At 41.9% G+C, this 127,344-nt stretch overlaps 2 protein-coding genes across 2 annotated transcripts; one reads left to right on the top strand and one right to left on the bottom strand.

Moving 5' to 3' along the window:
- Positions 1-53,692: 53,692 nt before the first annotated feature.
- Positions 53,693-121,359, top strand: VTCN1 (V-set domain containing T cell activation inhibitor 1). The gene is made up of 6 exons (XM_054480702.1): positions 53,693-53,796; positions 94,430-94,494; positions 107,721-108,068; positions 111,214-111,492; positions 117,165-117,334; positions 119,721-121,359. The coding sequence occupies exons 1-5, from the start codon at positions 53,765-53,767 to the stop codon at positions 117,287-117,289; spliced, it is 849 nt and encodes a 282-aa protein (XP_054336677.1). The 5' UTR covers positions 53,693-53,764; the 3' UTR covers positions 117,290-117,334; positions 119,721-121,359.
- A 5,058-nt stretch (positions 121,360-126,417) lies between these two features.
- Positions 126,418-126,735, bottom strand: LOC129032813 (small ribosomal subunit protein uS8-like). The gene has a single exon (XM_054480716.1). The coding sequence runs from the start codon at positions 126,733-126,735 to the stop codon at positions 126,418-126,420; it is 318 nt and encodes a 105-aa protein (XP_054336691.1).
- Between the last annotated feature and the right edge of the window lie 609 nt (positions 126,736-127,344).

Here is a 127,344-nt window from a genome sequence, read left to right on the forward strand (position 1 = left end):
GTTTCTATATATAATATATATATAGAAATATATATAGAAATATATATAATATATATAGAAATATATATAATATATATAGAAATATATATAATATATATAGAAATATATAATATATACATAGAAATATATATATTTATATATTTATATATTATAAATATATATTTAAATATATAAATATATAAATATATTATATATAAATTATATATTTATATAAATATATAATTATATAATATTTTATATATAATATATCTATTTATTTATAATTTATTAATTATTTATATTTATTATTTATTTATTTATTTATTATATATTTATTTATTCATATTTATTTATATATATTATATAATATTATATAATATTTATATATTTATATATTATATATTTATATTATATATAATATATATTTATATATTTATATATTTATATATTTATATATAATATATATTATATATTATATATAATATATATTTATATATTTATATATTTATATATAATATATATTTATATATTTATATTAATATATATTTATATATAAATATAAATATATATATTTATATATAAATATAAATATATATATTTATATATAAATATAAATATATATATTTATATACAATATTTATATATATAAATATAAATATATATTTATATATAATATTTATATATTTATATATTATATATTATATAATATATAATATATAGATATTATAATATATATAATATATAGTATTTATATGTATTATATATTATATTTATAAATATATTATAAAAAATATAAATAATATAAATAATATGTATTATATATTATTATATATTATATATTATATTATATTATAATATATTATATATTATATAATATTATAATATATTTATATAATATTATAATATATTTTATATAATATTATAATATATCATATATTATATATTTTATTATATATTAGATATTAGATATTAGATATTAGATATTAGATTATTATACTATATAATATATATGATATATTATATTATTATATTATATAATATATATTATATAATATATGATATATTATATTATTATATTATATAATATATATTATATAATATATGATATATTATATTATTATATTATATAATATATGATATATTATATTATTATATTATATAATATATATTATATAATATATGATATATTATATTATTATATTATATAATATATGTGATATATTATATTATTATATTATATAATATATGTGATATATTATATTATTATATTATATAATATATGTGATATATTATATTATTATATTATATAATATATGTGATATATTATTATATTATATAATATATGTGATATATTATTATATTATATAATATATGTGATATATTATTATTATATATAATATATGTGATATATTATTATTATATATAATATATGTGATATATTATTATTATATATAATATATGTGATATATTATTATTATATATAATATATGTGATATATTATTATTATATATAATATATGTGATATATTATTATTATATATAATATATGTGATATATTATTATTATATATAATATATGTGATATATTATATTATTATATTATATAATATATGTGATATATTATATTATTATATTATATTATTATATTATATAATATATGTGATATATTATATTATTATATTATATAATATATGTGATATATTATTATTATATATAATATATGTGATATATTATTATTATATATAATATATGTGATATATTATTATTATATATAATATGTGTGATATATTATTATTATATATAATATATGTGATATATTATTATTATATATAATATATGTGATATATTATTATTATATATAATATATGTGATATATTATTATTATATATAATATATGTGATATATTATTATTATATATAATATATGTGATATATTATATTATTATTATATATAATATATGTGATATATTATATTATTATTATATATAATATATGTGATATATTATATTACGTTATATTATTATATTAATATATTACATTATAATATATTATTTATATTATTTATTTATTTTTTGAGATGGAGTTTCGCTCTGTCGCCCAGGCTGGAGTGCAGTGGTGCAATCTCGGCTCACTGCAACCTCCACCTCCAGGCTTCAAGCGATTCTCCTGCCTCAGCCTCCCAAGTAGCTGGGATTATAGGCGCCCACCACCACACCCAGCTAATTTTTGTATTTTTAGTAGAGATGGGGTTTCACCATGTTGGCCAGGATGGTCTCAATCTCTTCACCTCATGATCCGCCTGCCTTGGCCTCCCAAAGTGCTGGGATTACAGGTGTGAGCCACTGCGCTGGCCGTCTTTTTATTAATTTATTAAATTTTCAAGGCAGTCCCCTAGGGTCCATTCAATTTATTCTTGAAGGTCAACAAAAATTTCACAAGGGAAATAGTATCTAAACTGAGACCTGAATGGTAAGTAGAAGTTAATCAGGTAAGGGAAGCTGAGGGGACTTTGGGGAATTGAAAAGGAAAGTGTTTAGAAAAAGAAAACCGCATATGCCAGACTGAGAGACAATGGGAGCATCTGTGAGGTGTGTACTCCATCAAGGGTTCTGCAGGCAAAAAGCTAACTACCTGATTTGCTAGTCAGATTCTTTTCAGGGCCTAGAGCCCCTTAAATAAGCTCCATTTTGTAGTAAGACTTTCTTTGGTTGCTCAAATATTTCCAAAGTAATTAAAGTCTGCAGATCTTAGTCGTTAAACTGCCTGATGCAAATTTCTTATAATAGAATAATTTAGGTGTTTAATGGAACAGAATATAATATGAGTAGAAGACATGAGATGTCAATGCTATGTTTAAAATGTGTATGTCTAATTGGCTAAGTAACTGTAACTTTAACTTTCTATTTTAGCCAGGAGTCTTCCTCTTTTCCTTCCCAATGAGGGTCAGTTGTGGGGAGACCATATTAAAGCTGGCTTATTTTTTTTGTTTGTTTTTTGTTTTTTTTGAGACAGAGTCTCACTCTGTTGCCCAGGCTGGAGTGCAGTGGCACGATCTCAGCTCACTGAAACCTCCGCCTCCCGGGTTCAAGCAATTCTTCTGCCTCAGCCTCCCGAGTAGCTGGGACTATAGGTGTGCCCGGCTAATTTTTGTATTTTTAGTAGAGATGGGGTTTCACCATATTGGCCAGGCTGGTCTTGAACTCCTGACCTCGTGGTCCGCCTGCCTCGGCCTCCCAAAGTGCTGGGATTACAAGTGTGAGCTATGGAGCCTGGCCAGCTGGCTTATGTTTTTAACATACTGTACCTTCTCAAAAATCCAAGGCTGTGTGAAGTCCACTCATGTAGAGAGAAGGAATCTGCTCAAGTTTTATTCTTGGAGCTAGAAAAATCAGTCTCCTTTTGGCATTGAGTGTGAATTTCTGACTGGGAAGTCCAAGCTGAGGGGCAGGTGGAGCCCTGGGGGAGTGGCCATAGCTTGGATTAGGCAGCCACAGCTCAGCTGAGGCAGCCATGAGCACAGGGCAAATTGGCCAGACTACTCCTGGCAGCACAAGCTAGAGAGCATGTTGGGTGCGTCTGTTAGCGGTGGAGAATCCATATGGGTCTGCAACAACCTCAGTTCTTGCCTCCTCAGAAGAAAGAATTTGGCCAAGGGGTATAAAGCAGAAAAAAAAGTCCTGGCAAGTTTTAGAGCAGGAATGAAAGTTCATTAAAAAGCTTTAGAGCAGGAACGAAAAAAAGTAAAATATACTTGGAAAAGGACCAAGCAGGCAGTTTGAGAGATCAAGTGCACAGTTTGACATTTGACTTCGGGTCTTAGACACTGGCATGCTTCTGAGGTTGAATCCCTCTTTCCCTGATTTTTCCCTTGAGGTGGGCTGTCTGCATGCGCAGTGTGTTTGTGGGAGTTGTACGCATGCTCACTTGAGGCATTCTTCCCTTGCCAGCCGAAAGTTTCTAGAAGGTCACATACCAGTTAAACTCTGCCATTTTGCCTCTTAGTGTGCATGCTTGAGCCCACTTGCTCAACTCCTGAGATCTTATCAGGAAGCTGCTGATCACCAGTTTTAAGTGTTTTCTATCTATTAGGAGACCGCCTTTCCCTGGAGGCAGCTGTGCCCAATTGTTATTTTAGAGAGACAGTTAACAAACCGCCTGACCATCACCTGATGGTTGCCTGACATTACAGGTGTGGGAAGGGGCCCCCTCTTGTCCTGCTCCCATCTGCCTGACTGTCTACTGGAACCCTTCTCTAGCAGCAGCTCATAATATCATTCAGGTGAGACCAGGATGCACTGAACACTGGGTCTACAGGCTGGGGTGGGGGTGATGGTGGAGCTTCAGGGGAGGCCCAAAAGGGCAACACACACACCTGGAGAGCAAAGCAGCAGCTCCTAGTCGCATTCCTCATCTTGGGAGTTGAGGGATAAGCTAAGATCTGGCTGTTTATTTACAAGCTGAAATGGCCTTTGCAAAATTATGACTGAGGAAATTATGACAGTGAAAGAAATCAGACCTAACCAACTCCATCTTGCTTCTAACTTTAAGCTGTCCTTGTTCATTCCTGGGTATAGACCAAACTAACTTTGGGAAGGAATTCAGTTCATAATTTGACTCTGAAACAAAATTGATAACAGCCCTTTCCCGAAAAGACCACCCTTCTTGCCTGGGAACCAGTTCATCTTTGCAGGACTAACAAATTAGCTGTAAGATTAGGAATTACAGTTTAGGCGTCATGCAGTCTCTGGCTCCAAGAGTCTGAACCGCCCCCAAATTTTAAAACCTAAGATCAGTGCTTGAGATATTTTACAGACCCTGCACTTGATGGATCAGCTGACACCACCCAGACCAGTAATCTGGCTCAACTAGTTCTGCCATCCCACCCAGGAACAGAAAACAGCAAGAAAAACTCACTTTGACCCCCTATGATTCTATTTCCAACCTGACCAATCAGCACTCCTCATTTCCCAAGGTTCCACCTGCCAAATTATCTTTAAAAACTCTGATCCCTGTTTGCTTGGGCAGACTGATCTGAGTAATAATAAAACTCCAGTCTCCCGCACAGCCAGCTCTGTGTGAATTACTGTTTCTCCATTGCAATTCCCCTGTTTTGATAAATTGGCTCTGTGTAGGCAATGGGCAAGGTGAACCCACTGGGCATTTACAAAGCCTCAGATTCCTTTAGGACCAACGATTGAAATTTCTTCCTAAAATCAGGAATTCCAGAAGTAGAAGCAGTGCGAAGGTCATCACATATAAGAATCACCCTGGCCTTGAACATCACACACGGGGGCTTGTCGTGGGGTGGGGGGCTGGGGGAGGGATTAGAAGAAATACTTAATGTAAATGACGAGTTAATGGGTGCAGCAACCAATATGGCACATATATACCTGTGTAACAAACCTGCACATTGTGCACATGTACCCTAGAATTTAAAGTATAATTTTAAAAAAAATTAAAAAAAAAAAAAAGAACCATCCCGGCCTCATTTTGCCCTCCAGTTGCCTCCAGAGCTTTCGTGCCCTGCAGCCCACCAACACCTGGGTAGCATGAGAGCAAGTTGCTCTCTGTCTCCTGAACACAGCTCTGACTGAGGAAACTTTCCTTTTGGATTGAGTGACAATGAATCTTTCTGTAGCTTTCTTTCACCAGAATTGTTGTCCCTTTCTCAGAGACCTCCACCACAACCTGGCTAGGTGACCTTGGGCAGCTCACCTTTTCTTTCTGTGTCCACATTTTCTCTGCCTGTCTAATGGGATTTCTGGCAAGATCAAATTAAATTACTATGTGAAAGCACTTTGAACAAGTAGACTGGACATGCAGTGGTCACGGTGATTATTGGTGTTTGGTATTATGTTTCGGCTCTCTCTGACCATGGTCTTCTTGTGCTCTGCCAGCTGCAGAGCTCTATACTCTGGACTATGAGGAAGAGATCTTGTATTCCAGTGCCCAGCTGTCCCTGTGTGAGCCACTCATTATTCCGATCTCCTCAAGAGAGGAGTGAAAACAAATTGAGGAATTTGAAACTTTTAGACCACACCCCCAAACACAGCCCTAATAAATAACATACATTCAGTTTTCTGAAAAGATTAAATCTTGTCTACATAGTCCATCAAAAACTACACACCAGTGCATCCAAGAGCTCTTCAACAGGGGTATTTACAAACCTGAAACCAGCCATCAGAGCCACTGAAACTTCAGCTGGTGCCTGTATCAGGGAGTGAAAAGACCTTTATTCTCTGTGTTTAGGCTTAGTGCCTGGGGTTCTGCAGATGAAACAGAGAAAACACAGCTTAGCAAGAGAAAAGGGTTTCTTTCATATACATATGGAGGAGGCTCACAGAAATGAAAAAAAATCCAATGGGGAGCTCATACCTGGAGACTTATATACCATTTGAACAAAGAAAAGTAAATTTGTAAAGAAGTGAGAAGATAAAGAAAAAGAGTTTGAAGTTGTTATGAGCAGTAAATTGTGGGAAGGTAAATACATGGAGGAAATAAATGGAATTAAAGGGATGTTTTAGTAATATTTGGTATGTTGGTTCCTCTCAGACTCCAGTGATTAAGAGTCTAATCTCTCTGCCCTTCCTGCTATGAGAGAAGAAAAGGGTAACGTCCTCACAAAGGGAATTTATACGCTGCCTTTAGGCAAATAGGAGGAGAATAGAGAACTTTTTTTGTGTCTGCTGTTTTTTAGTTGCCTTCAGCTCAAAATAATCCTTATGCCAAAGTGGCATATTTGGGGGTGGCCTATTCTGAGCACCTTCACTTGCATAACTGTAGCAACAGCATCTTCTGAGCCATTTGTACCTCTGTTATTTCCCTCTCATTGTCCTTTGGTCAACCATGCTGAGACTGAAAATTATCCAAGAGTTTTGCTGGCTGCAGTTAAGAATCCCCATCTCTCTAACCAAAGGGTCAAGTCCCATCCCTACCTGTCAAAATCCTACTTGTGTGTAAAGGGATTATTTTAAAGGCAGTAAGTAGTTTATGAGTACAGAGTCATTGGTTTGGAAGTGTAGCCACAAATTGACTTTCATCAATCAATTGTTATTGAGTGCCTCCTAAACACCAGGGCATATCCAATGTGCTGGAAAACAAAGATAAATCAAGCACAATTCCTGCCTTCAGGGAGCTTTACCTCTTGGGGGTCTGATATAGTTTGGCTGTTTTCCCACCCAAATCTCATCTTTAATTGTAGTTTCCATAATCTCCACATGTCATGGGAGGGACCAGCTAGAGATAATTGAATCATGGTAGAGGGTTCCCCCATCCTGTTCTTGTGATAGTAAGTTCTCACAAGATCTGATGGCTTATTAAGGGGCTTTTCCCCCTTTTGCTCGGCAGTTCTTCTTGCTGCTGCCATGTGAAGATGGACATGTTTGCCTCCCCTTCTGCCATGATTGTAAGTTTCCTGAGGTCTCCCAAGCCATGCTGAACTGTGAGTCAGTTAAACCTTTCTTTTACAAATTACCCAGTCTCAGGTATATCCTTATAGCAGTGCGAGAATGGACTAGTACAGTAAATTGGTACCAAGGGAGTGGGGTGCTGCTATAAGAATACCCAAAAATATGGAAGCAGCTTTGGAACTGGGCAACAGACAGAGGCTAAAACAGTTTAGAAGGCTCATAAGAAGACAGGAAAATGTGGGAAAATTTGGAATTTCCTAGAGACTTGGAGAGCTCAGAAGACAAGAAGATGTAGGAAAGTTTGTAACTTCCTAGAGACTTCTCGAATGGCTTTGATTTGAAAGGGATATGGACAATGAAGTCTAGGCTGAGGTGGTCTCAGATGGAGATGAGGAACTTGTTGGGAATTGGAGTAAAGGTCATGTTTGCTATGCTTTAGCAAAGAAACTGGCAGCATTTTTCTTCTGTCCTAGAGATCTGTGGAACTTCGAACTTAAGAGAGAGGATTTAGGGTATCTGGTGGAAAAAATTTCTAAGTGGCAAAGTGTTCAAGAGGAAGTGGAGCATAAATGTTTGGAAAATTTGCAGCCTGACAATGCGGCAGAAAAGAAAATCCCCTTTTCTGGGGAGATATTCAAGCCCGCTGCAGAAATTTGCATAAGTAACAAGGAGCTGAAAGTTCATCACTGAGACAATGGGGAAAATGTCTCCAGGGCATGTCAGAGACCTTCATAGCATTCCTTCCCATCACAGACCTGGAGGCCTAGGAGTGAAAAATGGTTTGCTGGGTCAGGCCCAGGGCCTCTCTGCTCTATGCAGCCTCTGGACATAGTGCCCTGAGTCCCAGCTGCTTCAGCTCCAGCCGTGACTAAAAGGGGCCAACATACAGCTCAGGCCCATTGCTTCAGAGGGTGCAAGCCCCAGGCCTTTGTGGTATACACATGGCATTGGGCCTGTGGGTGCACAGAAGTAAAGAACTGAGGTTTAGGAACCTCTGCCTAGATTTCAGAGGATAGATGGAAACACCTGGATGTTCAGGCAGAAGTTTGCTGCAGGGACAGGGTCACTGTGGAGAACCTCTGCTAGGGCAGTGTGGAAAGGAAATGTGGGGTTGGAGCCCCCACATAGAGTCCCCACTGGGACATTGCCTAGTGGAGCTGTGAGAAGAGGGCTATCCTCTAGACCCCAGAATGGTAGATCCACTGAGAACTTGCACCATGTGCCTGGAAAACTGCAGACACTCAACACCAGTCATGAAAGCAAATGGGAGGGACTGTACCCTGCAAAGCCACAGAGGCAGACCTGCCCAAGGCTGCGGGAGCCCACCTCTTGTATCAGTGTGTGCTGGATGTGAGACGTGGAGTCAAAGGAGATCATTTTGGAACTTTAAGGTTTAATGACTGCCCTATTGGATTTAGGACTTGCATGGGGCCTGTAGCCCCTTTGTTTTGGCCAGTTCTCCCCTTTGGAATGGGTGTATTTACTCAATGCCTCCATTGTATCTAAAAAGTAACTAACTTGCTTTTGATTTTACAGGCTCATTGGCAGAACAGACTTGCTTTTTCTCAGATGAGACTTTGGACTTAGACTTTTGAGTTAATGCTGGAATGACCTAAGCCTTTGGGGGACTGTTGGAAGGGCATGATTGTGTTTTGAATTGTGAGGACATGAGATTTGGGAGGGGCCAAGGGTGGAATGATATGGTTTGGCTTTGTCCCCACCCAAATCTCCTCTTGAATTGTAGTTCCCATAATCCCCATGTGTTGTGGGAGGGACAAGGTGGAGAGAATTGAATCATGGGGGCAGTTTCCCCCATCCTGTTCTTGTGATAGTAAGCTCTCACACTATCTGATGGTTTTATAAGGGGCCTCACGCTTCACTTGGCTCTCATTCTTCCCCCTCTTGTCACCATGTTAAAAAGGATGTGTTTGCTTCCCTTTCTGCCATGATTGTAAGTTTCCTGAGGCCTTCCTAGTCATGCTGAACTATGAGTCAATTAGACCTCTTTCCTTTATAAATTACCCAGTCTTGGGTATGTCCTTATAGCAGCATGAGAATGGACTATTAGAGGGTCTCAGAATCTAAACTGTAAGTTCTCTGAAGAGCTATAAGTGCTGTGATAGGCTGAAATGTAGTATACAATGTGGATATACGGAGGAAGAGGTCAGTTCTATCTGAGCAGGATGGGGTGGGATAGGGTAAATCAGAGAAATTATCATAAACAAGTGATGTTCAGGCTGAGTTTTGAAAGAATGGGTACTCAGTGGGTGTTTAGGGGCCTGGGGCAATCAAATATTGCAATGATTCTCTTGTTTCTGCATGGTTTGTACCATTTACCCAAGGCTCAGTCGTTACTCACATGTCAAGATTTCTATTCCTATTTGGGAATAATCTGGTTTCTTCATTCCTTGGCTCAGCAAGAGAACCTAAACTTCAACTTGACAAGCTTTCAGTGGCAGCAGCCACCTTCTCAGTTGGAAATTATTTTATTTGTGTTCCTATGACACCTTCTGAATTCCCTTCTTATAGGATTTACCTAGTACTGTAACTGCTTATGTACCTATACTATCTGTAATCAGTTGTAAGTGTGATCAGAGCTTTGAAAGGAGAAGCCCAGTGTGATGTTTCAAGGTAAAGTAGGGAAACTGACATAGTGGAGATCCCAGGAAGGTGCCCTCAATGGGCACATAATTTTTTTTTTTTTAGATGGAGTTTCACTCTGTCACCCAGGCTGGAGTGCAGTGGCACAACCTCAGCTCACTGCAACCTCCTCCTTCCAGGTTCAAGCAATTCTCCTGCCTCAGCCTCCCAAGTAGCTGGGATTACAGGTGCATGCCACCACCCCCAGCTAATTTTTGTATTTTTAGTAGAGATAGGGTTTCACCATGTTGGTCAGGCTGGTTTCAAACTCCTGATCTCATGATCTGCCCACCTCAGCCTCCCAAAGTGCTGGCATGAGCCCCCGTGCCCAGCTACATAATTCTATGTTGTTTAAATTAAGCTGGAAGACACTTGTCCCCAACTCTTGCCTGGCTAGTTTTACTCTTTGGTGTGCAATTCTCCCGTATTTACCCTTTAGCTCAAAATCCTATAAAATGCTTCTCTATATAAATTCACTGTACCAGAGATCAAAGCCCCAATAGCTATCTATCCTTCTCTTTTCATTTGTCTCCTTCTCTGTCTTCTATAATAAAACACCAATATTTAGCTGGGCAAATGGTAGCTCAGGTAGCAACTATATTTCCCAGCCTTTATTGTAGCTAAGAGGGAAATATGACCAAATTCCTCCTATTAGAGTGTGAGCAGAAGTGATGTGAAGAACATAAGGGCCACATTCTTTATAGATAAAAGGGCTTGTTGTGCTCCACTATCCACTTCCTATTGTGTGGGAAAGAGCAGCAACAGCAGCAGCCACCTTAGGCCACATGGGTGCCACCACTGAGGGTGACAGAGCTGCCCCAGTGCAGGTACCTTGGGATGATCTTAGGGAACAGCATTGCCTGTCTGCTCTGGAATTCTAGACTCTCTATGGACCCTTCCAGGAGGGAAAATTAAACTTCTGTCTCACTGTACTTTGGGGTCTCTTTGCCAGGGCAGTTAAACTTGTATCCTAATTCATATATCCAGGCGCTGCCTTTTGGCATGTCTTTAGTTTAGCTGAGGGCCATAAAAGCATTTACCCACTTTGTCATAATCTGTGCATAGTTTCAGTGGGAGATTTCTCTTGAGTGATTTTCCAGTTTCAATATTCTCATGATCCCCATGTGGCTGTCATTTGTTTTAACTCATCCTCACCTAATGCTCACTTTGACTGTACAGAAGCTCTAAATCTTTTGAGAACTGAAGTCATGGAGTCATGGGATTTCTTGGCTAGGTCATAATAGTTTGGGAAGAGTGGACTAGGAGAGAAAGGGGATGTGAATGAGATTCTAATATGAAGATGAAAGCCTTAGTTACCCAGAGTCACAGCTCTCCATTAATATGAATGTTTTCACACACCTAGAGAAGGAAAAAAACCAAGATCAAATAAGCTGTTATTAGAGATCCATTCAAAAAACTAATCTCGTAGGCCTATGCCAGAGTTTCAGCCCAATTGGCTACCCTTCCATGGTGACAACCACAACTCTCTGTGATGAAGTAAGAATTTGTCATAATATCACTGAGGCCATCTTTTCAAGATCAGAGAGTCTCTGCTTTGTCAAAGCATTTTATTTGAGGGGAAAAATGGATGGCAATGCTTATTAAAGAATACATCATAAAGAAATACTATACAAATGTGCAAAGGTACACATATAAGGATATTTATTGTGGTATTGCTTACATTGGCAAAAAAGGGCAAACATCCTAATAGCCAGCAGTATGAGGAAGATTAATAAAGTATAGTTTGTCTTATTATAGAAAGCAAAGCAGCCACTTCAAAGAAGGTATGTCTGTATCGACAGACTTGCAAAACTGCCCACAATATATTGTTAGCAGAATGATTCTTTCTTTGATTAAAAATAGACAATAGATATTTATGTATATATTTTCATATACCTAGAAAAATAGTCTGGAAGGATATGCATGAAATTATTAATAATGATTACCTCCGGGGGGTAGAATTAGGAGATATGGAGTAGACTTTCATATTTTACTCTGTGTAATTCTATATTGTCTGAATTTTTTATGATGGTGGGAATTCACGATGAGACAGAGATCATACTTATCCTGCTCACTGCTCTCTCATGCATAGAATAGATGAGGTGATCAATAATAATACTAACAGTTATGTAGCACCTACCATGTGCTAGGCACCTTCCTATGGACTTTACATATGTTAATCTATCTAATTTTCATATATATACTATGAGATAAGTACTATTACTATCTCCAATGTAAAGATGAGGAGACAGAGCATAGAGAGAGCAAGCAGTCTGCTCAACGTAACAAAGTGATGGAGCTGAGATTCAATCCAGGCAGATTGGCTCCAGCGACTGATCTTAACCACTATCATTTGTCATGTTGATTAATCGATTGAATGCATGAATACTAAAAAATTAACTTTCCGGCTAAGTCTTTCATAAGTAGAAGAATCAATAAGCCAGGAAAGCTCATTCCGAGAGTATTCTACTTAATCAGGGTTTTACAATTTATCTTTCATTGCAAAGTAATGGGCTATTTATACTTAGAGCCTTCCAAATGCTGAAAAGACACTGTTGTTGATGAGTGACCGGGAGAAGCTGAACATGTTAATTGAAAGTAAGTGAAAGAATTAATTGCCGGCAAATTAAAGGCTTCATGTGCTGTTCCTCTGCCTTCCACCTGGAAAAATAACAAGGGCATCGTAAGCACAAGCATGACAGCCTGGCTTTTCCTTTTCAAGCTGCCTGGTTTTCCAGCTTGTGAAATTGTCTTCTCTGTGCTTACATCTGGTAATTTGGAAATGTAGGACAGAATTCTGTAGTCTGGAACTATCTCTATGCCTTAAGTGACCAATGGGACTCCTCCCTCAGGGAAAATGGCTAAAGAATAGACCATGCCCTTGGAGCAGAGGAACTAGCTTTTATCTTATTAGTATTCTTAGCATCTGGCAGAGTACCTGACGCATAGTAGGAGCTTTATGTAGCCTAGAACAAGGCCATCTTAACTGTCAAGTCAATAAAAATTTTTATGGTTTAGAGAAAGGCATAAGAAAAATAAAGGATAGGCCAGGTGCAGTGGCTCATGCCTGTAATCTCCACATTTTGGGAGGCCAAGCGGGCAGATCATTTGAGGTCAGGAGTTTGAGACCAGCCTGGCCAACATGGTAAAACCACGTCTCTACTGAAAATACAAAAAAAGTAGCTGGGTGTGGTGGTGCACACCTGTAATCCCAGCTACTCAGGAGGCTGAGGCAAGAGAAATGCTTGAATCCGGGAGGTGGAGGTTGCAGTGAGCCAAGATTGTGCCACTGTACTCCAGCCTGAGCAACAGAGCGAGACTCTGTCTCAAAAAAAAAAAAAAAAAAAAAAAGAAAGAAAGAAAAGAAAAAAGAAAAAGAAAAAGAAAGCATACTCCTTGGCTAAAATAGTGTTTTCTAAGTATAAAAATAGCATTCATTTAACAAATGAATACGTAGCACCTACTATATATAAAATACCATGGGAGATATAAGTGAATACAAAATTGTCCCAGTCTTTAGCTTGTACTAGAGCCTGAGAGATACATGCACATATGTCAGCCCTGTGAATTTAGATAGGAGAATTTTGTAAATTTGCAGTAGCTCCCCCACCAGTCTTTATTTTATTTTATTTTAATTAATTAATTTATTTATTTTTTGAGATGGAGTCTTGCTCTGTTGCTCAGGTTAGAGTGCAGTGGCACGATCTCAGCTCACTGCAACCTCTGCTTCCCAGGTTCAAATGATTCTCCTCCTGCTTCAACCTCCCAAGTAGCTGGGACTGCAGGCGACCACCACCATGCCCAGTTAATTTTTGTATTTTTAATAGAGATGGGGTTTCACCATGTTGGCCAGGCTGGTCTCAAACTCCTGACCTCAGGTGATCTGCCTGCCTCGGCCTCCCAAAGTGCTAGGATTACAGGCGTGAGCCACCCTGCCCGTCCTCTCTCAATCTTAAAATACAATTCAGGAGTAATTTTGTGGGCATGTGGAATTTGTATACATGACTAAAATGCATTTTTGTGTTGTGGAGGGAACAAATAGAATCTCTTCCTGAGGACAATTGAATATGGTTTCCTGGCAGAGTGGGGGTTGGTTTACCCATGCACAGTTGAGTTGAGAGTAGGTCTGCAGATAATCACTCCTCCATGAGAGAGAAGGCAGAAAGAAAATCCCATGGGAAAAAGACACATCAGCCTGTTTGATGGAACAAATGAAGTTTTGGGGGGAGGAGGAAAGGAGAGCAGTACTTAAATGAACAATTGTTGGCTGGGCGCGGTGGCTCACGCCTGTAATTCCAGCACTTTGGGAGGCCGAGGTGGGTGGATCATGAGGTCACGAGATCGAGACCATCCTAGCTAACACAGTGAAACCCCGTCTCTACTAAAAATAAAAATAAAAAACAATTAGCCAGGCGTGGTGGCGGGCACCTGTAGTCCCAGTTACTCTGGAGGCTGAGGCAGGAGAATGGTGTGAACCTGGGAGTCGGAGCTTGGAGTGAGCCGAGATCGCGCCACTGTGCTCCAGCCTGGGCGACAGAGCGAGATTCCGTATCAAAAAAAAAAAAAAAAAGCTGGGCGCGGTGGCTCACGCCTGTAATCCCAGCACTTTGGGAGGCCAAGGCGGGCAGATCACAAGGTCAGGAGATCGAGACCATCGTGGCCAACGTGGTGAAACCCCATCTCTACTAAAAATACAAAAATTAGCTGGGTGTGGCTGTGGGCTCCTGTAATACCCGCTACTCGGGAGGCTGAGGCAGAAGAATCACTTGAACCCGAGAGGCGGAGGTTGTAGTGAGCCAAGATTGCACCACTGCACTCCAGCCTGGGCTATAGAGCGAGACTCCGTCTCAAAAAAAAAAACCAAAAAACAATTGTGCTGGCGCCCTGATCATTAATGGTCTTCATAAAAAGGGCATAGAGCACTAAATAACTGACACAAAACTAGGGTGGAGTTAGAAAGGTACTTGTGGGAGAAAATTTGTGACGCTCACACTGTGTCTCACTCAAAGTGGATCTGCACAAGGATTAAAGTTCTGAGCTCACACAGAATGGGAATGTTGCAATTGTTTGTTTCTGTTTAGAAATAATAATACCTCGGTCAGGCACAGTGGCTCAAGCCTGTAATCCCAGCACTTTGGGAGGCTGAGGTGGATGGATTGCCTGAGCTCAGGAGTTTGCAACCAGCTTGGGCAACATGGTGAAACCCCATCTCTACTAAAATACAAAAGAAAAAAAAAAATTAGCCGGGCATGGCGGCATGCGCCTGTAGTCCCAGCTACTTAGGAGGCTGAGGCAGGAGAATTGCTTGAACCCGGGAGGAGAAAGTTGCGGTAATCTGAGATCACGCCACTGCATTCCAGCCTGGGCAACAGAGCGAGCCTCCATCTCAAAAAAAAAGAAAAGAAAAAAAGAAATAGTAACACCTCATCATATATTTTTCATGAATCTTTGAGCCTTTGGGAAGACAGCATAGTTTAGTGATGAGAAAAGCAGGTGCCAGATTGCCAAGGTTCAAAACTTATCAGCTGTGTTACTCTGGGAAACAAACGAACAAACAAACAAAAAAACACCTTATGTGGGCAGTAATATATTCAAAGGGCTAATGTTAAGATTAACTGAGACAATATATGTAAAAACATCATAAGTACTCAAGAACTGCTGGCTATGAACAGCAACAGCTATACAATTATACATTACAACAAGAGGTAATCTGTGTAGAACTTTAGTTTGCAAAGTGTTTTCTCATGCATGTTCTGGGGTGGGATCTTACAGGTCTGAGTTTAGATACTGGTTCCCTTCTCACCAACTTTGCAAACATGGCCAAGTTAGTTAACCTTTAAGCTGCAGTTTCTTCATCTGTAAAATGGGATGATAACAGTACGAAGCTGTCCTCACAAGGCTAACAAGAAGACAGAAACATAGTTAATTCTGGACAGAAATATAGTTATAATTAAGCATTAATCAGGCTGAACTTTGACTCACATTTTTTTGCAACCAAAAGTCAGGGAACACTAGATACTGACCACTTGCATCCCCATTGTTCCTATAGATGGGATTTCTAGTGTTAGCATCATAAGGCTTTTGTTTAAGATAGAATATCTGACATTAGAATCATAAAGCTTTTGTTTAAGAATTGCTAAAGCAGATCCTGAATTCTGGTTGAATAGCTGATGCCAACCAGTTTGAAGACCCCCACAGAGGAAACCAATCAGCATTGGAATACAGTTTCTTTATCTTCCTGCTCATGACATCACTCTGTACTCCTCAACCAATCATCCACCTCCACACTTTGGCCCACTCCAAAACCCTTAAAAACCCTAACCCCAGACTCCTCAGGGGGATGGATTTGAGGTTTCCTTCTGTCTCCTCAGTCAGAAGCCCTACAATTAAACCTCTTTCTCTGCTGCAACCTGGCATCTTGGCATATTGACTTGCTACACATTGGGCAATGAACCTATTATGGTTACAAGTACATAAAGTGTATAAAGCAGTTCTGAATGTTAAATTGAATAATGTATGTAAGTTGCTTAGTATACAGTAAGTGTTCAGTAAATGTTAGCAATTGTTTATCATCCTATTTATTCTCAGAGGTCTGTTCTGAGGAGCCTAAGACTCAGAGCTGGAAGCATTCCAGAGCAGGACTGAGATAAAACTTTAGTGCATGTGGAGCCCTTGCCTGAGAACAGTCCAGTGATGACATAAGGGAGGTGATATAGTTTGGATGTTTGCCCCCTCCAAATTTCACATTAAAATGTGATTCCCATGTTACAGGTGGGGCCTAGTGGGAGGTGTTTGGGTCATGGCAGAAGACCCCTCATGAATGGCTTGGTGCCATCCTCACAGTAATGAGGGAGTTCTCACTCTACTAGTTCATATGAGATCTGGTTGTGAAAAAGAGTCTGGGACCTCCTGCCTCTCTCTCTTGCTCCCTCTCTTGCCATGTGATACATCTGCTCCCCCTTTGCCTTCTGCCATGAGGAAAATTTCCTGAGGCCCCACCAGAAGCTGAGCCAATGGCAATGCTATGCTTGTACAGCCTGTAGAACTGTGAGCCAAATAAACCTCTTTTCTTTATAAACTATCCATTCTCACGTGTTCTTTAGAGCAATACAAAACAGGCTGACACAGAAAGTGTCTCAGGAAATGAGCTGGAGGCTTTCAGAAGGCACACCTTGTACCTGAGCCAAAAATGAAGATTCTAGTCCCAGAGGCCTTAAAGCCAGCAAACCCTTTCCCTTGGAGGAAGGACTCCATTTGAATCTGGCACAGTGACACAGAGATTCTGTCACTTCTCTAAATGAGTACATTAAGTGGGCATTCTCTGCTAGGCTTCTTTCTCACCATCAGGAATGAAAGCCAGTAAGGAAGTCATAAAGGGCCTTGATGTGCCCAGAGAGCCATTGGCTGTCCTCACAGCTCTGCTGCCCATGCCCTAAATTTAAAAAAAATGCAATACAGGGAGTCAAGAAGTGGGGCCAGCTTGGGCCTCTTTGATTAGCACCCATGATGCTGTAGGATGCATGATTCAACTCTGAGATCTCCTGCTAAGTCAGAGATAATGGTCTCCTTACAGGCACGTGTAGCATTTGCAACAAGAGACATAATAGAACTACATTCTGTTTCTGTTGATTCTATCCTCCATTCCTCCTACTTATTTTCTCTTTCCCCCTCCAGTTACCTCCCACATTGCACTTACTCAGACCCCACCTTCTTCCTTGTGAACCCCTAATAACTGAGACAGGTCTCAGTCAATTTAGGAAGTTTATTTTGCCAATGTTAAGGATGCACACCTGTGACACAGCCTCAGGAAGTCCTGACGATATGTGCCCAGGGTGGTCGCGGCACAGCTTGGTTTTATACATTTTAGAAAGACATGAGACGTTAATCAATATATGTACAATGTATATAGATTCCATATGGAAAGGTGGGACAAGTGGGGTCGGGGGAGCTTCCTGGTTATAGGTAGATGAGATACAAAGGTTGCATTCTTTTGAGTTTCTGATCAGCCTCTCCAAAGGAAGCATTCAGATATGCATTTATCTCATTGAGCGGAGGGATGACTTTGAATAGAATGGGAGGCCGGTTTGTCCTAAGCAGTTCCCAGCTTAGCTTAGTGATTTTGGGGTCCCAAGATTTATTTTCCTTTCACATCCTGTATACCAATGTCTACTCACTCAACTCTGTTACTGAGTTTTATATATGCATGATCCTCTGCATAGACCACACTGTCTTGATGAGTGTCTATGCCTGTCTATGTACAGTGTTCACTGCAGTGTGCATGTGAATGTGTGTATTGGTGTGACATAGATATGTAGGGTCAGGGACTTAAGCCAAAATCATGAAGCTAAATCCTAAAGGAAACATACTGGTTTGCTGAACTAAGGTAAATCTGGAAGTTAAGCTTACCTTGAACCAAAGCATAAAAAAAAAAAGGGCTTAATCTGATTTAAGACAAAGAATAATTTTTTAAAAAATTATTTAATTTTTAAAGTAGATAAAATGTTTATATTATTCAAAATTAAATAAACTTATATACCTATATTTCTTTTTTCCACCCCTGTCCTGCATATGTTCATTTCCACTTCACCTTTGCAAACCAGTAACCTGTCAATGTTTTCCTTGAATTCTTTTTTTTTTTGAGATGGAGTCTCGCTCTGTTGCCCAGGCTGGAGTGTAGTGATGCAATCTCTACTCACTGCAACCTCTGCCTCCCAGGTTCAAGCAATTCTCCTGCCTCAGCCTCCCGAGTAACTGGGACTACAGGCGCGTGCCACCACACCCGGCTAATTTTTTGTGTTTTTAGTAGAGACAGGTTTCACCATGTTAGTCTGGAGGACCTCAATCTTCTGACTTCATAATCTGCCCACTTCGGCCTCCGAAAATGCTGGGATTAGAGGTGTGAGCCTCCACATCTGGCTTCCTTGAATTCTTCTAGAGATTTTACATTCATATGCAAGCAAATACAAATTTACAATTCAATCTCTTCCTTTCCACACAAATTAGAAAACTATGCATATTATTCTGCATCTTACTTTTTTCTCTTTATAATTTATCTTAGCAATCTTTCAATTTCAATTCATAAAATTGTCCTCATTCTCTTTATGTTAATACAACTATACAATATTCTATTATATGGATGTACTATAATATGTTTAACCAATCCCCTATTGGTGGACATTTAGGTTGTTGTAAAATTTCTTGCTACAGTAACCAGTATTTACTGCAATGAATAACAATTTTTTTTTTTTTTTATACAGTGTCTCACTTTGTCACATAGGCAGGAGAGCAGTGCTGTGATCACAGCTTGCTGCAGCCTTGACCTCCGGGGCTCAAGTGATCCTCCAACCTTAGCCCCCAAAGTAGATAGGACTATAGGTGCGTGCCACCATGCCTGGCAAATTTTCTGTATTTTTTGTAGAGACAAGGTTTCACTGTGCTTCCCAGGCTGGTCTCAAGCTCCTGAGCTCAAGCAATCTGCCTGCCTCAGCCTCCCAAAGTGCAGGGATTACAGGCATGAGCCACCACACACTGCCTTGAATAACCACTTTTGATAGTTGTTGCTAAGTTGCCCACCTACATGAGACACCAAATGCCATTTGCAACAGCGGGTAGGATAGTGCTCATTTCCTTCTTCCATGATGACAGTATGCATTAGTACACTTCAATTTTACTAATTTCATAGTGAAAATGGTATCTCATGGTAGCTCGAGTAATATGAGTAAAAGGTTGACATTCATATATTTAAAAGCTGTATGTACTTCCTTTTTTCTTTGAACTGTCTCTTTATATTCTTTACCCAATTTTCTTTTGGATTATTGGTCTTTTTTTATTGGCCTGTAGGAGTGCTTAAAATATTAAGGACATTAAACCTTGTCTGTGAAATGAGTTGCAAACAACTTGCTCCCATTTGTCTTTTGACATTGCTCAAGTAGTTTTTGCCAAGCAAAATTTTGATTTTTATGGAATTTAATTTTTAAAACCTTTTCTTTTATGCCTTCTAGATTTTATCTCTCATAGTTAGAAAGGTCTTCCTGCTCTGAATTTATACAGGAATGTTTCTTTTAGGACTTACTTTTTACTTATAGTATTTGATTCATTTGGAATGGATCCTGGTATAATGCATCAGGCATAAATCCAACTTTATTTTTTCCAAATGGACCCAGAGTTGTTCCAACACGATATATTGAATAGTCTATTATTTTCCTCACTGATTTGAGATAGCAACTCTATCATAAATCCCTAGTATTTGAACCTATTTCTGAATTTTTGATTCTGTTGTACTGATTTGTCAAATAACAGAATATTTAAAACTGTGTAAATCACTGAGCTATCAGCCAAAACAGAAATATATCCTAAAGGATAGAGAAATTTGGGAAATGAAAATAATACTAAACTGAAGCCTTCTACAGGAATACTTGCTTTTCACAATTTCAGTGTGAATCTGAGGAGTGGGGCCAGGAAAAAGGTCAGAAGGTTAGTCCTGTGTGATCTGAAGGCTGGGCACAAACATCCAGATGATTCTCGTGGCTTTGCTATGTTCTCCATGAAGGCTTGCCCGTCCAGCCATAGATAACTGGCCCAGGGTTGAAGCTCTGACCCAACAGAGAGCCAATCAAAAACCTTTCCAGGAATTTCTGAACTTAAGACCAGAAAGAGAATCAGGCAGTTAGTTCTTGGTGGAGGTAATCATAAAATGTAAACCTTGGAACTACCATAAGCCAGGTTTTTTCTGCATGAAATAGGCAGCAGAGAAAGAATAAAACAATACAGAGAAAAAAGCAGAGATGATGGAATACGATTCAGCAATCAAAAGGAATGAACTACAGATCACACAACAGCATGAATCAATCTGAGTGAAATCAGACAAAAACAAGTACTTACTAGATGATTCCATTTATATAAAACCCTTGAAAATGGAAACTAATTCGTAATGACAGAAATCAGGTCAGTCACTGCTGGGAAGGGAGGAGAGGAGAGGTGAGGCAGGTATGGGAGGGGGAAATTACAAAGAGACATGGGGAGATTGGGGGCAATGGATATAATGAGAGCTTCAGGGTGTGTGCGTATTTCAAAACTTATACAATTGTATGCTTTAAATATGCAGTTTATTTTATCATTTTAATTCAATAATACCTCAACAAAGCTGTTTTTTTTTTTTTTTTAATAAAAGCAGAGATGGGAGGGAAACTGGTAGAAAGCAGCAGAAATGAGGGTTGTGGGTAGGAGAGAGAGCAGGCAACAGGAAGAATGGATTTAGATTACATTTGTTCTTTAGTTATAGATGCCCAGCTGCATCTCCAATTTGTTTTCTTAACCTAAATTTGGATTATGAGGATAATATAGTTATCATTTTGCCCAAGCTGAGTTTCTGACTTTTGCAGACAGAATAATAAGACCAATATTTACCCACACCCTTCCCAAGAAAGAATCAGAGTCTATTTTGGCTATTCTTCTTCCTTATCTGTCACACTCAGTTTATCACCCAGTACAACCAATTATACCTCAAAATATTTCTTGCATTTGTTCTTTCCCTTCCAGATGTACAGAGTCCAGGATCCCATCCTCTTCTACTTCGACTCCTTTAAGGCCTCCCAAGGGGGCTCTCCCCCATCTTCTATCTGCCATGTTGTTTCCAAAGTTACATGTTTAAAGCATAGATCTGATTCTTTCATCCCCCTTCTTAAAACAATAATATTGGCAATTGGTGACCACTTAACATGGTATGGTGCTCACTGAGCCAACCCCCAGTGTCCCCTCCCAAAAATCTCCAGCAGACCCACCACTCCCGCAAGCATCGAACCTCAGCCATGCCAAGCATATTTACCCTTGAGTGCTCTTATCCTATTTGTCCACTGGACAACTTCCAACATATTTAAAGGCCCAACTCAAATGTTGCCTTTTTATATCTTTATTTGGCTCTCTCCAGCTGAATTAATTGTTCCTGCATCTGTGTTCCCATAGCTCTTATCATCTCTGTTGTGGTGATTAATGAGTCTGTTTTTCCCACAAGATGATAAACTTCTAAAGAGCAGAAAGTGTGTCTTATTTATTTTTATATCCCTAGAAACAAGGATACTTCACAAAATGTAGCAGGTGCTTAATTAACGTCTGTGTAATTGATTTAAATCGAGGGAATTGAAATAGATCAATGGTTGTCAAGCCTTTTTGAATACCCCTCAGTACAACTCTTTAAAAACAAAATGTTACAAGGAATCTCAACACATAATTTAGATGAAGGTGGAACTGATCTTGTTGAAGAGTAAATTAATGTTTTTGATGCCGATACTATTCTGGTTTTTCATAGTTTTCTTTCTGTCTGCATCCATGTATATAAGAGGTTTGCTTTTCTGCCACTTTCCTCAATTTCCTCATCTTCTCCATCACCTGATGAAGACTCCACTCAGCCTTTTTAGATATAGTATCTGTAACCCTTCTGTATCATGAAATATCCCCCAAAACAACTCTTTGTGCTACCAGGTGCCCCTGCTCACAGCTTTCATGTATTGTCAAAAATTCCCAGTCATGAAAAAACCAAATGAACAAGTCTTTGGACAAAGCTGTCTCTAACCACAGACAAAGACAGTTCTCATAAAGAGGCTTCTATTTGCTCAAGTTACTAAGCTAGTTTCCAAACAAGTTAAATGCAAGATTAAATGTGTCTCTAAAATACCAAGGAGTCTGGGAGTGAAGCCACTAGTTAAGTCATTCATTCCTCCTGAGGTTAAATAATAATAATAGGAGTGCTTCTCCTACTTATTCTTCCTGCATGCAGAGTTTTAATTTAAAATTTTGAGTCTGTTGTCTTTTATTTCCAGAATACCGCTTTATAAAATTGATTCTGACATTGTTTTTTGTCCTGTATTATCCAAAGAGATACCATGTATTAATTCTTCCTGCAATTTTATAAACAAAACTGGTTCAATATAGAACCCAATGGGCTACATCTGTAACCCACGGGAAGCATTCAGAATATTTGTGACGTATCAAATTTAAGACAAAAATAAAACTAAAGCAATTTCATTGTGTTTGTAGGCAAAATGAGGACATTTAGCCAGATGATCACCTGATCACCAAGGGCTCTTCCAACCTTGTGAGTTTATGATTTTAGGGCAAATGAGAACAACAGCATAGGTTTCAGATGAATTGTGTGAGAAGTATATTGTCTTTGCACAGATGAATAGAACATAATGGCAATGAATATCAGGAAGAACATTTCCAAAATTATCTTAAATGCTTTATTATTGTACAGTTTCATTTTCTGGTTTTCTTACTTTGTAAGAAATGCCACTATTGTGGGGTTTCAAGCATAATTCAGCAAATGGTATGTCTAATTGTAATTTCTTCCATATTCCCAGGACAGAAGCCACAGGACCAAGAGCCATTTTGCAAGGTCAATGGGACTAAGTGAGAAAAGGGGAGAACATTATCCAGTTGTTTATGTGTCCAGAAAGAGAGTGTTTCAAAAGTTCATCTCTTGGTAGGAATTCAAAATGCCTTTGCCCAAACCATCGAGATTATATGGTTAGGTTACCAGGCTAGATTCTAAGAGCCTGTTTAACCCTCATGGGGAAGTGGGGGAGGAGGGAGGGAGAGTGGGGGTGGAGGAGCACTTTTTGATTGAATAAGGAGAAGCCTCTCAGGCAATGACATCTGAGTAGAAACCTGAGAAGAGGTGGCCATAAGAAGATCTGCAGGAAGAGCATTCCAGGCGGAGAATGAGATGTGTAACAATTCTGAGTTGAGAAACAGCTGGCTGTGTCTGGGGAATGGCTGCAGGGCCAGGCAGGGTCCAGTGGGGCTGTAGCAGAGTGAGTAGTGGGGAGGGGAGCCGGAGAGCAAGGCAGAGGAGCTAGCAGGAGCTGGGCCAGGGAAGGAGGACTTTTGGCTGTGGCCTTGTAGGCCATGGTAAAGGTCTTGGAGTTTATTCTTAGGTGTGTTGGGGACCTCACTGGGAGCTCTGAGGAGAGTGACATGATCTGACTTGCTTTTTAAAGGACCAGTTTGTCTACTGTGGATGGTAGAAAGTAAGTATGGAGTGGAAGACTCACCAGCAGGCCACTGAGCTGGTGCCCAGAGATCACAGTGGTTGGGCCATGGATGGGAGCAGGGGAAATGGTCAGAGTGGGCAAACCTGACATGAGTTTTGAAGGCAGAAACAACACAACTGCTGAAGGATTAGCTGTGGTATGTGAGAGAACTTTCTGGTTTTCTAGGGTTTTGGTAGAAGGAACAATTGAACATTTAAGAAATAAAGATGATGTAATGGGATGGAAGGCAAAGGAAAAGAGGACATCAGAGCCTTCTATGTCTTGGTATTGCTAATGCCTTGCACCATGATGCGCATGGCAAGCGCTTAACAAATATGTTTTGAATGAATGTTTGGATGACTCAATGCTGCATTTAAGCTAGGGAGGCAAGGACTGAAAAAGCCATTAGATGGTATAATTAAGATGCTGTTGGGGGTCAAGGTGGACAGTTATGTTACTAACCAGATGAGGGACATGGAGGAAGCTGCAGTTTTCGGGCAAGAAGGTAACAGTTTACAGAGGTGATGAGGAAGATCGACAGAGAAGAATGGGCCTTGGCAGGGCTGAGCTGACACCGATGAGGGAGAGGAGTTTGAACCTAGAGTGGTAACCTAGACCAACTGAATAATGTCTGATACCTAGAAGCAGCACCATAATTAAGTGCTAAATGATTCTTCACCCTCTCCTGTGGGGACATGTCTGTATGTATAGATGAGTGTGCTTATACATTTGTGGAGATTTGGATCCATGAGAGTGGTGTTTGTTAAGAGGAAAAGGTGTTTATATCTCGAGAAATATATCTTTGTGCCAGCAAATTGCAGAAGAACTTTCTTCCATGCTTCCCTTTCTCTCTTTCCTTCTCTCTTTCATCTCTCTCCCTTCATTCTTCCTTTTTTTTCCACCTGGTTTCTTCATTAATAATTTTATATTGGTTACATGTTAAAGTGATACTATTTTGAACATATTGGGTTAAGTAATATATAAATAAAATTAATTTCACATTTCTTGTAACTTATTTAATGTGGCTACTAGGAAATGTAAAACCACAGATGTGGCTCGTGTTGTTTTCCATGGGTCAGCGCTGCTGTGGAGCCTCACACTCAGCGGCAATGTTCTTGCCTGCTTTAAAGACCTTTAATCAATGAGCTAAGATACTCCTTTGGAAAGAGGTTCTAATTTAACTATCTTGGTAATCAAGAAGGAAATAAAGGATTTCTGACCAATGTCATACTTTCAGAAGGCCCTAGGACAAATGGGAGTAGACGTTGTGTTTCCAAGCTGAATTGGTGACTTAAAGTGTGTTTCTAAAGAGCCTGAGGCTACTTTCTAAACAATAAGTCAGTGGACTGCCCTTTGTGTGTTTCTAAGCATAGATAAACTTTGGGTGTCCTTTCATCTGTGACCCTTTGAACTATTTTGGTCAGAGAATATGGTTGCAAAAGGCTTACCCCATTCCAGTAAACAGCATCCATTATCACTTAACGGATAGAATCTTGGAGAAGTAGTTCACATGTATAACATTTTGTCTTTTCCAGACAGGCCCATTAAATTAGTTTTAAGTACCTCATAAAATAAGACCATATTCCAAGTTTGTGTTCCTATAAGATTATCTTTAAATAAAATATCATAAAGACCTTTTCTCTTGACACAATAAACTACCGTTTTAATACAACTTCCTGAATTTGAGAAAATTGCCATATCTAAGTAATCATTTTTAATTGGTTAAACAATCTGCCTATTCTATGCAAACTTACAACAGCAAAACTAATACCACATTGGACTAGTACCCCACCTGCTTTTTTTTTTTTGAGACAGTTTCACTCTGTCACCCAGGCTGGAGTGCAGTGGCGCGATCTCAGCTCACTGCAACTTCTGCCTCCCAGTTTCACGCCATTCTCCTGCCTCAGCCTCCCGAGTAGCTGGGACTACAGGCACCCACCACCATGCCTGGCTAAATTTTTTGTATTTTTAGTAGAGATGGGGTTTCACCGTGTTAGCCAGGATGGTCTCCATCTCCTGACCTTGTGATCTCGGCCTCCCAAAGTGCTAGGATTACAGGCATGAGCCACCATGCCCAGCCTACCTCACCTGTTTTTAAAGATATGTGTACAAGTTTTTGTTTGCACCTGCTTCAATTTTGGGTGGTATATACAAAGGAGTGGAATTGCTAGATCATATGTGTTTAACTTAATGAGGAACCACCAATCAACTGAGCACATTTTATGACATCCTCTCTGAAGACTTTTTTGAACTGTCCTTTCCCCTTCCACCCAAGTTATCCCTCCTTCTATTCCCACCGTTTCCAATTTACACATCTCTTAGCACTTGAACTTGAGTTTAATAACCTTATATTACCTGCCTCCTATCAGTAGTTTGTAAACCTCTTAAGAGCTTACAGACCTTATTTTCCTTTGTATTGTTTACTTCAACTCCATTTATCTTTGATGTAGTAAGCCCTCAATAAATCTTTACTGGGCAAAATAATAGAAAGGCTGTTCTGGGTGCAGAAAAGACTCAGCTTCAAACAGGGTGACTTTTCATTTGGGGAACCAAGAACTTGAGATGTTGTGAAGTGGTAATTGCTGTTTTTATCTGTAATTGCTGAGACTATGCTGGCTCACCAAGGTTGCTATTATATTTATTTAGGCAAGAAAGAGAGGGTGTATTTGTCTATATGTGTGGGGAAAGGGAGGCTGTATTTGGTATGCTACAGCTTTTTGACAGTAAGCTACATTTACAAAATCTGTCTACCAGCCAACTGACCTCAACCAATGTGGGAGGAACTTCTCAGAACTTCAACTTTGCACAAGCCTGAGTTGCTGGGCTTCTGGCTGGATATGTAGATGTCTGAAAATGCTGAATTTTACAAGCCATGGTTCTGCCTAGAGAGGCTAAAATTTTTGGCAATCTTGCAAAAATCACAAGGGTTTTAATTAAATTGCTTCCAACAAAGCTTTACTTAATGGGTCATAGGACAAAATGTTGAATTAACACAAAGAATTTCCTAATGGAGTGAAAACAAATGGGAGGTGGCTTCTCTCGTGAGCTTCCTGTAATTGGAACCACCAATCAGAGGTGTCGGCATGAGGGCTCCCTGAAGGAATCCTTTTTTTTTTTTTGCCTCTGAGTCAGCATACAAAATAAAATGCTGAAGAAAGGTTGACTTTCCAAGTGCATCATTGCTGAGGATCAGACAGAGAAGCTAAGGCATTGCTTTTCTGCTTGCTAAGGACTTATCATCTAGCTGTAGAGGTGTGAAAGGGACACAAAAGATCATAATAAATGTAGGTAGCATGTAAGAAAACTAAAGGAATAATATAAACAATTGGCATTAGTGGCGTTAGTTGGGATGGAAGTCGAGGGGCGAGTGCTCACTGCAGCCTTGGGTGGGAAGAGAGATGTCACTTGAGCATGTCATTGAATTGTGGAGAAGTTCGTTAAGACAGGCAGAGAGGGTGCTGTGTGCCAAAGGAAAAGCATGATGATTGTGAAAAGCATATGAAGGTCAAGGGCCATGGAGTAATCTAGTTTGAATGGAGTAGGACATTCAAATGTGCCGATGCAAGAATGGTATGGGTACATTGAGAACCAGATTGAAAAGGGCACTGAAAACAGAAATAAGTTTAGACAAGGCCAAGCGCGGTAGCTCACACCTGTAATCCCAGCACTTTGGGAGGCCGAGGCGGGTGGATCATCTAAGGTCAGGAGTTCAAGACCAGCCTGGCCAACATGGAGAAACCCCATCTCTACTAAAAATACAAAAATTAGCCGGGCATGGTGGCAGGTACCTGTAATCCCAGCTCGGGAGGCTGAGGCAGGAGAATCACTTGAACCCAGGAGGCAGAGGTTGCAGTGAGCCGAGATCATGTCACTGCACTCCAGCGTGGGTGACAGATCGAGACTGCATCTCAATCAATCAATCAATCAATCAATCAATAAAAGTTTAGACAGATTTTCTTCTGTAGGGAGTGAGAAGCTGTTTAGGTTTCTGAGTGGGAGAATGATACATTGACAGTTATACTTACAGCAAAGTAATCTAACAAGGTTTTGTGGACTGGCCTAACTGGAGAAAATAATGGAAAAGAGAAATAAATTAAGAGCGTATTGAAATAGTACAGCTGAGAACAGAGAGCTTGAACTAGAGCAGTGGGAATAGGGATATAAAGAAGGGTATGGGGGGGCAGTTAGACCCAATCAATAAAGTTGGGGTCTCTTTTTTTTTGAGATGGAGTTTTGCTCTTGTTGCCCAGGCTGGAGTGCAGTGGCGTGATCTCGGCTCACCGCAACCTCCACCTCCTGGGTTCAAGCGATTCTCCTGCCTCAGACTCCCGAGTAGATGGGATTACAGGCATATGCCACCATGCCAGGCTAATTTTGTATTTTTAGTAGAGATGGGGTTTCTCCACGTTGGTCAGGCTTGTCTCGAACTCTCAAACTCAGGTGATCTGCCTGCCTTGGCCTCCCAAAGCGTTGGGATTACAGGCATGAGCCACCGCGCCCGGCCTAAGTTGGGGTCTCTTTAGTTTTAGGTAGATATTTTAAATTGATGGGTTTTATTTTTAATGTCTCTGTTCCTACTTCATTTTCTCCAGACACTGCTCTGTTGTACATCAGAATCCCCCAGCTGACCAACACACAGTTATGGGACTGCTCTCATTCACAGCTTTGGTTCTAACCTCAAGTGGGTCCCAAGTGCTGCCTGGCAGTCGGAGTACATTTCTCTAGTGGATTCACTGGAGTATGAGCTCTGCATGGACAGAGATCTCTGTGCTATCCCAGGTGCCTGGAAGAGTGCCTGGTACATGACATGTGCAGTGAATGTGTATGGCTAGGCATTTCATACTCTCTCGCCTTTCCTCAGACCTCGAATTCATTTATCACAATTTGCACTCAGCTGTTGGTCTTACTACTTGTTCCACTGTGAAAATAGAATTAATCTGAAGAGAACATCCACACACTTCCACAACAAAGTCAACCAGCCCACGTGCAACCTTATCCACAGGGCTCCTTCCCACTCATCACAATTCAGCTTGTCCCAGCTGCTGTCTAAGGCTAACGCTCCCAACTGTGCAATGGATGTTACCCTTCCTACTGGTTGACTCTTCTCTCTCCTGCATGATCAGTTTTGCCTTTCCATGGGATAATTCCCATCATTCTACAGAGAAGTTCTGGAGGAATCCCTGAGGTGGAAAAGCAAAGAGGTCCTCTGGTGTGTGTCTGAGGTAGGATGCTAGAAACTTGCACAGACCTGTCCACAGGGCTGCCTTGAGGTGGGTTGCATGCACCCACAACACCTGCTAAAGGAGTTTACACAGTTTTCCCAGTAAGTAATTTTACACCTGAAAATAAGTAGGTGCTCGATAAATTGTCACTGAAGAATGGATATCTCCCATCTTCAATTGTCCCTTCCTTGACTCCACATCCCTTCCAGCTACCATCCCATTTATCTGCACCCTTTTATGGCAAAATCCACGAGATCATTGTTTATATACTCACTGTCTTCTCCTCCTGTCCTCTTAGTCTCTCTTGCTGTCACTTTTTTGGACTTTTGTCTTTACTCCTCTACTGAAACTCCTCCTTTGAGATCACCAGTGACCTCCATTTTGCCAAATCCAGTTCTTAGACCTCTTCTGACTTGACCTTTCAAGCACCATTTGACGAGTGAGTCGCCTCTTCCCTTTTCCTCACTGGCCCCTTCTTCTTAGTTGAATTTGCTGCTTCCTATTCAGCTCTCCAATCTCTTCATGTTGGAATCTCCCAGCTTCTGCCCCCAGACAGCTCTTTTCTATCACCCTCTCCATCTTCATGTCCTGTCTCAGTGCTGGTGACTCTCAAGTGTACATCCAGGACCTGGATGCAAGACTCATGTATTCAACACCTCCTCTTGGATTTTGAATAGACATTTCTCTCTTCTAAATTTCAGGCACATAGAATCATAATCTGTGGTTGATGACACACTTGTTTTTGTCAGTGCTTGGCCCTCTTTCTAAATTGTATTTATTTATTGTTTTAAATAATCCAATAAATACCTGTGAACACACATCCCAATACAGAAAATAGAACATTGACGCAAGGCCCACAAGGCCCTATATGATCTAACTCTCTGGGTCCTCATCTGCTACCATTCTCCTTGCTGTTCCTTTGACATAGTCTTTGAAGTTGCTATTTCAACTGTCTAGAATACTCTTTTCCGAGATATCTTCATGTCTTTCTCCCTCATTTTATTTGCATTGTTACTTATCAGTGAAGCCTCCTTAGCATCTTCATTAAAAATAACATTCTTGCTTGGCTCCTGATATGGTTTTGCTGTGTCCACACCCAAATGTCATCTTGAATTGTAATTCTAATGATTCCCATACTTCCCATGTGTCATGGGAGGGACCTGGTGGGAGGTAATTGAATGATGGGGGTGGTTACCCTCATGCTGTTCTCATGATAGTGAGTGAATTCTTATGAGATCTGATGTTTTGTTTTGTTTTATTTGAGATGGAGTTTCACTCTTGTTGCCCAGGCTGGAGTGCAATGGCACGATCTTGGCTCACTGCAACCTCTGCCTCCCAGGTTCAAGCGATTCTCCTGCCTCAGCCTCCTGAGTAGCTGGGATTACAGGCGTCTGCCACCACACCCAGCTAATATTTTGTATTTTTAGTAGAGATGGGGTTTCACCATGTTGGCCAGGCTGTTCTCGAACTCCTGACCTCAGGTGATCCATCTGCCTCAGCTTCCCAAAGTGCTGGGATTATAGGCGTGAGCCACTGTGCTCGGCCGAGATCTGATGGTTTTATAAGGGGCTTTTCCCCTTTGTGCTCAGCACTTCTCCTTGCTGCCACCATGTGAAGAAGGACATGTTTGTATTCCCTTCTGCCGTGATTGTAAGTTTCCTGAGGCCTCCCAAGCCATGCTGAACTGTGAGTCAATTAAACCTCTTTCCTTTATAAATTACCCACTGTCGGATATGTCTTTATCAGCAGCATGAGAATGGACTCATAGAGCTCCTAAGTCACTTTCAAATTTGCTTATTCTGATCATCACCTCCTTTAACTTATTATGTGTGTATTTGTTTATTGTCTGTCTTCTCCCAGTAGATTGTATGCTCTGTGAGGGCAGGGGCCTGTTCTTGTTCACTACTCTAAGCCACAAGCTAGAACAGTACCTGCTACTTGGTAGCCACTTGTTGCAGGTTGGTTCTCTGGGAAGCAGACTCTGCAATAGTTTGATGTGCATGACTTCTATTAGGGAGTGCTCTTAGGATCAACAGCTATAAAAGGGAAAAGAAGGAAACAGGATGGAGCAGAGGAAGAAGTTGAGCTGTGATGCAGTCTTGACGATAGCCCCAGCCAATCTCATAGGAGGCTCTGAAGTTGTTCCAAATTGGTGTATGGGCCTGAATCTTTATAAACCCACATAGACCAGCTATTAATGCAGGTTGTCCTAGAAAGGGGGCATGACCTTGGAGAAGGGGCCCTTTTTAGCTAGACAATTGTATTGTGTGATAAGGGCTGAGGGCTTGCTGTCAGCAGCACCCCCAGGAGCTGGATAGCACATCACAGTGTCCAGAAGAGCACCCAATAAGGTGGATGGTTGAACACATGAACTCAGTGAGATCTAAAAACAGAGTGGATGCAGTGAGGGTTCATGACATGCAAGACAGAAAGACAAGGAGAACCAGGTCAGCGAATCCTCATGCCCAAAGTCCTCCATTTTCTTGTTTATCCATTTTCCTATTATAGGCAAAGCCCTGTCTGGGTACTATAAGGGATCTAACATCACAGACAATGTCCCTGACCTCAAGGAAGAGAATGAAACATAGGCACAAACATCCATGGTACAAAGCATTGTGATATAATTTACATGTATAGCACAAATGGGTGCTTATAGAGGGGAAAGAGAAGGGAGAGCCCTTCCCGCAAGGGGAAGGAGGAGGAAGGCCCAGGGAAGGCAACATGGAGGAGGCTTTTGAAGCCTTGAAAGAGAGCTAAATTTCATTGCACAAAGGAGGACGGAGGGCACCCAGCAGGCAAAGAGGTAGTAGAACAAGGGTTCAGTTGTAGAAAATCCCAAGCCTTGGGGTCAACAGTCCTCTCTCCTCCTATGCTCCGATGCTTAAATGTTGGAGGCTTGACTGCATGTGAATCCCTCAAATGCCATACAACCCGTGTGTTCAGGTCAAATCCTGAAAGAGGAAAGTGCTGCCTCTTGCCTGCCAACACAATCAGCCTCAGGGGGTAAATTTGTAGTTCTATGTGACTTGTTCTATTTTTAAAACTATAATGAGCCAGTAAATCTAATCATCCAAACTATAAAACGTCCATTGTATTTGGGAAATGGAGTGTAATCTGCATGGAAAAGACCATACCTTTCTGAAGAGAAACCAATGGGATGTTAGCTGGGTCCCTGGTTTTAAAAGTTTAGACTCAAGTACGTGGTATAAAACTCATCACTAGGGTAATGTTACAGATGAAGAAACTGAGGCACAGAAAGGTGAAGGGGACTTCCTCAAAGTTACACAGCAGATCAGTGTTTGAGGTGAAATCCAACCGTAAACACACAGTCCCTGTGTTCCTTGAACAGCCCCAAGCTTTTGGTCAGAGCTCCTTGTATGATGTCTGCTTTCCTGCTTCTTGAATTAACGGCAACAAGAGCCACTGGCCAGCCAATCCAGCTGCAGGTCAGGTGGCCCCTCTCATCTAATCATAACCACTGCAAAGAGGCCTGACAGCAATGGAGTCAGCTTGGAGTGTGTTTTCTTGTAGCTCATGGATGGCAAGCCCAGAAATAAACTATGGGCTTTATTGTTGGAGTAAGAGAATGATTTACAAGGCCCTGGCAGGTCATCGGCCTTGGCTCTGATGGAAAGAAGGAAATAGTCTGGGGCTGCAATTTCAGGGAGTGACAAATAGTCACTTGAAACCATGGTTTCAGCTTGAGATTCCAACTTGGCTTTGTGTTTTCCTGCCAGTTAACTAATCTCTGTTTGCCTAACATAATTAAAGTGAGTAGCAACTTCCTGATGTGCTTCTAAAACAGTCTCTTCCCCCACTCCCCATACTAAAAAGGCACCCAGCATTTTTTAAGGAACTAGACTCCTTTGACTATTGAATAGTGATCTCAGACTTAAGCTTGGAAGGTGTGGAGTATCTTGTGATCAGACCAGGGACCAAGGTGAACACTGGGTGCCAATAGCAGTTACTGCAGGGTTTGACCTTCCTGGAATCAGAACCTAGATGGGAAATGACACTGTTAGAAATTAGGCCTGAAAGATACAACGAGCCCACATACAAAATTATTCAAAGTGTGTTATCAGACCTCAAGAAATATAGAAGCAGGTAAATGTTTATTATTTATTCCAAATGTGATGGCTTTTAACTAGTGAAGAGGCACACCCAGTTTTCTTAGTAGCAAGCCACATGACCACAGATACCTGGGTGAGGACCACATGAATCCTTTATTCATAATTATGGGAATTCAAATGGTCCATGCTTGCCCTACAAGTTCTGGCAGGGACCAAGTACATACAGATGCTCAGTTGATACCAATTATTCTATTTGTCAGGATCCCCCACAATGCCTAGTTTCAAGATGAAACTTGGGTAGGATGAAAGGTTATAGAATTACACTCAGGCTCAAATATCATCATTAATGTATCAAAGCCAGCTAGTGTTAGACCAGGCAGAAGCAGTGTGTTAGGCCATTCTTGCATGGCTAGAAAGAAATACCTGAGACTGGGTAATTAATAAGAAAAGAGGTTTAATTGGCTCATGGTTCTGCAGACTGTACAGGAAGCATAGCTCTGGCATCTGCTTGGCTTCTAGGAAGGCCTCAGGGAGCTTTTACTCACGGTAGATGGCAAAGAGGGGGCAGACACATCACATGGAAAAGCAGGAGCAAGCAAGAGAGAATGAGGGGAGGTACCACAGACTTTTAAGTGACCAGATCTCCCTGGAACTCACTATCACAAGGACAGCACTAAGCCATGGGGGATTCCCCCCCATGATCCAAACGCCTCCACCAGACCCCACCCCCAGCACTGGGGATTATAATTCAGTATGAGATTTGAGTGGGGACAAATACCCAAACCACAGCAAGCAGTTTCACAGCTGATGTGCTTGTGTGATGGAGCTTATTAGATACTAGTGGCCTGCCAGCTTAACGGTTAGACAATTAGTAAAAATGTTTTTGCTTTTCTAAAAATCTTAGACCAGCCACTCCTTATGGGTCACAGTTTGGAGACTACAGTTCAACATGTCACTTGTTAGTGCCTCAAGTTTCCATTCTCTCCGTCATTCACTTTTCTATGCCAGACGTTTGTCCAGTTGTCTTGTTCAAAGATGGATTAACCATGCCATTAACTTAACACTTTCACATCTACTAGGTACCTGATTCTATCGTTCTCCACATGGCTGCAAATCTCAATTTAATCATTTCTTACTATTCAGATTCTACCATGATGGCCTGGTGGTGGTGACGGTGTGTGTGTCTGTGTGTGACATACGTCATCTTGTTTCGTTCTAAAAGCAGCCATGCTCATTCCCATTTTACAGATGACAAGATGAGAGGATGCAGTAATGACATGGTAACAGGTGCCAGATGAATGCAGACCTCATAGGTCAGGACAGTTTAGCTCAAGTGGGAAACCACTGGAGGGTTGTTAGGAAGTACGTGATGTGATCTGCTTTATGCATTTGATCACTGTGGCTGCCACTGTGTAAATAACGGACTTGGTGATAAGAGTATCGAGGAGCCTGCGAGGTACTTCAGGAGAGAGTTCATAGCTTCTGTTGCCCAGTGCTAATGCTTGATCTTCACTCCTCCAGCAGGCTGAAAGCAAGTGAGGGAAGCTTTGGTGCTGCCTAGGATAGCAAGATGCTGGTTCTTCTCCCACATCCCCTCCACCCATTGCTGCTCAAGTGCCCCTTGGGTGGAGTGGTTGGAAGCAGACTCAATAGGACTGACTGCTGTCAAACCCTCTCCCCTTTCAGACCCAGTGACACCGATGGCTCTACTTCAGGAAGGCCACGAGCCAAGAATATCCCATAGGGCTGAGACGCTTGATAGCCTGCTTTGGCTTGGTTTTGGTTTTGGTAAGAAGGGAGTTATGGGGTGTGGGGGGATATGGGGAAAGAGGTATGATGATGGAAGACAAATTGAAGTAAAAGCTGGCTGTGATGACCAGTGAAAGAGAGGAAAGGAGAAAAAAGGAAGTCACAGAAAGTGCCCACATTTACCAAAGATTCTTATGATGCCACCAATCCAGGGACTATGGAAGCAGTAAAAAGAGGGTTTGGGGCTTCATCCCACTTTTGTGTCCCTCATAAATGTTTGGGGTGGCAGATTCTTCTGCCTAACTACCATTCCAACCCCTTTCCTCCCTTTATATCTCCCTTCATTTTTTTCTTTCTCTCTCCCTCCCTTCCTTTCTTCCAACCTGAGAGGCTTTTGATCTGTCATGCAGCTGATTTCACGATAGTCATTTTCTTTTTACGTGTATAAGTCACTTTCCTACTAAATCGAAGCTTCCCAAGAACAGCAATTGAATCTTATAGTTGTACCTCCTGAGGTGCTTGGTACATGCTACATAGATGATTGATGGATCCTGGCGTGACTGATGCCAAGGTCTCTCATCTATGAGACAGAGATAAGCATTCTGATTTCGTGGCTTGTTGGAAAGATCAAATTAGACAGCATATATGAGCATCTCTGACACACAGTAAATCTTCTTCAATAAGTCTATGAATCTGAATTCACTGGGGTCTTTCCACAATCATTGGGCCACACCCATCATCAGTTATTTGGATTGGGTGGATGTGGCCTTAGTCATCTGTGTCTAAGACCACCCACTGGGAGATGGGTACATCTCTCATTATGGGAGGCCACAGCAGAGCGGGGCAGCATGATTTTCTGATAGGGCCACAAGTTCTGGGAGTGATTATATTGGACTAGCATTTCTGAATTCATAATTGTCAGTTTCTTACCTGGAAGTTTGCCTCCCCAAGCTAAGTTCTCCCTCTCTATTGTGTGTCCCATGGTCACTGAAGACAGCTATGCTTTTAATAAGCAATCATTTGTGGAGCGGCTACCAGGGACAAGGCATTATGTTAGGGGCTGTGAGGGAGACCCACAGAACCACCATTTGTTGAGTGTTGTTTTCTGTGTACCAAACTGTGAGCTAGGCCTTTTATATACCTTATTTGATTTACAGAGATGAATAAAGTTTCTCACCATGAGGAGATAAATATTATTTAAGGAAATAAGCATATAGACACAAAAGGATAATGAAGAAGGAAGAAGTCACTGCTAAGGATGTGGTCATGAAAGTCTGCAAATGAAAAGTTGGGTTTGTTATGGGCTTGCAAGGATGGGCAACATTTGGGAAGGGAGAGAGAAGAAAAGTAGGCCAGGCCGGACGAGGTGGTTCACGCCTGTAATCCCAGCACTTTGGGAGGCCGAGGCGGGCGGATCACCTGAGGTCAGGAGTTCGAGACCAGCCTGGCCAACATGGTGAAACCCCGTCTCTACTAAAAATACAAAAATTAGGCAGGCATGGTGGTGGGCACCTGTAATCCCAGCTACTTGGGAGGCTGAGGAAGGAGAATCACTTGAACCTGGGAGATGGAAGTTGTAGTAAGCTGAAATCGTGCCACTGCACTCCAGCCTGGGCGACAAAGCGAGACTCCCTCTCAAAAAAAAAAAAGAAAAGAAAAGAAAAGAAAAGAAAAGGAGGCCATCCACTGGAAGCATTGCATGAGCAAGTCTACAAATGGGGATGAATTTCTGTGCCCATCAGGCATTGAGGAACCCACTCCTGAGGACTGAGTAGGATAACCCCCTCCAATAACTGAGAGACAATTGCGTCAGTGTCAAACAAACTTGGACTCAAATCCCACTTGTGTCACACACTAACTAAATTAGTAAACCTTTCTGAGTCTCTATTTCCTCATCTCTAAAATGGGAATAAAATGTTTCATCCCCAAAGTCTTCAAGAGGATTAGATCAAGTTATAATATATGTAAAGTACCTAGCCCTTTATGCTGGCAATAGCGAGACCAGAAAAATGGTTGTACATCATGTACTATGTGGAAATTGATTAAGCTTCTGGGATTAGAGACCCACATGGTTTGCAAAACACTCTCACAAACACTACCTCAACAGAGATAGCCTCCCAATAATCCTGTGGGTAGGTAGAGGTGGTATGACTCTGATTCCCATTTTAAAGTTGGTAAATCTGAGGTTTAGAGAAGCCTTGACTTTCCCAAGTTCCTGACTTCAGGGTCAGACAGACCTGAGTTCAGAAGCTGACTCTGTCAATGAGCAGCTGGGACACTTAACCTCTCTGAGCCTCAACTTCTTTATGGCCTGCGGTCAACTTTTTACATCCACATTATTTCCTAAATATTTAATTTTATTATTTAAATTCTTGAATAGATAATACAAGTTTCAAAAATTAAAAAAATACAAAAACCTACATGATGGAAAGTCTCCCTCCCACTTCTGTCCATTGTGTGCCCTGTTCCACCACATCCTATGAGTAATCTGTGAATCCTATGCTAGTTTTCTGTGTATCCTTTTCTGGTCTCTTTATGCATATAGAAGCAAATCCAAATGTGTGTGTGTATATATATATACTTCTGCAATTTACATCATTTTTTACCAACACATCTTGAGTATTTTTTCATATCGGTACCTTCCAGCTTCCATATTTTTTTCACAGTTGCATAGTATTTCATTATATGACTGTACACCACCTCTACCTAGCCACAGGATTATTGGGAGGCTGTCTCTGCTGAGGTAGTGTTTGTGACAGTACTTTGCAATCCATATGGTCCTCTTTTTTTTTTTTTTGGAGACAGAGTTTCGCTCTTGTTGCCCAGGCTGGAGTGCAATGGTGCGATCTTGGCTCATCACAACTTCCACCTCCCGGGTTTAAGCAATTCTCCTGCCTCAGCTTCCTGAGTAGCTGGGATTACAGGCATGTGCCACCATGCCCGGCTAATTTTGTATTTTTAGTAGAGATGGGGTTTCTCCATGTTGGTCAGGCTGGTCTCGAACCCCTCACCTCAGATGATCCACCTGCCTCGGCCTCCGAAAATGCTGGGATTACAGGCATGAGCCACCATGCCCAGCCTGCATTCTCCTATTGATGGGCATTTAGGTCATTGCCAATCTTTTGCTATTATAAACAATACTGCATTGAATAACCTTGTGCATATGTCACTTTGTATATGAGTACACTGTAGGATAAGTTCCTAGAAATACAGTTACTAGATGAAACAATTTGTGCATTTGTAATTTTCATAGCTGTTGCCAAATTGTCCTCTATCAGGTTTTACTCCCACCCACAGTGTATGAGAGTGCCTGTTTCCTCATGTATTTACCAGCTCATCATGTTACCAAACCCTTGTATTTTTGCCAATCTGACAGGTAAGAATTCTATCTTGAGGGAGTTTTAATCTGAATTTGTCTTACTATGAATGAGATTGAGCGTGTGTCCATATATTTAACAACTATTTGTATTTTCTTCACCGTGAACTGTATGTTCATAATCTTTGCCCATTTTTCTACTGAATTGTTGGGCTTTCATACTTTATAAGAAGGAAATTTACATAAGGAAAAGTGTGTATTAGAAACATAAGCCGTTTGTTTGTGGTATGAGTTGCAAATAACTTTCTCATGTTGATTTTGCTCCTTACGTCAGTTATTTTTTTCTGTGTACAAACCATCCCAAAATTGTTTGGCTAGAAGCAACAGTAACTTGTTTGCTCAAGATTCTATGGTTTGGGTTCCGCTGAGACAGTTCATCTGTATTTGTATGGTGGTCACAGGTTCCAGGAAACAGCAAGAGAGCAAGCACCAATGCCCACGTGCTTTAAGACCCTGCTTGCATCACATTTGTTATTGTCCCTGTGGCTAAAGCAAGTAACATGGCAAGGCTAGAGTTAGGATGGGAAGGGAATACCTAGGAGTGTGAATAAAAGGAAGGAATTTTGTGGCTATTTTTGCAAACAATCTACCACACTTATGAGATTTGTTTGCTTGGTTTTTATTTCTTTTCTTGGTGATGGTGGTGTTAGCTTATTTTTCTATCAAGTATGAAATTTTTAAGTAATGCAGTTTGTAATGCAATCTTTTCCTTCAAAGGTTCTGAGTTTTGAATAATAGTTAGAAAGCCCTTCCCCACTCTCAGCTTATAAAGGTAATTCCTATTTTCTTCTAGTACTTTTACGGCTTCATTTATCACATATAAAGTTTGATCCATTTAGAATTCACCTTTGTGTTCACTCCACATATATATTCTTAGCTAAAGCCTAGTTCTCCTCTATTTGGGAAGGTTGTTTTTTCATTTGGGATTGGCAAAGTTATGACCAATAACAAACAACTTTTAAATCTCAGTGGCTTTTAACAGCATGGTTTATTTCTGGCTCACTCTACGTGCCCATCATGGTTAAGCATAAGCTCAGTTCCATATGAACCTTCCTCCAGGCCCCAGGCCGGTGGACCACTTCCATCTAGTCTTCCATTACCAGTCTCGCCCAAAGGGAGAGAAAGCACAACCAAGCATGCACTGCCTCTCACAGCCTCCTCTTGGAGATAGCCCATGTCCCTCCCATTCATATTTCACTGGCTAAAGCAAGTTACATGACCAATCCTGCTGTCAACAAGGTAGCAAAGTACAATCCTCCCCTGAGAAGGGACAGCAAATATTTGGGAACATTTCATCCTCCATCATCGTCCTTTCTGTTGATGTGCAGCTTTGAAAAAGCACACACCTGGAGCCAGAAGCAGGCTGGGGAGCCCATCTCACCAGGTAGGCCGGCACATCATCACTGGCCTGTGATGATGTGTCTCAGAGCCAAATTAACCCCACACCCAACATTTCTCCCCAAGATCTTGCATCCTGCTCAGAGCAGAGAGCATGTGTGCAGTCAGCAGCAGCAGAGTGGAGATAGGGAGGAAAGTGGGAATCCCCCAGGGAACATTAGGATCGAACTGTGTCCCACTATCTTAATCCATTTGGGCTGCTCTAACAGAGTACCATGAACTTGGTAGTTTAAACAACGAACATGTATTTCTCACAATTCTGAGGCTGAAAGTTCAAGATCGGGGTGTCAACATGGTCAGGTTATGGTGAGGGCTCTCTTCTGGGATGCAGACTGCTGACCTTTTGTTTTTCCTCACATGGAAGAGAGAAGGTGAGAGTGCTCTCGGGGGTCTCCCAGCTTTTTGCTGTTGTTGTCGTTGTTGCTGAGACAGAGTTTCGCTCTGCTGCCCAGGCTGGAGTGCAATGGCGCAATCTCAGCTCACTAAAACCTCCGCCTCCCAGGTTCAAAAGATTCTCCTGCCTCATCCTCTCGTATAGCTGGGATTATAGGCACCCACCACCACGACCGGCTAATTTTTGTATTTTTTTAGTAGAGACCAGGTTTCCCCTTGTTGGCCAGGGTGGTCTCGAACTCCTGACCTCAGGTAATCTGCCCACCTCAGCCTCTCAAAGTGCTGGGATTACAGGCATGAGCCACTGTGTCCGGCCAGGGGTCCCTTTTATAAAGGCACTAAATCTCATTCATAAGGGCTCCTCCCTCGTGATCTAATCACCTCCCAGAGGTCCATCTCCCAATGCCATCACATCAGGGGTTAGGATTTCAACATATGCATTTTGGAAGGACACATTCAGTCCATCGCACCTCCCAAAAAGATATACTACAGTCCTAAACATCCCCCTTTAGTACCTCAGAATGTGACTTCATTTGGAGTTAGAATTTTTTTTTTTTTTTGAGACAAAGTCTTGCTCTGTCACCCAGGCTGGAGTGCAATGGCATGATCTTGGCTCCCTACAACCTCTGCCTCCCAGGTTCAAGCAATTCTCCTGCCTCAGTCTCCCTAGTAGCTAGGATTACAGGTGCGCACCACCACACCCAGCTAATTTTTGTATTTTTAGTAGAGATGGGGTTTCCCCATGTTGGCCAGGCTGGTCTAGATCTCCTGACCTCATGGTCTGCCCACCTTGGCCTTCCAAAGTGCTGGAATTACAGGCATGAGCCATCGCGCCCAGCCTGGAGTTAGAGAGGTATTCAAGTTACAACGAGGTCATTAGGGTGAGTCTAAATCCAATATGAATGGTGTCCTTATTTTTTTATTTTTTATTTTTTATTATACTTTAAGTTTTAGGGTACATGTGCACAACGTGCAGGTTTGTTACATATGTATACATGTGCCATGTTGGTGTGCTGTACCCATTAGCTCGTCATTTAACATCAGGTATATCTCCTAATGCTATCCTTCCTCCCTCCCCCAACCCCACAACAGGCCCTGGTGTGTGATGTTCCCCTTTCTGTGTCCATGTGTTCTCATTGTTCAATTCCCACCTATGAGTGAGAACATACAGTGTTTGGTTTTTTGTCCTTGCGATAGTTTGCTGAGAATGATGGTTTCCAGCTTCATCCATGTCCCTACAAAGGACATGAACTCATCCTTCTTTATGGCTGCATAGTATTCCATGGTATATAAGTGCCACATTTTCTTAATCCAGTCTATCACTGATGGACATTTGGGCTGGTTCCAAGTCTTTGCTATTGTGAATAGTGCTGCAATAAACATACGTGTGCATGTGTCTTTATAGCAGCATGATTTATAATCCTTTGGGTACATACCCAGTAGTGGGATGGCTGGGTCAAATGGTATTTCTAGTTCTAGATTGCTGAGGAATCGCCACACTGACTTCCACAATGGTTGAACTAGTTTACAGTTCCACCAACAGTGTAAAAGTGTTCCTATTTCTCCACAACCTCTCCAGCACCTGTTGTTTCCTGACTTTTTAATGATCGCCATTCTAACTGGTGTGAGATGGTATCTCACTGTGGTTTTGAGTTGCATTTCTCTGATGGCCAGTGATGAAGAGCATTTTTTCATGTGTTTTTTGGCTGCATAAATGTCTTCTTTTGAGAAGTGTCTGTTCATTTCCTTTGCCAACTTTTTGATGGGGTTGTTTGTTTTTTTCTTGTAAATTTGTTGGAGTTCATTGTAGATTCTGGATATTAGCCCTTTGTCAGATGAGTAGTTTGCAAAAATTTTCTCCCATTCTGTAGGTTGCCTGTTCACTCTGATGGTAGTTTCTTTTGCTGTGCTGAAGCTCTTTAGTTTAATTAGATCCCATTTGTCAATTTTGGCTTTTGTTGCATTGCTTTTGGTGTTTTAGACATGAAGTCCTTGCCCATGCCTATGTCCTGAATGGTATTGCCTAGGTTTTCTTCTAGGGTTTTTATAGTTTTAGGTCTAATACTTAAGTCTTTAATCCATCTTGAATTAATTTTTGTATAAGGTGTAAGGAAGGGATCCAGTTTCAGCTTTCCACTTATGGCTAGCCGGTTTTCCCAGCACCATTTATTAAATAGGGAATCCTTTCCCCATTTCTTGTTTTTGTCAGGTTTGTCAAAGATCAGACGGTTGTAGATATGCAGCATTATTTCTGAGGGCTCTGTTCTGTTCCATTGGTCTATATCTCTGTTTTGGTACCAGTACCATGCTGTTTTGGTTACTGTAGCATTGTAGTATAGTTTGAAGTCAGGTAGTGAGATGCCTCCAGCTTTGTTCTTTTGGCTTAGGATTGACTTGGCAATGTGGGCTCTTTTTTGGTTCCATATGAACTTTAAAGTAGTTTTTTTCCAATTCTGTGAAGAAAGTCACTGGTAGCTTGATGGAGGTGGCATTGAATCTATAAATTACCTTGGGCAGTATGGCCATTTTTACAATATTGATTCTTCCTACCCATGAGCATGGAATGTTCTTCCATTTGTTTGTATCCTCTTTTATTTCATTGAGCAGTGGTTTGTAGTTCTCCTTGAAGAGGTCCTTCACATCCCTTGTAAGTTGGATTCCTAGGTATTTTGTTCTCTTTGAAGCAATTGTGAATGGGAGTTCACTCATGATTTGTCTGTTATTGGTGTATAAGAATGCTTGTGATTTTTGCACATTGATTTGGTATCCTGAGACTTTGCTGAAGTTGCTTATCAGCTTAAGGAGATTTTGGGCTGAGACAATGGGGTTTTCTAGATATACAATCATGTCATCTGCAAACAGGGACAATTTGACTTCCTCCTTTCCTCATTAAATACCCTTTGTTTCCTTCTCCTGCCTGATTGCCCTGGCCAGAACTTCCAACACTATGTTGAATAGGAGTGGTGAGAGAGGGTATCCCTGTCTTGTGCCAGTTTTCAAAGGAAATGCGTCCAGTTTTTGCCCATTCAGTATGATATTGGCTGTGGGTTTGTCATAAATAGCTCTTATTATTTTGAGATATATCCCATCAATACCTAATTTATTGAGAGTTTTTAGCACGAAGCATTGTTGAATTTTGTCAAAGGCCTTTTCTGCATCTATTGAGATAATCATGTGGTTTTTCTCTTTGGTTCTGTTTATATGCTGGATTATGTTTATTGATTGCATATGTTGAACCAGGCTTGCATTCCAGGGATGAAGCCCATTTGATCATGGTGGGTAAGCTTTTTGATGTGCTGTTGGATTCGGTTTGCCAGTATTTTATTGAGGATTTTTGCATCGATGTTCGTCAGGGATATTGGTCTAAAATTCTCTTTTTTTGTTGTGTCTCTGCCAGGCTTTGTTATCAGGATGATGCAGGCCTCATAAAATGAGTTAGGGAGGATTCCCTCTTTTTCTATTGATTGGAATAGTTTCAGAAGGAATGGTACCAGCTCCTCCTTGTACCTCTGGTAGAATTTGGCCGTGAATCCATCTGGTCCTGGACTGTTTTTGGTTGGTAAGCTATTAATTATTGCCTCAATTTCAGAGCCTGTTATTGGTCTATTCACAGATTCAACTTCTTCCTGGTTTAGTCTTGGGAGGGTGTATGTGTCGAGGAATTTATGCATTTCTTCTAGATTTTCTAGTTTATTTGCGTAGAGGTATTTATAGTAGTCTCTGATGGTAGTTTGTACTTCTGTGGGATCAGTGGTGATATCCCCTTTATCGTTTTTTATTGCATCTATTTGATTCTTCTCTCTTTTCTTCTTTATTAGTCTTGCTAGTGGTCTATCAATTTTGTTGATCTTTTCAAAAAACCAGCTCCTGGATTCATTGATTTTTTGAAGGGTTTTTTGTGTCTCTATTTCCTTCAGTTCTGCTCTGATCTTAGTTATCTCTTGCCTTCTGCTAGCTTTTGAATGTGTTTGCTCTTGCTTCTCTAGTTCTTTTAATTGTGATGTTAGGGTGTCAATTTTAAATCTTTCCTGCTTTCTCTTGTGGGCATTTACTTCTATAAATTTCCCTCTACACATTGCTTTGAATGTGTCCCGGAGATTCTGGTATGTTGTGTCTTTGTTCTCGTTGGTTTTAAAGAACATCTTTACTTCTACCTTCATTTCATTATGTACCCAGTAGTCATTCAGGAGTAGGTTGTTCAGTTTCCATGTAGTTGCGCGGTTTTGAGTGAGTTTCTTAATGCTGAGTTCTAGTTTGATTGCACTGTGGTCTGAGAGACAGTTTGTTATAATTTCTGTTCTTTTACATTTTCTGAGGAGTGCTTCACTTCCAACTATGTGGTCAATTTTGGAATAGGTGTGGTGTGGTGCTAAAAAGAATGTATATTCTGTTGATTTGGGGTGGAGACTTCTGTAGATGTCTATTAGGTCAGCTTGGTGCAGAGCTGAGTTCAACTCCTGGATATTCTTGTTAACTTTCTGTCTCATTGGTCTGTCTAATGTTAACAGTAGGGTGTTAAAGTCTCCCATTATTATTGTGTGGTAGTCTAAGTCTCTTTGTAGGTCTCTAAGGATTTGCTTTATGAATCTGGGTGCTCCTGTATTGGGTGCATATATATTTAGGATAGTTAGCTCTTCTTGTTGAATTGATCCCTTTACCATTATGTAATGGCCTTCTTAGTCTCTTTTGATCTTTGCTGGTTTAAAGTCTGTTTTATCAGAGACTAGGGTTGCACCCCCTGCCTTTTTTTGTTTTCCATTTGCTTGGTAGATCTTCCTCCATCCCTTTATTTTGAGCCTATGTGTGTCTCTGCACGTGAGATGGGTTTCCTGATACAGCACACTGATGGGTCTTGACTCTTTATCCAATTTGCCAGTTTCTGTCTTTTAATTGGAGCATTTAGCCCATTTACATTTAAGGTTAATATTGTTATGTGTGAATTTGATCCTGTCATTATGATGTTAGCTGGTTATTTTGCTCATTAGTTGATGCAGTTTCTTCCTAGCCTTGATGGTCTTTACAATTTGGCATGTTTTTGCAGTGGCTGGTACCGGTTGTTCCTTTCCATGTTTAGTGCTTCCTTCAGGAGCTCTTGTAGGGCAGGCCTGATGGTGACAAAATCTCTCAGCATTTGCTTGTCTGTAAAGTATTTTATTTCTCCTTCACTTATGAAGCTTAGTTTGGCTGGATATGCAATTCTGGGCTGAAAATTCTTTTCTTTAAGAATGTTGAATATTGGCCCCTACTCTCTTCTGGCTTGTAGAGTTTCTGCTGAGAGATCAGCTGTTAGTTTGATGGGCTTCCCTTTGTGGGTAACCCGACGTTTCTCTCTGGCTGCCCTTAACATTTTTTCCTTCATTTCAACTTTGGTGAATCTGACAATTATGTATCTTGGAGTTTCTCTTCTCGAGGATTATCTTTGTGGCATTCTGTGTATTTCCTGAATTTGCTTGTTGGCCTGCCTTGCTAGATTGGGAAAGTTCTCCTGGATAATATCCTGCAGAGTGTTTTCCAACTTGGTTCCATTCTCCCCATCACTTTTAGGTACACCAATCAGATATAGATTTGGTCTTTTCACATAGTCCCATACTTCTTGGAGGCTTTATTCCTTTTTATTCTTTTTTCTCTAAACTTCTCTTCTCGCTTCATTTCATTCATTTGATCTTCCATCACTGATATCCTTTCTTCCAGTTGATCGAATCGGCTGCTGAGGCTTGTGCATTCATTTTGTAGTTCTCATGCCGTGGTTTTCAGCTCCATCAGGTCCTTTAAGGACTTCTCTGCATTGGTTATTCTAGTTAGCCATTCATCTAATCTTTTTTCAAGGTTTTTAACTTCTTTGCCATGGGTTCGAACTTCCCCCTTTAGCTCGGAGTAGTTTGATCGTCTGAAGCCTTCTTCCCTCAACTCAACTCAAAGTCAACTCTCAACTCAAAGTCATGCTCCATCCAGCTTTGTTCCGTTGCTGGTGAGGAGCTGTGTTCCTTTGGAGGAGGAGAGGCGCTCTGATTTTTATAGTTTCCAGTTTTTTCCCTATCTTTGTGGTTTTATCTATCTTTGGTCTTTGATGATGGTGACATACAGATGGGGTTTTGCTGTGGATGTCCTTTCTGTTTGTTAGTTTTCCTTCTAACAGTCAGGACCCTCAGCTGCAGGTCTGTTGGAGTTTTCTGGAGGTCCACTCCAGACCCTGTTTGCCTGGGTATCAGCAGTGGAGGCTGCAGAACAGCGGATATTGGTGAACAGCAAATGTTGCTGCCTGATCGTTCCTCTGGAAGTTTTGTCCCAGAGGAGTACCCAGCCGTGTGAGGTGTCAGTCTGCCCCTACTGGGGGGTTCCTCCCAGTTAGGCTACTCGGGGGTCTGGGACCCACTTGGGGAGGCAGTCTGTCCATTCTCAGATCTCAAGCTGCGTGCTGGGAGAACCACTACTCTCTTCAAAGCTGTCAGACAGGGACATTTAAGTCTGCAGAGTTTGCTGCTGCCTTTTGTTTGGCTATGCCCTGCCCCCAGAGGTGCAGTCTACAGAGGCAGGCAGGCCTCCTTGAGCTGCGGTGGGCTCCACCCAGTTCGAGCTTCCCAGCCACTTTGTTTACCTACTCAGGCCTTGGCAATGGTGGGTGCCCCTCCCCGAGCCTTGCTGCCGCCTTGCAGTTTGATCTCAGACTGATGTGCTAGCAATGAGCCAGGCTCTGTGGGTATAGGACCCTCCAAGCCAGGCATGGGATATAATCTCCTGGTGTGCCGTTTGCTAAGACCGTTGGAAAAGCGCAGTATTAGGATGGGAGTGACCCGATTTTCCAGGTGCCGTCTGTCACCCCTTTCCTTGGCTAGGAAAGGGAATTCCCTGACCCCTTGCGCTTCCCGGGTGAGGCGATGCCTTGCCCTGCTTTGGCTCACGCTTGGTGCACTGCACCTGCTGTCCTGCACCCACTGTCCAACAATCCCCAGTGCGATGAACCCGGTACCTCAGTTGGAAATGCAGAAATCATCCATCTTCTGTGTCGCTCACGCTGGGAGCTGTAGATTGGAGCTGTTCCTATTCAGCCATCTTGGCTCCACCCCAAATGGTGTCCTTATAAAAAGAAAAAGTCTGGACACAGAGGCAGATGCATAGAGGAAAGATGATATGAAGAGACATAAAGAGAAGATGGCCATCTACAAGCCAAAGAGAGAGGTGTGGAACAGATCCTTTCTCACAGGCTCATGCCTGTAATCCAAGCACTTTGGGAGGCCGAGGCAGGCAGATCACTTGAGGCCAGGAGTTCAAGACAACCTGACCAAAACCTGTGAAATGTGGTGAAAACCAGTCTCTACTAAAAATATAAAAATTAGCTGGGTGTGGTCATGCACACCTGTAGTCCCAGCTACTCAGGAGACTGAGATGGGAGGATCACCTGATCCCAGAAGATGGAGGTTGCAGTGAGCTGAGATCATGCCACTGCACTGCAGCCTGGGCAACAGAGTGAGACCCTGTCTCAAATAAATAAATCAATGTGGGTTCTGCTGACCAGGGATTCCACTCAGGCCCCAGGACATTCTGACTTAGTGATAACAGTAGGGGTCACACAAATTTGTGAACTGGTAAATCAATAGGCAGGGCTGCTAGGAATTGATGCCTGAGGGCTTCTGGCTGAAGGATGAGGAAGGAGGAATGGAGATGAAGCATAGCATCTGCCTCAGATACTGGTCCTCAGCCTGGCCAGTGATGAAGCAATCAGCCCTTCCTTTATATGGAGGCCCTAGTAACCAGCGGAAGAAAGTCAAGGTCTCAGACAAAGTGATAGCTCCTTAATATTTCACCAGATGTCAGCATCCCTTTCAATTAGCCTTTTTGAAGTTTGCTATATTAAGACTACAAGGTCTGCTCTTCCCAGCTCTGCAAAATATTATAAGATCTTTTCTCCTTTAGCAGGATTCCAAATTCCTGCTAATGACAAGGTGTTTCTCAGAATTGAAACTACCTTTGCAAAAATTATAACAGTGAGAAAACTATGGCAGTTGGGGAGATCTCATCTAGCCAACTCACTTCTGGCCTTTAGCCTTCAAGCTATACTTAATTATTACTGGGCTTGGGCCAAGCTAATTTTGGGAGACATTTAGTTTATAGTTTAAGTGAGAATAGCCCTTCTGCCAAACTTAACTGCCTTTGTAAAGCTAATGAGAGACCACCAGGCTAGGAGGATAGGGGAGCCTGAATTCTGCTAAGGTGTAGACATAAACAATTGCCAGCCATTACTCCAGAAGTCACAGTGACACAGGATTTTTCTAGATCACTCTGCCAGTTGGAGAGCTCCTGCCAGCAATGCCCCTGCCCAGGCCTTGTTCAGGCCCAACCCTTTGATTGTCAGCATGACCTCGTTCTTCTTGGACATGGGACTGGTGAAGGGCAGCTGCCCCATGCAATGGAAAGCAGTGGTGGTGCCAAGTTAGCCCCAGAGCTGCTGGCCAGAGTGGGGCAAGGAAATGACAGAGCTGTTAACATGCCACTGTCCACTAGGCAGCAGAAACCGGGACTATAAGAGCTAATTAGCATGCTGTAACACCCCCTCTGGGGCTTTGGGGTCATGGACACCCCTGCCTAGGTGCCACTGTATTCCCCTTGTCTGGATGCCAGAGACCACTAGGGGAGTGGCTTGCAACATGCCTGGTCCAGTCGCACAGAGCCTGCTTCTGTGCCAGCACTTGGAACAACTGGCTAGATCCACACTCACTCATGGGCAGGTGCTCTTCCTATCAGAGCCAGAATGTGCTGTGATTCCAAGGAAATGTAAGGCTTATACACAGGAAAATATGCAGATACACAATGAGAAAATAGAGCTCCAGGTGACTGGGCTATTTAAATAATTTTTTTAAAAAATTCATAAGACATTTTGGTTCCAGATACATTAAGTAATCTCTGTCTCTCTCTTTCCCCAAGATCAACAAGGAGAGAATAGATTTTGTGCTTATCTCCTATGTCTGCTTTACCTTTGTCCTAATCATAAATTGTTCTTTTATCTCAAATGCAACTTGTTCTCTGCTGCCTCTAATAGTGTCAATCCAGCTCACAAGACTTCTCCTCTAGAAAATGATTGATCACACCCCAAGTTGATCCCTGCTTACTCATCCATCAAATGTTACTCAGTGCTTTTTATGCCTGGCATGGTGCTAGGACCTGATAACAAAAAAAGATGAACGAGGCCTAGTTTTTACCCTCCAGGAGCTCACAGACTAGCAACGAGATAGATGCATAAATGGAAAATAGTGCCATTACTGTGTGCTGTGAAAGAAAAATGTACATTTATCCAACAAACATTTAATGATTGCTTACTCTGTGCATGCCTTATGCTGGTGTGAAATACAAAAATGAATAAGACACCTTTCTATTTCTAAGGTGTGTCTAGTGAAGGAAACAGACAATTCAATGGTCCCAATTTAGGAGCATAGTAAGTGGCACCAGGCTCACATGGGAGCCCAGAGCATGGCACCTGCCAGATGGTAGTTGTTGGGAAAGTTTCCCATAAATTTTATATAAAACAAGAAAAAGGCAGGGATGGATTCCAGGTAGAAAGAGCAACGTGTGTAAAGGCAGGATGGCTTGGGAGAGCACGCTGGCATTTTAGAGCAACCTGAAGCAGCAAAGTATGGCTGGTCCACAGAGGACCAAGAGGAGACATGAGGGAAAAATCTGGAGAGGTAGGCAGAGGCCAGACCACAGGCTCTGGAGAGGCATTGGTCATTTCAAGTAGGCAAGTGCCTCATCAGATTTGCATTTTAGAAAGATCACTCTAGTGGAAGTGGGTGGATCAGCACAAGTAGAGGCAGACTAGGAAAAGGACACTATTTAATAATTTAATTCAAATTGGAAATGATGAGGGAGGAAATCTGGGCAATAGTATTGGGGATAGAGAGAAGGGATGGACTTAGGAGGCATAGAGGAGTTTTACGGGCTGAATTATGTCTGTCCTCAAAATTCATAAAGTCCTAACCCCCTGTATTTGGTGATAAGGCCTCCAAAGAAGTAATTAAGTTAAAATGAGATCATCAGGGTGGGCCTAATCCAATATGACTGGTGTTCTTATAAGAAGAGGAGATTAGGGCTGGCACTATAATCCCAGCACTTTGAGAGGCTGAGGCGGGTGGATCACCTGAGGTCAGGAGTTCGAGACCAGCCTGGCCAACGTGGTGAAACCCTATCTCTACTAAAAATACAAAAAATTAGCTGGGCATGGTGGTGGGCACCTTAATCCCAGCTACTTGGGAGGCTGAGGCAGGAGAATTGCTTGAACCCGGGAGATGGAGGTTGCAGTGAGCCGAGATCGCGCCATTGCACTCCAGCCTGGGCGACAAGAGTGAAACTCTGTCTCAAAAAAAAAAAAAAAGGAGGGATCAGGACAAACACACACAGAGGGAAGGCCACATGAAGACACAGGGAGAAGAAACCATCTACAAGCCAAGGAGAGAGGCCTCAGGAGAAACCAACTCTGCTGACACCTTGATCTCAGCCTTGCAGCCTCCAAAATTGTGAGAAAATACACTTCTATTGTTTCAACCACCTGTCTATGGTACTTTTTTATGGCAGCCTTAGTAGACTAACACAAGGAGGAGGAATCAGGGATGTAGGGAGCCAGGCAGGCGGAATAAAGGGTGACTTCGAGGTTTCTGACTGTGCAGCCTAGTGTGGGATGCTGTTGTGTTCCAAAAGGTGTGACCTAGGGGGAGCAGCCAGGTTAGAGATGGGAGATGGTGCCTTCTAGACAGCCGAATGGAGATGTCCACTAAGCAGCTGGGTATGTGGGGTTGGGGCTTCAAGGGAAGTGAGCTGAGGATGCAGATATTTTGATCTCCAGAGCAGCTGAAGCAGAGCAGTGGACAAGGTTGCCCAGGGCACATGTGTGCTATGAGAAGAAAAGGCAGAGGACAGGACCACAGGGACCCCTATCACTTACGGGAGAGGCGGAGGAAAAAGGCCTGGGCACAAGACAGTGAGGGGCATTAGTGAGAGTCTCAGAGAACAGTGTCAGGGGAGCCAAGAGAGGCTTTCAAATGCTGGAGAGTTCAATGTTTCCAAGACTCTCTCTTTACACATGCACACGCGTGCACATGCGCACACACACACATTTGGGCTGTTGCTTTGCAATGATTTCCCTCATTATTTTGGGTGTGATACTCTTCAGGTTTTGGAGAATACTGTCCATTTGCTTCTCCAGAGGCAGCAGAACGCTTTTCAGCTCCACATCCCTGCCAGGTAATGCCTGCCCTCTAACAGGTGGGCCACTTCAGCTGCATTTTCCCTCTCACTGGAAGGTGTCTCTGCTGGGTTGTCTTGATTTTCCCTCCAGGGTCATCCTTAGCTGTCCATTTAGTGACGATGCATGGCTAGAAGAGAGAAACTCCATGGCTCTGCCCCAGGGTGTTTGAGGTGGGGCCACTTTTTTTTTTTTTTTTTTTTTTTTTTTAAGACAGCGTCTTGCTTTGTTGCCCATCGTGGAGTGCACTGGCATGATCATGGCTCACTGCAGCTTCAACCCCCACTTAAGTGATCCTCCCACCCCAGCCTCCTGAGAAGCTGGGACTATATGCCCAGCTAATTTTTTGTTTGTTTGCCTCTTACTAGAAGGATTCTTTTTTTTTTTTTTTTTAATTTTGTAGAGACGAACTCTCACTGGGCTGCTCAGGCTAGTTTCGAACTGCTAGGCTCAAGAATTCCTCCTACCAGCCAGGCGCAGTGGCTCATGCCTGTAATTCCAGTACTTGGGGAGGTCGAGGTGGGTGGATCACTTGAGGTTGGGAGTTCGAGACCAGCTTGGCCAATATGGAGAAACCCCGTCTCTACTAAAAATACAAAAATTAGCTGGGTGCGGTGGTGCACCTATAATCCCATCTACTTGGGATGCTGAGGCAGGAGAATCACTTGAACCCGGGAGGCAGAGGTTACAGTGAGCCAAGATTGTGCCATTGCACTCCAGCCTAGATGACAGAGCGAGACTCAGTCTCAAAAAAAAAAAAAAAAATTCCTCCTACCTTGGCCTCCCAAAATATTGGGATTATAAGCTTGACCCACAGTGCCCAGCTGAAGCTGCTCTTCTTAAGGCTCATTGAGGGGTAGGGCAGAATCCCTGTGCCTTTGGTTGGAATTACAGAAACCACCGCTCCCACTGCTCTCAGCTTCCCCAGACCCAGGAAGTGACCATTCAGCACTGGCACTGCATAGATTCCAGGGCATCGCCCTTTGCTTACTCTGGGGAAGGGAAGGCACATAGACCCCCCTCTCATTTGTCCCTCACTCCAACCCGGTGAGACACATCTTGAAGTAAAGTGATGTTCTCAAAGCCACATGATTAATTAGGAACCCAGGAATTGAACCTACCTGTTTGACTCTAAAGGTCTTTCCACTGTGACCTTGCCCTCTCCTGCTGCCTTCTTTTCACCACTCAGTTCTCCCTTCCCGCTCCATCTTTACTCAATGGTTGCTCCAACTGCCCATACGCCAACACTAGGAGGATGCTGCTGAAGGCCTGGAGCACCTTCACTGCAAACATAGTCAGTCAGCAGCAGCAGTAAGCCAGGCAACCAGTCATGAAACTTTCCCAACCGAGGTACTCCTGGGGGCTGGAGGAAACAATAAGGAGAGAGAGAGAGAGAGAGAGAGAGAGAGAGAGAGAGAGAGCGAGAGAGCAAGGTTTAGGCTTTAGTGAGAATCTTGCCTAGTTGGCAATCTGCTGGATGAAATGTCAGAGATTTTTGCTAACCCACTCACCTTTGACAGTGATAGCTTCTGGGTATTGGGATCTCCAGAGAGAGGGGCAGTTGAAGTAGAGCACATTCAGTGTCTTTTTGGAGTCTCAAAAAAATTGCAATGTGGGAAGTGCTGGCCCTCTCCCACTCCCACTGAAATGAAACTGGAAGATAATTGCACACCCAGCTGAGCATCTCAGGAGACCTAGGCAAGTTCAGTCTTGAGTGACAAACTCAGTGGTCTTGTCACTTCAGCTCATGGCCTTCCTGAGGTCCCCCAGCATGAGTCTTCTCCACGAGAGACCTGACCAATGGTGACCCAGCCTCTGTCTGAGCGTCATCTACCAGCAGAGATGGGGACTCCTGGCCCCAAGGCTCCTAGCATAGCCTGACACTTTGAGCTATTCTAGTCCTTTCTTATTTTGAGATTAAATCTCCCTCCCTACAGCTCCCTTCCACAGTCAGGAGGAAAGTCCTGCTGAATACAGGCCCTGAAGCAAGGGCCTGGGAAGCTTTTCCTCATCACCCTCCCAAAGTCAAGGCTTGGAAAAGCAGCTCTGAGCCCCTGGCTTGGCTGGCTGGCTGAAGCAGGCAGCCACTGTGCCTGCAGGGAATTCTGCACAGCCAGTTTCCTCATACCTGAGCCGTCTACAGCTTCATGCACCACTCCCGGCCTGAACACACTATTTAAGGCCAGTACACAGGAGCTGGTTGTGAGTCACCAAGGAGGGCAGCAGCAGCTCCACTCAGCCAGTACCCAGATACGCCGGGAACCTTCCCCAGCCATGGCTTCCCTGGGGCAGATCCTCTTCTGGAGGTAGTATATACTCTTCTCTCTATCCTTATGGGTGAAGGGAACAGCAGTGAGGTCTTTTGGGGATGCTGAGCACTGCTGGGCTGTCCCATAGGACCCCACCTATAATTTTATCTGATCCAGCATTGGGCCAGCGGGAGCCTGGCCAGACAAGAGCCTAACTGGACTTGACTTAACATCCCACCTCAGCTGCTCAAGGCACCTGTTCAGGGTTAGGGAGGTTTTTGGTTCGTGGCCTGCCATGGAGGGCTGGCGCTTGCTGGGCAGCTTGGACTGAGGGGAATGTGTGCCAAGCTGGGCATTCCCCTGAGATGTCAAGTCTGTGAGCACTGTGGGGACACTGAGCAGGCTGGTGTGGGTTGCATGGTGGGATGGCAGGGAATCCATGACTGCGACGGTGGAGGGGATGCAGGAGGACCCTTTATGCAGCCCCCAGGGGGATGGAGGAGAATGTGCTTTCATTCTCTGTGGGTGTGATTTCTTGCTACTCTTGAGCAATTCACACCAACACCCCTCCCCAGACCCCCAGCTCAAAGGTTGGGTCCCTAGTTTTCCTAGGAGCTCCTTGGAGAGGAGAACTTGCTGCTGCTGCTGCTGAACTCCCCAGAGAGGAAGAAGGAAGCAAGTTCCCTCCCCTACCTTTTGCTTCTCCCCTGAGCTACATTCTAGTTGCCTCTTTTTCCCTCAGAACAGCATTTACCCTCCTGGAAGGAAAGAGATGGAAAGTGCAGGGTTTTCTTGAAATGATTGATTCAGTGTCAGTCACAACTCAGGACAGTGTTTAGGGAGGCTGATACTTGTTGGTTCTAGAGGTTGTTTGAAGGACCAGTCCTCCAATTTGTTTCTTTTTCCCACAAAAGGAAGAAAAGAAGAGAGGGAAGGAGAGAGGAAAGGAATCCTCAGGTCAACAGTGAAAAGTCTGTGAAGAGACTACGAGAGTAATGTTACTTCCCAGAGGCAGCCTAGAAAGTTCTTTTCCTTGAAACAAAATATCAGCTCCCCTGACTCAACTCACGTTTATCTGAAATCACCTGCCGGGTAGCAGGGGTGAAGGGCTCTGCAGGGCTGGCGGGGGTGACTGCAGCAGCACTTCTCCCCCCGCCCCTGTGCCTGGCTATAGCACTGTGCTCCAGGAGAAGCAGTGGGTGGCGGGGCTTCCCTCTAGATCCTTCTGCCCTGAGAGGATGTCCCTAAGAAGCACCCATGTCAGAGAAGCCAGCATTTTGTGAGTGACTCCTTCCCTGCCCTGGACTAAGTGTCTTAGCACAGTGTGTCCATCACTGCCTTGTGAAGGCTCGTTATCACCTCAGAGAAGTTAAGGCCAGGTGACTGTGAAACTGTGCATGAGGAGATCTTGCTCTGAAATCCCAAGCTCTCTTCCCCTGCCACCCTTGTCCCTGCTCCTGCCAGTCCCAGCTCCCCATGCCCACCATTCCTCCAGCCTTGATCCCAAGGACATGAAACACTCCTCCTGTAACAAGTGGCTCCGTTGTTCGGAGGTCAGATGGGATGTGTGGGCTCTCTCATAATGCTTTGCTTCCAGTCTGACTGGTTTTGCTAGAGGATTAGCAGGAGGTGGGTGTTCAAAATTCGGATCTCCCACCCTTCAGAAACCCACTGGAATCAACAGAGACTCCTCTTGTTGGCCCCTGCGTGCCTTGTTAGCTATTCACGCTCTGCAGTTTCAGAAGCAGTGACTGTCCATGAGGGTGGCAGATCCTTTGTACAAGGGGTCTCCAGGAAGAAGGCCAATAAGCAGCTTCAGTGGGGAGCGGGATCATGAAAACTCATCTCAGGGATGCAGGTGGAGCCTGCCTGGGGGAACTCTTGACCCTAACAACCCTCTCCCTTTGTCATAATGGCCTTAATTCATAAAAATACCTTTCCTGGAGGTGATCATGACAGTGGTGATGTGGGAACGCTCATGAAAGGGCCTGCCATCCTCTGCAGACCCGGTGAGTTATTCTCCTAAGTATTCATAATTGCCAGAGAGCCTAATTCCTTCAGATCTCACTCTCAGCATGCATGCTGCTCAGGGATGGAATGCTGATGTGCAGATTTTACCGTGCCTGGCCTCCGTGCACATTTAGGAACTGTGTGACTAGAACCCTCCTCCCCTCTCCCCAACATGGCTGTTGACAGCAGCAGCATTTGCTCATGGAACATTTGCAGAGTGCCTGCTAGGAGGACAGGAGTAGAAAACCCTTGCTCTGAGGGGGTTAAGTTCCAGTCAACAATATTAACTGAGCACTTACTGTGTCCTGAATATTGCACTAGACAATGGGGCAAAAGTGACTAAGATGCTGTCAAGGTCATAACCTAATGGAGGAGAAAGACTCCCACATAACAACTCTAACGGCCACCCTTAAGTCCTCAGACAATAAGCACAGGTTGCAAGGGGAGCACTTCCCCCACCCAAGGCTTTTGGGAAGGGTTTCTGAGCCAGAGAATGGGTGGGCTGTGTCTTGAAAAATGAGTTCATATGACCCAGGTGAAGAAGGGTGGAAAAGGCTGTCTAGGTAGAGGAAACAGAATTAAATCAAATACAATAAAACTCATGAATGAGCATGGTATGTTGGAAAGCCTCACACTACTCTGTATTATCATCACAACATGAAGTTTGAGGCAGGGAATGCTGGGAGATGAGGCTGAGAGGTCACACTAGGTCACACTGGGCCTTCTTTGCTAGACTCAGAACTGGGATTTGTGGTGATGAGGAGCCCTTACAGGCACAGGCCATATTGGTGTCCAACTTTCAGCTTCCCTGAGCCTATAAAATCTGAGCCTTCAGAGCCATCAGAGGGGGGTCAAGGTGGTTTTCATCTCAGGTGGGCAGCAAGCCTGGAGGTCAGAAGAAGAGCTGGGAAACAGTTGTGGTCAGAGTATATAGGATGACAGGGACCTGGCATAGATAAGAGTGAGAGTAAAGAACTACAGGAGGAAAATGGATTCAGGAAACACTGGACTTAAAACCAGTGATATTTGATCAATGATTGGAGGGGCAGGTAGGAGGCTGCAGAATAAGAGTAGGTGAGGAAAGGGGCAGATTCTGAAATGACTTCCATGTTTCTGGATTGGGTGCAGTGAGTTGGGGACAAGGAAGAGAGAGGAGAGCTAGTTAATGTGTTGAGCTTGAGATTCCCCTGGGACCTTCAGAGGGGGATGCTCCCTGGGCAGCAGAAGGCATGAGGCTAAAACTAGGAGAGGTCAGGGCTGGGGATAGACATCTAGTGTCAATAGCTCAAGGGCAAGAAATAGTCATAGGGGGTGGCTCCTACGGAGAGCACGTGGAGGGAGAGAAGCAAGGGGCCAGGATGGATGGCTGAAGAACACCAACATTCAAGGGTGGGCAGAGGAAGAGGGGGGTCAGGGAAAGAGCTGAGAATAAATGGTAAGACAGGTAGTAAGAGGCCAGGATAGAGATTAATGGATGTCAACAGAGCAGAGTTTCATGGAACACACAAGGCTAGTGATCCATAAACCTTTGCCCTGCTTCATCTGAAATCACTAGTGACAATGGGATTGATAAAAATATGTCACAGGAAGGAAGCTACTGAGTAGAGAAGAAGCAGGGATCTTTCTACCAGAGGAAGGTGGATGAAGTAGAGAATGAGGGAGCCTGGAACAAGGAGGCTCAGGGAGTTTGCTTTGGAATTTTGGTTTCCCATTTCTCCTAAGTTTGCAAGCTGGTGCCTGGCTCATACATCTCAGACCTTGATGGTCAGAGAAAACAATGCCTTGCAACACCATGGAAGCTTGTCTGGTAAGAAAATCTTGCTTGAGCCTGGGCTGAGGAGATCTCAGCACAGGCCATATTTGTGTCCAACTTTCAGCTTCCCTGAGCCTATAAAATCTGAGCCTTCAGAACCTTCTGAGTCCATCCCGTGAACAGGACAGGAATCTGCAAAATGAGATAAATTGTACGCTGGAAGAAAGACTTAAATAGGTGGCACCTGTGTTCCTTCCCCCATTGGGGGTAGATGATTTTCTGAATGTTATGCTTTTCCCCCATCTCCACCTGTTGCAATGCTACTCATTTCTTTCAATATTCAGCTCAAATGCCACCTCCACTTTGAAGTCTTACAGGATCTTTCTAGTTGCCATCAATTGCCCATCTTATGTTCACAGTCAGCCGTGTTTATGAATATCTGTTCCTGGTGCCTGTTACCCTCACCAGGGTTCGCTCCTTGAGGGTTGGGACTCTGTCTTGCTCATTGTTGTAGGGAGGCAATGTAGCACTATGGCTATGAATCTGGATTCAAATCCTTGTGCCACCATGAACATTTACCCTCCAAGAGCTTCAATTGCCCTATCTATGAAATGGGGCAGATAATAGTACCTAACTTCTAGGGCTGTATGAATGATATGTGATAATTATGTTCCTGACACATCTTAAGAACTCCATAAATATTAGCTATTGCTACACTCATTACTTGCAACTCCCTCTCCCATCTATTGTTCTTGGTTGGCTCTCCATAAAAATTTGTTAACTTCAATTTCACGACTCCACTGGCACTTCTGATCCTGAAATAGATGTTGCAGTGAGGGTATACTTTGGATTAATTGCCCCAGGGGTCTTTTAAATTCAGTTAGCTCTAAAAGAACTCTGGAGAATACTCATAGAGTTCTCCAGGTTCTTATTCTGCAAAAGAAAAATGATAATAATAAAGTCCACCACACCTTTTGTTGTCGCGAATCTGAGACACAATCCTTCTCTAAATCTGAGGATGCTAGGATTTAGACTTATTAAATGTCTGATTCTTTTAATGCCAGTATAGAGCATTAAAAGTTGGTGGTGAAGAGCTTCAGGGTGGGTGAGGTGCATCTGGGAGGTCCTAGTGTGTACAAGCTCAGCGTCTAGATCTCTGATGAGGCACTGCTGACACCAAGAACAAGAACCTCAGGGGCCAATTGGAGCGATGCGACTATGACCAAGCACGTGGTAATGCTTAATTAGCTAAACTGTCTCATAGTCCTAACCATCTCCATTTCATAGATGCAAATGTTGAGGCAAGTTACCTTGCTCAATATCTCCTAGGCAGCCAATGGCAGGAACCAACATGTTACTACCTAGTCTTCTATACCTACTTTTATTAAAAAATTACCTTTCTAATCAGCTGTGCTTATTCTCTTGCTAGTTAAGCAGAACCCTTCATCACTGGCAAAAACACACCTCCTCAGTGACTGTCATGGCAGAAGAATTCTTAGCTGACCACGGGAAGAGCTGCTCCCAGAATTAGCTGGAGCCTGTGGATTGTTGGTCTGTGTTGCTTCAGGCAGCTGCTCTAGATGAATGAGTGCAGGAGTAAGAAGTTACTGAAACTCATTAAGAATTATATGCTGGCTGGGCACAGTGGCTCACACCTGTAATCTCAGCACTTTGGGAGGCTGAGGCAGGCGGACCACTTGAGTCCAGGAGTTCAGGAGTTTGAGACAAGCCTGGGCAACATGGTGAAACCCCATCTCTACAAAAAATACAAAAATCAACAAGATGTGTGGTACATGCCTGTAGTCCCAGGTACGCGGGACTGACGTGGGAGAATTGCTTGAGCCGGTGAGGTTAAGGCTGCAGTGAGCCATCATTGGTGTTACTGCACTCCAGCCTGGGTAATAGAGTGAGACCCCTCTCTCTCTCTCTGTCTCTCTCTCTATATATATATATATGACACGTATATATACATATACATACATATATACATACATACATATACATGTACATATACATATACATACATACATATACATGTACATATACATATACACATATATACATATACATATACAGGACACATATATATACATATATACGCATATATATTTCTTTTTTCTTTTTTTTGAGGCAGAGTCTCGCTCTGTTGCCCAGGCTGGAGTGCAATGGTGTGATCTCGGCTCACTGCAACTTTCACCTCCCAGGTTCAAGTGATTCTCCTGCCTCAGCCTCCTGAGTAGCTGGGACTACAGGTGCGTGCCACCACGCCCAGCTAATTTTTTGTATTTTTAGTAGAGACGGGGTTTCACCGTGTTAGCCAGGATGGTCTCGATCTCCTGACCTCATGATCCACCCGCCTCGGCCTCCCAAAGTGCTGGGATTACAGGCGTGAGCCACTGCAACCGGCCAAAACAGGGTTTTTTCAAGATCCTGTATTGCCCAGGGACCCTAGCTAAGAACTGTGTTGGACCCTAGTAGACCACATTTTACCCAAGCACCAAGAATCCACAAATCTGATAGACCAAGACTTCATACATACTTACTTTTGCCGTACGAAAGTGTGGAAACAATGTGGAAACTGGAGTTTGTCTGATCTGTGGATGTATTCCAGCTCTCCACTTCCTAGCTGGGTGACCTCGAGGAAGTTACTTTACCTCTCTGTGTCTTCATTACCTTATCAGTAAATTGGGCATTAATAATAGTAGCACCTAGGTCACAGGGCTGTTATAAAGACTAAGTGAGTTAATACAAGTAAAGAGCTCAGAGCAGCGTCTTGTATATAGTTAGCACTTTATGTGTTAATTACTCTCAAATTATTCCCTCCGATGTTTTTGCAGAAAAACAGAGACTTGCAGGGAGGGAGAGGAATGACAAGTCCAACAATAGCAGCTGGACTTAAGGACATTTTGTGTCTAGAATCTTGGGATTTCAATGGACTCAGATATCATCTTTCTAGTCCTTGTTCTGTGAGGTGTGGGAAATCCTCTGCCACCTGAGGTGGTGAACTAGATGAACCCTAAGGCCTTCCCCATCCAAACTCAATGTTCAAAGTATGGTCTTCCAACCAGCAGCATCCATATCACCTGGGAACTATTAGAGATGCAAATTTTCATTCCCCGCATCCTGCAAAGAATCAGAAATTCTGGGGGCAGGGCCTGGTAATCTGTGGCGTAACAAGACCTCCAGGTGATTCTCTGTATTAGCAGCCTCTCTGTGCTCCCTGATTCCTCCAGAAAAGCACAAGGATTTAATCCAGATAGATATAAATTTCATCTGGGATCATTTATCATTCCACATTCTTCTTTAAGAAATGTGCTAAAGAGCCACAGATGGTTCTTGATGAATACAAAGGAAAAGCCATGAAATTTCTACAGGTAAGAAACCCAGGCTACATTTCTCTCTGTGTGCGCTTTTCACAATCCCAAACCATCTGCCTGCAATGCTTCTGATTTCCTATCACATCACTTCAGATGTGTTCCTGCTGCTGCCAGCATAGCGGTCATGGGAAAGAGGGCAGGCAGTTTTTCCTCTTTTTTTTCTGCAATTTAAAATGAAAAATTTCATAGATAAAAACCATGAAAGATTTGAGAGACAGAGAGTGCATCCATAAAATTTAGGAATTGTCTCTTGTAGCTCCCTGCCTCGCCTCCTCGTTATGTTTTCTTGGCACCTCCACCCCCAGAATGGCCATTTCATACCTCTCTTCCCTCTTCAATCCTTTTACAACCCCCATCCCTTCACCCCACCCCAGCCTCAGATGATTATCTTGCTCTACCCTTCACAGAGAAAAGAGAAACAAGCAGACAGGTACTCCTTCATCTTTTCACATCCAAAACTACCTGCTACACTCACTGGGTGCCCTTTTTCTCTGCCTCAACTCCTGGTACCGGAGGATTTGCTGAGCTCCTATCAAAGGTCAGCCCCTCTGTGCTCTGGATCCATCTCATCTCCCGGCTCACAAACACCTCCTCCAGCAGACATCATCAATCTCTCCTCTGCACCTCTATTATCCCCATCAGCATGCAACCCATGTATCAGGATTTTCTGTCTTAAAAGAAAACCCTCTCTCAGCCCCACAACCTCTCCAGCTACCCACCCCATCTCTCTTTTTTTCCTTTTCAGCACTTGTTGCTAGTGTTGTCTGGAGTGAGTGTTCATCCTGGTTTCGTGGCATTGTGAAAGGAGAGTGAGGTAGAGGTTTCAAGCACAGGCTGGAACCAGGTTGTCTGGGTCCATCCAACTCTGCCACTTTCTAACTGTGTGACTTTGGGCCCTTTAGTTATCCTCTCTGTGCCTGGATTCCTCATCTGTAAAATGGGGATAATATTAGAATCTACATCATAAGATTGTTATAAGAATTACATGAGCTAAGACATAAAGCGCTTAGCAACATATTCTTATTTCCTTTTCAACTTACTCTAGATGGATTTTGTCCCCACTATCCAAGATACCGTTCCTGCCAATGCCTCTAATCACCTCCACATTGCTGAATCTAATGTTTACACCTCTGTTCTATCTTGTCTTCATTTCAGCATTCAACACAGATGTCCCCACCACCTCCCTGAAGCTCTTTCTTCTCTTGGTTTCCATGACACTACACTCCCCTGATTTGCTGCTCTCCCCCTCACTCCTGACATCAGCTGGTCTCTCAGCCTCCGTTTCTCTATACCCAGTTGCTGGTGGCAGCTTTTCTCCTCTGCTGCCCCCACAACTGGAAGCCACCAAGCTCTGCAGTCAGGTACAAGGACATACCCTTTCATCCATTTCCTATATTTGATGATTGACCCTACCTTTTGCCAAAATACCTAAGTGTTCAGGAACAGAATATAACAGTATGGGAACAATTATCCTTTAAAGTGCTTGGCAGAAGCTTCTTAAAGTCTTACGAGGCATGATAGGGTAAGTCATGTAATAGCAGGTACTGTGTGGGAGGGAATTTCTTTTCACATGCAGAGGAGCCCCAGGCATAAGCCCTTAAAGCTTGAGATAAGGTTTCTAGACAGGTCCTGGTGGAAAGCCCTGAGGCAGGAGAGAGTTAGACCAGGGAGGCAAGAAGCTGAGATTTGATTTCACTTCTGCTTATCCAAGGAAACTGCCTTCTAGCCTCTTCCTTCTTTTTTCCATTTGTCGAAGAGAGACCAAATATTAATGATGCTCTGCAGCCAAGAGAGAAGCAGCCAGATTTGATGGGAAAGTCATGGTGTCATTTTATTGGCCTTAGGCCAGGGGATCTTTGTCTAATGACCTTAATGTAGGGTCATGGCAATTTAGCAAAACAAGCCAAGTTTTTAAGCTTCCCCCCACCCCACCCCACAGTGGTCACCTTCACCTTGGGGCCAGCTCTGTGGGTGCTTCCCCATAAAGGGGCTATATCTCTTGGGTGCTTACTCTTGCCAGGTCTTTCAGAAGGACAGTATGCAAGGAATATTAGGGGCAGGCTTGCAAATTGCTGCTGGCTCAGAACCTAGGAACAAGGCTGCATTTGGGAGTGGGATGCATGCAGGGAAAGGGGGAGATCAGGATTCCAGAATTTCCCCTACACAGAGGGATTCCCCCACAGAGCCCTGGGGAGAAAGCCATAATCCCGAGTGACTGTGCCTTTCTGGTCAGCAGCTCTGTGATGCTGCTGCACTGGGACTCCCTCCCGCAGGCCAGGCTTTGTCTAAAGGCCTGGACAGAGGAATTCTTTTGGACAATGACAGTCTCACTCTCCACCAAGAGGCTGCTAAGGGGCTTTTGGGACCGTGACCTAAGCAAGCCCAGGAAGACGTTTTCCCGTGGACACAGCTTTATAAGTTGGAGCTTATTCCCTAAGTTAACCCTCAAGAGTGCATTCTATACTGTAGTTGTGCATTTATGATAGGATTATTTTTCTACTATTTTCCTTTCCCATTATAAATGTATAGAATTGTCTGAGCAGGGTGGTTTATACCTATAATTCAAACACTTTGGGAGGCCAAGGGGGCAGATCACTTCAGTCCAGGAATTCGAGACCAGACTAGGCAACATGCAGAAACCTTGTCTCTACCTCCTGTACCCCACCAAACAAAAAACAAACCAAAAAAATTAGCCTGGCGTAGTAGCTGGGATTACGCCTATAGTCCTAGCTACTCAGGAGGCTGACATGGGAGGATGGAGGTTGCACTGAGCTGAGATCATACCACTGCACTCCAGCCTGGGTGACAAAGTGAGATCCTGCCTCAAAATAAATAGATGTGCAGAACATCCAAAACACTGGAATCCAACAGACATCTGGGGCCTTGCTGTAAAAGCTAACCATCATTTGTAAATAGTGTTGCTGTAGGATCCTGTACAGAACTTCAAATAACCAACTTAAACACAAACTTTGGAAAAGAGCCACTGGGTGGTGGAAATATCTGAAAATTTGGGGATCTATGTAGGTGGGCTTCATCTGGGTAAGGAGGCAGAGAAGCTGTTCAAAGGGTAATGTTTACCTGACCCTTAGGTCTTGGAGTCCACCTAGCTCAATGAGGAGGCCAGAGGAACTTAATACTGAAGTCCTGGCTGGAGGTCATCTTCTCCTTGACACTACTCTCTAATCTTGGGAAGAATGGGAGGGGGTGCACTGGGATTTTTCTCAGAATTCTGTTTCCCAGGCTGGAAGGCAGCAGTGAGATCATGGCTCATTGCAGCCTCGACCTCCCAGGCTCCAGTAACCTCCCAACTCAGCCTCCCAGGTAGCTGGGATTACAGGTACTCACCACCATGTCCAGCTACTTTATTTATTATAGAGACAGAGTCTCCCTATATTGTCCAGGTTGGTCTCAAAAACTTCTGGGCTCGAGCAATCCTCCCATTTCAGCCTCCCAAAGTACTGGAATTACAGGCATAAGCCACTGTGACTGACCCATAGTTCTATCCTTATAAATGACTCTTTTCTTTTTTGTTTTTGCCCTTTTAAAGCCCAACTGTGAATAGTTTTTACATAGTTATTAATACAATGTGTGTGCTTTTATGCTCTGCTTTTTCCATGAAAACTTTTTGCATTAAAACAAAATTTTAAAGCAATTTTACAGTTAAAAGAATCCCTGCGGGCCGGGTGCGGTGGCTCAAGCCTGTAATCCCAGGACTTTGGGAGGCCGAGGTGGGCGGATCACAAGGTCAAGAGATGGAGACCATCTTGGCCAACACGGGGAAACCCCGTCTCTACTAAAAATACAAAAATTAGCCAGGTGTGGTGGCACAAGCCTGTAGTCCCAGCTACTGGGGGAGGCTGAGGTAGGAGAATTGCTTGAACCCGGAAGGCAGAGGTTGCAGTGAGCCAAGACTGCACCACTGTACTTCAGCCTGGGCAACAGAGAAAGACTCCATCTCAAAAAACAAACAAACAAAAAATTCCTTGTGGCCGGGCGCAGTGGCCCACGCCTGTAATCCCAGCACTTTGGGAGGCTGAGGTGGGTGGATCGCTTGAGGTCAGGAGTTTGAGACCAGTCTGGCCAACATGGCAAAACCCTGTCTCTACTAAAAATATAAAAATTAGCTGGTCGTGGTGGTGGGCACCTGTAATCCCAGCTACTCGGGAGGCTGAGGCAGGAGAATTGCTTGAGCCTGGGAGGCAGAGTTTGCAGTGAGCAGAGATCACGCCACCGCACTCCAGCCTGGGAGACAGAGTGAGACTCAGTCTCAAAAAAAAGAAAAAGAAAAATGGTAATTTCAAAGGATTTGACCTAATATATATTCTTCTAGGACATTCATTATGCTTATTAGCATATTAAAGGCTTTAAAAAATCCTATAGACTTAAAGAAGTCTCTCTAATTGTGATTCACCCAACATTATGAAAATGTAATGCCTTTAAAAATAGTACTTGTTAATATACATTAGGACACCTTCAAGAAACTAGGCACTGGGGTAATTACAAAAGAATAGAAGCCATGAGGAGACAAAAGTACGTGAATGTGGGAGCCCAGGAGCAGCATCTGGGGCCTTCTCCCACCTTCCAAACTGGATGCAGATGCTGGCTGATCAGATGCCCAGGAACCAAAGGGCAGGCTGGTATTTTTACTTTCCAGGAATGCCCTCCCATATTTGATATGCAAAGTCATATTTTTCAGGCCTTCCCCTTCTGCAGCAGTGCTTTCTTGATTAACCTTGCCCCACATTGGCTTTTTTTTGTAACTGACCTATGCTTTTTCCTCTCTCATAAAAGTATAGGGAGGATTCATGAGGTGATATGAATGGGTCACCCCGTATTTCTCAAATGACAGGTATTAAATAAACATGGGTATTGTTTTGACTGCCATCTCATTGTTATAATTTTAATTACTTTATCTTTCAGGGTATTATTCTCGTCTTAGTGTATAGGTGTTCATTTCATTTGCTGACAACTACCAGGTGGGTGATGCTGATGTGGATGCAGGAGGCGATGCAGCCCTGGGTTGCTTATGCCTCTACAGAGAACGTGGATGCTGAAGGCACATGTAGCCAGAATTTGAATTAATTTTTCTGCAGCCACTGGAGCCAAATGTCTAAGAGAGGGAATGGAAATGTTGGATGGGGGTAGAATCAGAGTACAGTGAAACAGTGGCTGGCCAGGACTAAATCCCCAGTGCTTCTGCTTTTTTTCTTGTTTTACTCCACTGTCCCACTATCTGGAATCCTTCCCATGAGAGATCCTTTAACAGGCTTGTCTGTCATTCACATATAACACACAAGCCTTTAATAGGGCTGTCTGTCATTCACATGTTAGTATGCCCATTCTCTAGAGAGTGAGTAGGCATTTTGACATCACTGTGCAGATCTGATCTGGTTATCTAGCAGTTGTTAGATGTGAGTAGAAATAATCATGATACTTCAGGGAAGTGGAAGATGAGAGTTGAAAGGTAGAGTGGGGCTACCCTATGATAGCACACATTAATTTAATTAAAATGGTTAACTGTAGCTGGGTAAGGTTGAAGTGACATTAAACGGGGCCCCGAAAGTTTTGTGCCCCTGTAGTAGAAGGCAGTGCCCAAAGTGAGTGTACCTACAGGTGAAATTCTTGGACTCTCAGGGGCATTGCTACAAACACCCAGTTACCAGCAGGCATAAGAACAAGCCTTTTGCTTTCTCATGATGTAAATGGAAGTACAGCCCTTGACTTAGACTCACTGAAAAAGCAAACACTGGCAAACCTTGAACAAGCCATGCCATCTTTCAGATCCTTACCTTTCATTTTGTTACCGGTGGAGGGTGTAAATATGTTACTGGTGGAGGGTGGCCAGGTTCTCGGCATCTTGAACAAAGAATTGAACAAAACGCACAAACAAAGCAAGGAAAGAATGAAGCAACAAAAGCAGAGATGTATTGAAAATGAAAGTATGCCGCACAGGGTAGTAGCAGGCCGAGCATAGGGGCGCAAGAGCCCTGTTACAGTTTTCAGGGGCTTAAATACCCTCTAGAGGTTTCCATTGGTTACTTGGTGTACGCCCTATGTAAATGAAGAGGATGAAGTAAAGGTTCAAAGTCATTTACTCAGTATACTCCCTAAGTAAATGGAGAGGCTATTTACTATTATAGCTGAAGTGTTTCCATTTGACTTAGTTCTAGGAAGTCAGAATGAATGGGCCCTATGCTCCCTGTCTCCAGACCCTATTCTCCTGCCTCAAATTTGTCCTCTGTAAAAGTCAAAAAAATCCTAATAATATATCCTGAATTCTCTGAGAGCAATGAGAAGGGGGAGAGGTGTGAACATTGCTACTTCTCTTTAGGTGCATGATAAATCTGTTTTCTCATATTTCTACATTGATATTTTCTAGTAGACAAATTACTAGGTCAATGAAATGCTTGACTTTTATGGGCTTAGCAAATAAGTACTTATAGTTTCACTAATACTGACCCCAACATATTGTACTTATCTTAATAAACATGTTGTCTAAAAGTAAATGATGATTTTCCGAGGCAGAAAGTATGCGAACTGCAAGAGAATCTTTTTAATATGGGTAGAGGCTCCTGCTAGCTTCACAATTTTCTACCCTTAAGGCAAATAAAGTTATAAAGAAGTGAGCTGCAAGATGGTGGCTTTCATTAGCATTCCCCAAAGGTGTCAAACTGTGAAGGAAGTATTCTGTTTATCCGAAAATTCTAGGGGCTCCAGGTGCTGCTCGCTTGAGCTCTCTGGAACTGAGGCTGCTCTCTAATCATTGCCTGGGGTAGCTTGTGAGCCGTGTATCGACTTATGAAGAACATGCTTGCTCACTTAAATGAAGAAAAACAAGTTATCTATAATTTATAGCATATAATCACTTGGATACTAGCTCTTTCTATGAGAGCTCTTCTGAAAATGCAAACCACTAACCCAGGAAAGTATTTAAGTTACCAGCTTTATGGGAGCATTAAATGGAGAGATGCCTGTTTGCCCAACATCTAAAAGAGTTAGATTGTACTCTTAAAAAAAAAAAGGCAGGGTTTTCTTTTTTAAAATATGTTTTCCTTGTTTGTTTAACTATAAGAATAATATTGGATTAGTGTGGAAAATTTGGAAAATACAAAAAAGCACAAAGGAAAGAAATCTCTATTCGTTCTAACCTAGAGATAACCACAATTTATATGACCTTCCAGTCTTTTTTTCCCCTCTCTCTCTCTCTATATATATATGTATTTAATACATAGTAAAATACTGTACATATTATTTTGGAAACTACTTTCTACTTATTGGTCTTATAAGTATTTCTCAAATAAATCTTCTTCTATAATATGATTTTTAAACAAATGCATAGTATTGCCACTAATGATGAACCTTAATTCACTAAGTTCCCTATTATTGGACATTTAATTGCCTTCAATTATTTGCCAAAATTATTACATTTATTTTATCTTATTATTATCATTAAGAAACAGTCTCACTTTGTTGCCTCACCTAGAGTGCAGTGGTACTATCATGGCTCACTGCAGCCTCAACTTCCCAGGATCAAGTGATCCTCCCACTTCACCCTTCCAAGCAGCTGGGACTATAGGTGCATGCCAACATGCCTGACTAAATTTTTTAAATGTTTGTAGAGGCAAGGCCTTCCTATGTTGCCCAAGTTGGTCTCAAACCCCTGGGCTCAGGCAATCCTCCCTACTCATCCTCCCAAAGTGCTAGGATTACAGGTGTGAGCCACCGCACCCAATCCTATTACATTAATTTTAATCAACACTATAGATAACCTTGGAAATGTATCCTGTTGATTCTATAGAATGAATTCCTAGAAGTAGAATTACTGGATCAAAGTTGGCTGTGCATATCATAAGCCTTCTGATATATGTGGCCAAATTTTTCCCCTCTCCCCACACTAAAGTTAGTACCAACTTACGCTCCTACCAACCATTTATATGCCTTAAAGTAATAATTTTCACTAAAGCCTTTTTCCAGAACCAGCACTAACCCTGCCAACATATTGAAAAAGAAAATGACAAAATTTTAATTTAACATTCCCATCTTTTTCAATATTTGAGGTTTTCTTTCTCGTTTCTTAGCCTCCTTTCTCTTTTTTCCCCACAGCTTAATTGAGGTATAATTGACAAAAATTCTATATATTTAAGGCATACAATGTGATGATTTGATGTACATATATATTGTGAAACGATTACCACAATCAAGTCAGTTAACACATATACCACCTCAGTTATTTGCGTGTGTTTGCAGTGAAAACACTTAAGACCTGCTCTGTTAGCAAATTTCAAGTGTACAATACAATATTATTATTATTATTATTATTTTGAGACGGAGTCTTGCTCTGTCTCACCAGGCTGGAGTACAGTGGCGTGATCTCTGCTCACTGCAACCTCTGCCTCCCAGGTTCAAACAATTCTCCTGTCTCAGCCTCCCTAGTAGCTGGTACTACAGGCGCCCTCCACCATGCCTGGCTAATTTTTGTATTTTTACTAGAGATAGGGTTTCACTATATTAGTCAGGCTGGTCTCGAACTCCTGACCTCAGGTGATCCACCCACCTCGGCCTCCCAAAGTGCTGGGATTATAGGCGTGAGCCACCATGCCCGGCCTACAAAACAATATTATTAACCACAGGCCCTGTGCTGTATATTAGATCCCCAGAACTTATTACTCTTATACCTGAAAATTCGTACCCTTTGACTAACACCTCTCCATTTTCCCTAACCCCCATCTCCTGGCAACCATCATTCATCTCTCTGCTTCAATGAGTATAACTTTTTAAGATTCCATATGTAAATGAGATGATATAGTATTTGTCTTTTTGTGTCTGATTTATTTCACTTAGCGTAATGACCTCCAGGTTCATTCATGTTACCAAAAATGGCAGGATTTCCTGCCTCTCATAGGCTGAATAATATTTCATTGTAAATATGAGACACAATTTCTTTGTCAACTCATGTATTGATGGACACAGTTTGTTTCCCTATGATGACTCTTGTGAATAATGCTGCAATGAACGTGGGGGTGCAGATATGCCTTCTAGACATTGATTACATTTCCTTTGGATATATACCCAGCATTGAGATTGATAGATCATATGGTAGTTCCATTTTTAATTTTTTGAAGAACCTTCATAGCGTTTTCCACAATAACTATACCAATTTACATTCCCACCAATAGTATACAAATGTTCCTTTTTCTCTGCATCCACACCAACATTTTTATCACTTGTCTTTTTGATAAGGGCTATCCTAACAGGTGTGAGGTGATATCTCACTGTGGTTTTGATTTATAGTTCCCTAATGATTAGTGATGTTGACCACCTTTTCATTTGCCCATTAGACATTTATGTATCTTCTTTGAAAAAAATGTATATTCAAGTCTTTGCCCATTTTTAAAACTTGGGTTATTTGGTTTCTTGCTATTGAGTTATATGAGTTACTTATATATTTTGACATTAACTCCTTATCAGATATACAGTTTGCAAATATTTTCTTCTATTCTTTAGGTTGCCTATTCATTTTGTTGATTGTTTTCTTTGCTGTGCAGAAGATTTCTAGTTTGAAGTATTCCACTTATTTATTTTTGCTTATTTGCTTGTGTTTTTGGTGTCATATCCAAAAAGTCATTGCCAAAACCAACATCAAAGGGAGCTTTTTTCCTATATTTTCTTCTGGTAGTTTGAGTTTTGAGTCTTATATTTAGTCTTCAACACATTTTGAGTTAATGTTTGTGTGTGGCATAAGATAAAGATCCAATTTCTTTCTTTTGCATGTGGACTCTGGTTTTCCCAGTACCATTTATTGCTGCTGCTGTTGGATGGAATGTTCTATGTCTATTAGGTCCATTTTGTCTGTAGAATTATTCGGGCCTACCATTTCTTTATGGATTTGCTGTCTAAACAATCTGTCTGTTATTGAAAGTAGGATATTAAAGTCCCCTACTATTTTGATTTTGCTGTCTTTTCTCCCTTCAGTTCTGTTAATATTTGCTTTATTTATTTACATGCTCCAAGGTTGGATGCATAGATATATTTACAGTTGTTATATCCTCTTGATGAATTGACCCCTTTGTCATTATCTTTGTTACTATCTTTGTCTTCACAACAAATTTTGACTGAAAGTCTACTTTGTCTGATATAAGCATAGCCATTGTTCTTCTCTTTTGGTTACCATTTGCATGGAATATCTTTCCATTTCTTCACTTTCATTCTGTGTCCTAAGGGTAAAATGAGTTTCTTGTAGACAGCATATTGTAAGATCTTTGTAAAAAATCTGTTCAATCATTCTGTCTTTTGATTGAAAAATATAATCCATTTACATTTAAAGTAATTATTGATAGGTAAGTACAGTCATCCCTAAGTATCTGTGGGGAACTGGTTCCAGGAACCACCCCCCACCCAAAATGCCTGATAAAAAATCCACAGATGCTCAAGTTCCTTATATAAAATGGTGTAGTATTTGCATATAATTTATGCATATCCCCTATATACTTTAAATCATCTCTAGATTACTTAAAATACCTAATACAATGTAAATACTATGTAAATAGTTGTTATGCTGTATTGTTATTCTTATTTCCATTGTTATTGCTGTGTTGTTATTTTTCTTCCTAATATATTAATATTTGATACATAGTTGGTTGAATCCACAGATGTAGAACCCATGAATACTAATGGCTAACTGTACTCACTATTTCATTGTGTTAATTGTTTTCTAAGTGGTCTGAAGTTTCTTTCCTTCTGTCTTTCTGTCTTCCTTTGTGATTTGATTACTTTTTTGTAGTGTTATTCTTTGATTCATTTCTCTTTATCTTTTGTCTACTAGAATTTTTTCGAGTTATCCTGAGGCTTACGTAAAATACCTTATAACAGTCTATTTTAAGCTAACGACTTAACTTCAATTGCACATGAAACTCTACAATCTTACCCCCAACACACACATCTTATGATATTAATGTCACACTTTACATTTTTAATAGTGTATACCCATTAAGAAATTATAGCTATAGTTATGTTTAATACGGTTGTCTTTTAACTTCTATACTACAGTTTAATGTGATTCCTGTACCACAGTTACAGAACTAGAGTATTCTCAATTTGACTGTATATTTACTTTTTCCAGTGGATTTTATACTTTTATATGCTTTCATATTGTTACTTAGCATCCTTTAATTTCAACTTGAGAAATCTTCTTTAGCATTTCTCATAAGGCAGGTCTAGTAGTAATGAAATCTCTCAGCTTTTGTTTGTCTGTGAATATCTTCATCTGTCCTTCATTTCTGAAGGACAGTTTTGTTAGGTTTAGTATTTTGGGTTGACAGTTGTTTTCTTCCAGCACTTTGAATATATCATCCCATTTCTTCCTGGCCTGTAAGGCTTCTGCTGAAAAATCCACCAGTAGCTTCACAAAGTTTCCCTTATATGTGACAAGCCTGTTTTTTCCTGCTGCTTTCAAAATTCTGTCTTTGTCTTTGGCTTTGGATTTTATTTTATTATAATGTGTCTTGGAGTAATATTCTTTGGGGACACTGCTTAAAATCTTTTGAGCTCTGTTAAATTTGGATGTCTATATGTATATATATATATATATATATATATATATATATATATATATATATCCTAAGATTTGGGAAGTTTTCAACTACTACATTTCCCTCCCACACCACAGGGTCTTGCTTGGTTGCCCAAGCTGGAGTACAGTTCGGTGGCATGATCATAGCTCACTACAGCCTCAAACTCTGGGCTCAAGAGATCCTTCTACCTTAACCTCTGAAGTAGCTAGGACTACAGGTGTTTGTCACCATGCTCAGCTTATTTTTTATTTTATTTATTTATTTATTGAGATGGAGTTTCGCTCTTGTTGCCCAAGCTAAAGTGCAATGGCGCATATCGGCTCACCACACCTTCTGCCACCTGGGTTCAAGCAATTCTCCTGCCTCAGCCTCCCGAGTAGCTGGGATTACAGGCATGTACCACCATGCCCAGCTAATTTTGTACTTTTAGTAGAGACGGGGTTTCTCCATGTTGGTCAGGCTGGTCTCAAACTCCCGACCTCAGGTGATCTGCCCACCTTGGCCTCCCAAAGTGCTGAGATTACAGCAACCAGTCTGTTTTTTATTTTTTATAGAAATGGTGTCTGGCTATCTGGCTATGTTGGCCAGGCTGGTCTCAAACTCCTGGCTGCAGGCAAACCTCCCACCTTGGCCTCCCAAAGTGCTGAGATTACAGGCATAGGCCACCACGCCTGGCCTATTACATCTTTAAATAGTATGTTTTCCCCTTTCTCTCTTGCTTCTCCTTCTAAGACTCCCACAATGGACATATTTGATCACTTGATGGTGGCCCAAATGTCTTATGTGCTTTCTTTACTATTTTTCATTGTTTTTCTTTTTGTTCCTCTAAATGACTGATTGCAAATGACCTGTCTTTAAGTTCATGGATTTCTTTTCTTGCATGATCAAGTCTGCTGTTGAAGCTCTCTATCAAATATTTCTGTTCTGTGATTGCATTCTTCAGCTCCAAAATTTCTGTTTAGTTCTTCTTTATGGTTTTTGTTTCTTTATTAAACTCTTCTTTTTTATGTATTGTTTTTCTGATTTTTGTTTAATCGTCTGTCTGTGTTCTTTTGTGCATCTCATTGAGCTTCTTTAAGATGATTATTTTAAATTTTTGTCAGGCAATTAATAAACTGTCATATTTTGGGTTGGTTGCTGAAATTTTACTAGTTTCTTTGGTGGTGTCACATTTGCCTGATCCTTCTTAATGTGCGTAGACTTGCATTAGTGTTTATATATTGTAAGGACCAAACATCTGTTTTAGACTTTATAGATTGGTTTTGGCAGGTAAGGACATTTGCCTGTCAGTTCCCTGGAGTGATGGTATTGCCTCCAGGATTGTAGTTAAGCAAGGCTGGAGTGGGGTTATGTAACTGCTCCTGGGTCTGCAGCAGGGTCCACTGTTGGTGGGCCCATTACCAGTGGCTTGGGCAGATATGGATCCTGTCTGGAGGAGTCCTAGATTTTGGTCAGTAGGGCTGATACCGAACCAAAGGTCTGCTTCAGGGTCTGCAGTTGGGTCTGTGGACAGTGGGCTTGTTATCAGGTGTGTGTATGGCTATGGCTCCAGCCAAGTCTCTGGGAGAATACCTGCTGAGTTAGTAAGCAGGCAGCATTGGCTCTGTTCTGTGGCTAAAAGGGGCTGAAACCAAGTCACAGAGTTCCTTAAGGATCCACAATTGAGACCAAGGTTTTCAGGACTACCTCTGCAGACATGGATGGGCATGGCTCCTGCCAGGTTCTTGGGTGGTTAGGACTGCCGAGGCCACAGCCTGAGAAATGCTGAAGGTAGGTCATAGGGCTGCTTCAGAATCCTCAGTTGGACTGAGATTGGCAAGTCTGTCTCCATGGGCACAGACAGCTATGTCTCCCATCAAGTCCTGAGTGAACAGGACTGTTCCATAAGCACAGCAGAGAGGGACTAGCACTGGGTCATAGGCTGATCTGCAGTCCAAAGATGGGAACAAGATCAATGGGCCTGTTACCTGAGGCACTTGTGTGTGGTGTGTGACTCCTCCTGGGCTCCTTAGTCGATGGTTCTGGTGGCAGGACCAAGACCAAATGGGGTTGTAGCTGAATCCACAGAGGATGAAGCTGTTTCTGGATCTGCAGCTTGTGGTGGGTGAGTCTGCCACCAAGGCATGAGCCTACCTCCTTGGTCTTGGGCTTCACTGGGGTTTTGCAACCTCCTACTTGGATTCCAAAACTCCCACAAAGGCACTTGTATCCACCAGTGGTTGCCAAATTAACATTGCTATGGGGGAATATGAGTGGGGGATCTCCTATCCCATTTTACTGATGTCCCTCTTCTTAGCTGCCTTCCTCTTAATTTACCACCCAACTCTACTCCCAGTAAGGTAACTAATACACTCATTTGCCTAGCTATCAATAACTAATGAGTGAAATATTATGCTAAATATTTTAATCAGGAACAAAAACAAAGAATAACTTCCTTGTTCTAAAGTTTCACTTTATTATCAAGCTAAAGATGAAAGTTATTTTGGGGTGAAGAAAGTCCACCTCTGCAGGGCTTCAGCGTGAGTAAAGCAGGTCATCTGTTCCTCTTGTTCCTGATGCTGACTTTTGCCAAGTCTCCCTTTCATGGAACGACAGGGAAAAACAGTTAAATACTCAGACTTTTCTTTCTCTACCCAACTTCTCATGAAAATCTTGGCACTTTTTGCTAAATTTCCACATTCTCCAACTCACAATTATGAGTTCAATGGAGTAAATCATGCAGAGAAAACTGAAAAGGAAATGAGAGAAAGGACAGAGGATAGTGGACCTGCAGGTGCAAGACAAGAAAATAGGCAGCAAGGTAGGCACAGAGGGAGAAGAGACGAGGAAGTGAACTTCAGAGAGAGTTTTGAGGAAATTCTAGGAAAGGAAAAGTTTGGGGGAAATAATAAGAAGGGTAGAAGTTGGTAAAGAGGATCTTTTTAAGAGGAAGTTTTGCTATGCGTTATCCATGTAATGCCTTTGATATTTTTCTAGATATTCATTGGTTTCACCTAAACTTTTCTGCCAGGCTGATATTTTGTTTACCGTGACACTGCCAAAACCTAGACCACAGACATCTGGACTTTATATGGGTTATAATAACATTGTATCTCTGGAGTTAGAAAACTATTTTTTACTTATATGTAATAATTAAGAGCAGATTTCTAAATGTGTATTTATATTTATTAATTGTAATTGTTCACATAAAACTACCTAAAATTGTTTGCATAAAACCTACCCAAAAGTATAATTTAAGGAGTCATCACCCTGAAATAAAAATATGAACTGCTTTCAATGGCCTGAAGGATCTTGGGGGGAAAAAATGGGCTGCCATTCAGCTGGGCTGTGTCATGGACATATTTTGGTATAGTAGTAGAATATGTCCCAAAATCAGATGAGCTCAGTTTAGCATTTATCAAATGCCTAGGATGAGTCAGGCATGATGTCTGACACTTAGAGAAATAACTGTGATTGGTGAATTGATTCAGCATGACCAGTAGTTATAATCAAAGGAATCATTTCTTTTTATATCTGACCTTTCAAAGTGCATATATAGAAATACATGATGAAACTTCTGAAGCCTCTGATGAAAACCTGGTTTCACCTTCAACTGCCTGATATTGCCTCAGTCCCTTATTCCCCAAAAGTCTACTTCACACATGACTCTCTCTGCTCAGTTTCCTCTCCCGGTTATTCCTATTGGTGAGGACTCCACATGGTTCTAGGACATCTGCCCTGCTGGAAGGATACATATTCCTTGCTTCATAAAAGAGTGGTGACTCTCACAGCTCTCTGTGTTCCCTCGCTCTGTCTCTGTCTGTCCGTCTCTCTCCTTCTCTCTCTCTCTTTCTGATCTGTTCTAGATCATATTGAATTTCTCAAGTATGATTTAAATTCTAATCCATGGTGTTCCCCGCCTTACCCCATCAAGAACACATTACAAGCTCTTCAAGTTAAGCTTTGTATTTGTGTGTTAGAGAGGAGGAGGAGGATGTTCACATAGCACAGAAGTAAAAAAATCCCCAAAGAAATATCTTCCCAAATCTTTTCCTACTCTGGGCCCTTTTAATACCCTTCATCTGAGTGAGGCAGCTAAGCATTATGGAAATAATTGTCAAAGTGAGTGAAGTGGGTAAGAATTATGGAAATGATTGTCAAAGACCCCCTTTTTATTTAGTTTTTTTTCTTTTCTTTTTTTCATTTTATAATTTCTTTCATTTTTTATTTTTTGTTTTTTTCTTTGAAGATTCCCTTTTTGAACTCTGCATAGTGATGTGGCACCTCACTTTCGTATGCAGCATCTATTTTATCTTGGAACCTCAGTTGAAACTTTAAATGTACATCCTGTTACACAAAAATGAAAAGATATTGTCCCTGTTCTTGAGAAACTTAGAAGAGTTTGAGAAACTTGAGAAACTAAAGGAGACACAAATGTGTGACCAGATAATTTCAATACAATGTAACACATTTGTGTTGGAGGAATGCATCTGGTATAACGAGGACACAGAGACAGTTTCTGATGCATATGGCTATTAGTTTCCCTGAAAAATTATCTGGAGGGAAGCTATACATACACTAAAGAAGGAGGAGTCTGTGTATCTCACAAATGTGCTGACAGGATCCTGTATGTCACTGGGGACTTCATGCTATTGCTTTGTCCCCTAGTTCCTCAAATGCCTGAAGGAACAATAATGAAATTATAGGTTCTTGGTAATACTGTTAAATTGGTAAAGTGGGTAGGAAAAAGCTCCTTTTTTTTTTTTTTTTTTGAGACAAGTTCTTTCTCTGTCACCCAGGCTGGAGGGCAGTGGCATGATCTCAGCTCACTGCAACCTCTGCCTCCTGGACTCAAGCAATCCTCACACCTCAGCCTCCCAAGTAGCTGGGACTACAGGTGCGTACCACCACACCTAACTAGTTTTTGTATTTTTTGTAGAGGCAGGGTTTCACCTTGTTGCCAAGGCAGGGTTTCACCTTGTTGCCAAGGCAGGGTTTCACCTTGTTGCCCAGGCTGGTCTTGAACTCCTGGGCTCAAGCAATCCACCTGCCTTGGCCTCCTAAAGTGCTGGGATTACAGGCATGAGCCACTGCTCCTGGCCAAAAAGCTCCTTTTTTAAAGGTTTGAAAAAGGGCCAGAAATCTTAGCAGCCACATGTAAAAATAATAATCCCCTCTGAATCTGCCCTAAGGAATTCAAGAACAGGATCAGTTCTGGGGCCTGAATAACATTGTTTAATTTGTTTTATGGAGACCAGGTATGTTGTCCAGGCTGGTCTCGAACTCCTGGCCTCAAGCAATCCTCCCGCTCCAGCCTCTCAAGGTGCTGGGATTCCAGATGTGAGCAACCACTGGCCTGGATAATTCAGATGTGTCTTTCTACAGTGCCCATGGCTTCATGGACATCAATGAATGTACAGAGAATATCTGGACTTGAAGTGGAGAGGGAAAATAAGGGGCCCCATCCATTATACCTACCCTTTCATTCCCTGCATTCTATCTCTTATCCAATTATTTCTTTTCCTTCACAATAACTAGTTCATTTCACTTTCCAAGCCCCAGTTCCAACATAAAACACGACATTAGAAAATCACAAAATACTTAAAAAGCCTAAGAATGAACTTGCTCCTCTAATACTGCTGAGGCAGGGATGGAGGAAGCTGTAACCAGTTAAGGGCCTTGCCTGGTTTATGCTTCTGAGCCCCAGCATCTTGAAGACGCTTCATTTGGCTGTCTAAGCAGGTACAATCCACTTTACACACTGAGAAAAAATGCCTCCTTGGGGGTCCAACCACACCATAGCTACATGATTCAGATTTAACATGATTGTTCTAATTTCAGCTATATTACCTATTGTCTCTCCAACCATTGACATTTTCCAGAAATTCAAATAGCTATGAAGCCAAACTATGCCTTTCAGATCTCTCATGCCTGGAAGTAGCACTCATGACCATTGTTGAACTACATTTCCAGTTTCTGGAAAAGATAGCTCCTATAGCTAGGGACCACATTACAGAACAGTGAAGCAGAATTTCATGCAAGGAATATGTGAACCCAAAAGTATCTGAGACAGGTCTCAATCAATTAAAAAAGTTTATTTTGCCAAAGTTAAGGATGTGTCCATGACACAGTCTCCAGAGATCTTGATGATATGTGCCCAAGGTGGTTAGGGTACAGCTTGCTTTGATACATTTTAGGAAGACATAAGACATCAATCAATACATGTAAGCTTTACACTGGTTCAACCTAGAAAGGTGGGACAAGTTGAAGCGGGGGTTGGGGGGCTTCAAGGTCACAGGTAGATTTAAAAATTTTCTGACTCGCAAATGGTTGAAAGAGTTATTATCAATAGAAAGGAATTTCTAGGTTATGATAAGAGCTTGTGGAGACCAAGATTTTATCACACAGATGAAGCCTCCAAGTAGGCTTCAGAGAGAATACATTGTAAGTGTTTCTTATTGGATAAAGCCTGTGTTGATTGTAATGCTGGTGGGCTTTTCTTGAATTCTAAAAGAGAGGAGGGTATAGTGGGGCATGTCTGACCCCCTCTGCTTCCTATCATGGCCTGAACTAGTTTTGCAGATTAACTTTGGAATGCCCTTGGCCAAGAGGAGGGGTCCATTCTGGTGGTTGGTGGGCCTCAGAATTTTATTTTCGGTTTACAAATGCCACTTTGGCACTGATCAGGACATCCTCAGCCTAGGTATATTTTGATTCTGATGGCAGCCCGTGGAAACTTTTTCTGGTGGAATGTGGTTGGTTTCTATGAAGTAGTAGAAAAATTGCCTAGATGGCAAAGGACCAAGACCCTAGTCATTCCTGCCTCTTTTCCCATAGGGCCCTGGTTTCTGCTGCCACAACTTGGTCTTTCCTGGGTTTCTCAGGAAGAAACCTGAGACTTGAAGTGACCACTTGGAACTGTTGTATTTGACTGAAATATGAAAAAATGTCTCTGCCCTTGGTTTGGGTAAGATATGCCTAAAAGATGGAAGAAACTAAGAAACATTATAAGTATAAAACTAACAGAGCTAGTTATTTATCCTAACTTCTTAAGTCTAAGTCAAGATCTGACTTAGCTGTGGCAGCATTAGAGGTACCAGCGTTGGTTCCTTTTCTTATCTCTGGGTTAGCAAGAAGCAAAGCTAATTAGTTTCTAGACCAAGGGAAAACTGGCTGGGCATTGCTTCCAGGCCTATTAGGATTCTCAGTCCCTAACAGAATCTGCCTCTAAGTGTCTCTGGATGAAACCTTCTTCTTCTAACTCTATCCTTCACCCCTTTGGCCTTGAAACACAACACACTTGGTATCCACAGTCACCCTAGCTCTTGCTGTGGTCCTTAGCCTCTGAGTAGCAGGAAAGGGAGCCAACATCTTTAGTGCCTTTGCTCCATGCCAGGCACTATCCTCCCAACGCTACATACACACATCATGAAGAAGGGCACCAAGTGAAGAAAGGAGCTTCCTCGCTGGACTTTAAATATTCTTCCCTGAAGCTCAGAAATATGCTGTAACTATTAAAAAGATGGTAGTACTGCCCACTGACACCCCCACCGGCCAGCATAGAATTCAAAGTATAAAGAACACTGAACAATAAAAATACACACAAGGTAAAAAAAAATTGCTTAAAGTCACTTCTTTCTAGTTTTCCTGATTATAAATTTCTAGATAAGTTCATTGAACCTTAACTTTTCCCTCTGGTCCTTTTTGTGGGTATGTTGGTCAGGGATGGGAGAGACAGGCTGCCACTCCTGCTTGGCTAATGCTGGAAGGACAAGCTCAGTCAGCCTTGCAGATAGCCCAGTGCTGCCCAGACTTCAGGTGACTCTGGACTGGCCTAATAAATGCCTTCCATATCTTAAGGTTCTTGGTAGCTTGGACTGCTGGACAGCAAAGCTGGGGCAGGGGGAGTACCAGAAGGCAACAACCTCACTTGGTCTTGGTGCTGGGTAAAGAGAAAAATATATATTCCCTGAAATTGTGTATATATAAGCCAGTCATCATGAAGATTTGAGGCCTGAATTCATAACATCTCCATTTCCCAAAACCCCTGAAACCAAGATTTCATTTTAAAGGGCTCCTACTTGGCAGTGAGTCCCCAGCTTGAATGGCCCCTTAGCTTTGTCTCTGGTATTTGGCATGGCTTTGAAGACAGAAGCTTTTGGTCCCTGGAATGCAGAGCCGGTGTGCCCAGCACTCTCTTACTGATCTGGACTCATGTGCTGGTTTCATTTTTAGCCTCTGCAAATCTCCCTCATTTTTCTTGCTGGCAAAAATGAAGTATTCAAAAATGTGTGTGTGGTTTTGTCTTTTATTTTTTTTCTTTTTATTCAGCATTTTAAGTATTTTTATCAAGGAATTTTTTAAAGGCTATTTAGTATGCACTATTCTGGAAATTTAACTCTTCATTCCCTACAATGTCCTTTCTCTTTTAGAGAAACACTTCTATTTTGTACCTTGTTTGTGGAGAGAAATGGCCAAGAGGACTCAAGTTTAACAAGTATTCAAGCACAGCTATTATGAATCTCTAGGTTCCCTTCTTAACCACAGCCAACCAGGTCTTCCATGTACAACCCTCCAAGGCATTTTGTTACAATTTATAGCATCAGCAAGATTTCTGATACCACAATTTTTTAAAAGACTATTTAAAGAGAAAGATAAATGATAATGTCTCCCATAAATGGTTTCTCAAAAGTTAAGAATGTGTTAGTTTCTCTCAGTAGCACAGCATGGATATTAATTTATTCATTAATTCAACATATTTTAAAGACTATGTGCTAGACGCTCCGAGGGAAGCAGTCTGTAAGGTGGGGCATTTATTCAACAAGCATTTGGTAAGTTCCTTGCATGTTCCAAGAACTTGAAAAATAATAGGAACGAAGGCATGGAGGCAAGAAGTAGCCTGGCGTAGTCAGGGACCCAGAGTGGTTTAGAATGGATGGAGTGTGGAGGTGATGGGAGATGGGAGAAAGTAGTCACAGGTTTATATAAACTCTTCTTGAGCTTATATTTTTATTCAAACTTTCAGGTTTAGTATGTTTTATTCGCTTTCTATGCTTAAATCAATACTTTGTATTTTAATCTTATTCTTTTTATTTAAAAAATGGTATCAGAATGTGTAGAAAGCTTAGAAAATAAAACAGACATCTTGTGATTCATAAGAGCCCCGCAGCCCATTTCCAGGTCAGCGTCAGGCCCTGGGCTTCAGTGGGTAAGAATGGCAGCCAAAGGTGGGATAGGTACAGGACACAGCACATAGCATCAGGTTGGGAGTCTCTATCAGGAGAATGCTGAAATCTATAGAAGAAAACTAAGATTGGTGCCCTGGAAGTCAGGCTGGACCAGAGAGAAAAGACCAAGTAACAGAATCTGAAATCACGAGGCAGGCCCTGGGTTGAAGGCAGCTCCAGGGAGTAAGAAAACTACAGATTCCAGGCTGGAAGGCCCAGGAAGCTTCCTTTGTGTCTGCTACAGATGGTCAGGACCACAGAAGGGTTCTACATAAGGTTGCCTCCACCCTAGGACAGGGAGCGTCTCCCTGCCGTGGGCTTCAGACTGCCCCTTGATGTAGGCAGGCAAGGATTGTTATGGTACCAGAGCAGCTGCAGGGGCTGCAGCCGGGGAATTGCTCAGGCAAGCCAGGCCCTCAAGGAGTGGGTCTGGCAGCCTGATTTTCACACCTAAATTCTCACAAACTCTACATGGCTACACCTGCAGAACTGGGGCCCAGTCTAAAATATGAGAATGTGGGTCCCAGCAGGCGAGGATTTGCATTGGAACTCCTGGTAGATCTTTTGGAAGACTGAACAATACATCCCCTACTTACTTCTAGGATACAGTGGTCTGCTTTTCACTGGGAAGTCTTTCTGGCATTATAAAATAAAGAGAGTGGATGATAGAAGCCTTGGAGTGTACGAATATGACATTGTACATAGAGAAATCAGACTGCCTAAGACAGGTGTATGGGCTTTCGTAGAGAAAAGCTCTGAGGGTAATAGATGTACTTGTTTCCAGCTTTATTAATGAATAAACAGTGAACTGATCCCAGGGCTAGGCTTTCTGAGAAGCAGCCAGCCCAAGCGCTTCTCTGAATCTCTTCAGTGACAGGCACAGGTTTCCTGAAGGCAAGAAAAGGAATGAAATTCAAAACAGTCAAGGTGGCTTTAGGGTGTTGCAAAGGTAATCTAGATTACAGCTCACTCTCCCTGTCAGGCCATCCATCTGCCTGAGGCCCAGATCATGGTGACTGGTGACCAGGGTGACTGATGACCAGGGTGACTGATGACCACGCTGACTGATGACCACACTGACTGATGACCTCGCTGAAATGCACGTCCCTCACAGGGAGCCTGCCCTGTCCTTCCTCTCAGCTCTTTCGGGGCTTAGTTCCCCCTCCCAGCTCCTGTCTCAAACCCTAGTGCCACTCAAGCCCTTCCTCCTCTTCTCCTCACACAGGTTCAGCCTCCTGAGGTTCACCTGCCTTCCCACTCCCTTAAATCCATTTTAAAAAGAGAAGGGAGGGCACGTTCTGGGCTGGCCCTCAGGAAGGAGCCTGAGGCAGGTCAGAGCTGAGCTGGGCTCTGGATGGGCCTGCTTCTGATTACCTGGGAAGAGGTGGAAGGGTGTTCTAAGCAGACAGCAACCGGGCAGTGAACAGTCTGATGAGAATACAGGGATTCCTAAAGGGAGAAGGGTTAGAAAAATAGCTTGGGGCATTTAAGGGTGGTCTTAAATTCTAGGATCAGTTTCAACTTTCCTTTTTCTTTTCCATGACCACCAGTCAAGAACAGTTTGAACTTTCATAAGCAATCAGGAGTTACTTAAATTTGGGAATAGTGAAAAGTAAAAATAAGAATTTGCTTTTTTTTTTTTTTTTTTTGTAAAGACAGGGTCTCACTATGTTGCCCAGGCTGGTTTCCAACTCCTGGCCTCAAGCAATTCTGCCTCCCAAAGTTTTAGGACTACAGGCATGAACCACCACGCCTAGCCAAGAATTCACATTTATAGTTTTAAAATAACAGCTAATATTTACGTTTTGTAAGGAATAGTTTGTTTCTTTGGACCCTCACAATAGCCCTGTGGAAAAAGTCGTGTTGAATCTGGAGGCAGGTATAGGATGAATTGCAGTGTTGCCCAACTGTTCATGTCTCCTGCCCCTTTGGAGCCCCTGTTAGGAAATGCCGGGTACTCTGTAGAGTGGATAAGGGGAGGAATAGCAGCAGCTTCTTTTTGTTGCATCCATTCCAGAAATGATCAGGCTGTCCCTGAGCAGTGCTCCTGCCTTTATCAATGGCTGGGCTGGAAGAGGAGAGGTGAGCAGAAGTGGAGAGAGGTGGGGAGAGCAAGGGGATGCCAAGACTATGGTGGGGAGGAGTTGGTGAATGGACAGCAGCCAGGACAACAGCCAACCATGAAAAGAAGTGTTCATTAGCAGCCAGACCTCAGCCAGGTGCTGTGAGCACCCTTGCAATCTCTCTTAACCTCCACTTTGGAAGACACACAATTAGGCTGTTTTTGTTCACATGGCAGAGACTGCTTATGGGAGACTCAGCTTTTCTAACAGTACAGGCCCTCTGTGGGAGGGTCATGAAAGGTTTGGAGTGTGTTTGTTATTCAATACAATGGGATCAGTTATGCTGCTGAAGGAATCTTGTGGAAATGTTTTTTTTTCTCTGCAGTGAGAATAAGGAGGAGCAGGAAATACAGGTATGATTACGAAAAGGACTGGTAATCAACCTTACATTGCCTTTTGTCTCGCTCTGCTTGTGCCAGTGACAAATAGTGTGCATAAGGATGATGATGAAATGCTAATGCATGCTTATGGCAATCAGGGTGATGTTATAAATAGGAAAGGCTTAAGAATAAAATAGAATGGCTTTGCTGCACACTCAAATATGGTTTAAGGAAAGGTGTCTATTTGTTAACAGTGTGAAATTTTCTACCTGATACTCATGCCCCTTCCAGTCTTCCTTCCAGAGTCCCAAATGAAAGCCACCTCCTGGGGGGGACAGAAATTTTTTTCAATCTATGTAAGATTGTATGTGCTGTCCTTCCATCAGTTACAACTGTACAAACACAAGCCTAGCCACTGATTCAAATCCCAAGATTTACAAATATTTTGATTAATATAAAATATGGGATAATGGTTAAAACCAATGATGATGGCATCTGAGACCTGAGTCTAATCCTGCTCTCTTCAATTTCCCAGGACTGAGTCCTCAGGGGAATTACTTAACATTAGGCCTCAGCTTCCTCATCTATAAAACAAAGATAATAGTATCTATCTCCGTAGGTCGTCATAGGGATTAGATTAGATAGATGAGGCAATGTACTCAAATAAATATTAGCTATCATTCTTGCATGATTAACAAAGCTATCAAATAAATATTAGCTATCATTCTTACATGATTAACAAAGGTTTTAGGAGGCATGTGCAGACAAAGCCAAGGCCAGAGCAAATCCCAGGGAATATCAAATTACAGAATCATGGAACTAATTATTTGAAACGGCCTTTCAAAATTGTTTGAAGCTTTATCTGGTACTAGAAACTTTTCCCACCCCCTGTGTGTTTACCCAGGCCCTGCTTGCACATGCATTTGCAGGCCAGTCTCAGCAAGCTCTGTTGGAAAGTTTCTCCGTATTTTGAGTCTAAATCTAATCTCCTAGAACTTTCACTCAGTGCCTCTGTTTCTTCCTCCAGAGTGATGGAGAACAGGCCAAACACCACCTTTCAAATACTGAAATGATAACACTATATTTAGTCTTCTTTAGATTAAACCACCCTAGTTCCTTCAACTATTTTTCAAAAAACATGATTTCTAGTCATATCACCACCCTGATTTCACTTCTTCTAAATCAGTGGTTCTCAGCTGGGGTGAGACGCCTGGAAACATTTTTGGTCGACACAACAAGGGTAGTGTTGGTACTGGTATCTGGAAGTTACAGGCCAGGAATGCTGCTAAACACGCTACAGTGAACAGGATGACCCCCAATAACAAAGAATTATCTAGCACAAATAGTTCATAGTATGCAGTTTGAGAAACCCTGTTCTAAGTATGCATGTTAATCAGTGTTCTTCTTAAAGTGTGGGCCAAAAATGTGCATGGAGGAGTGTCAGCTAACATTGCTATTGTACTGCCATTACATTGCTATTAAATTAGCCCGAGATTCCCCTGGTTTTGTAGCTAGCAGTGAATTAAAGCCTCCTTTCATATGTTTCTGCTAACCCAGGGATGGAATACATGGGGCCTACATGCTCACTTAGAAAACATTCATAAGGCTGGGTGTGGTGGCTCACGCCTATAATCCTAATACTTTGGAGGCCAAGGTGGGAGGATTGCTTGATGCCAGGAGTTTGAGACCAGCTTGGGCCACATAGTGAGACCCTGTCTCTACATGAAATAAAATTAGCTGAGCGTCGTGGCACATGTCTGTAGTCCCAGCTACTCAAGAGGCTAAAGAAAGAGGATTGCTTGAGCCCAGGAGTTCAAGGCTACAGTGAGATATGATTGTGCAACTGCACTGCAGCCAGGGGAACACAGCCAGGCCCTGTCTCTAAAAAAAAAAAAAAAAAAAAAAAAAATGAAAGAAAGAAAAGAAAACACTGAAGGCCAGGTATGGTGGCTCACGCCTGCAATCCCAGCACTTTGGGAGGCCAAGGTGGGCGGATCACTTGAGGTCAGGAGTTTGAGACCAGACTGGCTAACATAGTGAAATCCCATCTCTGCTAAAAATACAAAAAATTAGCCAGGCATGGTGGCACATGCCTGTAATCCCAGCTACTCAGGAGGCTAAGGCAGGAGAATTGCTTGAACCCAGGAGGTGGAGGTTGCAGTGAGCTGAGATCACGACACTGCACTCCAGCCTGGTGACAGAGAGAGACTCCATCTCAAAAAAAAAAAAAAAAAAAAACAAAGAAAGAACAAAAACACGCAGCCAGGTGTGTCTGTAATCCCCACACTTTGGGAGACCAACTAGGAGACCAGCTAGGAGTTTGAGACCAACCTGGGCAACATAGTGAGAACTTGTCTCTACAGATTTTTTTTTTAATTAGCTGGGTGGTGTGCAGCTGTGGTGGTGTACACTCGTAGTCCCAGCTACTTGGGGGAGGTGTGGTGGAAGGATTGCTTGAGTGTGGGAGGCCAAGGCTGCAGTGACCCATCATTGCACCACTGCACTCCAGCATGGGCAACAAAATGAGGCTGTCGCCACCCCCAACCCACCCCGCCAAAAAAAAAAAAAAAAAAAGAAAAGAAAACACTCACTAGTGGTGGCACTCTTCCCTGTGAGCACAGAGGCAATCTGACAGTCTTTTTCAACACCATATTCTAAGCCACCACTACCAGTCATTCAAATGATTGTTGGCATACAAGATGAAACCTTTCTGCCAGCCATGTTACCCTAGTTTTACAGTGTTGAGACCCAGGTCATGATTTAATTCTGGTGCCTGTGCTTTGGAAGAATCCACTAAACTGTGCTGTGATTCTTGGGGGTAGCTAGAAAGAAAAGAGGATGCTTCAACCTGATACTCAACAGCAGCCAAGTCTCTTATATGCAATTCCCCAAAATTCCTTTCCCAAATACAAAGCCTGGCCATCTGCTGCCATGTTGATGGAGCAGGGGCTGCCCAGAAAGGATGTTCTGTCTCTTCCACACACACCCCTCAAGCCCCACATAATGACTCCTCCTCATTGCCAAGTTCTCCTCAATCCTACATTCACCATTCCTGATGCTTCTGCTCTCGCTTTCCTGGACCAAAGCCGGCCTTGACTTTACCAGTATAAAGAGATACAGGGAGACGGGTAGAGGCCAGAAAACATACTCTACACCTTGAATTCTTCAGCAAAACAAAAACTGGAGGAGACAGCAATCTAAGCTTCTCAGAAACCTGAAACCTACGCTAATCAATATCTAGGAAGTGGTTAGTTTTACCCAATGCCTGATTCCACATAGCATTTAAAATAGTTCCTTTTCCCCTTTATAGGAAATACTTTTTCCCCATAAAGAAATTTCCTTTCCTGCTTTTAATCTCCTTTTTGCTTTTTTGTTTTTTTGGTTTTTTTGAAATGGAGTCTTGCTCTGTTGCCCAGGCTGGAGTGCAATGGCATGATCTCGGCTCACTGCAGCCTTCGCCTCCTGGGTTCAAGCGATTCTCCTGCCTCAGCCTCCCGAGTAGCTGGGACTATGCCTGCACACCACCACGCTCGGCTAATTTTTGCATTTTTAGCAGAGACGGGCTTTCACCATGTTGGCCAGGCTGGTCTCAAATTCTTGACCTCAAGTGCTCTGCCCTCCTCGGCTTCCCAAAGTGCTGGGATTACAAGCATGAGCCACCACACCCAGCCTTAATCTCCTCTTTGGATAGGCTGAAGTAAATGTCTTTAATTTCAGCATTCTTTATAAACCTAGTCACCTCGTTGGTTTGTGAACAATGTAATATGTTTGCTGCAACTTGATTTACTCAAATATCCTGCTTGGTATATTCAAATAAATCACACATTTGCAAAACTAATCTAGTTTTCAGAGTTTTAAACATTTATCAATCACACGAGTGGAGCTAAACTAATGATCTATAAGGAATGTGGTATCTCCCAGTTCTGTTAGTATTTGAGAAGGAGGCAGAAACTCAAGAACATAGAAACCATTCATGTTTGAATAAAACAAAAAGCATTTTATGTTTTCCAGACTGAGCATTTTGAGCTTTCCACACTGTGTAGCAGATCCAGAAAGCTCTTGTTTTTAGAAAAGGTGCTCGAGGAGGTGACAGGAGCCTTCCAAACATGAGGCCTCCTGTCACTTTTTCTAGAAATATAGCATGTAGTTAAGACCTCAATTCTGTAAGTCATACTCCCTCCAATTGAAACCTGACATTCCCACCTTCCAGCTGTGACAGCTTCATCTGTTACTTAAGCTAAGCCTCAGTTTCCCCACATGTAAAAAGGTAATGAGAGTAGTACTTACCTCATGGGGTTGCTGTAGGGTTGAACGAGAAACCATATAATGAAGCATTATGCCTGATAAGCATCGGCTCTTGTTGTGCCATGCCATGGACCTCTGATAAATGAAAGGTTGTTTAAGAGATAGGTGTCTCTGGCCAGGTATGGTGGCTCACACCTGTAATCCCAGCACTTTGGGAGGCCGAGGCAGGTGGATCACCTGAGGTCAGGAGTTCAAGACCAGCCTGGCCAACATGGTGAAACTCTGTCTCTACTAAAAATAAAAAATTAGCCGGGCGTGGTGGCACGTGCCTGTAATCCCAGCTACTCAGGAAGCTGAGGCAAGAGAATCGCTTGAACCTGGGAGGCGGAGGTTGCAGTGAACTGAGATCATGCCAGCGCACTCCAGCCTGGGCAACAGAGTGAAACTCCATCTCAAAAAAAAAAAAAAAAAAAGAGAGAGAGAGAGAAAGATAGGTATCTCTATTCTGGTTTATTTTTTGGTGTGTGATACAGTAATATAGCCTGTCTGCTGCAGTATATGTTTCTATAGCATCGATGAGCTCATGTGTGGTTGAAAAACAGGAATGACGGCAGGACAACATGGACGTTGTGTTGGTTCACATGCCTTTTCTTTCAAAGCAAGGAGAGTTGAAATAGCAGAATAGAATGAGAACTTCAGTGGGAAAAGCTTAGCATGACTTTCAGTTCTATTTTTATTTTATGAAAAAGAATTTTTTTGAATGAACATCTGCACACTGGGCTCCCTCTCCAGAGAAGTACATCCTACCTTGCATGTCCTAGGCTGCACATCCACTGCACCCACCTTCACAGAGACCACGCCGGCTCACAGCACCCAGCAGTGGGAGTGTTTATTTTATTATATCTGTGCATTTTTTATATCCCCTGAAGTAGTTTCTGGACCTACTGAGCTGCCTGCCTTGTCTGTCTAAGTTATCTCCCAAGGTACTAGTTATTGTTTCTGTTAGTAGACTAATTACAAAGTCGCATAGGTTTCGAGCGCTCTGCCTTTAAGCCTATTTTCCCCCATAAGGCCTGTTACCTTTATTGTGTAATTTCGCAGAATGTGAGGCTTTTCAGGAATGTGCATATGTTTTAACAAAGGCCCAATTTTTTTCACGTGCTGCAGAAGGCAGCAGCAGCTGAAGCAGGCATGCGAGGGAATGGAACCAGGCCCTCCTCAGGAATGGGGACAGAATTCCAGGCTGCAAAGCTGCTCCTTCACCTGGAAGGCTCTGGGTTCTGCAGCCTCTGAAAGCACCTTCCCAGCCCACAGCCCAGAGCACTAAAGTGCAATGCTTAGATCCTGACCCCCTGCACCCCCAGTGCAGCAGAAATAATACCTTTTCTGTGTGTTTCTGCCTTGGACAGAGTGTGTAACAGCATGGATCAGCTCAATATATTTCTGAATAAAGCCTTTCTCTTCACTTTCTTTGAAATTTGTTCATGGAAATGCACTTTGAATATCTGTTTCCCTGGGTTTAAATTCTTCCTACCTCCCTAGACCTCGGCTCATTGCAATCTCCACCTTCCGGGCTCAAGCAATTCTCCTGCCCCAGCCTCCCGAGTAGCTGGGATTACAGGCACGTGCCACCATGCCCAGCTAATTTTTGTATTTTTAGTAGAGACAGGGTTTCACCATGTTGGTCAGGCTGGTCTTGAACTCCTGACCTCAGGTAATCCGCCTGCCTCGGCCTCCTAAAGTGCTGGGATTACAACCGTGAGTCACCGCCCCTGGCCTGTTCGTTTCTTTACTAAAGCCCTGATCACATTCTGCCTCAGATTATTACACAGGTTTGTGTGTATGTCACCTCAGTTTAACTATAAGCTTCTTGAGGGCAGGGACCTTGTTTATATCATCTCTCCATTTCTTTCATATTGACTAGCACTATGTCTTTCACATAGTAAGTACTTAATAAATGTTTACTGAATGAGCAAGTCCTCCAAAAGCATTGATTTTTATTTGGGCCCTTTTGTAATGAGTGGGTACCAAAAGTACACTGTGAATCCCAATGCAGTGGTTAGAAGACATAGTTTTGCATTAAAAATTTCCTGCAGCATAGTTATTGGAAACCATTGAGGGGAAAGCAAAGATCAGAAAGCAATGTAAGAACCCCTGAAGTGAAATATTTTTTTCATCTTTCTAAAAAATTAATAAGCAATAGACAAGAATTAATTTGCTGCTCTGGTAGTTCCTGCTTCTCTTTCCAAGGCTCTGGATGTTGAATTGTTTCCCAAGGGAATACTAGTTCAGAACAAACCTCAAGGTGATTCCTGCTCCGATAGGGAATTTGGTGACAGATGGCAGGGTTCTGTTTTCACAGTGAGAGAAACGTGGGCCTGGTGTGATGGAGGGGCTCAGGAGCTTTGGCTGAAATGAACAACTTCCATTGTCCCCCTCTTCTTGGCAAGGGCCCAGGTATCTGTTCAGTGTCGCTGTTCAGGTCCCCTCCCGTAAAAGTCACAGCTTTTAATAATAAACTTACAGCAATAGCTTATACGTAAAATTTATTTATAGTAAAAAGTAGTGTATGAATAGCCCTTTCTGAATAATGCCTCAATCATTGTCTAATTTGATCCTGAAACAACCTTTTTGTATTAGTTTGCTAGTGCTGTTGTAACAAAGTACTGAAAACCAGGTGGCTTAGAAATGGAAATGTATTGTCTCACAGCTCTAGAGGCTGGAGGCCAGGATGGACATGTCTGCAGGATTTGTTACCTGTGAGAGCAGTGAAAGAGAATCCATTGCATCTCTCTCCTAGCTTCTAGAGTGTTGCTGGCAACCTTTGGTGTTCCTTCAGTTGTAGATCTCTACTTTCATCTTTACATGGTGTTGTGTGTGTGTGTGTGTGTTCATCTGTGTCCAAATTTCCCCTTTTTATAAGGACACCAGCCATATTGGATTAGGAATTAACCACTACCCTACTCTAGTATGACCTTAACTAATTACATCTGCAATTGTGTCCGGTATTTATTCCTTCTGGTGGGTTCATGGTCTTGCTGACTTCAAGAATGAAGCCGCTGACCTCGCGGTGAGTGTTACAGCTCTTAAAGGTGGCACGTCCGGAGTTGTTTGTTCCGGAGTTGTTTGTTCCTCCTGGTGGGTTCGTGGTCTCTCCGACTTCAGGAATGAAGCTGTGGACCTTCACGGCAAGTGTTACAGCTCATAAAGGTAGTGCAAACCCAAAGAGGGAGCAACAGTTAGATTTACTGTGAAGAGCGAAAGAACAAAGCTTCCACAGCATGCAAGGGGACCTGAGGAGTTTGCCACTGCTGGCTGGGGTGCCCAGCTTTTATTCCCTTATTTGGCCCCACCCACATCCTGCTGATTGGTCCATTTTACAGAGTGCTGATCCGTGTGTTTACAATCCTTTAGCTAAATACAGAGCGCTGATCGGTGCATTTTTACAGAGTGCTGATTGGTGCATTTACAATCCTTTAGACAGAAAAGTTCTCCAAGTCCCCACTCCACCCAGGAAGTCCAGCTGGCTTCACCTCTCACAATGACCCTATTAGTAAGTAAAGGCACACTCTGAGGTACTTGGGGTTAGGATTTCAACATGTGAATTTTGGGGGGGACACATGCAACCTTTATAATAGGTAAAGCAGGAATTACTCTATTTCCCATTTTACAAAAAAAGAAAATGAGCCTCAGAGAGATGAAGTATTTTACCCAAAGTAAACGAAAACCCTAGGCCACACACAAGTCGGCTGCCTGTGTCAGTAGTCAAAGACAGCAGATGGTGCCTCTCGCTATGACTTTGTCTAGCTGTTCTCACTCTCTTGGACCAGTAAGAACTGAGGCTACACTGAGTTGTGGAAAAAGAGGAGCAGTGGCCAAATGTGGTCTCCCCTTGGAATCAATTTAGCAGATGCCCTATTATTTAAAGCTTCACTTGCTGCCTTGTGGCTGCACCTTATGAGGGTTTGGCCTGCAGGGGAACTGTTGTTTCTGTCTGGTGGGCCCATTCCTGAGCCATAGGAGGCTGGGTACAATGAGCCTATTCAGGGCAGAAAGTGCAAAGCCCCGCGTTTCATTTTTCTCTCTATAGCATCGTTCTTTGCCTCCCTGTGCCTTTCTTTTGTCCTGCCTATTGAGTAACATCAGCGTGGGTGTTGGGAGCGTGTGAATTGGCAGCTGTGTGAGAGGGCGGCTGAGGACGTCTGACCGATGATGTATGCGCCAGGACAGGCAGCAACGGGCGAGCTTCCCAGGAACCACTTTGACCTGTGCCTTCTGCTCTGCCTGAGTCACTCTCACGAGCTAAAGCAGGTGACCCCTCATGGAGTGCTTGTTCCCCTTGGCAAGGAAAAGGGACACGCCCCATCGGTGAGCTCCTACCCTTGGTGCACTTGGAGGGAGTTGAGTACAGATTTAAGAGACAAATTCTAATCTGTGCTCTGCCACTTGCCAACTGTGTGACTTTAGGGAAGATGCTTAATCTCCCTGTGTCACTTCCCCATCTATAAAATGGAGACAATAAAATTTGTTCTCCTCCTAAGGTTACTAAATGGATAATTGATATAAGTTATACATGCTGCTTGGTTGGAACAACATGTCTGCCATATAATTCTAGCACTTAGTACATGTAAGCAATACTTCCTTATTTGTTTATTTAGTTTCCCAGGTGTCATTTGTTAATCTGTTCATTAAAAATTGGTGAGGATCCACCAGTTAGAATGGTGATAATTAAAAAGTCAGGAAACAACAGATGCAGGCGAGGCTGTGGAGAAATACGAACACTTTTACACTGTTGGTGGGAGTGTAAATTAGTTCAACCATTGTGGAAGACAGTGTGGTGATTCCTCAAGGATCTAGAACCAGAAGTACCATTTGACCCAGCAATCCCATTACTGGGCATATACTCAAAGGATTATAAATCATTCTACTATAGAGATACATGCACACATGTGGTTATTGCAGCACTATTTACAATAGCAAAGACTTGGAACCAACCCAAATGTCCATCAATGATAGGCTGGATAAAGAAAATGTGGCATGTATACACCATAGAATACTATGCAGCCATAAAAAAGAATGAGTTCATGTCCTTTGCAGGAACATGGATGAAGCTGGAAACCATCATTCTCAGCAAACTAACACAGGAACAGAAAACCAAACACCGCATGTTCTCACTCATAAATGGGAGTTGAATAATGAGAACACATGGATACAGGGAGGGGAACATCACACACTGAGGCCTGTCAGGAGGGTTGGGGGCAAGGGGAGGGAGAACATTAGGACAAATAATGCATGCAGGTCTTAAAACCTAGATGACGGGTTGATAGGTGCAGCAAACCACCATGACACATGTGTACCTATGTAACGAACCTGCACGTTCTGCACATGTATCCCAGAACTTAAGGTAAAATAAAATAAAAAATAATTGGTGAGGATTATATCAAAACACAGTGGTTGTGTTTAGATGATGGGATTACAGGTGATTTATTTGTCTCATTTTTGCTTGTTTATATTTTCTAAACTTTCTGTAGTAAATATGTTTTTGTTTTTGTTTTTTTAATAAGAGAAAACAGACTCCCACTGAGGACTTACGGAGTGCAGTAGATGAGGTGTGAGTGGGTACAAAGTGAAGAAGATGTGACCATTGTCGTTAATGGAGTTTAAGGTCTACGGAAGGAGATAAGACAGGGAGACAAATGACACAAGAGAGTGGACAGTGATGCTCAGGGTAGGCTGGGAACAGGACCAGTCCTTCTCAAGTGGCACCTGGCATTAAAGAAGTGTTTTCATCATTCTTGCCCCAACAGTCTCCATATATGGTCTTCCCTGATCTGGAAATAGGACAGTAAATGGCACAGTCAGAGGCAAGTGTCACTCTTTTCATTGATTCCAGAGCCCCAGGGGGATGGAGATGGAATTGCTGAAATTCCTTTCTAAGGTACCCATTTCTAGGAAGAAGCTTATGTGGAAGAAAAAGTTGAGATGCTTTATGTAACTCATCCACAACAGATTTGTACCCCAGTTGAAAAGCAGCACATCAAGAGGAATGGAGAAGTAATTTTCTGTTTCTCTCTCTCTTCCCATAGCATAATTAGCATCATCATTATTCTGGCTGGAGCAATTGCACTCATCATTGGCTTTGGTATTTCAGGTATGTGATTTCTTGCATTACTATAATCTATTCACCCCTCACCATTAAATTCCTAATCACTCAGTGTGTTAGCATGGAAAGAGCCCAGAGCTTGGACCCAGAAAACCTCAGAGTATAGCATTCATTCTTCTTCTTGTGCTCTCTCTACATTAGCCATTTAAGTCTTTGACTTCAGTGTCCTCATTTTTTATTATTTATTTATTTATTTTGAGACAGGGTCTGGCTCTGTTGCCCAGGTTGGAGTGCAGTGGCATGATCTCAGCTTACTGCAACCTCCACCTCCTGGGTTCAAGCCATCCTCTCACCTCAGCCTCCCAAGTAGCTAGGACTACAGGCATGTGCACCACCATGCCAGGCTAATTTTTTCATTTTTAGTAGAGATGAGGTTTCACCATGTTGCTCAGGCTGGTCTCAAACTCCTGAGCTCAAGCAATCCACCTGCCTCGGCCTCCCAAAGTGCTGGGATTACAGGCCTGAACCACCGTGCCCAGGCAAGTTTTCTCATTTTTGAGTGGGGAGATACTGTCAACATCACCAGTTAGTTGAGATAATCAAATGAGATGTTTATCAGTAGTCTATCTATCAGTCAGTGCTGAAGATGTCATTCTGGGATCATAGGTAATGTGCTGCCTCTGAGCCATTCTGTCAGTGGTTGGCCTGGGTAGATGGTTTCTTTGTAACGAAGCTTCAGCTGAAGTGTTAAAGAATATCAAGTCTTTGTACACAGGGGTCTTAGATAAAGAGACAACTGGTCATGACTACTGTACCATGTAGGAAACAGATACCACTGTAGCAAAGATGGTTAGTTTCTGAACGTAGCTAGTCAATGTCAGTTGCAGAAGAGTCTTCACTTTCCTCTTCTGCATAGGCCACTCCTCTGAAGCATCTTTTATGGATGCTGCTTTAATTTTGACACTGAATGAGTTAAGGCTGGCAGCTTTCTTCTCTGAGGCAAACTGTCTGCTCTTTTTTTCATAAACCACCTGACTCAGTCCAACACATTCATTTTAACTCAGTCTGTGACCAAAGCTCCGTAACTTTATTTTCTATATTCCAGTGGCATTTCTGCCATGCTTCTCCAGTGTAGACATGCTGCCACTCAATACTGTCACAAAGTCGAAGCTAAGAAAACTTGCTAGAGTTGTGTTTGCTAGAAAAGACATTCATCCCTTCCCCACTTTCTTTGTCATCAATCATATATATTTTAGGCCAGTTGTGGTGGTTCACGCCTATAATCCCAGCACTATGGGAGGCTGAGGTGGGAATACTGCTTAAGGCCAGAGTTCAAGACCAGCCTGGGCAACAAAAAGAGACCCTGTCTCTACATTAAAAATAAAAAAAAAAATAACATGTATATTTTATCTTTCATTCATTTTTTTCTATTGGGGTATTTGTCTTTCTCTTTTTGATTTGTAGGTAACTCCTTGCATATCATAGATGCAAACTAGTTACAGGTATCACCAAATCTCTTCTACTCTACACTTTGCTTTTTTACTCTCTTGATGATGTTTACTCTCTTAATGATGAGCAAAAGTTCTTAATTTTAATTTTTATTGATCCTTTTCTTTATACTTGGAGCTTTTTGTAACCCGTTTAAGAAATCTTTGCCTATTCCAAGGTCACGAAGATGTTCTTCTAGATTATCTTGTAGAAGCTTTATTGTTTTGTCTTTCACATTTATACATTTATATCTGCAAACCATCTCAAGTTAATTTTATATGCAGTACAAGAGAGGGGTCAAGATTCGTTTTTTCCTTATGGTATCCAATAAACCCAGCACCGTTACTGAACACACTGTCCTTCCCCCACTTCCCTTCAGTACCATCATGGTCATAAATCACGTATCCAAATGTGTGGGGATCTGTTTCTGAATTCACTAGCCTGTTTCATTCTAATATTGATTTTCTATGTTAATTTATTTCTTTTCCTGTTCATAATCTTGGTTGTTTTCTCTCAACCAAGTTTCTGAATTCACTAGCCTATTTCATTCTAATATTGATTTCCTATGTTTCTATTTCTGATCTGTTTCTGAATTCACTAGCCTGTTTCATTCTAATATTGATTTCCTATGTTAATTTATGTCTTTTACTGTTCATAATCTCGGTTTTTTTGTCTCTCTTTGTTTCTTTCTATTCTTCTCTCCTTCTCTTTTTCTTTCTTCTGCTCTTTCTCTCTCTCTCATATACTAAAATAGATTTATAAGGTGTTGTTAGCTTTATAATAGTTTTGAAAGAACCAGCTTTTAGCTTATTTATATTTTCTCTGATCTGTATTCCTATTTTACTAATTTTGGCTTTTATCTTTATTAATATTCCTCTTCCTGCTTTATTTGGCCATCTTTCAATTCTTTTTCCAATGTCTCAAAATAAAGCAGCTCGCAAGGCGTGTGAGTGCTTAAAAAAGCAGCTCACAAGGAGTATGTCCAAAAGGCCAATAAATAGCTTTTAGTAGATACTGCCATTCAGGTTTCCAAAGTAATGAGCCAATCTACTCTTCACCAGCAATGCATGAGAGATCGAGCTCTCCACACCCTCACCAATACTGGGTGTTGTGGAATTTTGTGGTTTTAATTTCTGTTTCCTGGTGACAGAGACTGAGTACATTTTCATATGCAAAACATAATGTGGAACAACAGAAGAGCACAAAAGAGTAAGTTCTGTATGATTCTATGCATATGAAGTTCAAAAACAGGCAAATGGATCTCTGCTGGTCAAAGGTAGAATAATGGTTCTTATTACCTTTGGGGACAAGTAAGCAGGTAGCAGCGAGGAGGGGCATGAGGGCACTGCTGGGAGGGCAGTAAGGTTCTCTTTCTTGTTGTGATAATGGTTACATGGAATAAAGTTATAATCATTCTTCAAGCTGTACAGTTATGATGTGTGGATTTTTATGTTTGTATACTTCAATACAGACATACAAAAACATTTGTAAATGTATATATATAAACATAAAATGTGTATAATGTCATGTATGTATATATACATTTTATGTTTTAATGTCATGTCTGTATATATACATTTTATGTTTATATACATATACATTCTTTTTTTTTTGAGACAGAGTCTTGCTCTGTTGCTCAGGCTGGAGTACAGTGGCATAATCTTGGCTCACTGCAGCCTCTGCCTCCCAGCTTCAGGTGATTCTTCTGCCTCAGTCTCCTGAGTAGCTGGGATTACAGATGCGCACCACCACACCTGGCAAATTTTTTGTACTTTTAGTAGAGATGGGATTTTGCCATGTTAGCCAGGCTGGTCTCGAACTCCTGACCTCAAGTGATCCTCCCACCTCGGCCTCCCACAGTGCTGGGATTACAGGTGTGAGCCACTGCTCTCTGATTTACATATATAGTCTTTATAAGGAAATAAAATATAGACCGATAAACCAAATATTTTGGAATAACTTTTAAAGATAGTAATGCTAAAGTACATTTTGGTACCTTCCTCACTAAGGCTTAATTCTTTTTTTCTTTTTCTTTTTTCTTTTTTTTTTTTTTGAGACAGAGTAGCTGGGATTACAGGCACACACCACCACACCTGGCTAATTTTTTGTATTTTTAGTAGAGACAGGGTTTCACCATGTTTAGCCAGGATGGTCTAGATCTCCTGACCTTGTGATCCGCCTGCCTTGGCCTTCCAAAGTGCTGGGATTACAGGTGTGAGCCACCGTGCCACGCCACTAAGGCTTAACTGTTCATTATAATTTACCCTATTCCTGATCTTATACATCACCTTCAATTAAAACCCTAGTATTTATTTGTCACTCTAAATCTTGATGACTAAACTTTCTTGGACCTAAGGCTCACTGGCTTTGCATCAGAACTCTTAGAGAGTTGTTTATCTTTTGGTTGTTAGTGGTGTTGACTACCCTAGCAAGAATTTTCACAATATCATAACTTCCCTGTGTTAGTCAGCAGGTTTGCTACTTATGTCTTTTCTTGTTGCATAGCGACAGCCACCTCAAGAACTGAACTCAGTTCCTTTAATGCACAGGGTGCTCCATAAGTGCGTTTTGAATGGACAGTTGGATGGATGCATGGAGGTGTGAATAGATGGAAGTAATAGTCTACTCAATCCAGTAATGTACCATCAAAAATTTAAAACTCTACTACTGCCAATAAAAAGGTGTTCTGCCTCCTTCCCATTTCACAGGGTGACAGCTGGTTATTTGGATAAAATGGGCAGTTTGTTAGTTTAATACTGTTTAGTTGGATTTTTTCAGTTGCCTCTATTAAAAGGACTATAACCTTTATCAGAGATCATATTATCACACTTTAAATGAATTCAATAAAATATTAGCTGGTTTAATATATAAGACATTGAAATTAAGCAAATAGCATTAAGCAGATGATGATATGTATTAGGCTGTTCTTGCACTGCTATAAAGAAATTCCTGAGACTGGGTAATTTATAAAGAAAAGAAGTTTAACTGGCTCACCATTCTGCAGGCTTTACAGGAAGTATGGTGCTGGCATCTGCCCGGCTTCTGGTGAAGCCTCAGGGAGCTTTCAGTCATGATGGACGGCGAGGGGAAACAGACATGTCATATGTCGAAAGCAGGAGCAAGAGGGAGAGAGAGTGGTGGGGAGGTGCCACATAAGTTTAAACGACCAGATCTCATGTGAACTCAGGGCCTGAGAGCTCACTTATCACCAAGGGGATGGCCCAAGCCATTTATAAGGGATCTGCCCCCATGACCCACGCACTTCCCACCAGGCCCCTCCTCCAACATTGGGGATTATATTTCAACGTGAGATTTGGGTGAAGACAAATATCTAAACTTTATCATGATGATAATATCATTTGAATCCTTTCTTCATGCACTTCGCTGTACTAAATAACTTTGCATGCATGATTTGCCTTACTACACACAACAAATAGGAGGTAGGTGTTATTACTATGATGAGATGAGAAATATGTGGAAGGACGCACAACAGTCAGCAAGTGAGCATGGCTGTATTTCAAGCCTTGGGAATTTGCTTCCCGAACCTACACTCCTACCCATTACCCCATACCAATGACAACGTTCACACAGAGTTGTAGTGGAGAAGGGTGTTTTATGGTTTGCCTTGCAGGCACGATTCCTGAGACCACAGCTTTTGAAAATGTAAAACTTTTCCCCAATACAGAAAGAAATTCTATTTCTTTGTAACTCTCCTCATGCTGTATATGCCACCTTCTCATAGCCATCCTGCTCCTTACAAATTCTAAATAAAAACCCCATAAAACATAAAATGCATTTGCGGTGGACCATTTGAAAGAGAGGTTGAGGGGTTCCAATCAGGCCCTGGTTAAAGGACAGCCCTTGTGGCTAAGCCTCCGAGAAGGAAGAAGACGTGATGGAAAGGCCCCTAACCATACCCAGCCCAGTCCCTGCGCTATCACGCACTCTCTGACTTTGAACGGCTCTGTATAATGGAAGAATCTCAGAATCAGAGCCATTCCAATCTCAGGGCTCACACTAACTGTATATCCTTTGGGATACAACTTAAACGTTTCCTCATTGGTAAAATAGGTAGGGTCATTGTGAGAATTAAAGGAGCGTTCACTCACACACCTGTGTGTGATAAACAGCTGCCATTGTTATTTATATTGATGCCATCAATGCTTTTAGTAAAAATTTGCTATTATTAACGCATTCATATAGCACCTCCTAGGAACTGCACAATTTCCTGGTCAACCAGGAAAGGCTTCCTTTGAAGCCACAGGATGCTGCCTCCTGATAATTGTTACAAGCAAAACCTGAAACTGTAACATGTGTCCTGTATCGCCCCCCGCAACCCCGACCCCGCTGCCAGAACTGGGAAGCTGTTGAAAGACCAAAGAATGACTTAGACAAGTCCAGTTTGGTGAGTAAATGAGTTTATTAGCACTTACATACAGGGCACTTCTGGGTGGCAGCAAGACAGCCCTAGAGATCTGTGCCATCGCCCATGTCTAAGCTGCTTTTAAGCTGGTTTTCTGGCTCTTTGCCTGCTGTGTGTTTGCAATGAGACTGTTTCTCTTGGTGTGTTCTCAGATACTCCCTGGGATGTTTAGGTTCTCAGGGACATCTGCTCCTCAGCTGGGCACCAAGGCCTTGGCTCACCACCCAGCTGTTGGGGTTCAAGCAGCAGACATACACCTTTAAATAACCTGGTGAGTGACCCATCACACTACAATAATGCTCCAGCTTCAGACACTGATAAACCAACTAGGTGTATGCCGATGACACCAAAATGGAAACATTGCACAGTTTATTTAGCAAATATTTGATCTGTCCAAAAAAAACTTCGAGTCATCTGAGAAAATAAACAGCTATGGGCCTTTCTTACACTTATTTTGTGGTTTTTAATTGTTTTGATTTTTAAGTGAAGTAGGGATATCTTCTTATTGGATTGGCACTCTACATGTCTCAATCTGGCCCTGGGTATCAGCAAATTATGGTAGAAAGGGCATAGGTTCAGGGCCAGACCAGGTTGTGTTTGACCCTGACTCTACTAACAGCTAGATCCAAGGCATTCGGCAAGCCATTTAACCTCATGGAGTCTCTATCCTCATCCATAAATGGGTATAATGGTCATTCTTACTCTCTCGCAGCTTAGAATGAGTCACTGTAAGCAAACATTTAGTGAAATGATGTTTTCCTTACCTCCTGGGGCTCTCATCTGCAATCTTTCCAAATGATTGTAGTTAGTTATCAGTATCAATACTGATTTAAGGTTTAGCATGTGGCAATTCAGGTACTATATTTAGCACTTTACCTGCATTGTATCATTAAGTCCTTTCAGGAACCCTCTAAGGGAGCATCCCCATTTTACAGATTTGAAAAAATGATGAAATAAAGGGTTAGAAAACTTGACCAAGGTCACATATCCAATAAGTGGCAGAGCTGGGACTTCAACCCAGGCAGCCTGTACCTGTGCCATGTTCTCAAACACCATGTTCTGCTGCTTTCCTACATTCTTCCCGTATCTGGCCTGGCCCAGTGTCCTTTTAAATTTCTTCTCACAGAAGGAACTGTTCTCCCAACCCCACCATCTTCTTTGGCAGGAGTGACACTCACAGGTTTGACCCCAAGGTTAAACTTTGCATTTCGACCTTGTAAGCCATGTACTGTGGTGCCCATCTGGACAGCTGAGTTTTAGCAGATGCTGATGACCATCTGCTGAAGACATCTAGCATGCTCGCTATGCTACTGGAATGTACGAACTTGTCTTTCTGAGTCATTTCAAAGGACAGCTCATTTTCCAGGTTTTATCCAGTGCTGTAGGCTGCCCCAGCATCATAGTTTCTGTAAAGAATCCTTGCCTTGTGTTACCTATACCCCCACTTCAAGATATTCCTGCTCCTACAACGGAGCGCTGATTGAATAGTACTCCCCCCGTGTGAACTCAGAGCTGCTCAGGTTTCGTCTTGCCCCTGCTTTAACAGCCCCACTTTCCTCATGCAGACAGGAGCTGTGGTAGTAATTAGCCCTCACAAGCTGGATAATTAATTTTCAGTAAGTGGCTCAGTCTTCCAATTTTAAAGGGGTTTAATGAAATCTTAGAGGTAAATGAAATGCTTAAAATCTGTGTCCATTTAATAGAATTCTCTATCAATAGGTACCTGCCTCTAGCCCATCTCCATGGGGCCCTTTTGTCCTTTGACTCAACAAGTCACACAAGAATCTCTGGTGGAGTGAGTCTCTGTCTCCAAAAAATAAAAAAAAAGAATCTCTGGTGGTCAATAGGCCTGGAGAGTCATACGAGGCCAAACGGCATAATCCTCCTTGAGCCTATGTTTGTTTGCAAGTCTGAATAGTTTCTTTTCTTGTGAGAAGTAATATTTACATGTGGTTGCTTGCAAATTAAATTTTATCACTTTTAACAATCATTTATTCACTTAACAAACAAGTATTTTATTGACTGCTTTCTGGGTGCAAAGCAATGGCCAGGTCCCTGTGGTTTTTTTAAGTTCTCACTGGCTCTTATTTCTCTTCTTTATTTGACATTGGGGTGGAGGTTTTTTTAAGTTCTCACTGGCTCTTATTTCTCTTCTTTATTTGACATTGGGGTGGAGGGGATTTAATCAACATTACACTCATTCCATCTGCCACATCATTAATGCAACCTTAAATGACTAGAACCTGCAGCAGGTCCCTGGGGCATTCCACAGCTGCCTACTTTTAATGATTAACTTCTCTGGGAGATATTTCAATGGATTCCCTACCTGTGAGCTCAAGGCCAACATATTAAAATTAATTCAGTAATACAATTACTGAACTAAGGTATGTTGTTACCATTTCATTCTCTCCATTAGCTGTGCTAATCATGTATTTTTTCTAAGAAGTAATTTTTCAATTCAACTTTAATGGCACTTTATCAACAACCATCAAATTTACCCTTGCTCTAACATAGTTGTATTTGATTCATGATTTTATTGTGAACCTCTCAGTATTTTTATTGCCTTCCTTTTCATTGGATCACATATCCCCAAAATTTAGATGTGGTAATCCTGCCAAACATCCCTTACTCCTACAATAATTTTAGCCTATCTCAAACAATGCTTTGATTTCTACTGATTTCCATTTATTTATTCATTTATTCATAAACTCAGCAAACATTATTTTTCTCTGCAGAAACATAGCTCTAGGCACTACGGGACTTACAGATAGGATTAAGACAGTTTCTGCTCTTGAAAAGCTCACAAACTAGTTCCAGAGATAGACTAGAGACCAGGTAGAGGGAGACAGCTGCTATAATAAAGGCCAAAAAAAAAAAAGTTACAGGAAAGTAAAGAGAGAATCTACTAATTTTTCCTTTGGTGAATTAAAAGAAGGTTTCATGGGAGGGCTGCCATCTGAACAGACTTTGAATATAAGTAGAATTTGCATAACTGGTGATAAAGAAGTGTGAGCTATGAATTAATAGGTATAAGATGAACAGGGGTGTGAAGGTGCATAGTGTCATTGTATAACCCATGCTAGCCTGGAATGCCTTGGATATCATTCTTTAAGTAACAATACTTGAAAAGCAAACTGAATCTTTAAATCAATGTTCAAGAAAATACCAATGCAAGGAATGGAGGTGTGTTGTGTTCTTATTACACAGCAAAAACTTCATTTTGTCCTCTTTCATAATTCCTCTCCCAGATCTCCCACAGGAATGGCCATGCATGGCAGCTGCTTCCAAAGTCTCTCTTCTCACACTCTCAAGCCTCCAAAACATCCTTCCAAACCAGGCTATGTACTTGTTTTTGTCTCCTCTTCCTCCTTTTCTAGCTATAATTTTTCTTCCATCAGTAGCCTTCTGTTCTTTCTGCTGCAAATCCATCTAGATTAGCTTCTCCAGTTCTCTTCCTCATTCATTACCCTCATTTACTTTGTAGAGGTCTAGGAGTCAATGAGATAATTCCAACCCCTAATAGGCTAGAAGAGGAGAAGAGCCAAGGATATCCTTATGTTGATAATGTTTACCTTTCACATTAAAACAACAACAACAACAACAAACACATCTGCTTTGTGTTTTTTATTTAAGGCAGAAAATCAACAAATAATTTGATACAGATAGACAGAATGGACTATGAAAGGATGTAGTTGGAGATAAGGCTGCAAAGACAGCAATAAGGCCTAATATGTATGGAGCATTTACTATGTTTGGCTTTGAAGTCCAGGCTGGAAAATCTCAAATCCATTCCACAGCTCTTAGGAACCATTAAAGATGAGTGATTAGGAAAGAGACATGTTCAAATTGTACTGTAAGAAGGCCTACCTGTAGGATTAATGCATGTAAAATGGATTGGATGGAGGCAAAGATGAAAGGTAGAAATACCAATAAAGAAGCTGAAAAGTCCAGTTAAGAAGTGCTCAGGACCCGTTATGTTGGGCTTTTTTGGCTGTAAGAAAGAGAGACTTGAGCAGGCCCCTTTAATATCAGGTGTTGTTTAAAGGATGTGCAGAAATTAGGACAGGAACTAGACCTGAACACCCCAGGATCCAAGACAGCTCTGGGGATTGAAGACTCTTTCCATTTTTCTCTCCCACGCTCTCTCCCCCATACTTCTTTGTGTCTCCTCCACTCTCCTCTTGGGCTCCAAGGCCATCTGCCCTTAGTTTCATATCCAAGCCACAGAAAGAGCCTCTCAAGAAGATTCAGTTAATTAAATCACCCCAATAGGTGTCCTCAGTCAGCAGCCCCCCGTGTACAATGAATAGCTGATTGATCCTTCCTTGACTGGGTAGGTTGTAGGCTGGCCATGTGAGGAAGAAGCAGTTGGATACAGCTGGCACATAATTAATATTTCTACTGGTGGTATGTCTGGAGAGGAGAGGGTGGCTTTCATTTTAAACCAAAAATCAACGGAATTAAATACAGTTCTTCATTATGCTATAGCTAGCACTGTAAACTTGATCAAATCACTTATTTTCTCAATGCCTTAGTTTCTTCATCATTCAAATAGAAATAAAAGTTACAGCACTTTAGAGTTCAGCATTCTTCAGAATGACTAGCCACATTTAGTTAACATGAGATTTCACTTCTCTGCCACTTCTGGTTAACTGAGAAAAACAATACCTTATATGTGTAATTACAGTTTGCAAATCAGGTTAATATCCATTTGATTTGATCCTCACAAAAAACCTTTAAAGTAGGTGATATAGTTTGGCTCTGTGTCCCCACCCAAATCTCATCTTAAATTATACTCCCATAATTCCCCAGTGTTGTGGGAGGGACCTGGTGGGAGATAATTTGAATCATGGGGGTGGTTACCCCCATACTGTTCTCATGGTAGTAAATAAGTCTCACAAGATCTTATGGTTTTATCAGGGGTTTCCGCTTTTGCATCTTTCTCATTTTCTCTTGCCACTGCCATGTAAGAAGTGCCTTTCACCTCCCACCATGACTCTGAGGCCTCCCCAGCCATGTGAAACTGTTAAGTTCAATTAAACCTCTTTTTCTTCCAAGTCTTGGGTATTTCTTTATCAGCAGCATGAAAGTGGACTAATACAGTAAATTGGTACCAGTAGAGTGGGGCACTGCTGAAAAGATACCCAAAAATATGGAAGCAACTTTGGAACTGGGTAACAGGCAGAGGTTGAAACAGTTTGGAGAGCTCAGAACAAGACAGGAAAATGTGGGAAATTTTGGAACTTCCTAGAGACTTGTTGAATGGCTTTGACCAAAAGCCTGATAGTGATATGGACAATAAGGTCCAGACTGAAGTGGTCTCAGATGGAGATGAGGAACCTGTTGAGAACTGGAGCAAAGGTGACTCTTGTTATGTTTTGCCCCTGACCTTGAGATTTGTGGAACTTTGAACTTGAGAGAGATGATTTGGGGTATCTGGTGGAAGAAATTTCTAAGCAGCAAAGCATTCAAGAGGTAACTTGGGTGATGTTAAAGGTATTCAGTTTTATAAGGGAAGCAGAGCCTAAAAGTTTGGAAAATTTGTAGCCTGACAATGTGAAAGAAAAGAAAAACCCATTTTCTGAGGGGAAATTCAAGCTGGCTGCAGAAATTTGCGTAAGTAATGAGGAGCTGAATGTTAATCCCCAAGACAATGGGGAAAATGTCTCCAGCGTATGTCAGAGGTCTTCATGGCTGCCCCTCCCATCACAGGCCTGGGGGCCTAGGAGAAAATAGTTTTGTGGGCCGGGCCCAGGGTCCCCCTGCTGTGTGCAGCCTAGGGACTTGGTTCCCTGTATCCCAGCTGCTCCAGCTGTGCCCAAAAGGGTCTTGGGCCATGGCTTCAGAGGGTGCAAACCCCAAGTCTTGGCAGCTTCTATGTGGTGTTGAGCTTGTGAGTGCACAGAAGTCAGGAATTGGGGTTTGGAAACCTCCACCTAGATTTCAGAAGATGTCTGGAAATGCCTGGATGCCCAGGCAGAAGATTGCTGCAGGAGTGGGGCTCTCATGGAGAACTTCTGCTAGGGCAGTGCAGAAGGAAAATATGGGGTCGGAGCCCCAACACAAAGTCCCCCCTGGGACACCACTTAGTGGACCTGTGAGAAGAGAGCCACCGTCCTCCAGAACACAGAATGGTAGATCCACTGACAGCTTGCACTGCTCTTCTGGAAAAGCAACAGACACTCAATGCCAGCCTATGAAAGCAGCTGGGAGGGAGGCTGCACCCTGCAAAGCCACACGGGTGGAGCTGCCCTAGACCATGGGAACCCACCTCTTGCATCAGCATGACCTGGATGTGAGACCTGGAGTCAAAGGAGATCATTTTGGACCTTTAAAATTTTGGACTTGCATAGGTCCTGTAACTACTTTGTTTTGGCCAATTTCTCCCATTTGGAATGACTGTATTTACCCAATACCTGTATCTCCATTGTATCTAGGAAGTAACTAGCTTGATTTTGATTTTACAAGATTATAGGTGAAAGGGACTTGCCTTGCCTCAGATGTGACTTTGGACTGTGGACTTTTGAGTTAATGCTGAAATGAGTTAAGACTTTGGGGGACAGTTGGGAAGGCATGATTGGTTTTGAAATGTGAGAACATGAGATTTGGAGGGGCCAGGGATGGAATGATATGGTTTGGCTGTGTCCCCACCCAAATCTCATCTTGAATTATTCCCATGTGTTCTCATAATTCCCATGTGTTGTGGGAGGGACCCAGGGGGAGATAATTTGAATCATGGGGGCAGTTTCCCTATACTGTTCTTGTGGTAGTGAGTAAGTCTAATGCGATCTTATGGTTTTATCGGGGGTTTCCGCTTTTGCATCTTTCTCATTTTTCTCTTGCCACCACCATGTAACAAGCGCCTTTTGCCTCCCTCCATGATTCTGAGGCCTCCCCAGCCATGTGGAACTGTAAGTCCAATTAAACCTCTTTCTTCCCAGTCTCAGGTGTGTCTTTATCAGCAGCATGAAAATGGACTAATATAGTAGGTAAGACAGACATTGTTACCTCCAATTTTCTAAGATCCAAGGAGGTTACATGACTTATTGAAGGTTACATGGCTATTAAGTGACAAAGCCAAGACTTGAATTTTCATCTTCAAACCCCAAATCCAATGTGTTCTCAAGGTTTGGGTTACTTGGTCTTACATAAGCCGTTATATATGACAGATCTGCTATATATATATATATATCAAAATGATTGTCTTCCTGCTCTTTCTCTTCTTGTCTTCTTATTGCCTCTCATGTTCTTCTATATTTTTAATTTATCACAGAAGTCTCTGTCTGGCTTTCAGCAATGAAGGGTTTGGTTGTAGAAGTTCCAAGGCTTCCCTTAGCATTGATCTTTGCTTCCTGAACTGCAGGGAGACACTCCATCACAGTCACTACTGTCGCCTCAGCTGGGAACATTGGGGAGGATGGAATCCTGAGCTGCACTTTTGAACCTGACATCAAACTTTCTGATATCGTGATACAATGGCTGAAGGAAGGTGTTTTAGGCTTGGTCCATGAGTTCAAAGAAGGCAAAGATGAGCTGTCGGAGCAGGATGAAATGTTCAGAGGCCGGACAGCAGTGTTTGCTGATCAAGTGATAGTCGGCAATGCCTCTTTGCGGCTGAAAAACGTGCAACTCACAGATGCTGGCACCTACAAATGTTATATCATCACTTCTAAAGGCAAGGGGAATGCTAACCTTGAGTATAAAACTGGAGGTGAGTTACTTTTGGAGAGAGATTTTTTAAAGCACCAGAAGTATTTGAGGCTAAAGATTATGAGTTGCTTATGAAATATCATGTTGTGACCAATATCAGACAATGACGCTCCCAATTCTGCTAACAGCTATTTTTGCCATTTTATGGCCAAGACCCACACCAACCCCAAAAGTAGCCAACTATAAGAGAGGCCTTAAAAATCTTTTATTCTGGGTTCTTGCTGCTTCAGAATTTCCAGGTGTGTTCTCTATTCAACAAAATAAATGTAGTCTCTTTTGTGGTAGCCCCTGGTACAGCTAATAAGAGCAGCCTAGCCTGGGACATTTCCATGCTAAGTAGATCCAAGCCCAATCCTGAAATCAGTATCTTCAGAGACTCATGACAGTGGGTGCATTTTAGAAGTTCAAAGGGAACTAACCAAAACGAAAACAACATTGTCCTATAAACTCATTAATTCCCCTTCCCCTGCAACAATGAAATCCACCCTTTGTTGCCAACCCAATTTAACATATGTTTTCTGAATTTATATACAAGGGACTCAGGTACTGTGAGGAGTACAAAGATGATTAAACAGATTCCCCCTCCCCTTGCAGAGCTCATAGTATAGATCTCACAGAGTTAGGGGTAAGGACAGAGATAATAAAAGTCTGTAAATGATAATAATTAGTAAAGTGTATCAAATGCTTTAAGAGAAATATAAATGGAGTGATTGAGAGGAAGAGAGAGATCCCGCTCAAATGCATAGGAGGGAAGGGATAGGAAAGCCCCCTGGAGAAGCTGGCATTTGAGGGGAGCCTTGAAGGGTGGGCAGAAACCGGACCTTTCCAGCCTGAACTAGTATGCACAGGTCTTTCTTGCACACCTCATAACATGTATATGCAATGATTCGAAGCTGAGATCTAGAATCAGACCTGTGTAAGTACAGTGGTCGGGGCAAAGCAATCTCTCTGAGCCTCAGTTTCTTCATCTTAAAATGGGGTCATGTCAAAGGGATACTGGAGCCAACTGAAAGAGCTTCCAATGGCAAAGCTGGAACAATTTAAGCAACAAAATAACATAGTATTGAATTATTACTCAAAGGTATAGAATAAATACATATGACTTCATACTTATTTAAATAAATGAGGGATATGAAACAAATTCCCCTTACAGATGAATTCCAAATAATTTATTTAGATCTCTTCCCTCCAAAAAGTGGAGCTTGAAACCCTCCCTACCCCACTCAGGGTATATTGGACCTAGTGAAGTCCAGCTTCCGAAGAAATCTGGAAAACACTGCTTTAGCCAGGTGATCCAGGTTAACATCATTAATAAGTCATGTTAACAGCATGTACCTTCTGATATAATGTGATGAGAAGGGCACTTTACCTCCTGTGCTCTTCCTCTCTAAAACCTGTAACCTCAGTCTAATCAGGAGAAAACATCAGATGAATTCCAACAGAGGGGCAACCTACAAATTACCTAACCAGTACTCCTCAGAACTGTCAACGTCATGGAATATACAGAAAACTGGGAAAACATGACAGACTAGAAGAAACTCAGGCAACATGATGACTAAAAGCATGATGGTGTTCTGGATGGAATCCTGGAACAGAAAAAGAACATTATTGGAAAAACTGTGGAAATACAAATCAAATCTGGAATTTAGTTGATAGTAATGTACCGTTGACGGTTTCTCCGTTTTTTCTGTTTTTTCTTTTCTTTTTTTTTTTTTTTTTTTTTGAGATGGAGTTTCACTCTTGTCGCCCAGGCTGGAGTACAACGGCACGATCTCAGCTCACAGCAACCTGCGCCTCCCCGGTTCAAGTGATTCTCCTGCCTCAGCCTCCCAAGTAGCTGGGATTACAGGCATGCACCTCCACAGTCGGCTAATTTTGTATTTTTAGTAGAGACTGGGTTTCTTCATGTTGGTCAGGCTGGTCTCAAACTCCCGACCTCAGGTGATCTGCCCACCTCAGCCTCCCAAAGTGCTGGGATTACAGGCATGAGCCACCGCGCCTGGCCTCCAGTTTCTCAGTTTTGACTAATGCACATTGGTTAAGATGTTGACATTAGAGGAAACTGGGTGAGGCCTGTGCCAGAACTCTATACCTTCTATGCAACTTTTCTGTACATGTGAAATTATTTCAAAATTAAAAGTTGATTTTTTTTTTTTTAATGGGGATGATAGTATTCACAGGAGTGTTGTGAGGATCAAATGAAATAAGGTCTGGAATACAGTACTGGCACAGAATATACCCTCAATGAATGGTGGTTCATTGTCATGTAAACTTAGTTTCCCACATCATCGCCCAAGAGCGTGTTCCCCGCCTGCTCCGAGCATGAGTCTTGTCTCCCCTGCTAGAGAACAGACTCCTTAAGGGTTAGGCAAGGGCTTTCCTTTTACTGCTTACTCAGCACCAGCTCAGTCCCAGGTAAAGGAAGACGCCAAGTAAATAAATAAATTATATTTTACCCCAATAAAAAGTCCAGGCTTAAACATTTTTCACAACTGTCTATCTGCCTGGATATGGGGGGAAGCTAAGTCTTAATTTCAAAATGCAGTTAACTCCCCTGTGAGGAGAATTACCTTGGAGGAAAACAAATGTCTGTTTCTATCTCTGGATACCAGAGCTGGACAATCTCTACCCAAGCAAACTCCAAATCCCTGTGATGACAAAGCTTGTGGATGGAATTTCTGTGGGTGTTAGATGAATGCTGTTTGTTTCTTCTTTCTCCTTCTCCCTACCCACCCTAACTTTATCCTCCAGGGAGAAAAATACATAAAATCCAGAAGCTTCACAGATCCCTAGGAAAATGCCTAATTTCCCTAAGGGATAAGTTTTTTTATGACCACTGAAGTTCCTCTTACTTGGAGAAAATTATCTATTGTAACAATAATATACCTAGAATTTAGGTCCTTGGGGTTTGTGATTGGCCAAAGGGTTGTGATGTATAGCAATGCTATGAGCAAATAATTATTTGCACCTATAATACAATGGGCTATACACAGATGGACCTCTGAGGAAGTACTGAGTAGCTTCAATGATAAAAAAACAAAACAAAAAAAAAAAAAACTGCATTTTTAAGACCTAGCACTTCAAAGCCTATATTGTCTTATGTGTCTGACTTTGGCATCTGCCCTTTTTGACTTTTGACCCCGCAGCCTTTAGCATGCCGGAAGTGAATGTGGACTATAATGCCAGCTCAGAGACCTTGCGGTGTGAGGCTCCCCGATGGTTCCCCCAGCCCACAGTGGTCTGGGCATCCCAAGTTGACCAGGGAGCCAACTTCTCGGAAGTCTCCAATACCAGCTTTGAGCTGAACTCTGAGAATGTGACCATGAAGGTTGTGTCTGTGCTATACAATGTTACGATCAACAACACATACTCCTGTATGATTGAAAATGACATTGCCAAAGCAACAGGGGATATCAAAGTGACAGGTGGGTTCCTCTATGTTTTTGTACAGATTTACTAGGGAAAGAGTAAAATCTAAATTAAAATTTAATTTCATTAATAGATACATACCAAGGCACAAAAATCTCTAGAGTCCTCTTCACTTAGAATTTGATCACTCAATTCCAGTTGAGATTGTATTACATAAGAGAAAGCCCAACACAAAACAATATGTATGGCATATAGGTCAAAGATGGCAATTAGGTTTCATCTTGTATGCTTTCTCATTGACTGGTTGTCTGGAGAACAGTGTTTAGGATTCTGAGGCTCTGTGTAACTCAGTAGGACTACCTCGCTACAGCAGTGGGGAAGTGATAATTAATTACATGACATCTTTGATATGTTCAGCTGGACTTCAAGCCCTCCAAAACTTAGGCTAGAAACCAAGGTTTGGTTCCACCCTGCCTTTGAGAAGGCTGTGAATCTGAAGACTAAAAGTCTGGAGTCTGACTTAGTTTTATTCATCCCTCATGGGACTGACTCATGATCCCACTAATATTGGCTCAAGATTAATCCGAAACCCCTAGATGGAACTGGTCTCCCAGCACCCTAGCTGAGAACTGGCTGAGAAGCCCCAGCACCCTAGTCTCCCTGCAGTGCTTTAGTGCATACAAAACCTTAGGTTGAGCTAGTATCAAGAAAATGCATAGACTGAATTCTGACTTTTAAGACTATCCTTCCTGGGGCTAAATTGGATTCAAACTGTAGTGAAAGGAGTATGTCAGGAGGCTGCCATTTAAATCAAGCCTAGCACTGGGCACAAAATACCTTACACATTATAAGTACCCTATAAATGTTTGCTGAATCTAACTGAATAAATCATATTCTTATGATTTTTTAATTTGAAATTATACATACGAACCCAAAATTATCTACAACTCTGATATATCAATTTAAAAAATAAATTACACACACACACACACACACAAAAGTAAACTATGGAATGGGAGAAAATATTTGTAAATTGTTTATCTAAATAAGGGGTTTCAATCCAGAATATATTAAGAACTCCTACAACTCAACAACAACAAAAATCAAATAACCTCATTTTAAAATGGGCAAAGTACTTGAAGAGACATTATTATATTCATCCCAAGATGATATAAAAATAGCTAAAAAGCAAATAAAAAGATGCTCAACATCACTAATCATTGGAGAAATGCAAGTCAAAACCACAATGAGATATTACCTAATGCCCATTAGGGTGGCTACTCTAAAAACAAAACAAAATAAGGCAAAAACAGAAAATAACATGTTGGTGAGGATGCAGAAAAATTGGAACCCTCATGCACTGTTGGTGGGACTGTAAAATGGTGCAACTTCTATAAAAAATAGTATAAAGTGTCATCAAAACAGTAAAAAAAAAGAACTACTGAGAGATGAAGCCAGCCTGACTTCGTGGGTGGAGTGGGGACTTGGAGAACTTTTCTGTCTAGCTAGAGGATTGCAAATGCACCAATCAGCACTCTGTGTCTAGCTAAAGGATTGTAAATGCACCAATCAGCACTCTGTAAAAATGAACCAATCAGCACTCTTTAAAATGGACCAATGAGTGCTCTGTAAAATGGACCAATCAGCAGGACATGGGTGGGGCCAAACAAGACAATAAAAGCTGGCCACCCAACCAGCAGCCGCAACCTGGTGGGGTTGGCTTCCAGGGTATGGCAGGTTTGTTCTTTTGCTGTTGACAATAAATCTTGCTGCTGCTCACTCTTTGGGTCCCCACTAGCTTTAAGAGCTGTAACACTCACTGCGAAGGTCTGCAGTTTCATTCCTGAAGTGAGCAAGACCATGAATCCACTGGGAGGAACAAACAACTCCAGATGTGCCATATCTGAACATCTGAAGGAACAAACTCTGGACACACCATCTTTAAGAACTGTAACACTAAGGCCGGGCGCGGTGGCTCACACTTGAAATCCCAGCACTTTGGGAGGCTGAGGCGGGCGGCTCACGAGGTCAGGAGATTGAGACCATCCTGGCTAACATGGTGAAACCCCCTCTCAACTTTAAAAAAAAAAAAATACAAAAAATTAGCGGGATGTGATGGCAGGCACCTGTAATCCCAGCTACTCGGGAGGCTGAGGCACGAGAATGGTGTGAATCTAGAGGCGGAGCTTGTGGTGAGCCAAGATTGCGCCACTGCACTCCAGCCTGGGCAACAGAGCAAGCCTCTGCCTCAAAATAAAAACAACAAAAAACTGTAACACTCACCGCGAGGGTCTGCGGCTTTATTCTTGAAGTCGGCGAGACCAAGAACCCACCAGAAGGAACCAATTCCGGGGACACTATCATATGATCTAACAGTCCTGCTTCTGGGTATGCCTCCAAAAGAATTCAGAGTCTGAATGAGGTATTTGCACACCCATGGTCACAGTAGCACTATTCACAAAAGTCAAGAGATAAAATCAACCCAAAATGTCCATTAGTAGATGACTAGATAAACAAAATATGGTATATACATACAATAAAATACCATTCAGCCTCAAAAAGGAAGGAAAGCCTATTATATGCTACGACATGAATTAACTTTCAGGACATTATGTATATAAAATAAGCCAGTTACAAAAAGACAAATACTATATGATTTAAACAAAGCATCTAAAGCAGTCAAATTCACAGAAACTAGAATGGTTAGCAGAGGGCAGGTTGGAGGAGTTGAAGGAGAAAGGTTTTTGTTTAATGAGTATAGAGTTTCAGATTTGCAAAATGAGAAAGTTCTAATGATTTGTTTTATAACAATGTGGATATACTTAACAGTTCTGAACTGTACACTTAAAAATGGTTAAGATGGTAAATTTTGTTGTGTTTTTACTGCAATTTTTTAAAAGTATCTAATTAAAAAATTATATGTGAGAGCGAGAGCTCTTGCACCATCTTGAGGAACAAATTGGCAACTATCCTGGTTAGGATTATTAGTTGCCTGTAACAGAAAACCAATATAAATAAATCTAGGCTGAAAGGGAAATGTAGGAAGTGTACTAGAATGTTGTGGAACCAAAGACAGGAAGTTCAGTTGACTTCAGGATCAACTGGAACCAGGAACTTAAATCCCATTGAGATTCTTCGTCTCTCATTTCTACTTAATTCTCTCTTTACTCTCTTGTTTTAGTCCATATGGCAAGACGTGATTGCCAAGCATTCCTATATTAAAAAATCTCTTACTCAAGAGGGTGGTGCGACTGAACCTTAATTCATCAGTCTCATTCTACATTCCCAAGAAGGACTTTGACTCAACTTGGGTCAGCTGCCCATAACTAGGCCAATGAGGCAGTATCTGATGAAAGGCCTTCCCAGAAGAGAAGGAGGGACTGAAGTATTGGTCATTTAAAACAATGGGTGCCGACAACAGTATCTCAGTCCAGTTCCCAGTAAAAAGCTCCAAGCTGTGTAAATAATGTCTTCTAGTAGCAAGGGCCATAACTGAACAAGACATAGACATTGAGCACACCTTTTATTCAATTAACAGATCTGTCTTCTTTACATATTTGTTGGATACATCAAAACAAGTGTTCGAAGTGTCAGGCTAAGAAGAAATACAACTTTTGGTAGCTCAAAATTAAGAAAATAGCAGAATTTCTTACCGTTATACACAAAGTAGGTGCTCCATATATGTTTTTAAACAAGTAGGGCCATGGGATTTACATCCTGTGTTCTCTGCCTATACTGTTAATTTAGGCCATTCATTTAACAAATATCTGTTGTGTGCCAAGTATGTTCAGAGTACTTTTTTAAGCCCCCTGAGATACTGAAATGAATAGCGTAAGTATCGAAAGAGAAGTTAATCACAGTGTAGATTTAGTACCTATGGGAAAGAGTTGTTAATTATGACTGAAGTGGATCCATAGATAAGGCAGAGTTCAGGCTGGGTTTTGAAGAAGAAAAAAAAATGGTTTGGATAAAATGGGAAGACATGAAGTCAGGAGCTTACACTAATGGTCTGGGGGAGAAAATATGAGAGTATTAACTGGGGCAGGGGCAATGGGAAAGAAAAGGGGGAAGAATCAAAAGTTGCATAAACAAAATAATGTACAGTCCTTGGTGATGCAAATGTGAAAGTCAAGAGAAATCACAAGTCAAAATGGGTTTGATATTTCTACCCAGGATACTTAGAAGGTTGGTGATGCTACCAGAAAAAAAAAAAAAAAACCACCCCAAAACATAGGAGCAATATGTGTGGAGAGTAGATAAGGGTTTTAGAGATGTTGAGTTTTAAATGCCCATAGTGTACCCAGGTAGAGATGCCCAGTGCTTAGCACAATACCCAGCATGTGATAGGTTTTGTGGAGAACACTACACCCTTACTCCATATATTTCCTTTGATGAGAAGGGATCCCCACCAGTGTAATCTCTTTAGCCTCTCTCTTCCTCCCTCTTTCACTCTTCCCCAGAGAACAAGGAATTGATTTATCTGATTGATGAGTATATTAGGAGCAGCTGGACATAAGTAGCTCAGCTCCTTCTTTTTCTCTTTGTTTTTGCTAACTCTCAGGAAGCCTATGTACATTCTGCTGTGCTCCTGCAGGCCGTCAGTTGTTCAGGGGTAGAATCTGCTCCTGCAGGAGACTTGCACCAGTCTGGTTCTGTCTGACAGTGGGGAATCTAGGCTGTAGCCCACTTGCCTACCTACAAAGCCTCATTCTCTATTAACAGATTTTCAGCACTAAAGGTGATATTTTGATCTTCCATTTGCCTTATTTTTTTGTCCTTCTCTTTAATTGGTTCAGAGCTAAGCTGGGGAAGAGGCTGTTATTTATTGGACTCCTTTGAATCCCAGTAGTAGGTACTCAGAAATATTTACTGAATAATTATGTTTTAAATGACATATCTAGCAGCAACTGGAAATCTAGATGTGGAACTCAGGACAGAGTTCAAACTAAGGAGGTAGACTTGGAAATGACCAGCGTGAAAGTGATATATATTAGGCTTGAGTGATGTTGGCTTTATTGTCATTTTTACAACCAATACTTATGGAGTGCTTATTATGGGCCAGACACTGTTCTAAGTGCTTTGCATGCATTAACTCATTAATCCTCATAAGAACCCTATGAAGTAGGTTATTAGTATTTTAGCCCTATTTATAGATGAAGAAACTGGAGCACATACATTGAGTAACTTGCCTAAAGTCACACAGCTGGTAAGTGACAGAGCTGAAATGAAATAAAAGAGATAGGAATGTTTAGGGAGGAAATCGAGCAAAAGAAGTATGATTTCATTTCTTTACATCTACCATTCTCTACTTCAGAATGAGAATAATACTTCCTAGACACTTTGTAGTGGTATGATGAAAGCTAATGTAATGACATGGATCCTGTAAAGATCACTGCCTGGAGGGAAAATGCGTTTCAAGCCAAGAACTGGCCATGGCTGTTTGTTTAGCCTATTCTTTATTTGGTAACCAATGACAATCTCTCTATTGGTATAGTTTTTGATTTGGCTGAGTGTTCACTGGAGTGGACCACAGAATCGAATTTTCTTTGAAGAAAGAGAAAGCTCTACTTTTAAGCCAGTTACGGAGAGGTGGGCAAAGGGGTAAAAAATTGCCTGAATTAGGAACAACTTGTTCTGTTTTTCAGGTACTTTTCTTTGCTAACCAGTCATGTGAAGAAGACATCCAGCTTCTCCTGTATGACCCTAAACTTTTTCTCTCACTTCACAGAATCTGAGATCAAAAGGCGGAGTCACCTACAGCTGCTAAACTCAAAGGCTTCTCTGTGTGTCTCTTCTTTCTTTGCCATCAGCTGGGCACTTCTGCCTCTCACCCCTTACCTGATGCTAAAATAATGTGCCTCGGCCACAAAAAAGCATGCAAAGTCATTGTTACAACAGGTGAGATTAATCACAAATAGTGTGGGAGATTGGTTCTGTGGGTGCTGGTGCTCCTAATGAGAGTTGGATAGCCTTCAGCATCAGCCACAGAAAGAAACATTTAATGACACCAGGGCTGTGACATTATTTCCACTAGTACTGGGAAAGGTAATCATTTGTTAGGTCAGCAAACAGCATAGACTTCATTGACAGACCCATAGGAAAAATAACATACAATTCAAGTATTTATGTAAATTCAAATAGCTTTTAAGTTACTCAGTCATCAATGAAGGCCAAATAACTTATTGAAGAGAAAGAGATATTTAGCCCTGACTAATTACCCTGGATTCCATTGTTATTTATAAAGCATATCATCATTCACATAAAACCCCTCCCTGCCCCTCCAGCTGGCCCCTGTGGACAGTTGGCAGATGACTCACCAACTAGCCCTCCTGCTGAGATTTCCTTCTCGCTTCAGTCCTCTGGCTCCAATTATTGTTAGGATATTTCCTTTCGAATATTCTTCTGCATATGAAATGTGCATAAAGCTGAGATCATGAAGTTCCAGTCGATAATCCCATATTACTCAGTGGCATCCCCACCAAGCCTCCAGGTTTACAGCCTCAGAGCTATTTTTGTCTCCCCTCTGTCACTCATGTCAATTTCTTATCAACCCCTACCTATCACATTTTCCCCTGTGTTGCTTCTCAGATTGACCCTAATCCAGCCTTCATCATCTCACACCCAGACTGGTTTTGAAACACTGTACCTGCTCCTTCCTTTCCCTGTTTTAGCTGATAGGAAACACGGTGCCAGAATTGAAGTATTCTGAAACACGACTTCATCATTGCCTTCCTTTGCTCCAGAGCCTAAAGTGACTCTCTGGGCATAACTATATCAAAGTCAAAGTCACAGACGCATACCTACCCACCATTACCACCTACCACTACTGCTGCCTACCACTACCTGCTACCTACCATTACTTTCTGGTCTTGCTCCCTCCCTCACTGTCTTTTCCTGGAAATCTTCTCTACTCTATGGCAATTTATACCCACTACTTCCTTTATCCATTTTAGGAAAAGGCTTCCTAGCTTATATCCCACCTTCCCAAGGGTCTTTGTATTTTACATCCTCTTGGCATGCATGTATGATTTATATCTTACACTCTCCAGGGCACATGGATTCCTTGCCTACATTGCTAAGTCTTCAGAGGCAGGTAAAGATCTGTTAATCTGCTTCTTTTCATTCTTTCTCTTGTTCTCCAAGATTTCACTATAGTGCAGTGAACAAAAGAGATTCTTTGTAAGGAAACCCGCCAGTTTTCATCATTTCCAATCCTCCACGGTTGTCAGCAGAGATTTCCCTAAGGAAACTGTCCCTTAGGAATCTCACTAGTAGAGGGAAAAGAACTTTTTTCTTTCCTTGATTCCCCACAACACTGCAAATGAGTGTTTAATAATCTGCAACTAAATAGTATGTCCTATATAACATAGTTGACTCATCTTTACCTTGTATTCCCTTAGAGGAATAATTTACAGCTTTAAAAAAAAATCCACGACATACATCTAATGGATAATGTTCACATGCAGCACACGTAGGCTTATATACAATTACCCAGTTAGCTGCAGTCCACCTCTTTCTCCCTGGCACCACAGAGGAATAACCATAAATCAGGTAGATTTTTTAAAGTAAATGAATAAGGCTGAGCAAGGTGGCTCACACCTGTAACCCCAGCACTTTGAGAGGCCAAGATGGGAGGACTGCTTGAGCCCAGGAGTTTAAGACCAACCTGGACAATATGGTGAGACCCCCATCTCTACAAAAAAATTTAAAAATTAGCCAGGCGTGGAGGTCCACCTGTGGTCCCAGCTACTCAGGAGGCTGAGGTGGAAGGATTGCATGAGCCCAGGAGGTTTAGGCTGCAGTGAGCCATGTTTGCACCACTGCACTCCAACCTGGGCAACAGAGTGAGACCCTGTCTCAAAAAAATAATGATAAAAGTAAATGAATAGAACATTATTTGAGACACACATTATAATGGGTAATGGCATTTTAGGCCACACACACTCCCTGGTTAGGAATTGAGGCAGAAACCACCTTTCCACCTCTATTCAGGAGCCTGCCCAGACTCCTCTCAGTTCTCATTTACTATGAGGACCCATCTCTTCTCTTCCTTGAGACTGCCACTGGGTTGATACCCCCTTGAGGAGAGGTTCAAGCCATCTCTTTTTCCCCAGCAACCCATGGGACCATGTGGCCTCAATAGAACAACATCAAAATACTGAAAAATAAGCCCCTTTCTAAACAAGAAATACACCACGCAGTGGCAGGGAAGCTCTCAGTTCTCAATAATTGTTTTGTGAATGGCTATAATGGTATCTTATTGCTGTTATTTCCACAATCCCAGGGAACTACAGAACTATTTCACCACCAGATATGACCTAGTTTTATATTTCTGGGAGGAAATGAATTCATATCTGGAAGTCTGGAGTGAACAAACAAGAGCAAGAAACAAAAAGAAGCCAAAAGCAGAAGGCTCCAATATGAACAAGATAAATCTATCTTCAAAGACATATTAGAAGTTGGGAAAATAATTCATGTGAACTAGACAAGTGTGTTAAGAGTGATAAGTAAAATGCACGTGGAGACAAGTGCATCCCCCAGATCTCAGGGACCTCCCCCTGCCTATCACCTGGGGAGTGAGAGGATAGGATAGTGCATGTCCTTTGTCTCTGAATTTTTAGTTATATGTGCTGTAATGTTGCTCTGAGGAAGCCCCTGGAAAGTCTATCCCAATATATCCACATCTTATATTCCACAAATTAAGCTGTAGTATGTACCCTAAGATGCTGCTAATTGACTGCCACTTCGCAACTCAGAGGCGGCTGCATTTTAGTAATGGGTCAAATGATTCACTTTTTATGATGCTTCCGAAGGTGCCTCGGCTTCTCTTCCCAACTGACAAATGCCAAAGTTGAGAAAAATGATCATAATTTTAGCATAAACAGAGCAGTCGGCGACACCGATTTTATAAATAAACTAAACACCTTCTTTTTAAACAAACAAATGCGGGTTTATTTCTCAGATGATGTTCATCCATGAATGGTCCAGGGAAGGACCTTTCACCTTGACTATATGGCATTATGTCATCACAAGCTCTGAGGCTTCTCCTTTCCCTCCTGCGTGGACAGCTATGATCTCAGTTTTCAATAGCATCTAGAGCAGTGGGACTCAGCTGGAGTGATTTCGCCCCCCATCCCCGGGGAAATGTCTGAAGACAATTTTGGTTACCACAATGAGGGAGTGGAGGAGGATACAGTGCTAATACCAACTAGTGGATACAGGCCAGGGATGCTGCTCAACCTCCTACCATGTACAGGACGTCTCCCCATTACAATTACCCAATCCGAAGCGTCAACTGTGTCAGGGCTAAGACACCCTGGTTTCGCGTAGAAAAGGGCCTGGAAAGAGGGGAGCCAACAAATCTGTCTGCTTCCTCACATTAGTCATTGGCAAATAAGCATTCTGTTTCTTTGGCTGCTGCCTCAGCACAGAGAGCCAGAACTCTATCGGGCACCAGGATAACATCTCTCAGTGAACAGAGTTGACAAGGCCTGTGGGAAATGCCTGATGGGATTATCTTCAGCTTGTTGAGCTTCTAAGTTTCTTTCCCTTCATTGTGCCCTGCAAGCCAAGTTCTGTAAGAGAAATGCCTGAGTTCTAGCTCAGGTTTTCTTGCTCTGAATTTAGATCTCCAGACCCTGCCTGGCCACGATTCGAATTAAGGCAACAAACATATACCTTCCATGAAGCACACACAGACTTTTGAAAGCAAGGACAATGATTGCTTGAATTGAGGCCTTGAGGAATGAAGCTTTGATGGAAAAGAATACTTTGTTTCCAGCCCCCTTCCCACACTTTTCATGTGTTAACCACTGGCTTCCTGGACCTTGGAGCCACGGTGACTGTATTACATGTTGTTATAGAAAACTGATTTTAGAGTTCTGATCGTTCAAGAGAATGATTAAATATACATTTCCTACACCGTTGTCTGCCTGGTTTGTCAAAAAAAGTGAGTGAAGGGAAGATGGACTAAAAACCCATAGAGCAGGTTCTAAAGATTAGTACCTAACACTTAACAGGCCTTCAATAAATGCTTGTTGAGTGAATGGGTAAATGAATGGGAGGAAAGATAAGACTGTGAGTATGGGCTGGGTGGCTGGGTCTAGTTTCTTAGTGAAATTCCACTGGGCTTATACCAGCCTGGCACATTTCCATCTCGGGAGATACTAGTAGCAATGGGCTTCAGGCAGATACATGTAGGAGAATACATATAGGTGGACAAACTAATTGCTCTAGCGTCAAGAAATCTGACTTTCACTACTGAGCAATTATTAAATTCTCAAATATTAGAACTGTAAAAAACTCAAAGTCATCTTTTCTAGTCCTTTAATTTTTCAGATAAAGACCCAGAGACTCAGGGTAAAAGAAATGTAACTGGCTATGCTCAGATTTTATAACGTTCTAAAAGCCACACTGGTAATTGGTAGAGAGATGTAATCTACAGAAAATTTAATTGCCAAATGGCAAATTCCCAGAAGATTTTTAGACCAACTTTCCCCTGTTGCATTCCCAGTTTGGTCCCAATATAGGCCTTCTGCAAGAAGGCCAAACCAAACCGAGAGAGCAAACTGTGAAAGCATAAACAATCCCGGCCCAGATTAATTATTTGGCTTTGTCCGTGAGCACACAGTAGGTACATTAGACAACAGATGTGTCATATCAGCCCGACTGCAAGGACCAGATTTTGAGGTACACCATAGACATCTGGGGATGTTCAAACTGATGTGCCAAAGGCGAAAACATTTCAGAAGTGTTGACATATTTGAGGGAACAGACAAGTCAAACTTCAAGGTGAAGTATGGGCTGTCAGCTATCTCCAGGTTGTAAATACACAATGACCTCAATCTGTGCATTGTTAACTGGGGGAGAGAAGTGTGCAGGGGTCATTATTACATAATAAGGATTCTGCCCTGTGGCATATGTCATGTGCTTTGGTTCTGTTGATGAAACTTGTAATTCCCAGTCTGCTTACAGCTGGTGAAGTCTCCACACATCCATCAGGCTGCTCTAATTCCCACTATATTACTATGTGTTTGAACTGTTTGCTCCTTCAAACCTTGGCTTATTTCATCTTTCATGGAATCATTCCCAGGAGTTTCAATATGGGAGTCATCAATGAAAATAAACAGAGTCACAGAAACAGATGCCTTGTCCATGAGCACACAGTAGATACCTTAGATAACAGATGTTATCACATCAGCTCAACTGCAAGGACCAGATTATGAGGTACACCACAGACATCTGGGGATGCTCAAACCTAAGTGCCAAAAGCTAAAACATTCCAGAAGTATGGATACATTTGCTGTCTCCCATCTTTCTTTAAATTTTACCCATCATCAAGTTCCCTCCAAAATTCTTCTTTCTTCATGAAGCTATCTATCACTTCATGGTCCAACGCGTCGTTATGTTACTCTTTTCTTTAGTCTACACATGCATTTTTTTCATTGCTGTGCACTTGGACTCACTTGAAGATGATAACAAAATAAGGATGGGACCCAGGCAGCCCTTGGAAGTTTGCTCTGTGAAAGAGGATCAAGTAGATATTCCCTGGCAGGCTTATTTACTGATGGTGTCTGCTGGTCCAATGCAATTAATTTGCAGCCTGGAAATAGCAGGTCTGTAGTTATCACTCCAGGAACCCCTGTCTACTGGAAGATTGGCTCCCTTGATGATGACATTGCCTTGACTCTTCTCAAAGTCATAACTTTGACCTTCAGCTTTATCTTATCTCTTCAGTTCAAATTGCCTGGCCTAAGAAGTATTCTTAGTAGTTTCAATCGAAAGATCTCTTACCCCAAAACTCTAAAAGTTACTTTAAATAAGAACTTTATGGACACTTTGGTCTTATATCCTTTCCTTAGAACAAACCAAAAGCTATGTTCAGTTCATCTAGCCTATGAGCTGCTCATGGTAGACTGGGACCACTTCCTTTCTCTCTAGTTTTCTATATTTGCAGTTTCCAAACTTTATTTGTAACCATTCATGTATCATTATAGGAAGAGCTATTTAGGTTTTGACAGATTAAATCCGAGAATCTTACAGTATTTAATATGACTTTGATGACATGGATCAGGTAACCATGTATAACTCAAGTGATGAGTCCAGGTCTTATACCTCGGGTAGGTAAGACTGGATGGGAGACAGGGTGATAGCATAAAGATGGCAGTTTCTAGTGAGAGGCAGCAGGTACTCCCGAAACAGCCAAGTCTCAGCCTGCTAAATGAGGCTGTATGAGAAAAATGATAATTGTCTTCAATTCCTCTCACCTTCCCTTTCATCTGTTTTTCCTTATGGTTCAATCAACCCTCCTCTAGGTCTTGTGTACTCTCCATCTCTCTACTATTATTTCCATCAAAACTCCCGCCAGCCCTGCCCCCAACAAAAATGCTCCCTGGCATTCAGCTATAATGAGAAGGTAGTTTATCAACTATAATTTGCATCAGCTTAATGCACTGCCCTCCCATATAAGCAAAGCCTTACTTTATTGAAATAAAGCTACTAAGTGAAGAATAAGGTATCACAAAAATATCAAACTCGTGAGAGATACTTGGGGTATCACACTGTAGACTGACAATTCTCAGTCTGGAGGCTCAGGGGTGCTTTTTAGCAATACAGATATTAACGCCTCCATGCCCCATTGCTGAGTTAAGACACTGTGAGGCCAGGTGTGGTGGCTTATGCCTGTAATCTCAGTGCTTTGGGATGCCAAGCCAGGAGGATCACTTGAGGCCAGGAGTTCAAGACCAAACTGGGCAACATAGCAAGACCCTGTCCTTATGAAAAAAAAATTTTTTTTAATTAACCAAGTGTGGTGGCATGCACCTGTAGTCCAAGCTACTCAGGAGGCTAAGGTGGCAGGATATTTTAAACCCAGGAGTTCAAGGCTGCAGTGAGCTAGGATCATGCTGCTGCACTCCAGCCTAGGTGACAGGGTGAGACCCTATCTCTTAAAAAAAAATTCACCATGTAACATGAGACATGTTTGAAGAGAACACATCACCTATATAAACATGTAACTATTGTGGAAATCTGAGGTCTACTGATGCAAATAACCACCTTTATAAAAGGGAAGGAAATGGAGTGCCTCCTATGGGTCAAACTAGGTATTTCTCTCATCCAATCCTTATCCCATAAGGTGGTATCATTTTGACCCTAGCACCATCACCATCACCATTTTATAGAGGAGAAAATATGTTCTGAGAGGTTACGTAACTCACCCAGGATCACATAGCCAACAGGTTAACCAGAATTCAAACCCAAATCTATCATCACAACCCACACTATTTCTGAAAGAGTACAAGAATGTGCAAAATTGCAACATAAGGTTTAAAACATTGTATGAATATTGACAATCATATTCTTATTTGTATCAAAATATGAGGATTTGTTGGGAGGTTCAGCTTCATAAGATCTTCAGCCGTCTGTGAGGAGGATGGCTCCTCTCCCTGGAGGAGACAGCAATGACTGTTCAATTATGCTCAGGCCTTCTCTGATGCACAAAGGGACTGGCAGTGACAGTGCAAGCCTCTTCCTAGCTCACTGTGAGGACACTGCCTTGTGCTCACGCAGCTCCTTGGAGCTATCTTCAAGGCTTCACATGTAATCTGTAATCTGATGAGGCAGAAATCTTTACCAGATGATGCAAAATGTTTCCTGAGACCAGATTATGTGTTCCTTGTTGTTGGCCTCAAGTATACCTGGAAAGAACAGATTTAATTATTAAATCCTCCTGAGTCTACTAATGTTGAGAATAGATTACATATGGTTCTAGCCTCTTTGCCATGACCCACCACACTGCTTCTATATAGTCAAATCTATCAATAATTTCTATTTTGGTTTCTTTCTTTATATTTAAGTACTTCCTTTAGTACTTATGCCTTCTGTAGCTCTCAATTATACAAAAAAGTAATCCTTACATTTTAATGCTTCCATGTTTTATTTTTAACATTTAAATATTTAATCCAATCTGAAATTAATTTTTTGTATATTCTATGAGATGAATTAACTATTATTTTTTCAAGTGATTTTATAATACTATTTGTTAATTTATCCTTACCCTCACTGACTTTTTAAAATATTTTATTATATGTATTTTTCTTACATATACTTGTGTCTGTTTCTGAACTTTTGATAACCTTTGAGACCGATAGTTTTAGCCAGAATATACAGAAAGGAAAATGTTATGTGCACATCCATTCACCCAGCCATTCCCTGGAGATGGGTAAGAAAGAACAAAATAGAGGAAAAAATTAGAAATTATTAGTGAATAATCAAAAAGGACTTATCCATTTAATAAATAAACCCTTGTAAGAAGTCTTGCTGGTGTAAATTAGGGTATTACCATTCTCCTTTAATGAACAAGGAGCAAACGGGTAGATACAATCTGGATAAAGATACACAAGTGTCAGGGAATTCTTGTGTCCATTTAACTTCTCTCCCCACCTCATCCATTTATGAGCCAGAGTATTCTACTTACCTACTTTCAGGGTCAAGCCTGAGCATACTCTAAACAGAGCTCCTGCTGTGGGCAAAATTTATATTAGCAGTGCCTGTCTAAATAGTACCTACTTCATCTAGTAACTGTGACAATTAAATGAGATAATTCATAAAAAGCAGTTATTATATTGCCTGCCTGTATTAGTCCGCTAGGGCTACCATCACAAAATATCACAGATTGGGTGGCTTAAACAATAGACATTTATTTCTCACAGTTCTGGAGCCTGGAAGTCTAGGATCAGGTGTCAGCAGATTTGGCTTCTCCTGAGGCCTCTCTCTTTGTCTTGTAGACTGCTGCCTTCTTGCTGTGTACTCACAGCATTTTCTCTGTGTGTGTGCACTCCTGATGTCACTCCCTTTTCTTTTTCTTTTTTTCCACTGAGGCATTTTATTTGTAAGTATGTATCACATCCTTAGAAAAAGAATCCCAGGATTTTCCCTCCTGTATGTTTTTGTCTTACTTCTTTGTGGTCCATGATGCCAGCTTAGATTGTCAGTACAATGACACCAAACTGGTGAGATGGGAGCAGATTTGTCTGCCATTTTTCTAGATTTTTGAGTTGCACATCAAATCTGGGCCTGATCACTCCACACTTGTTTAACCTGCCTGTGAGGTTCACAGCAATTTTCCCAGCTCTGTGATCATCAGCGATTTCAAATTTACCAATGTAACCATGCTTCATCAACACAGTTAGAAACCAGATGATGACTTTGGAGCATAGCATAATAAGAACCTGGCATTTGCCTCCTTTTCCAGTGCTGATGTTCTTGAGAGCATCAGCCAGGGCGTTCATGCATTCCATTATGGCAGCATGGAGAGATGGCGGAAGGAGGATGGGAGGGCAGGGCACATGGAGTTCCCCTTATGAGGACACCCATTATACTGGATTTGGGCCAACCCACATGACCTCATTTGACCCTAATTGCCTTTTTAAAGGCTGTATCTTCAAATAGAGTCACGTTCTGAGGTATCCTGGAGGTCAGGAATTTAACATATAAATCTGGGGCAGGGTGGGGGGGGCACAGTTCTGTCCATAACATGGGCATGTATGAAGGAACTAATAAAAATTAGCTATTATTAAGTACGTGTGGTGGTCAGAGCGAATGAATATCAAGGAACCACGAAAGGAAAGACATGAACTTTGCTTTTTTGCCTCCATTTGACCAAGAATAGATGTTTAATGCTTGAACAGCTGGGGCACAACAGAAAGTCTTGTCCAAATAGCTACTGATAGCAAACCAGGTCAGAGGACACTTAAAAACTAGAGCACAATGGCTCAGCAGGTAGACGCTGTTAAGGGAACAGAATTGGCTAATGGCCTCCCCAAACCACAGGTTACTATTTTAAATGTTACAAAAGACCACAGATCATGAAAAGATAAAAAATAAACCAGTGTGGGTCCAATCTTCAA

The sequence above is a fragment of the Pongo pygmaeus genome, chromosome 1, assembly GCF_028885625.2.
Source record: "Pongo pygmaeus isolate AG05252 chromosome 1, NHGRI_mPonPyg2-v2.0_pri, whole genome shotgun sequence".
NCBI lineage: Eukaryota > Metazoa > Chordata > Mammalia > Primates > Hominidae > Pongo > Pongo pygmaeus.

Bases quoted from the DNA above. Each gene is read 5' to 3' on its own strand.
- VTCN1 (XM_054480702.1), top strand. From the start codon at position 53,765: ATGGCTTCCCTGGGGCAGATCCTCTTCTGGAG. The intron at 94,495-107,720 runs GTATGTGATTTC...CCTGAACTGCAG, and splicing joins CATTGGCTTTGGTATTTCAG to GGAGACACTCCATCACAGTC. The intron at 108,069-111,213 runs GTGAGTTACTTT...TTGACCCCGCAG, and splicing joins CCTTGAGTATAAAACTGGAG to CCTTTAGCATGCCGGAAGTG.
- LOC129032813 (XM_054480716.1), bottom strand. From the start codon at position 126,735: ATGGAATGCATGAACGCCCTGGCTGATGCTCTCAAGAACATCAGCACT.